Source organism: Bactrocera oleae, chromosome 6 (genome assembly GCF_042242935.1).
Source record: "Bactrocera oleae isolate idBacOlea1 chromosome 6, idBacOlea1, whole genome shotgun sequence".
NCBI classification, from domain to species: Eukaryota; Metazoa; Arthropoda; class Insecta; order Diptera; family Tephritidae; genus Bactrocera; species Bactrocera oleae.
The window spans coordinates 55,187,812-55,307,468 of NC_091540.1; the positions used below are offsets into that span (position 1 = coordinate 55,187,812).

Below are 119,657 nucleotides of genomic sequence, written 5' to 3' on the forward strand. Positions count from 1 at the left end.
TTGGGGTCTCACCTTAGATGTTAAGGTATTGTTATGATCACGAATATAATAATGAGCTGCCTATAATAAATTTACGCTAAGTTCTATGTCTGTAAACAGTTTTTTGTGTAGCCATAAAAATTTATATATTTCTGCAGAATCACTGTAGCGTTTTTCAAGGTGGTATGTCCTTAAGGTAGCCGTAGATGTATTGCTCCGAAGTGCAGCCCCTCTCACGGTTACTTACTTTATTATCAGACTTGTCTGCGGGCCTAGTCTTAGCGGATTCTGCAAAAGTGATAAGCTTTCAAGAAAGGGCAACCCTTGCCCCGATTACATGGGATTGGGAACGAGTTGCGTCTATTTTGTCTTTTTGCATTGTAGCGCTCAACCTATTAACGAAATATAAAAATTATAAAGAGTTAAACAGATACTTGCTTCAAGAAGCAAAAATCTGGTCTAGCGATTGTAACTACAGAAAAATCGCTTTCTTTAAAATTTATCGATTAAAGGCATACCTAGTGTGACAGCCGCAAAAAGACTTTTTTTTTTTGGAATTAAAACATAAATACTCTAACAATTATTTTAAAATATTCAGATTCAGTAAAGATTTTAAAACGTAAATTAAAAGTTTTAAAGACTTAAATGAAATATTTTTTGAGTTTTACGCGATCACCGGCGGCGCCAAACAAAATGGTTCCCCACTACAGTAGTGGTTCCGGCCTTCTCTGTGGATGAAAACTAAAAAAAAAATATCTATTATAAGTTATTGACCGTAGATTGATCGAGGGTTCTAAGAAACATCGAAAATTGACAAAATGGCGACGGTTAAAAAAACTTCAATATTTTGGTTTTTGATCACATCAAAAGACTGATAGATCATTGTGAGGAGAACTAAATACAGAACATGCAGAAACAATTTTATAGTGTAAATTCAAGTAATTACTGCAGCAAATTCCAAATACCTGTTTTTAGAAAAACATAATTAAATATACTCGGAATGAGCCGATTTAACTGAGCAGCTACACTTTAGAAGCCTGTAACTCATAAATCATACACAATATCGATATAAAATTTTAGTATGATAAAAAGTAAGATAAAAGGTATTGTCTATACAAATTTTTGAATAAGAGGTTTGAGATGTAATCTCCGAAATTAGCAACAATTGGAGAAAAATCATCTAATTTATTAGCGCGTAGTTGCTCATTGAGTTAAGCCCAATATATACAAGTTAAGATTTGGTTTACTAATGGTCAAGGAAGAAGGACCATACTGATCAATTTAAGTAATTGGAAAATCTAACTTTTTAGGAACCCCTAAATGAATTTACGAAACAATTGCAGGCATATTTTATATTCTTTTCCTACATTTTGAAATATACATATGTAATTATATAATTAAATTGAGTTTCATTTTTCACTGATGAAAAAAAAAGTTATGTACAAAGTAACAAGCATTCTAATGACATTTCCTCAACATTTTCACTGTTCCACTTATCCATTTGCCCCTGGACAAGGCGAGTAACATAAGTCGTCATATTTAACAAAGCATTTCAACATTATGAACTTTTATTATCACCACAAATTAGTTGTAGCATGTCTTATTTACTCAGAGTTCAGCACAAGTATGGCAGAGTGCGCTGAGTACTCACACAGTGACCTCTCACTTCCTGCCGCTCGCACTCACAGCAAGCGCTCAACAAAGACACACACTAACACATACATATGCATATATACATTTATACAGTTAGTGCATACATACTAGTAAACGAGCTGTTGGCAGTTGTTGCAGGAAGTCAGCAAAGTAAGTCATAAGCCAACAGCAGACACTTGTCTCTAGCACGAGAGTAAATACAAGTGAATGGCCTTGCGCGTTTCCTTCCTGCGCTTATGTGTGTGCGTGTATGTATTGGTGACTACTTGAAATTTATTTAATGCGAATGTCCATTTTGCCGTTTATTTTTATTCCGCTCTAGTATTGTTCTAGCAATATAAATGCTTACACACACGCACATACACAGATGCGAAACCAACTGCTGAGAGCAAACACACACTCACACGCACACAGTGAAAGCTTTGGGTTTGGCTCGCAAGTGACGACGGGCAACAACCCTTATAAGTATGTATCCTTGCAAGTGCCAGCACACGAATAAGAATTGTGAATGTGTGTGTGCGTTAGTGTTCGAATGTTCGTAGGGGCGTGGCCTCTCAATGCTGCTCAGCTTAGTAGCGCACACAATAATAATAAGTATAAGGATAATACAAACAATGGCCACGCTCTTTAGTGTGTTTTATTGCTCGAACTCGTTGAATATACCCTAGCCGTTGTTACCGCTATAATGGTCTGTTCTGCGTGGCCTATTTGCTAGCGTAGCCAAGTTGTGCGCTCACAGTGAAGACTTTGGTTCCTCTGCGATATGTTTGTTTCGCGTTTATATACACTTATTTTTGCTGTTTTTCGATTTTTTGTTATTTTTATACCCTTGCAACACATTGTGCAGAGTATAATAATTCTATTAACCTAACGGCTGTTTATAGTAACTGAAACTAATCGAGATGAATATAGAATTATGTATATCAAAATGATCAGATTGAGGAGATTAATTAATCTTCGAATATCTGTATATTCGTCTGTCTGTTAACAATTTTTGTAAAGTGGGCGTGGCTCCGCTTTCTAATCGGTTTAATGTACAGATTGTCAGAATTAATTTATTTATTTTCATATGTATGCATCTAACTATTTTCGTGCGGTTTTTTTTCCCAAAATTTGAAGCCCATCTTTCTTGAAATTTGTGGACTTTGATCTTTAAGTTATAGTGTAGAAATTGGATCGAATTACAAGTATAAAAATCGATTTACAACCGCGCCTATTTCCATATAACACAATTTTAAATTCCATCTTATTCTTTAACTTTACCGTATATAAAATATGTAGGAACAAAACAAATAGTTGCCTTAACAAGCAGCCCCTCAAAGACCGAATAGGAGGACCCCAGTGGATATGGTTGACTTTTTACAGAAAATATCGGTCAATATGTGAGAGAAACTAAGAGGAAATATTTTTCTGATAATAATGTGACCCCAGGTCACAGATTGGTCACAGCAATTTCATAAAGCGATATGGCGCTCCAAAAATAGCCGAAACTGAACCGTACTGAAGGTCATCCCCACCGAAGCTTATAACCAGTGATTGGGTAATGGGATTCAGCGATGGCGTACTTCTATTGGCTTAGGAGCCTTGTTTGAAGGCTATAATAAAAGTTTGTATTAAAATGCGTTTGAGTCAATTTTGACCAGATGATATGGAAAGATTTTATAGCAATATAGAGCCAAATGAAATGTCGGTCCGAATCTGGCTCTAGCCCTCCCATGATTGATATAATAATTTCCGCCAGTTGTAAGACATTTTATTGTTATAAAATTACTACAACCGAACTTAGCTCTACCTTATTTGTTATTTTTATTTCTTTTTTTCATTCGTTTATCCACTTTTTGTATTCTTTCTGCACCACAATAGATTTTATTTTCGTTTCGTTGATTGCGCTGCCATTTGTGGCTTTTCGGCTAGGTCGCTACCTACACACTCCACTCCACTGCCGCCTGCATTCACTTTGTATTGGCGAGTGGATTGGAGCATTCGTTCATCCTTTGGCGGTGCTGATATGTTTGGAGAGTTCACATTATACGGGCACTTGACAATGCACATTCAAAGGATTGCGTTGCTCCATCACCCTGGAGGGAAGTGGGGTGAAGCCAGTTGTGCTGGCTTACATTCACTGCTGGTCTTGGCCGCTATGCTTCTTGTGGCGCCGCGTGTGGGTGGTTGGTTGTGAACTCAGCATTGTGAATTGTGTGCGAGTATATAAAACATGCTCGTAGAAGCGTATAAATATGTGATAATAATGATTAAAACTCCTTGTCAGCGTCATTTATGCAAAGGATTTTTTCAAATTTTTATTTCGCTCCTCGTTATTTAACCTTTCCTCCATGTTTGCCTGCGTATGCTCACACTACTTGAACGGTTTTCGTGTGATGGGTGGTTTTATTGGTGGGTATCCTTTTTCTATTAGAAAATTTATTCGGTTTTTTGTTGTGTCTGTATTGGTTATGCTTGTTTGCATCTTTGAAATTGTACGCGCTGATAATAGAACGTGGACAATTATTTGATAAGTTTATTCAAATGCAAGAAGAATTAAAGTAAATTTAATAATGTGGAAATTTAGCGGTTCTTTATAGAAGGAAATTGACCTTTGTTGAAAATCTTTAGTTCTCAGTGATTTTTGACGTCGGTTACCTAAAACCTCTAAGACGATGTATTATCGCTGTCTTGTTATCGATAAATTTAAAATTTAGGTCGAAAATCCTTTTGGACTTAGCACTTTTAACTATAATTCTTAGACTATGTGTGCTCGAAAGTTCTCTACAATACTGTTAGAGTGATTTTCTTACTTTTGAAGCTTCATTTATGTATGGTTTGCCCTTAATGCTTAAAAATGTACGTTTACTTTTAGATTGGTCTTCACACAATGCTATAGACATTTAGAACATTTGCCCGGTAAATGCCATTTCAGTTCGAAATAAAAGCAATGATATATTCTCAATAATTGAGCCAAATATATAACGAAGTAAAGCTAAGAAAAATTGTTGTTTCTATGAGTTAAAGAGAGCCAACTGAGCAATAGACTGCAAACTATTGAACTGAAACAACTATTTTTGAAGGAGACCTTCTTTGACAATAAACTGATTATAAAAACCTGTCAGCCGTTTGGAAATCTTAAGCCACGAACAGTACTTGTAAAATCGCATATACCATCTTATCAAATTCCAAATACGGAAGCATTGAAAATGTCGCAGAAACGTTTTGGGGGAGTATACTTTATCAGGAACTCTAGTATTTGAGCTGAGGTTGTAATCGAGAATTTTTCTTCCGCGAGTCGTCCGTCCACCTCTGTGAGAGACCATTATATCGAAAAAATTAAAGTAACTGTGCTTGAAAGTTGTCATGTTGGCATCAGAGAGATAGCAGAGGATCTCAATATTTCTAAAGGACTGATAAGAGCGAAGTCGATAGAGGTCTAAGAAGAAATACCTGACAAAATAGCTGAGGAACCTACATTCATCAAAAGCATCATTACTGGTGACGGGTGCGTCAGTTTATGAATATGACATCGAAACTGTCCAACAAAATACCGAATGGCGCTTCAAAAACCAAAATTCGCTGAATACACTGAAGACCATACCGACCGAGGCTTATGAAAGATGATTAGAGTGAACAGCCATGGTTGCATTGGCTCAGTAACTTATTTCGTTGGCGATAAGAAAGATTTATAATAAAATACGTGAAAACTTAGTTTTCTTAGTGGAAGAGTTGCGCTTCAAACAAAAAAAATATTGATGAATCATTCCAATAATTTTTATATACAATATAACAAAAAATTATATTTTACTTACATTTTCGATATATCTTGCTGAAATCTTTAAAAACGACAGATTACGAAAAAATATCATTCAGAGTTATTTTTTGCCTACAGCTTTTATCATAAGTATGTTACATACTCTCGTACTTCGTAGCGGAAGCAACATTATCTTTTATTGCATGACTACATTTTAATAAGTTACTTCCTATACACCACACTATCGTTTTAATGTCTGTACATAAGTCAAAGCATTCAATGTCCTTGTGTTATTGACAGGCTATCATTATTGTGATCGTTATGGCATATCGGTGCGCCATAATATTTAGCAATAATAACAATTCACGAAAAATGTGCACAATAAAACGAAATAAAAGGGAATAAAATAAATTTCGTTAGGCAACAAAGAGCAAACATCAGCACATACACTTACACACTCAAACGTACACATATAGATAACGAAGCATAAACAAAGGCGCAGTGACAAGGTGATTGTGACAAGCTGCTACAGCCGTCACGCTGCTGCTAGCGAAAATATTTTGAGACATTTATACGAAACACAAATAAATACACAATGTGCCGAAAAGCGCTTCAGCGCTGGCTTTGTAAGAGTTGGGCGAGCGAGAGGATGGGGCGTATGAAATCAGCGCCAGCATTGAGTAACGAATTGTAAGTGAAGCGTAATTGACTCCGCCGCATCCGTCGCCAACGACAGATGACAATACGCGTGTAATGTTTCGCGCTGCGCCACTGCACCACGCTACTTGGCTACGAATGCCAATACTCGATTTCTGTTTTCTATCGATTTTTTTCGTCACACAAAAGAAATGCGTTCGCTGCTGTGGGTTTGGGTAGGTGTGTGCGCCTTTTGTTGCTCCTGCTACATCAGAAAGTGGGTGGTGTATCGCTCGGTTGCTGCGTTGGCAATGGCAACAAAGGCAAAAATCGCAAATTATGGGCTTTTCATAGCGTTAACACTGGTATAAATATGAAAAAGAAACATACACACACATACACAGATGTCCCACAAAGTATATAATCGAGCGTATTTATGTGGCAGTGCTTGCCTATGCGGCGCTATGAAGCAGAAAAACTGCGATAAAAGATTATAAAATGTATTTCATGACGGCGCGACGTTCCTTTAACGTTACCGTTCCACAACTACAACAAATGCTAAGCGTGCGTCTCCTGCTGGCAGCCCCGTTGTCTGCGCTTCGCTATGTTGGTGGGTGGATGGTGCTTGTTGCTGCCGCTCAGGGTGTAGGGGGTGTGGTGGAAGTTAGTTGTGTGGAATGAATGTTGCGACATCTGTTCCGGACATCTTTTAATAAAATTTTCATCTTTATTACCGAGAGCAGCGCACCGATTGTTTTATTTGTTGCGCTCTGCACGAAGTGTTGACTCCTTCAATTGCCGACAGTGTCCAAAGTGTGATTTTTCATTAGAGTTATGGGGTCGGCTGGGCATGCGGTAATTGGCGAGTGTTGAGTTCTAAGCTGCAACAATGAGTTGTACAGTTGCTTGTGTGAGTTTGTGTGTGTGTGCGACATTCTCACTTTTATGTGTGGGCTTTACCGACTTTGTAATTTTGCCCTATGAGGGCTTCCGATAATGAGTTATTAATATTAGAAAGAGTGATTGAAACACTATAATTAATACAGTGAAATGAAAAAATATCACTTTACAGATTTTGCTGGAGTTAATTTGGTTTAACGATAATCCACAAACTAACTTTTGTTATAGAATGTTAACTTTATTTTTCAGCGGTTCGCATTTTGTTCTAAGAGCTTCTTAACATCAACACCAGTTCTTTTTATTTTAAATTCTAAGCCAAGAAAATGAAATTAAAATCAGCATGATTTATATATGTAGAGCATAAGTAGTTCAAATGTTTACACTGACTTTTTTCTTGTTCTCTGATTAAGGTCGGACGACACTGCCTTGTACTTGGTAGTGTCATGGCTGGAGGGAGCAATATACAAAAAGACTATGCAGTGGGTACCTTCTTTTATATTGAGGGACCTTTAACAACGTACTGCCGAAGGTGGTGTTTGCAGTACTCAATAAGTTTAAGTTCGGAGCTAGTATCAAGCCTATTACCTATAGTCTCCTTAGCGACGTAACGGTTGTTGCGGAGTGGGGAAGTGCACAGACACTTCGGATAGTAAATCGGGGTACTCTGCAAGGTAGCGTTCTATTCTCCTTGCTCTGCAAATATCGAGTTGAGACCAATTGAGAAAGTTGTGTAGATGCCATCAAGGTAGCTGTAGCTGTAGCTATACTGCTCCGAAATGCAGCCTCCTTCAAAAAGTTGATAGTCAAATGGCTGTACTGGTTTTAAGCTCGCTGACTGTGCGCTCAAAATAAGTCAAGGAGTGCATGACCTCATTAACAACAGCTACAAGTTTTTTCCATATTAGACGCGAACGAGTCGATTGTCTGATGCCCTCTAGCATTCTAGCGATGGATCTATGAACCTCCAGTGAACTTAGCAGGCGGTGGTCAACATCCAGAACTTGTGCGACAGCGAGATCCTTCCGGACGAAGTTGTGCCGTAACAAGACATCCGAACTCTTTGCACTTAGCAAAGTTGATCTCGCAGCTTTTGTTGGTTTTCTGACTAGACCCTGTGCAATAGGTAAACACGCTTTGCCAAAGCTGTTTGGAGGAAGGTGAAGTAATTTATCTACTTACTTTCTTCTCCATTGCCCAGCTTTTTCCAGTCTGATATTGAAATATATCGGTAGACACACCTTTGGAGAACTTAGCGAAGTTCCTGGGATTAATATTATTCGCCTTAACAAGTTTGTAGTAAGCTCAAAGTCTTCGGATCTATGATATTATATATTTAATATTTGTTCAAGTGAGATTCATCGATTTTGGATCAACCCTACGACCTAACTAACCTCACCAAAGCTCGTCAGTTTTTCGCGTTTTGATAAAAGTGATCTTAGTAGATTTCAGACGAATTCGGGATGTATCTTTGAAATGTGCTAGTTTTTTCCGTTTCAAAAATTATGAAAAGTACGATTTTTAGGACGGCAACCCTCTCTTAGATTAATCTAACTAATGCAAATTTCTAATATTTTAAAGCAGTTCCTTTCTTTACTTAAATTTATCTATTATAACACAAGCCATTCCCACACACACATACACTTGTGTTAATTAGCATATACTCGTAATGCTATTTTTATCAGGTGAGTTCATTTTCATTTCATTTACGAATGAGTTCATTTCAAATTTACAGCTCGCCAGCGCAAAAGGACGACGACGACGCTTTAATTATGTATTTATTGCTATTGTCAGCAGAGCAGAAAAAATACATAATTGTTTTACGCGGCTGCATTTTTTACACACTTTGTGATTTTATAGAGTTACACAAACACAAACAACAAATTTATTGAGTTAATTTATGTCTGTTTTTATTACTACAAACATTTCATGCGCCAAACTGTGAGTGGCCATACATGCGAAATGCATCTCTGTTTGTGTGTGCATTACCGTTACTATGCTTATGTAGTGCGTTGCAGCATTACATTAATAAATATTGTAATTGCATAATTTTTGTTAAGTGAATAATTTATACTCATTAAACATTTAAACATTGATTGAGTGGCCAATGGAGTGTCGCCGACATGCAACCGAACGCTCGCCGTAATATGGTTTACACACACTTTAACACATGCACTCATGTGCGTGTAGTCCTTTAATGCATTACATATTTTTGTTATTGTTTGGCTAACGGACATGCGTATGCGGCTTATTATGGACGAGAAATTATTTAATTAATTACCAATGAAAACCCAATCGAACCCAGCCGAACCGAGCTTTACATTAATTTATGCGGTATGCTTTAATTGCCGCTGTTCGTGTGGTTGCACGACCGGTGTATATGGTTGCTATTGTTGCTTTCGCTAGTCAATGTAATATTATGATAATATTACTGTTGTGTTATTATTGGCGTTGTTATTTTCGATTTAACTATCAAATATGAAAATGCCTAAAATATTTATGCTGTTATCTACAGTATTCAGATATATATAAATATATATACTCTTACTTTATATACATAAGTATTGTATATATATTACCAACAGGAATTTTGAGTATAACTTAGTGCAAGTGGTGGCGTTAAATAATTGTAATTAAATATGTGCAACAAAAACAAAAATGAATAAATTTCTATGGCCAACATTAGCGATTAAGCTACGCCCGTCTATTGAATAGGGGATGAATATTATTATAATAACATATTATTTTAGATAAAAGTCCAAATTTCCATATAAAACTAATATATTGATTGTGTTCAGTGTTTAGTTTCTATTCATAGGAAGCTTTTCCGTAGTTTTTGTTTGTATAATTCAAAATAGACCGCAGAATAACAATGACATCATTTAAGCTAATTACCGCCAGCTGACATTTGGGAAATTAAAAAATAAAATAGGAAAAACTATGTTTGGTGGCATGAAGCATCATACGAGTATACATTTATCATATACATTTTTTTACTAAGTTTATTGCTCACTACTATTTCACTACTCGCTGAGAATTGCAAACATCGATATGCTATCTGTTGTACGAGTAACGGAATACACTTAAAATTTATAACTGAGTGCAATAGGGACGTTACATATTGCCGAATGTTATTTTATAAATAATTGGTATCAATATCTTATGTAGTGCGAAATATATATCAACATTTATTTAATGAACGTCCACTACTATTTCATTGCTCGCAGCCGTAGGTACTTTCTTTTTACACTCCTGCAACATGTTGCTACAGAGTATAATAATTTTTTTGACCTTACGGTTTTTTGTATCACCTTAACTAATCGAGTGAGATATGAAATTATATATATATATATATAAAGGATTAGGATCTCAAAACGAGTTGAAATCTGGATGCCTGTCTGTTCGTCAATCTGTCTGTCTTTGAGTTTAAATTGAAATATCCTAATGAAACTTGGTACACGTGTTCCTTGGTTCCTTGGTGAGTGAGAACGAGTTCGTCCACCGCCCATATTTCGGGGAAAACCTATATTTTAGGACCTACTCGACCGATATCGATCCAAATTTGGTACGTCGCTGCAACGATGCCCAAGCCTCCATATTCGCCAGACATGGCTCCGTGTGACTTTTTCCTATTTCCAAAAATAAAGAGCACCTTAAAGAGCCGTCGTGTTACAATATTCCAAAAATCGAGATTGAAAAGTAATGATATAAGATCTAGTAGCCATTTCAACACGTTTAAAAGCAGCGGGATAAATTTAAAAGAATGGCGTGCCAGATGAATGTAAGCCAAGAGACGTTAAGAGAGGATTTCGCGTGTCGGAAAGGCGGCTTGCAAGTTTCAAGAAGAAGTAGTTTTGCGTCGGATTGGCACTGGTCATGAAAAATGGGCCATGATATCAAGGTAATGTTCTGTATTTGTTGGGATCAGAAAGGCGTACTGTATTATAAGATTCTAAAACCTAAACCGGATGAAAGCATTAATGGGTAACGCTACCGACAACAACTCATCAAATTAAAGCGAGCGATTACCGAATAATTACCGAGTTACTGCGACTAGACACGAGGCAATCATTTTCCATCATTATACGACCGGTTAAAATCTATTTGGGAAACAGCGGCTGGCAAGTTTTGCCTCATCCGCCTTATAGCCCAGACGTTGTTCCTTCTGACTACCATTTGTTTCAATCGATGCAGAGCACCTCACTATAATACGATTCACATCAGAACAGGATTTCGATTCATTCTTGGCTGCCACCCGGCGCAGTTCTTTTTGGATGGAATCTACAAATTGCTAGAAAGTTGTGAAAATGTTTAAGCTTCAGATGGTCAATGCTTTTAGTAATGGTACTACTGCGTATGATATTACCAAGCGCTAGTCTGTATGAGTTTGGGTCAAACAAAATCTCAAACTCACTTTCTTCTGTGCAAGTTAGAAAAATTTTTATTTCTCTGAAGCATTATAAATGAGAAAGTAATTGCATATGTATGTATATGTAATTATTAGTATAAGTGTATCTTGTTATTTATGTACTACATCCACATTGAGCTAAGTTGTTTGACATGCACCTCTCCACTGCCTTTCAACCCTTTCGCAGGGTTAGATCATAGACAAAATCGAATTATTCAAAGGTAGGCAACAAAACCAAGCCGAGAAGGCAGCGGATGTGTCATGTTGAAGGAAATTCAAATTTTTATTGTTATGATATAATTTAAATTAATTGCCATAAATTGTAGCTGAATGCCAAATGCAGAAGTGTATTTTGGCACACAATTAATTTATTGCTAATCATTTTGACTAATGACTCCAATGAAATACAACACACACAAACGCACTTGCAACAAATGAACGTTGAAAGGTTGCTTGCAACATGCCGACACATCGCCGCTGGGTTCGCTTTTCATGTTTGTGCTCATTCATAAATTTTCATTTTATTAACACTCGATTTGCCACTGCAGCATTGTCTGATGTTTGTATTTTGTAAACTAAATGAAATTAATTAAACCCTTTTTTCCAATGTGTCGCAGACAATCACAACAAAACTAGCGTAAAGGCGACGCAAAAGGCAGCAGAAAGAAGCTGAAAGGCACATACACACACACCATTCAAAAATAACCTAAAATGTGTGTGTGTGATCTATGTACTAGTGCGTAAAGTCAATTTCCTTTACTACTTCCAGTCATCTTTTTTCTCCTGCTGTTTCTCAAATGAATACACATACATTTACACTACATATACATATATAAGCATACATACACTCACACATGCTAAAATTTATCCACAAATAATCATAAGTACGAATATAATTCGAAATTGTTCACACGTTTGCCGGCGTGTTGCAACTTCTGTTGCGCGCATTGCCACCTTCTGCAGCAGACAGTCAAGCTGTTCCAGTTCTTCCGGGTAATGAAGGGTACGCGGCACTCTACTGCTGCACACTTAATACAATACAACAACAGCAACAACAATTGTCACGAAGTGCCGTGTAGTCACCGTCGGTTTTCTGTGTTACACTCGACAAAATACAAATTGCCTTCCAATTTAAGGCGACATCGGTTGCAACACACATACAAGTAAACATACAGTCTTCGAATATCAACCCCTTCCTTTGTTCCGTTATGTGCGTATATCTCTCTGTTTGTATCTGTCAAATATTGCCTTGTTTTGCCTTTGTGCTTTTTAACTATTTGCCAGTTTTGATTTTATTAATCACAACAACTCATACATTTTAAGCCCGTTTACTCGAGTATGTTGTATGTGTGTGTGCATGTGACGCCTATAAACTGTAAATGCCCACAAATTCGCATACTAATTGGCATCGTATGACATGTTCAGCGTAATTTCGAATAATTTTATTCAAAATGAGCGAAATCGTGGTTAATGACTGGACTTAGGTGTGCCTGCTCTCATATTTGCTACATATGTACATATATATTTCATAAATATATAAATATTATAATTGTGATTTTAAAAGTCAATGTTTGATATGTAAATGTACGAAACTATAGCCTTTTTAACTGCTTGACGGAGGGTGTTAAAACTCAAAATCTTACAACTGAACAATCGATTGTGTGAGCTAGCTGTTATAGAGACTGACCTTATAGAACAATAAAACATCCTATACGACAAGATTCAACCGGTTCTTAATTCAAAAGAAATATCCGCTTCTGTGCAAACTACTGAATAACTTTTCAATGTGAGGGATCAGGCGAGCTTTTACGTGGTCTTTGAATATAGACAGGTTTGGCTAAATCTATATATATATATATATATTTTTTTTTTTCTTTTGTTTTTATAAGGTCTCTGACGTTCCAGCTGCGTGTTACAAACTTTGTGGCAACCTTAATACACCCTGTTAGTAAACAGGCTCGCTTTTAAAAATATGTATCGTCCAGTATTATTCCATCAATTATCAATGTATTCTGGCTGGGGATACCAACGTTGTCGTCGGAAGTGATAGATATTTCACAAGCAAACAATAAGTGGACCTGTCAATGTAGTCATCCGATTTGACTCTGTTTGTAGGCGTACATAATGTGAACATTCGGCTCAAAACAATGCCACAAAATTACACCAGCAGGATTGTCTGCATGAGTTACTGTCGATATACTCGAAAAACAGCTTCGAAATACAAATTAAATATTGAATTTTTTTGACTCGCATATACTATGTATTTACATATGTAAATTAAATTTAAAATTATGATTTGACACAATTTTAATTACCCGCACCATGAGATGGGTTTGTTTACTCACTAAAAATGACAGTTTGAATATACATATTTCTTCACAGTAACAACAACAACAAATTAGTAAGGAATCAACCCTTTCTGAATGAAATTGACAAGCGAATGTCAATCATACCTAAATCTAAGTAAGGTAAATAGAAGAAATGCAAATAAAGTGATATATTCAGATGGCAACGCCCATAACAAAAACAAATAAATAAAATTAAATGCAAACCGTTTCAATTGAATTTTATCTGTTTTAGACACAATGCATTTAAAAACGACGCACCCGATTGCAGAGATTTGATCACCAACGAGTGAGTACAAATGCACCACTTGCACTAAGTTAAAAACCATTGAATGTGTGCAGATTGCTATTTTGAGTTCAAACTTTAAATTCTTACTGTTTTCTCACCAACATGCCACAGGCAACCTCTGTGTGCTGCTGCAATGAATGTTGAAAAATTCGACGTAGCCGGCCTACCTATGAACTTATGTAAAGGAAAGTTCAGTATATTAGTTTTGTGGCATGTGGCAAGAACAGATACCCGAATTTATGTATGTGCTTACATTCAGCTAACTGGCTGATACGTTGGATGACTGACAAGGCAACGGGTTTAATTAAAAATGTCGGCCTTTGGGCACACGGTTGATGCGTAGAGGAGTTGGAATGAGTGGCACCATAGTCGTAAGTCCGTTAAGCAGGCAGTCAGCTAGCCAATCGCTCAATTCATTGCGGCAGTATTATCGAAGAAGTATGGTGAAGAAATAACGGTTTGGACGCCCATTTGTGTGTATTCATAGGTGCAGAGTGGAACTGTAAGCCGTGAGGACGTTATATGGTTATAAGATTAGTTACCGTTAATTTCGATAGTAAGCGTTTAAAAATCTTTGTATATGCACTTTAAATATTTTCCATCTAATAACTGCCGTGGCATACAGATATACACTTGTAATATATATGTGTATATATTTATACTAATTTACTTGCGTCAAATATGCATATTGGACTTACAGTTTTCCAACAGCCTCGCGCGTGCAGTGAAAATACGAGTATGAATTATAATCTCACTTTGCGTGATCGCCAACACGTGACCAGAACTAATTCGTTTTTATTGTAATGAAAGCAAGCAAAAATACTTTATTAAGCATATGTGTATGGGTGTGTATGTGAGCACGCTAATTGCTTTAATATAATTTCATAAATGCTTGTGTGTCGTTAGTCAGGCATTGTCAGCGCAGACACCCCTTTTCCATTGTTTTTGTTGTTGAAAAGTCAATTTCACTTGCCAACTGGGGATGCGACCACATTGATTACTATTGCATATTTGCGCTCATAAACGCATACGCAATCTGTAGCGAAACCACCAACGACATCACCATTGCCACCACCACCACCGTAGTACATACCATCCACCAACACTATTGCCGTGTCGTGCCAAAGCGTTCGTAATTGGCGTGACGAAAGCCGTTTTGCAAGTAAAGTTTATAAATAATATTAAATGCACATATAAATAAATGTATGTATGTATGTATGTATGTATGTCTTTATGCCGCATTGCCACAATATGTTGCACTATATTTAGCTGAGCGTTAAATAGCTGCCGCAGACAAAATTGTAATAATTTTGGGCATGAAAATTTCTATTCATATAGCTAATTGACGTTGACAATAATTAGTTAATTAGTAAAATTTATTGGCTCAGCACTAAATGCTTATAATACTAATTTTAATGTGCTGCAAAACTCTCAGAAAGTGATATAGTTATTGTATTATTATTTTTTTCATAACAAGGAACTGGAGGCACATATATAGGTATAGATGGTGGTTATTATAACTTAGTTAAGCTTATTATCTTATTTATGATATTCATCATGGGTTCCTATGAGAAATATCTTAGTGTCTAAATGCTCCGCAGTTTTCCAAGAGATTTTTTGCGTTGAGTCCATAAAGTTTCTGTTTGCAGATGAGATGAGTGTATTTGTCAGCTAGATTTCTGTGAAAGATTACATGACCTATTCGACAGTTGGAAAGGTTCAATTTGTATCGCGCAGTAAATATGTTCTTCTCAATTAATGAAAGGGTTTCAATAATAGATTTCACAAAGCATAAACAACTTTAATATATCAATATAGACAGCAAGACTTAAGTTTGTGTAATGTTAGTGATAGAATTACAATACTGGCCTTGAGCTCGCAGAATGTGTGATCAAAGCTAGTCAAGGACTGTTACTACGGACAATAGTTTCAAGCTACTTTTTTATTAATACCTAAAGGCGTGTGCCGGCTCATAGTGCAAAGGCTGTAACCGATGAGCTTGCAAGAAAAGGCGCCTCTACTCCAATTTCATCAGATTGGGGAAGATAGTAGTGAATAATATTTCATTGTTTCTCTAATGAAATTTGATTTTAGGGTCCCTACTTATTGTACCCTGAACAGGCTGAGTCGACTTAGCCATGTCCGTTTGTCTGTATATACTTGTCCCTCAGTTTTTGAGATATCGACACATACTGTAGCCGACACATATAGTTGCCATATAAAATAAACAATCGGATCAAGTGCTTGCATGGACAACTTTTTCATTCAACGAGATATCTTCACCAAATTTGGCACGGGTTATTATTTAAGGCAATGGTGTAATCTCCGAAGAAATTCAGATCGGATCACTATTGCATATAGCTGCCTTGCAAACAGAACGATCAGAATCGAGTTCTTGTAAGTAATTTTTTGTATTTTTGATGTCTTTTTGGTGTACAAAATAGTCAATGGTAGTTTAATTGCACAATATTTTTGGTGCCAATCTGTAAGAGCTCGTATGGTTTTGTTGAAAGATTTTTCACCTCCTTTTCTTTTAACAATTTTACCAAGCTAAATTAAAATTTAGTAATGCAATGTTTATGTTGCTCGTTCCACTAATGCCATTATACGTAAATGAAGAATGAAAATACCTTACACACAAGATACCAACTTTACTGAAGTATTTCTCCAACTAATAGCTTTTGGTTAAAAACTCTTATCGCAATCCTGCTTTTTGATCACATTCTGTTCCGAGAATTTTTTTTAGTATTTTTTTTTTTTAATTCAAAAGGAAGTACACTTACCTTTTTATTGTCTAGGACATCATACAAATAAATAGCCCGTCATATGTACTGAAGCCAAAGGGAGTTAATATGCATCAAAGAGAATTTTTGTAACACACTAACAATAATTTTTACAATCCAAAACATTACGAATTGGCTGAATTATGAAGTTTTGTTTTTATAAACATCAAATGGCGCCAGACAGTCAGGAATTGACTAAGATCAGAAATATTATATAAATAGCAAGTCTCGTACTAAATCTTTCATTCAATTGATTTTTATTAGTAGTTCATGTTTTTGTTTATAGAGCCATATTATAAAAGCTTTGCGCCAATAATTTCAGATCTCGCTTTAAGCGACTTGATATGATATGATATACTTATTGATATGACAACTTCAATGTACAAAAGTTGAAATTGAGGCTACAGGGTTACATTTTATAAAAAATATAATTATACTAATCAATATTGTAAACAAAATAAATTTAATTAATCAGTTATCTACATAAAAAAATAAAGCTAATTAAAGCAAACTTCCAGACACATACAAATTATGTGATACAAACCATTGCACAATGGTACATATGGAGCAATTTGCTCATAAACTTTTGTCAATCAACAGAATATATGCAGAAGTACATACTTGATGTACGATAAGATCACCAAAGTTCAATTAATGCGATCACTGCGAGAATGTGCGGCGACGGCACGCAGCAAAAATTTCGGCAGCGAAAGGCCAAGAATATCACAAAATGTGTGAAAGAGGGTAAATGCTTTGTTTTATTGTTGGAAAATATTAAATATTTTTGTAGAAATAATTCAATATATAAGTATTAAGCGTATATGACTTCTTGAAGTCTCACTGAGATCTCACTTACATATTCATTATTTATTGACTGCAGAGGAAAGCGTTCGCAGGCCCTTAACCACCACGCAGCTGTAGCGCTCTTGTGCTATTTAACACATTATGTTAAATAAAATATTCTCGCTCATAACACTTCATGAACATATTCCGCGTTGTCTGCCTGAAAGTGAAACTGTGAATTTAGTTCTTTGAGTCACACGGCCCATTAAGTATGTAAATAATCGACGTAGTTTTTGCTTCTCGTCAATGTTTTACCTTTCGCGTTTATACACGTATGTAAGTGCGGTACGGATTTTAATAAAAAATATTATATAGTAACATATATTCTGTGATATTCTGAAAGTATATGTGTGTGCTGCTGAAAGTTATTGCGTGTTCCTGAAGTTATCGTGGAATTTTTTTTTTCTAAAAATCTTCTAATTCATACAACTATTTGTGTAAATACGTGGTTTCAGTAGGCTATGGAAATTTACATGGCTGCTATCTTTGTCATAAATCACATGTCATTGATCACTGATCATAGATCGCTAACCACCAATCAGCGATCAACGCTTGGCGATCACAGTGCAAATCACCGTGTGCTCATGAATATCTGATTAAAATGCAATTAATTGACAATTAAATTGTGTCATTAGAAGTAAATCTTTACCTGCTTGACTTCAATAACTCAACTGGACTTGTAAGTAAACAAGTTCAACATGCATTCCTAATTGTAATTTTAATTGTTGTTCGGAAGGCTTTGAAACTAATAAGTAGTTGGCGGCTTGATGTTGACTACACGTTATACCAAGGCGGTGAGTATTGTTTGATGCAAGGCAAGATCAATCTGGGTGGCATGTACATATATATGTATGTAGATTTGTAAATATGTATTGTAGATACAAGTAACTAAACACATTTTATATAAAACATACTGTGTTTAAGAACATTTAAGCTTTTACATATGTGTATAAAGGGGCGAAACTCAATATGAAGGGTTTATAGGTGAAAAGTAAAACAGAATGGAAGAATTTATTTTATTAGAGGTATAAAGTCTAGACAAATGGTCCAGACCGATTTCACTATTTTTAAGAAAACATATCCACTTAACTTCAATAAAATACAATACATATTGACCGATATTATGTATTGATTATTTAACGCATACTGGTCTATTGAAACTGCAAACCAAAACCGAATCGATGAAGACTTTGTTCTTAGATTGATATAACATTTTGTTACGAGCATAAGTATTTAAGTGGCACCAAACATTTATTGAAGGTCGTGAAGTCAACGAAAACATCACTCATGCGCGTCGTCCATCCACTACTCTTTGAAGTTAAAGAAAGAAGCAGTTCTTAAAAACGTCGCGTTGACATCAGAGATATCGCAGAGCATCTCAACATCTATATTGGATCGAATCAACACTTTTTGGTTAATGTTATGGGTATGAAGAGTGTCAGTCCGAGACTCGCACAAAAATTTAGCAAAAACATCGTGGAGTATAGGTCTCAAAAGAGATTCTTGATAACATGAGGCTATGAACGACGAATGGTATTCCAATAATGAGCCGAAACCAAAAAACCCAAATTTACTGAAGGCCTAAAGTCCATTCTAGCCAAGTCTTATAACGTTAGCATGTATGTACTGACTCAAAACGAGCATATTTTGAAGGCAATAATAAAGATTTGTATTAAAATACGTAAAAATGTAATAAATGTATTGATGGTGATGGATAATTCTGATTTCCCCTTTTGGCACCAAACCACATAATATATACATAAATTGGTTCAGTGCGCGTTGTTTAGACGCCTTCCATATTGGATGATATACATACATGCGATAAACTCAACCATAATGTCGAAAATCATTATTAGTTGTTATTAAAAAAAAAACTTTCTTTTTTTGCTTAACCTGAGGGTAAAATTTGTAGATTATAAAAAACAAAATTTTGTTATTAACATCTAGAGGTTCACTCACTCTTAAAGTAAATTTCGAGTTAACATTTTTTTTGGACAAAATAGTTTTTTTTTGGTGTAAACTCTTCACATTTATATAAAAATTATCGAATTTGATGGTTTTTAACTCAACATTTATTTAAAATTTTAAGGAAAGCATGTTATAGGAGGAGTTTGAAAATTCCTTTAAAGAGTGTTTTTTAAATTATAATTTATTAAAAACTCCAATAATGACCACAAAACAGTTTTTTAAGTTGATTATTTTTGATTGGCCAGAAAGAGGACTCTCCACAGCTTCTACAACATTTATCAAAATTTTTTACGAAATAAAAATTTTAACTCGAAACTTTACTTTAAAACAACTTTAACTCTATATGCTAAAAGAAAAATTTTTTTCCAAAAATTGTTCTACCGTGATGCTTCTTCCTTGCCTTTGAAGGTTACCATTCCTTGTTGTTATTTAAGTTATCAGTATTACAAGATGATAATCATCATACTCCGCTTCTATGAAAACTTGGGTACGAGGACAGGCAACCATGTATTAAGATTATTAATCCAATACCAAAGGTAATAGATAAACAAATTAGTTCATAATCACTTTTCTATTAGGCTTAGTATTATTTATCCCACCATTAGAGATTGATTTACCTTTCTCCGAACATCTGACCATGTAGTGGGTTTCTAGTTGCACCAAGGTTTGCTCTACTATAATTGAAAAATTCCACATTGATTAAACCTTAATAACATTGTTGTTAGAGTTGCCTGCATTGCACCTGTTCTTTACCCTGAGACATATGCGTTTAACTATGTATTTATTTATGCATAAACATGCATTTTTTCAATAAATATTGATTGATTGTTTATTTTCTATAAAACGTGACAGAAAGTGCTCCAATTGTGTGCATTCAATTAAAGTAATTACTTTCATTAGCTGCATTACTTTAATCAATTATATTAAGCACAAGGCACTTAGAATATGTTGATACATTTAGTTACTTTACTGGTTTTAGACCAATCGTTTGAAAGATGTGTGACAAGGAAGTCACGTTCCTTGTACACACTCAGCACCTGAGACGTTTTTTTCCTTAAAATAAGTATTGATGTTTTATTGATCAAATAAAATGTATTCACAGATATTTACACCCTATCAAATATGTATTTATGGATACACATGTTGGGGTATATTGAACTCCGGTCGACCTAGTAGTAAAATTAAGAGGACTAATAATATGCTAACAACCGTTTAGTTGTAAATCCCTGAGTTTCAGGGTGAATGAATGCACGTGGTCTTACTTACGTTCGTTATTAATGTCATGTGTAATCTTGACTTTAAGATATTCCCTTGGTGGAATGTCAAGTTCACTTTGTTGCCTGGGTGGTAATGATTATTATAATATAGCAATTGAATAATATAGCTTATAGTAATAAATAAGTGAAGCCTAGGGTGATTTTCTAATTTTTGATATTTTCAGAGTTTACAAAAGAGAAGCAAAAATAAAAAGCTCTCAGTGTTTACCAGCTCAATAAACATTAAATACTTTCTCGAGCTAAATATTAAACATTTACTTGTATGCCGGGCTCAAGATGGTATATAGTTGGATCTTAACTCACTAAGCTTTGTAGGAATCAATGTGTCTCTGAATGCCGTTGCTCGGGTATGTATCCAGATGATATACTTGTAGAAGCTTAATTAATTTATAAGTGATAGTTTTTTCGTCGAAATCTGTATGCACTCACTTCATTGGCCTATTTAATCAGGGAAGCAATTTGAGAAATTAATCTTGATTTCAAGATAGACAGAATTTTTTCAAAAAATCGAAAATATAAGCTTGAGTCGATGTGTGGTCGGTGGCCACTATACCCTTTCGCTTCTTTTCATTATAACGGGTGTTTTTTAGACTTTTGGTTTGCCATTTCATAATGAACATACTTACTCCGTAGAAACGCTTGCAAATTGTGCAAAGCTAATACCGAAATTGCCTATCGCTAAGTACATATAGCAATACATTTATTGCGATAGTTGGAGCTCTATTTCTACACACCGACTTCTAGCAAAAGCTTCTGCTTGGAAAATGGCCGGAAAACATCCTATGGATATGGAAAGTTTAGTACGCGATCCTACAATGCACCAATACTTGCAACAATGACTTTCGACGTTTCCAGCAGTCACTGTATCACTGAATAGTGCTAACCCTCTGTAGGAGTCACTCTAATCGGCCTATCTGCCGAGGTTCTTTCTGAAGTATACCGTTTTGGTTATGCCGTCCTGCAGTCCAAAGTCTTCTTCGAAGGCCCTAATTTGTTGAATATATCTCTAATATATATTTGAAATCGTTACTAAAATCTAAGGCTACTATCATGAATATCTAACGATTAGAAATACTGTTTCGAGTGTTATTCACTAAGTATAATAATCTGCAATCACGCAAGCACATTTTCCGTGTACTTTCTTCACAAATTTATTCGCTTAATTATTATACACCTATACACATGTGGCAATACTTTTTAATATATATAGATAATATAATATCAATAGTGTCCGTGACGATAATTTAAATACCCATATAGTAACCTCTAGAAAATGCAATTTAGAAATAGTTTCATTGACCTTAAGTCAATTAAGGGCCTCTGAAGCAGTAAACCGATGACCTTCATATGCAGGGCTAACGCCCTTTTGACAATTTAATATATATATATATATTTGATTTACGCAAGTTGCAATGATTAATTGAGTTGGAATGATTATTAACTGATGTAAGTTAGATATAAATAAATACGTGATATCACTTTTCACACTAAAATCCCCACGAAGAAAAAACAAAAGTATAGTTAGCTATATTAATTATGGTGTGTTTACAAGATTTTTACATATTTATATAACAATAATGGCGACTGTAATTGGAACTGTAGATATTCATAAAAATTTGTGTTGTAATACAAGAAAGGTAATATAAATGAAATTAAGGTTCTTTTTATGATACATTTATATACTATTTATAACCGTTTAAGAATATTTAATACATTTTCTAATAGTATTCTTGAATATTTTCTTGTGTACTTTCGTCTTATTCCACAATAAAATATTATAAAAACTACCCGATTTACATAATTTATTTACAAATGGTTGAGTAACACATGAGAGCAAAGCTCACATCAATCATACGCCCTGTTATCCCCACAGAGCACGTGTCCATGTTTAAAGAGCTACTTGCCAGACATCTAATTGGTCAAAACAAGAACGTGTTTATATTAATTACAACGTTAGTAGTCCATAATTACAACAATCACTGATTTGCTTAAGAAAGTTTGTTTTTGATTAGATAATCATTTTACCAAGAAAATGTATTGTAAAATTGTTGAGGATTAAGCAATTATGGCAACAATTTACAACTATGTGTATCTAGTTTACAAACAAGTACATTTAATGGCTTTAATTAGTCATAATTATCTTATTTATGTCGAATTATTAAAAACATAAATATTTATCATTTCTTATTACTTTTAAAACGAGTGATTTGACATCATCCTGAAAGTATGCAATAATTATTTGTTAATGTATGTACTATGGTAATTGTTTTTTTTAGATATGTAATTTAAAGAAAAAAACCACACGTGTATAGGGAATGTGAAAACTCGCTTCAAATAAAAAAGAGGTATTTTTTGGAGCACAAGTAATGCTCAACTGGATTACAATTACGAAGAAGATATTTAACAATACTGACAACATTTTATAACACTATCTACTTAGTGCCGTTGATTGCGGTTTTTTATATGCATAGTCTTGCCATAAATTCTATCTGTATACAACGAGGACAGATTCGCTGGAAATAGTGCCGTTATTTTGTATTTATGAGAATATCCATGAAATTATCTTTTTTTACATGAGAACACATTGTTCACTGTTGCAAAAGTTTTAATAAGCAAATCAACAAAATCTACGCAAACACTTCCAAGGACGCATGTGTTATTCGAAGTGTTCAAAGTGGTTGACATCCATCTACTGTAAAAGTTTGGTGTGGAGTCTCCAGTGGAGGCGTTGCACCTCTTCACTTCTGTGAAAACATTGGATAAAATTGAAACAAAAGTGTACTAGGAAACTGTTTTAGAAGTCGTGGTAAAGCAGTTAAGCTCTTTGATGGATAGAATGATAGCAGTGATTTAAGAGCAATATTCCTGATATCATAGCTGCAGATGATTGACAGTCTGGAAGTTCAGATTACAATGCATTGGACTAGAGTTTGTGGTCAGAGTTGGAGAAAAGACAATAAACTGTACCATTAAAAATGTATTATAGTTAAATATTTTTAACGGCCTGAACTCGTAACAGAACTTATAACACGACCAGGGCTGCGAAATTTTTAAATAATTTTATCCGGTATGCGAGATTAAACTTTTTTTAATCCGTTATTTAGGATCTCCGAATTTAGAATTACAAAAAAAAAAAAAAAATTTAAGTCAATGTTAATTAAAATATTATAATGCCTCATTTGCAACCCTGAGCACAACTATGTATACATATACGAAACAACTTCAGTATGTTTTAAACGCTAATTCTCGTTCAGAGTTGCGAATTTTCTAGTTACAAAATTTTACATTTTAATCCCGATGATGGAATTAAAAAGCAAAATTTTTATTTAAGATGTTTGGGATTAAAAATTAAAAATTGAAAATGTTAGTGCGAAGTGAGTTCCGAATGACTGTCTGTCTGCCTGTCTATATGCCTGTCCGTCTTTGCAAGCTGTAACTAATAAAAATTGGGATATCTTGATGAAGCTTTGTACACATATATCTAGGCACCGTAAAAAGGTTACTACTGTAGATGGGCGTAATCGGACCACTGTCACGCCCACAAAACGCCATTAAACGAAAACATATAAAGTGCCATAACTAGGATCTACAATAAGGTACAGGGTGCAATCTACTACAACGATTTGCATTAGCGAGAAGCATCTATGGTTGAACAATTTTTATAAAGTGGGCGTGATCCTCCCCTCTACTAAGTCTAATGTATTTATCTCCTAAACCATTCAAGCTTTAGTAACCAAATTCACTCAGGCCACAAGTTTTTTAGCATACTTACCCACTCAAACGCAATCTCGGGACCTACTGGACCAATTTCAAACAGTTTCATTACATAATATAACATTCTTACATTACAGTGAAAAAATGAGCGAAATCAGATAAAAGCCAAGCCTACTTCCCATGTAATAAAATTTTAAATTTCGTGTGATTCTTTTAATGTATAATATTAGGATAAAACTTTGCATGAATAGTGCCCTTGAGATGTTCCACCTTACGTCCACAAATTGTCCAAAACGTACTAAAACAATTGAAGCCTCCATATACTGAATATGTGCACGCTAGTTCCTATAGCGAACTTTTTACCGAAAATATCGGTCAACCTGTCACATACATTATTGAAATTCGAAAAAATATTCGCCAGTTTTATTATTGCAAGTTGCGAGAGTATAAAATGTTCGCTTACACTCGAACTCAGCCCTCAGGTTTTAATCTGATATGTGAGATTTAAAAAATTATTTATAAATTTTTTTATACCGTATTTGAGATTAAAAAATAAAACAAAAATTGTTTCAAATATTAATTCAATTATTTGTTAAATGTATTATATGCAACCCTGCTCTTATACTCTTAGATTATTATTTTGTATAGCGAAATTTCATTTCTAGTTGATAATATTTTAATATTGTAGTGAGCCTCCCAGTATTCGATGAGTTGGTCTAGCTTGTGTCATTACAAGTTTGCTATTACCTTAGCGTGTTTTCACTTAAAATACAACGGTTCTTATATCTTGGAATATATAATAAAAAATCCATTTGAGTAGTCGATTCATCACTGCTCATGTAATTACGATTTTCTAATAATTTTATCATGTCAAAGCTAGTAGGTAATGCAGGAATGCCAATTTTACTTTCCGCATAACTTCTAAAAGTAATTGATTGCTAAGTCACACATTTAAAACATATTAATTTTACAAAGTGACATGCAATAATAATGACTAAATAACAAATAATAAATAATAAACAATATACATTTGTGAACATGCAGACTTACTTCGATAAATTATATTCGTGATTTTTATAAATATTTTTAAAGAGAAATAGCTTTTAGTTGCATGATTACGAACCTCGTAATAGTTAAGTTTCTATTAGCAACAAATTATTGATTATAAATGTATATATATTTCTTAAGTTGAAGTTCGTGTTAAGTTTTTGTAATATATATCGATTTCCGAATTAACTTTTAATAATAACTATCAACAGTTGTATGGGAGACGCCAAGTGGCCTTGTCATACTGACATATATAGACTTGTTTCTATCATCAAATAGTAGGTCTGAGAAGAGAACTGCTCAACGATTTGGTACAATAAGAACTAGAGGTAAATGAGCTACCCATTGTAATATGCGCATCAATTCGAATTTTGTATATCTTTATACAATGTAAGTGTTTAAGTTATACTAAAAAAATAGTTGATCATATAAAATTCCATGCGCATTTTCTATTTTGATAATTTTCTAAATGCTTCCATAGATTGCGTATCCGATTTTTGTATAACGGAAGTCAAAATTTTGAGTAACTCAAGCTTTTATCAAAATTCTATGAGATATATATATTATAGGGTACTTTTTCAGCGGTGTTGAATTGCTCAGACAGATAGCTGTCAAATCAAATGTATGTGTTTGACATTTATACTCAGTATAGTAAAAATTTCCATGCAAAATCCTACACCTGAATGCCACTCAAACCCCCCTTTTACCATATATGGCAAAATTTCAAGATGGAAAACTTAAAGTGTTAATACTGGGGCATTCCCATCATGCGTTAGAAAGCTACTGTCCTTGTGCTTCTTTTTCGGTATACATATGTCATTAATTTAAGGCAACAACAACAATAACTTTCACTTACATATATCGAACTTTGTGCCTGAAAAAGTTATATAGACCTTGCCCCTTCTGACTACCATGTGTGATGGTCGATACAAAACGTGCTCACCGTAATATGGTTCACAACCGAACAGGGTATCAAATTTTGGATTGATTCGTTCTTGGTCACCAAGCCGGTGTAAGTTCTTTTGGGATGAAGTCCACAAATTACCAGAAAAATTAGAAAATTGTATAGTCTCAGATGGGCAATACTTTGAATACTCCACCCTCCATTTGCCTTCTAGAGTCGGTTGAACATTTTTTATTTCCTCTATTTGTTGGACATCGAAGATATAATTATATAGCTTACTTTAATACTTACATACTTGTATATACAGCGCTCTAATAATAAATATTCAGCTTTTGAGTGAATTTTTAATCTTTCTGCAGATCATCAGATTTCTGAAAACCCTAGCGTAAAGTATATATAATACAAGTATAACAATAACGGTATCAATAAACACCTAAGAGTTAGTTTGAAATTCACCATTACTCTACTAAACGATCCTCAGCACACAACACACACGAAATGTAAAGCTTTACATCAAGGCAAGTGCTGCACATGCGCATTGCGATTCTTATTGTATTCACGTGAATATATGAAATATGTGAACTTCAGCGCCGCGCTATTGTAGGGCATCATTGCTCTTGTCAAACATTCAACGCGACATAAATACACATTGCAGATTAAATGCCGATAAAATGGTCAGCGCAAAAACGTTATATTACAGCAACAACATAAGTGCTTATACGCTTTGCAGAAATGTATGTGCATATATAAATGCTCAGCAAAGTGTTAAAAAAATTACACAAATTTTTTGTTTTTTTAATTACACGGACACTTCGCAAACTGCTGCAGTCGGCTGTGGCAAGGTCACCAAAAACTAAAAAAAAAATTAGATAAAAATATGTTAATAATAAAAAGTTATTTTTCAAGAAGTATGCAAATACATTTTAACATAGCTTTGCAGTTAAACATATCCATATATACAAATGTACACTCGCTTACAAAAAGTCGAAAATATAATAAAACTAATAATTGTGGAAGCAGCAAATGACACAATAATAATAATAAAAACAAAATAAAAAAACCCTGAGACATTCATCTATCAGTGCCATTTTTACACAAACAATTGCTGCGCATTTTAGCTCAAAAGCATTTTGACTAAAACCAATGGCCACATGGATACATCATATTCGCCGCCAAAAATTGTACTGAAAGACTCCTAAGCATTCGTGTGTGTGTGCGTGTGCCTTGGTATTAAAAATGACACTGGTGTGCAATTCACACCAATAAGGTTTAAATTATGGTATATAATTACCAATCTTTTCGTAAAAATTTGCATATACACATATACACACGCATGCAATAAGATATATGTATATTTATACGCTCATACATAAATAAAAATTTACACATATCCACATAAATTTCTTGTCGACGTACACTTTATTTGCGTCATTAAACTGTTAGCACAGTCAGATGAATTTTCATATACTAGACATCTACATGCATTGCCTATATGTTTATATACTTACTTAGTTATTACTTACTTAATTTAATTTGATCAAAATTTATGAATCGTGAAAATTAAGTATGCTCCTGTTGTAAGCATTGAGTAAATGCATTTACTGTTATTTTCGGCTTATGTTTTTGTTGTGCATGTTTTATACGGTGGCATTGGAAGTCAGTCTTATCACAACTGGCATGAATATTGCTCTTAAGTAAAGTTAGTATTTATAGTAATTGACTACAGCATGAGAATAAAAACACTTAATGTTTTGGCTTCGCAACTTTATTAATTCTGAATTAAATATGGAATATATCATGTTTAATAACTGTACAACTACATTAGATATCATATTAATTATGCATATTTATAATCGAGTATTGCATTCTATGGATATTAAGCCGGCAGTGCGTAGAAATATTGACAAAAATGTTTATGCAAGGACTTTCAAGCATTTTATTCCACCCTCATAGAGCTACGATTAACTTTGAAAAACTTTTGTTGAAGCTATAACAGGAATTGTGCATATGTCCATAAGAATATTAGCTGTCTTCGATTCGCCATTTCTCTGCTCGCTTCTGCTCTCTTGTCAAAAATATGACATGTAAAAGCAACAACAAAGTTATCGAGTTGAATTCGTTCACGAGAGTATACGGATACCTCATTAAAGTGGTATAGCCGCTCACTTCAAAGGTACCAGGTTTTTTTTCGCTGATGATCAGCAATCGACTGTGTGATTGCTATCAGATGAGCCGAATCCAACAAAAGTTGTTCGCGCACGCAGCACTTGTAAGCGAATGGTTGCCTGTGTTTTTTTGGAAAAACTAGACATGTCGCCACCATACCACTAGAACAATGCAGTACAGTAAATCTGACTGATACAGAACCATTTGCTTGCCAGTTGTCTTTCAAGAAATCAGAAAAATGAACCACCGAAGAGGGATCTCTCTTCCCCATCTTCCCCATTGCATTTTCGAGCACTCAAAACATCCATTCGATCCAGTCTTCGTATAGTCCTGACTTGGGGGAATGACTTCTTTTTATTCGGGTACGTAAGAAAGAAAAGGCGGTTGATGCGTTCAGAACGCATATTTCGGAGATACCTCAATCAGAGTGGCAACTTGGACATTTGAAATGAAAATTATTAAAATACAATGTTTGCGCATATAACAATAGCACTCAGTAAACAAAAGAATCACCTTGGCCGCCAATATTTTGGACGATTTCGACCTCCTTTCCACATCACCATGCGTATCGTGGTTTTCAGGTTTTATAGGTTTTGAAATTTAAAAATATTATAAAATTTAATTAAACGCATATTTTTTACTTGGTCACAGTTACTTTTGGGTTTTTTGGTTCATAGGAGCATATCGAAAGTGTTTCAATGTTATATGTTTTACATACCTCCAAATTTATAGTTTACTCACATAAGTGAGCATAGGTATGACTGCTGTTGCACTATATATGTACCTACATACATATGTAAGACAAAGTAGGCCTGTGATATTGCTAAATAATGCGCTAAAATATACCCCTCACAAAAACTTTATTGCTATTATTATTGTATATATATGTACACATACGTATATTGTTCATATATAACTATAATATATAATTGTATGCTTTTGTTTTAAGTATGAACAACATATTTTATTTAATTTTACTTAAAAACCTTATACTTAATAGTTGTTAAGCTGTTGTGAACATAGTTGCTGTCGGTGTTTTTGTTCTTGTTGTTGCATTGCCATTGAAATGTTGCATGAAATACTGAAATGAATTATTATGATTGTAACGGTTACGTTAATTAAGTAATTTTAATTGCTTTAACGAGAAACCGAAAACTCCTCTAAGCATCAAAGTAAGCAACTAAATCGGTAAGTCTGTAAGTTAGCATTCTCATCGAAGCAGAGCGCTCTGCTCATCGCCGACAGATTGTTGCGCGAAAACAAAAAAACGCAACGCAATGTGACAAACAGCAACAATTGACTAATGGGCTGCGCGGATGACTCGCAACTGACCACATGCTCATATACACATATGTGAGTGTGCGTGTGCGCGAGTACTTGAAAGTGTAATTAATTTTCGCATTGCTTTGTATTTTTTATAAATTTCATTACTGAGCCAGTGCGCACTTATCGCTTGAAACTTTGAAGCGCCAGTTTTGACGCGCTGCGCTAGCTGTTGTTGTTGTTGTAGTTGTTGTAGTTGTTGTAGCGGCAGCGGTAATTGTTATAATCTTGACGCTTGACGATTAAGCTTCAAGTCAAGCAAGCATTTTAGAAATGCTGTTTATTGTTATTGTTGTTGTTGCGCTTTTGTTTTTGCATTGTCATGTGTTGGTGTTTGTTGTTGCGAAATCTAGCGCATTCACAATCTGTTTTATAAAATTGTTTTTGTAATTTTGTTTGTATGTATGCATTTGAATTGGAGCTCGCGACAAAGTGACATGCAAAGTTGACTTTAATTGTCATTACTGATTTGTGGGGTGTCATCTCGCTGGCGTGGGGAGCTGTTATAGCGATAGCTAAATGAATGATTAGCAAATTGGAGCAGACAATTGATTGTGAAAATAGAGTTTTTTTTTCGTATGTGATGTTTTTAGTGGCAGATGAATGTTATATTAAGCTAATTATTGAGAATATACTTATAAATAATATTTATAAATTAGAACTAAAATTGTTTTTTAATGGATTGCCTATTAGACAAATGAAGATACTACACTACTACATTAGCAATATCGTGATAATTCTCTCTATAATTTGTGCATTTCATTATAACTAATCACTAATTAATATGTTTACTTGTCAATTAATAGCCAAATGAGCTCAATTTTAGATCGAATTTAAGAAATTTATTAAGCTCACATTTGATAAGTCGCTCAGTTTTTCTACTTTTATATTTTTTATAATTATTATGTTATTGTTGCTACAAATAGTATTTTAGAGTTGATTTACCTATATTAATATCTTTAGTTGAAGTTTTCAAAGAAAGTGGTCACTGCAATGGGTCATTATGCGGAAAAACTCAAATGTTGTGAGAAAGTTAGTAGTTATTATTAAGGTTAGTAAATATTAATGAGGTTTTTATTGAAAAATACTAGCAAAATGCTAAGGTCACACTTCACCAAAATATTGCTGTTAAGGCAGAAATCATCAAAATCCTCTCAAAAATGTTAAACTTCACAACGTCTCGTTGGGAAATTTAATAATTTAATAAATTTTGAACACTAATTCTCAAATATATGGTGACAATGGTGCTTAGAAATGTTAAATGCTGCGGCAAAGGAATAAAAACTTGCAGTCATTTTGCAAAGAAGTACATGATCATTCTTGCGGATGAAGAAATCAAACTCTAAGAAGCACCTTTAAATGTTATTTTGTATTCATTAAAACCTAAACCTAGTCTAAGCCCTAAGTCAAGACATGTGTAATAAATTTTATCAAGATATAAAATAGCACGGACTGCCAAACGGAATGAATGCAATTCGTGTCAAGACCACGAAAAAAAAAGATATCTTCATATCTATCATATTTTGTACAAAATGTTTCGAGAATCCAAAAATAAATATGCAAATAAATTAGGCAGCCTAGTAAATTCTTTATTGCATACATCAATGAGTTCATGCTTAATATTTATTAATGAAATGTTTACTCAAATATTTACTACTAATTTTTATAAACTCATTAGGTAGACATTTATTTTGCAAAGTTGTAAAAATGATGAGCAAATCGAATGAAACAGTTAAATATAAATACTTTTTACATGGAGGCAGCAAGTCTAAGTTCATTTAGCGGTTTGCGGTGCACGCTTTAGTACTGGTAAGTATTTTTACATAACGTTAGAGAGGATAGAAGAAGGTGTACCGTTTCCTTTTTTTGTAATTTACCTATTAATAAATATGAGGTAATCATATAGATGAGCTGTATTTTATATTTTTATATATTATATTCACTTTTAAAGTTATAAGCGTCTTATGGACATCAATTGACTAAGAAAATGGATTATGATTTATTTTTAAAAATAATAATTAATGTTTTCAACGGATTTACAATATATGTAAACGTACCTCATTTATATAAGTTCACGTGTTCTGCTGATTGAATTTCCCAGAATAACAAAATTTGACTGAATACAACTAAATTAAGAAGTAAATAACAAAACATTGAATGTATGCACTTGCGCTTGAGATACTCGATAAATATATAAGCACATCTTTTTGTAGATAGACAGGCAATATGGGAACCTATATAACCACCTAACTCAACTTATAACTGAACACGGGTGCTTTAGAAGTTACTTCTTCAGATTACATCATGAAGTTAGTCCATACTCTCCGATCTGTCGAGCATGCATAGAAGTCTCAGATTAAAGACGTCTTTTTTCAATATCCTCTCTTATTAAATATATGAAAAACTTCACTGGTCGTTATAATAAAAATTTTATCAACTTTGAATGTAATTTCAAAATGCCACTCTAATAGAAACTGGGACAGGCGATGTTCAGAAGTTTTTCTTAGGGCGATTTTTAAGCAGAAAGATCTATCGCCATAGACGAGAATACGTAGTAGTCACTTGGTGCCACATTCGGTCTATAAGGATGATGGATAAAAGCATCCCAATCAAGCTTTCGGAGATCACTACTCGAGTCACTCCTGATGTGTTGATTGTGTTGTTAACGACGTTGTCATGATTAATACAATTAGTGACCCACTTTTCATCAGCAGTAACCATCCGCTTCAAAAATAGATTAATTTTGTTGTAGTTCAACCGCGATTCGCAGGTGAAATTCGGTCTATTAGGTTTTAACTCAGGCGGCAACCATACATCGAGTTTCTATTTATATCCAGCCTTACCATTACCAGCATTGCCATTACCATTTAATGGTTCCAAATGGTTTTTGTGCAGTGTTTAGCTTCTGAGCAATTAAAATAGCCTTACATGATGGTTAGGCAAAGAATAACTGTTCAATATGTATGACGTATTTTTTCTTTGCTGGTGTCCATCTTTGACGCATGCTCAAACAATACCCAAAAGTTCTAACCAATTAACCAATCATATTATTTGAAATAATATTTTGATATTTTTGACCTTAAACTCATCTGACAGAAGTGTTGGTGGATAAAGGATCCATCACACAAAATTGCGGTTCATACTACAATCGAATGAAATCTCTTAATCGATCGAGGCAAATCGCTTAACAGATACAAACGAAACTTGAAGACCCAGAGCCGAAAGTAGTTCAGATATTGGAATGAGGAAATACCTAAGGATTTTATATGTTATTATTAACTGAGACACACATTGAATTACTTTGATTTGGCATAGCCTCAAATTTTTTTTTGAATTGCCAAAAAAATCGCTCTACATTTTAATCTAGATATCTGTGAAAATATGTAAACATTTTCGAAATCTATCTACTTTCATACTTACATACATACATACAAGTTTTTATACTCACAGTTGACAATTCTAACTGCTTCACCTCGAATCAAGTGTAACCACTGGAGTACTTGGCTCTCGGTCGTCGGCCATTCATTGCTGGTTCCTCGTTCCGCTGTTTTTTCAAAACATTTTCATTAACCGCAGTCAACATTTTTGTGCATGAACACCTATAATCACAGTATGTAATTATGTTTGTATGTGTATGTGTGCTAATGTGTTTGTTTATCGCTTTCGACTTAATTTATTTGATTACATATTAGATTTGTAATCGATATTTGATTTGTTTGCATAGTATCTAAATGTACGCAAACAACGCCTCATCTATGTGTGTATTGTATGTGTGTGCGTATTACCGTTCAATCCTTATGTTGACAAAAATAAGCATCAATAAGCATGAAAATTTAAATTCCACAGTGAAGTTTTACACAAAAATAGATTCAATCTGCGCACATGAGCACACTCACATTATATATATGTACATAAGCGTGAGTATGCGTTATGATGTGGAATCGCACAAGTTCAAGTTCAGTGTAATTGCCGATCATTTATAGATTTAGTCATTTCTCTATTTACAATCATTTCAATCACCTCAATCAATTTTTCAAGTATAATTGTCAATATTTAGAGTAACCAGTTACGTTATGTTATGTTAAGTGAGTGTGCAATACGTAAAGGCTATGAAAGCGTCATTAAATAATGAAATTTTTTACCAAGAAAAAGTTGTTTTAATATTATTCTTAGCAATATGAGTTGAGTATAATTAAAAAAGGAGAAAAAATGAAGGAATTTCTGCTCGCTTAGTAATTTGCATAATGTAATAATCTGCTACATAGTCCTTAATGGTCAGATAAACTCTTTTTAGCTTTTTAGTCATATATTTATATGAGTTTATACCGTGATTTTTTCACTGACGTACATATATACTATTATATGCCCTTTACCGATGATATCTGGTCCAAGCTTCCTACAAAAAACCTCTTCATAAATATATACGTAGAGGAGACCAAAAATGTAAAGGCAACAGTAGACAAGCGTGAGTTTTTCATCTTTTGAATTTAGTTGTCTTTGATTTGACAAGTGTTGGACATTACCGTAGTACTGTGTAGTATCAGACGTTCAAAGAGTTTTTCTTCTTCTCCAAACCTAAAGAGAATCTCGCTAGGAAAAAAGTAACCGACATTGAAGAGATAATATCCAATACTCAGACCAACTTTGAAGCAAAAGACGAATCATACCACGCAACCGCTATCGAAAAGTCCGAAGATCGCATTTAATAGCATCTATTTGTATTACCATAAGTTACTCATGAAGTTTGAAACACCCAGAAGGAAATATGATGAGCTGAGTCGATTTTGTTATGTTCATCTGTCTATCTTTCATCTGTTCGTCCGTACGTTGGTCTGTATATGCCCGAACTAGTCCCTCAGTTTTTGAGATCTCGATCTGAAATTTTTTTGTTTTCTTTTCTCTCCAAGAAGCTGCTCAATTGGTGGAATTGCCGATATCGAAACACAATAGCATATAGCTGCCATACAAACTGAACGATCAGAATCAAATAGAAAACTTTTTCATTTCTCCACAAAATTTGACATGGGTTATTGTCTATGACAATAATGCAATTTCCGAAGAAATTGTTCAGAGCTGGTTTATTCACTACAAGATATAAAAATCCGGAGGTACCACTGCAGCAGATAGGATACGTTCTCATTCAACTTGCGGGTAAGGTGAAGTGTTTAGAGCTCATCTTAGATAGGGTGCTTTTTTGGAAGCTTAACATGAAAAAGAAAGCAAACAAGACATCGGTTACCTTGTGCCGCTATAGAGGAGCCATTGGCGAAAAAGTGGAGTTTCTCACCAAAAGAAGTCTTACGGCTTTACAATTCCGTAAATAAGCCCATTATGTCCTAAGGGGTTTTTGTTTGGTGGAAAACACGTGTGGTGCAAGTGTAACGATTTTGCTAATGCAAAAAATAAGTAAACAAAATAATTGTAAGTACTAAAGAATACCGTAAAATGCATCAAAAGAATTCCGCAAAATAATTTCCTTTTGTTTTAATTGAGAGTTTTGCTAATAAATGTTTAATTCATAATCAATTATCATTGCTGGGTCATTTTCCATCGACTAATTAAGCGCTTAAATTGAATTCTACTAGATTGCTCACACGTGACTTTTGTAATACACAACTTTTTTATATGCTTCATAAATAAATTTTTATATTTAATATTTTTATAGTTTCTTTTTAATGTGAAGCACGAGCCGGTTGAATTTTGTGATTACTTATATATAGTAAATACCGGAGAAAGAAAACAAGTGATGACTCCATCGCAATTTGTTTACTTATTTGTTAATAATTGTGGGTGTACATATGACATTTTTCCATTAATAGAATGGATTTGGAATGGAACACTTTTAATAATTTTTTCCATAAAATGAATTATGAAAGTTTAAGTTAAAATAAAGAAAATTGTTATGTTCATATTATTTTGAATATATTTATAATAAAGAAGTAGTTATTTAAAAAAATTAACAAACTACGTTAAACAAATATTTACTGAATGAAAATAATTGTATTAATTTTTCTTTTTTTTTTGACATTTTTGGTTAGAATATAATTTATATATTTTTTAATAATATATTACGAACAAAGAAGCTGATGTAATTAATGTAATTTACAGTTTACTTATTAAACGGTATTTCCTACAAATTCTTTCATATACTAGTGTTTTTAAGTAAACTTCGCGTCAGTGTCGTGTCTACTTGTCAAAATCAACGCTGTTGCATTCTGTATTCATATATATTTCCCGAGGCTCATTAACTCAACGCGAAAACTGAGTGATGGCGCACGATAGGACTGAGGATGATTTTTAATGAGGAAGATAGTTAAAAAAAAGTTTCGCCAACAAAGTTAAGTCCAATTAAAAATAAGTAAGAACGTCAGTTTCCTCGTCCCAACTGATTTAAATATTTCTAGTCATAATTTAAAATGGAATAAATCGCACAATTCTGATCTGCTTCTTATTCTACCTTAAAAAAAATTTATATCTTGAAGAATATGTAATTAAAATGAATTTAGTTCCGTATTGATATTATTTGTAATATTGCAATTTTATGTGCTCTGTAATCTTCGTTTTTAAATATATGAATATTTAAAATTATAAAACAAGAAAAAACCTTATTTTCAGCTGCACCGAAGCTTATTATGGCAGGTGGCTTTTATCTCATATTATAAAAATGTATAAAAAGACATTTACCTTAATTTCGATCAGTCAGTTTGTATAGCAGCTCCATGCTATAGTGATACAATCTAAATAATTTGTTCGTAGTTCAAAGCGTCGCCTTGGATAGTAACCTACGCCAATTTTCGTGAAGATATATTGTAAAATAAAAAAGTTTTCCATACAAGGACATCATAATGATCGTTTAGTTTGTACGGCAGCTTTATACTATAATGGTTAGATATTGGCGATTCCAACAAATGAACAGCTTTTTGGGGAGAATTTCAGATCGATATCTCAAAAAATGAGGGACTACAAGGTGCGTTCCAAAGTAAACAGTACAAAAGTAACAAAGTAAACTCTAGTGGCGCCATCTATATGTCGACTAGTGCGTTAGAATCTGCTATCCTTTATCGACTTCCAGTAACAATTTCAGGACATCAATTGGAAGTGAAGTTATTGCGTTTTAAGTGTCAGTATGTTTGTGTCATCGGTGCGAAAATGAGCTTCGAACAAAGAGCCAACATTAAATACTGTTTTAAAATTGGTTAAACTTTTATCGAGACGTTTCAATTGATGAAACAAGTTTCTGGCGATGATTGCCTATCCCGTAGCAGAGTGCACGAGTGGTTTCAACGTTTTCAAAGTGGTCGTGAGGACATAAATGACGATGAACATGAAACCCAAAAATCGCGCCTGGAGAAGTCAAAAGTGAAGACAATGCTGATTTGTTTTTATGATTCCATGGGTTCGATCGACGCTTGTGGCCGATTTGGCCAAAAATAACATTTTAACAATCAACTACTCCCCGTATTCACCTAATATGGCACCGTACCTTTTCGGCAAAATGCATTTGCCGATGAAAGGAAAGCGTTATGCAGACGTGGAGGCCATTCAAAAGGCTTGTACCGGCATACTGGCGGCCATACCGGGCAACGAGCTAAAACACTCGTTCGACGTGCTTTTGGACCGTGCAAAAAGCTGTATTAAAGCAAAAAGAGACTATTTTGAATAAAATTAATTGATTTTTCCGATAAAACCATTTGTTCTGTTTTTTTTTTTTAAAGTCCTGTTTACGTTGGAACGCACCTTGTAGTTTAGGTATATGCAGACAAATGCACATGGCTAAATCGACTCAACTCGTCACGCTGATCATTTCTATATATACTTTTGACGCTCTCCGATGTTTATTTTGTATTTTAGATCACATCGTATCAACGTAGACCGACAAATAGATGGATTCACTCAGTAATCTTGGAGAAGATCCAGAAAAGGAGGCGCGGTCACCATTATCTACAAGTCGGCTTTTAAACTATTTCCAATGTAACTGTATTGGTTATATTTAGTGAAAAAAATCTCTCCTAGCTATTTTAACGACCTTTCTGTTGAACGGCCTTTTTGTCTAAAACTAAACACTCCGCTGAAAAATAATAATACCTAATATAGTATTTACGATTATGGTTGTTTTATATCTGAAAACGTTGAAAACTGGCAAATCGAACAAACAAATGGCACCAATAGAATAAATTGGTATTATCAAAAAAATATATGTCTAGATAGCAAGTTAGAAAATTTTTTATTCTACCCGAGAGATCGCTTCACAAGCAAAAATTTCTATCCTTGCCTTAGAATACTAATCATAAATGGAATGTAGTCAATGTGCCACGACCGACAAATTGACGGAGTTACGCTATGAACTAGTGCACCTGCAACTATTTTCTCTTTCAAACTCTCAAAAAGTGGCTCGCTGCAAATGTTTCACTAAATGAGAAAGTCAAGTGGAAAACAAGTATTTTTAAGACTTCGATATTTCACACGATCCAAGCGGTATCGAAACGTCGCAGCACTAGGTGGAGATAAAGTCGAAAAAAAAGCTATTTTTTCATTCAAAAAAATAAAACAAATTTCATTGAGTATCTACTATGCGTCTTCGCTGTTCCTTCGCAAGGTAAATTTTATGACAAGAAGAAAAAGAGATTGGCTACGACTCGCGAAAAATTTGACGCGGAATTGTTGACTTAAGGAGTTTTGCTTACGTAAAAGTGTATTAGTCTATAAACGTTGGAATATAAAAACTGTTTTCTCAGAAACTATATTTTATACCAAAAATCACTGTCTTCATAAAACGCCTTCATACTCTCGGTATAAAGAATTCTGCCTCACCTGAAATGAGTTTTGACAGTCATCCGTTTTGGGTTACTTTTAAGTTTTTACACAAAAATTGCACATTTTTGGCAAGCCCATATTTTAGATTTTTATCAACTTCGGGGGAAGAACAGATCACAGGTTCATCAAATCTTTGCGCGCTGCATAGATTTCGATGTATAATGTGAAAGCTTAACTTTTATTAATTACGTGAAATTCGCAAGTATTGTGAACACTTCGTATGTGTCCTTAACTTTTCCAAGAATTTTGCGCATTTAAATGTTGCAACACGGCATGTGCGTAGGCTTTTGAGAAATATTTCCATAACAAACATGTCATTTAGACACCTATTTTTATGTACATAGCCAAATAAACAAGAACAGCTTCATGACGACGTGAGTAGACGGTAAAAGTAGTAGTGAATACATGTATATATTAGGGTGGGTCAAAAAAAATCTAATTTGTTTCACTTAAAATTTGTTCATAGACGCCGCTAAGAAAGTTTCTTTAAGTTTGAGCTCTTAATTCGAACGGGAAGGCCTTACAATTAGTTTTCTTTTTTTTTTATCAACAGATAGAAAAATTCATATCTCTCTTCCAATTACTTGAAAAAATATCTCGTTTCATAGATTTTGTAGAAGTTGAATGCTCTACAAAATGCTTTCTTACGATCATTTCGTAAACCTAACCATTTAAAAGATATTAACGTTTGAAGTTTGACTATTTTAAGGCAAATTTGTGTTTTTCTTTTGCATTTTATCACTCGATGAAAAAAATCATTTTAAGTTGAATTTTATTTTACACACCCTAATCAAAATATATATATATATAGCTCCATCTATATTTATTTTACACAAACAACAATTTAACAAACAAAAATCATAGCTCTGAGTAAATCTTTTGAAGATAAATAAACATAGAATGATTCAGAGACAAGCGGAAATCCCCTCTACAGCAGCAACGACAAACAGCCGTTTTGAAAGGCTGCAAATGAGATATGAAAAATATTGCATGGAAGTATGCGCTCTCCGCTCACTAAAACGGAGAATTCACCACATCTGCTAGGAGTTCCTAAAAGTGATAACAGTTAAGCTCTGACGTGAACTTCAAACGACCCGCTTAGAGTGAGTTCCTTAAGTTTTAGATTTGAGTAAATATTACACGGCTAAAAATATTGACATCGATGAATGTATTTTTCGAGAATACGAGAGATTCACTGTAACCACAAAGCTGTATTTAAAAATAACTGTAGAAGGTAAGCGTAAGAAATAATAAAGAAACATATGTATGCATACCTTTACACCTCTAAACAGCGAGGATCGAGTCACTTTTCGTTCACTTACGATCACAATAACGATATTGTATGCTTATTCATATACCCTGTTGTGTACCTTAAGCCCGGCTTACGGAGTTGTATACAAACAAGCTCAAACTACAGCGCAAATAACACCCTCGTCTACCAGCCAGGCGCTCTCGATCGCAAACACGATCGCTATCACACAATACAACTCACTTACAAGCGATCGCACGTGCCGATGTCGTACGCTCACCACTTCGTCTTTAACTTGGCTAACTAACTGTAAGTTCGTGGTGAAAATGCAACGACACAAGTCACTTGGGAGCCCGACTAGGCTAAATTCTGCGCCGCCGCTGCGCAACTTACTTAGTCGGCACGCTGTGATGTCAAAGCTTTGAACCGCGCTGCCGCTGCTACTGCTGCAGCAAACGACAGTACATATGCATGCGGAGTAGTAAGCATTGCTTCGAGTAACGCTGCTATTGCCGTAGTTGGGGTTTCGAAAACTTCAACAAAACCAACTGACAACTGGCGCGGTCCATTCAAGCGAGCTTTTCATTTCGTCGTGATAACTTCAAAACGAGACACGCTCGCGCGCGCGTCCAGCTTGATGAGCACGCACAGTCGCAGAGATCGGTTGGTTGCCTAAGAGATCACTGCGTATACTACGGATAAATATAACATTAACATGAATGAAAAATACAAGTAAATCTAACAAATAAAGTTAAGCAAAAAGCAAGTGAAAAAATAAAAGCATTTTAATTCTGCCTTAAAAGTTTCAAAAATATATAAAAATATTTATAAATATTAAGTGATATAACGAAAACATGAGAAATAATATAAAATAGTGTTTTATTAAAAAATTGTAGTGTTTAAGTCTATGTAACGACCGAATAGTACAAAGGATACGCGCTTGTGTCATAGTCACATGTGTTCGTCGAACTTTGACAAAAAACATAAAACAAAAAATTGTTTATAAAAAGTAAAGAATAACGTTCCGCTGTCAGTTGCTCGCTCGCAGGATATATTTAATAACAGTTTGTCAATAGTTTTATTTGTGTGTGTTTAATAGTTTTTGTGCAATTGAAATTTATGTGATTTTTGTTGGAGAAAAGTTTAAGAGTATTATATTTCAATAAATCTGCAATTCTCAACGCGTTTAAAGATTTATATAATTTTTTCTTTTTAAAGAGTGTTTACTATGAATTCAGTGTGTATGTAATACAAATTGTATAAAACATAAAACCTTTCAAAGGAGAACGCTTGGCGATTGGGCGCATTCGTGCGGAAAGTGTATTGAGCTGAGCTGCGCATTTTTTCACAGAAACTTACATGTAAGCTCAACAAATTTTATTGATTATGTGTTTCTATTTATTTTTTAATTAAATTAAGAAATTGCCTTCGAAGTATTTGGAAAATTTCTTTAATAGGAAGCTGTTGGATCTTTATGGATACTTTGGTCTTGATAAGCAGATACACATTATAAAAATGTTTTTTGTTTAAATAAATAATTTTATTATTGTATTAAAGTGTATTTTCATATGCCAGTCTTAGAAAAAATAAATAGTAACAAAGGGAAATCAAAGTTCTTTTAAGAAATTTAAATTTTTTTAATTAAAAAAAAAATATATAGATTTACCAGTACGATAACGATGAAAAATATTTTTGTTTCTAAATTTTCATAGGAGAATAATTTCTCATATTTTTGAGCGAAATTTTTCTCGATTTTGAAAATTTTTCAAAAATATATGTCGAATTTCAAAATTTAATAAAAACAACAAAATTACTGAAAAAAAATTTGTTATTGAGTTTTTATCTAGCCATGTTTAAAAAAATGTTTTCAAATATTGTTTTTCAATAACAAAAATAGCTACTGCTTAAAAAAATTATTGTTCAGTATTATAAATAAATATATATTTTTTAACTAAAATTCAAAGTGCGTATATAATGGGTAAAGGTTTAAAGTAGTCAAGTTTTTTTTTAAGTTTAGTTTTTTTAATATTTATTAGTGCAGTGTTTTGCGTTTGCGTCAAAATTATAAAAGTTTTGTTTTTGGAAAAAATCGCAGTTTAAAATAAACACTCTAAAAATATTGTAATTTAATTTAATTTATAAAATAAAATAAAAATTTAATCGTTTTTACTTTTGTCAATGTATAGAAAAATATATTTGTTTTAAATTTTGAATAAAAATTCATGTTAAAAAAAATTTTTTTTTTGTTAGTAAAGTTTTTTTTTTATTTTATTAAAATAACAAACCATTTACTATTAATAAACTGCGGTCTACACGCATTTAAATTTAAAAAAGGCGATTTAGAAAAGCTGATATAAGTCTCGAATTAAACATAAATAAAAAGCAAAACACTGAACTTGACTTAAAAAAAACATTTAGGAGAGTTTGAAAACACTAAATTTGACTTACAAAATATAAAAATAGGCAAACTGAAAATAAGTTTTTTTGTTGAAAGAAATAAAATAATTTGCGAAAAGAAATTGAAATCATGTAGAATTTGTTTTTCATATAAAATTATTTGTATTTTGTTTACATTTACTATTTTTCTTGTAGAAAAAGATTAACTAAAATAAATAAATTTATTGTATTTTGAACAAATTTGGAGCCATTTCATTTATTAATTTTGCTCTCTTCTTCATCACCTACCACACACAACACCAATAACGGAATAAAAAAGTTTAATAATTTACTTAAGTAAATTTCACAAAAAGCTCAAGTAAAAAAAGACAGGAAATATATGCAGTAGTAAAGGTTAACCAACTCCCAACGAGATTTAGTGATCATAAATTGCAAATAACTTAAAAAATTATGTATGCAACCAATTGCCGAAAAAAGGAGATTTAGAATTCAACAAAACCGGAAACACCTTATAAATTTGCATATATTATTAAACAGATTTAATCAATTTTTAAAACATATGTTAGAAAATCGGCATTTTAATTTAAATAACTTAGAACATTTTCGAAACTAAACAACAAAAAAATCATTTAAAAAATTTGCACTAAATACCTCCCCAGAAGCAACAACAATAAACTGCAAATGATTAGCAGCAGTCAAAAGCCGAGAAAAACAATTGAAACCACGAAGTTTACACTAAAAATACCAAACTCAACCACACACATACACATGCACAACCACAAACTAGCCAGCAATTAATTGACCAGCGCGCTTGTGTGATCGACGGCGGTCGCCGAGCGCCGCCGAGTATCACCATAAATTAGGCGCATTTCGCAATTTTTGTAATAACAAGCAAAGCAACAAAAAATCCACAAAAAAAAAGAAACAAAGGCGCAAGAAACAAAACTATCGACAGCACACAATAGTTGGCTGCAGCATCAACAATAACAACAAGTGGGGTAAATACAGGCAACAACAAATATTGGCCATTTGGCAAATATCGCGACACATATGGCGTTCAGCACACCAACAGTTAATCGTCAATCGGCTAATCGTCGTTTTCTGCGTTCATTTCGCGTATTGGCTCTGCCCTGCAGACGCTGCAGCGCCTGATTACGGTAGAGCCGAGTGGCCGGCTGCATCTGTGGACCACTCTTATTTCATTGCAGACACTCTCCAATTCGCATTGCCAGCCACAATAACAAAAACAGTAGCAAAATTAACAAATGACTATGCTGAGTTAGCGTCGACGTTGGCGTCTGTATTAGCTTGCTAATGAGTAAGCGCAAGTTGCTGCGCTGATTTGGCCGCGTTGGCTGCATCGAATTCGCAAAATTGCGTTAAGTTGCCAGCTCTTCTTCTGCTGCTCGTCATCTTCAATTGGTTTTTTTGTGACTAAATGTTTTTTGTTGCTTTCCAGCTTTTTGTTGTTATTTATTTCAACTGCTACAGATTAAGTGATGACTGTTAATTGGTTATTTGCATGAGTAAAAAGCTTTAAATTTAGAAAAAGTAAATAATAGTTGAAGTGATAATGATTGTTTAGAAATTAGCATATGCCGCTGAGCTTAGGATTCATTTTTAACATTCTAATTTATTTCAAAAGGAAAACTATGTACGTATTATCCGAATTTTATTCAGATACAAAAAGGTTCAATCGTGACTTTGTGATTTTTTTTATACAAATCTGTTAAAAATAAGTGAATAATTTTATATAGTATTTTTTATTTATACTATTTATTCCATACACAATTTAAATAAATTTTCGATGTTTATGTATTAATTATATCAGTCAATGAGGTCTTTTGAGTACGACGATATCTGTTTTTTTTTTTAAATAGAGCAGATTCAGCAGTCATTGTAACGTCTAAATAATATTGGTCTTGCCTTACATAAATCAAAAATCCTTTCTACTGTTTCTTATCCTTAACTAATTCATTCCTAAATATATCACATGTGTTAGTATATTAAATAAGCAGTTTCTTAACTGCTTATGTTAGCAATACAATTTAAAATCTTTTGCTCAGGCTTTAATTTGTTTGATTGGTCCCAACTCTGTTCAAAAAATATTGAAAATTTTACGTAATAGTTTCTTGGTATAATTAAATACTTAATTAACTTGGGACACATTGTTTAAATTTTTTAATTTTTACTTACATTAGATAAATTCTATATAAAATATAGATACAATATTTATTATAAGATCTAAATTGATAGATATCTTTACTGAAAAAAAATATTCATTAGAAGTAGTATACGAAATTTTTTATAATGTGAAGTAAATTTTTTTGGATTTATTCATGTTACAAATACTTAATTTTCTTACTACGAGTATATATATAAAAAAACGGTAATTTTCTTTAAAATATAATATTCATCCATAAAGCGTCTAAAAAAAAAACTGTCGCTTTTGAGTTGACATAAAAACAACATAAACATTTTTTAAGCATAATATGCTAGTAATAGTTAAAATGAAGAGAAACCGCTCACCTTAATCAGCTCCATCAATTTCTCTTTAAACGTGTTTTTCTCAAAACTACATTTTTCAAATTGATTGCAGTTGTAACTCGAAGACAAATCAACTGATCGCTTAAATTTTTTTCTGCTTTTTTTTCTGTACAATGCCTTATTTTACCTACCAGTTTTCCGATTGTATGAAAAAATAATTTTGGCAGGTTCATCTAATATTTGAGAAAAGTTCGTCATTTTTTTCAAAGCCTGCCATATTGTTAAGTTTGATATCTTATAACAATCGAAAGTTATTTTATAGTCAACACCTGATAGATCAATAATTTTTTTATACATTTTTGTTTTGAGCCACGGTGAAGAGCGCAATAACAGCAACAGCGGCGGCAATACCGTTTAACTAAATCCTTTGAAAATTATTGTGTATATTCATTAAACATGTTATAACATATATTTACCTTTTGTATAGTAGTTTAAAAAAAAAAAACAAACAAAAAATCACATTTGTGTGACCGCATAAACACTAGGTGTTTCATTAATTTTTTTCGAAAAATCGAACGGATATTTTTTTATTATTCAGTAAATACTAATATATCTTGATATTTACCCCTATTGCGAGTTAATATGGCGAAGCATATAGAATATTTTTAGAAGATAATATTATAAACTAATCAGCAATAATGACAGATGAACCAGGTACAAATCTTATCAAAATAAATTTTAAGCTAAAATATAACTACGGAAGTAGCCGTGAATAAAATACGTATATATGAGAAATATTGCAGAAATTAATTAAACAAAACTCAGTCTTTAAACAATTTATTATTTCAGATCTGATCAAATCTGAATATATACCTATATGTTTTTTTGTAATTTTGGAAATTTCTTCTCAACTGGTTGAGCCTTTTCGCTTAATTTTACCGCTTACAGCCTATTGGTATAAAAATATTATATTATAGCCATGGCTACCACAATACCCTCAACCAGTAAATTTTACAATACAAGTTTGGCCTATTTCATGAATCTACATGTACATGTATTTGCATATATATTTTTCACATATTTGTATAGTCCATCAATATAATCACCTTTTGTCTTTTTTTTACTTTTTTATAATTTTTCATTTAAATAGTGTTTCATATTTATCTTTTCTACACTCACTTTGCATTATTCGCCTGTTCCACATATACATACATACACAAATAATGTACATTTTTGGCAGTTATTGGCTGGTGGTGTTACTGTTGGTGCTGCTATTAAACCGCTGCCGCCCGCTGTCACTTGATCATTTGTTGTTGCTGCGCTTAGAGCTGCTTCGCATTTACATAATTAAATCGATTTGCAACTATACTCATATACAAACATTGCTATTTTTGCTGTTGTTGGTGGCTTACGCGATTAGCAACAGTTGTGTAGTGATGGCAATGTGCTTGTTTTTGCCGACAATACTCATATGTATGTATATGTTTGTATCTCACATAACAATATCGGCGTTGTTTACACCGCTTTCAATTTTGACATTTGACTTGACACACACGCACACTTTTGAGCTTGCTGCTTATGTGTTTGTATGTATTTATAAAGTATTTTAACTTGATTTTGGCAAATTGTTTGCTCCCTTTTACTTTAAGCCCTCGTTGCTTTTGACTGCGTGGAGGCTGTGTCACAGAGTTTAAGAGCTTTTCGCTTGACAAAAGCCGAAATTGTTGCAGTTTTAATAGCTTACAAAAATACATATGAGTTCAGCGCAAATTTTTTTCTTCTTTTGGGGGCTATTGAGAAGTGTCACGGCTAATTGAAAGACACAAAGCAAATATCACAAAGAAATATAGTGCAAAAGAGATGTGCATTTACCATACATGTGTGTGTGTGCATGTATGTAATGCTTGTCAAACCAAAATTGAGAGGCAAAATAGCAGAGCCAAATTATTATTTTATTCACTTGAACTCTCAGACATGACAGCCATTATGCAACTTAAGTGCATTAATGTGGTGACTTATATTTAGTAAAAACTTATTAATATAAAAGCTCACAACGTGCTACATACTCATATTTATACCCTCAACAGAGTATAATAAGTTTGTCACGAAGTTTGTATAACACAGAAGGAAACGTCGAATACACTTTAAAATGTACATATAAATGTTCAGTCTGTCTGTATATATGCGACCTTTTTCGCACGGCTTTTGAGGTATTTAAAATTTGTCGCTACTACCAAACTAACTTAACAATCAGAATCAAGTTCTTGTATATAGAAGTTTTTGGTCAATTTGTTTTAATGTTTAATTTTAATTAAGATGTTTTCACGAAATTCGGCATGTATTAATAGCTAAGACAACGGTATGATCTAAAAACAAGATTTTTTGCCTTCTTCTCAGCCCATTTGTATCTGCTTACGTTGTTAAGTTATGTTCAATTTATGATTTTATTTAATGCAAATGAATAAATTTTAACATAATATACATTTTTTAAATTCTTTTCGCGCGGTTCAAGGACATGTAGCACAGTGAAATGCAAATTTTTTGACGCCATCTCAAAACGGTTTATCTCAATTTCCCACAAAACTAAATTTAAAAAAAAATTTGTTATATGACAAAGTTGTAGGTAATGAAAGTTCTATAACTTTCAACATTTTCACATGACTTCCAAATTTATGTGAAAAATTCAAATATCCCAGTTTTCAGGTTTTAAATTTTACCTTGTACAAATAAAAAAAATGCTGGAAAAATTAGGAGTATGGGCCTATTTATATCTCGCTGTAGTAGGAGAGGAATTTATTTTTTCCAAAATGAATTATTATTAATTAGCTTATCACACACATTTGCTATAAATACAAATATAAGTGTCACTCTCTTAGACCCCTAAAACAGTAAGGAGTCTATAAAAGTTCGTTTAGCATGCTTCATTCGAAAGGCTGCGTGTGAAACGTGTCTTATACTGAGCACTCATTTTTCTCAGATCACAGGGCGACGTGACAAATTAAGAATATCGAAAAAAACTTACCGAATTGTACGCGCTTCGTTTTCTTAAGTTCTTTCTCAAGTATTTTTTTAATTATTTATTATTCACATTTCTAATAAAATATTGACTTTGTATTTACTAGACTTGAGAAGTAACTCAAAATAATATTAGCTTATAACATTAGCTCGCACATGTTTTTAAAGTTGTAAGTAAAATTGCTATAATACTTATCTGCCGACTTTAGTTGCGAAGCATCATAGACCTCATGTTATAGCCAAATCACAAAGATGACTGAGAGAAGAGAAAAGTTTATAGAACTGTAATTACTATATGTACATTTGTCTTTTGGATACATAAAGCCACTGAAGTATTGAAAAAGTAGTAACCTGTACCCTATACGAGGTTTTAAGCAGAACTTACCACGATGCATGGAATAAAGCCAAGAAAAAGTAAATCTTTGACAACTTTCTCTCACTAACTTGACAGATGTATTAATAGTGTAATTATGGATTTTTGACTTCTGGAAATAAGTCATTGTAGACTATCCCTGTGATTATTCTCCTTAAATATGCTTAATTAAGAACTACATTCATTATATTATATTTAAATTAGCGAGATAAGCTGGAAATTAGAGAACATTGAAGTGCCTCACCAAAAAGTTTCTGAAATAATTCATTAAAATATATCTCTTCTATGCACTATAGTATCGAAAATTAGCATCGATTTTAGGTAGTTTCCTATCAACCTGAAACATTTGTTTTTTGTATCACTTACCTCTTAGCATGAGCATGAACTCTTAATATACAACACAATAGGCAACACTCATGCACAGAAGTCAATTATAAATAGTATTTTTCTTTCCTCACAAAACAATCAATTTTTGATTTTTATATTTCTTGTTACCCTTCTGTTGCCCAACAGCTGTTTTAGGCAAGATGCCTGCCTTCGAAAGCATGTAAAAACTAAATGCAAAAACGACAAAAACACGAACGCGAAATAGCAAAGGTAAAAAATCTCCGCACAGCAACAGAAACAAAAATAAGACAGCAAATGTCTACATAAATTAAATTATTGCCGGATGAATGAACAAGAAACTGAAGCGTGAGAGTGTGAGTGTATGTTTGTAGCGTAGAAAGCAGCGAATGACCAAAAATATGTCTGGCATCAGGTAATGCAAATTAGCCGAATGTAAGTCAATGTCAAAGCTAAGAAATGCAAAATTTTTTGCCAAAAAACGAGGAAAAAAGTTACAAGATACGAGTTAAATATAGCGATAAAAATAAAAATGGCCATAAACAACAAAAACAAAAAGAAAATTAATATAATTCATGTATGAACATGAGTGCGACAACAACACAACTGTCAATCGCTTAACAAACTAGCGAAATATAGCAATAATAATAAAGAGGGGAAAATGCAAAAAATGGCTTAGTTACACACACACACACATAAAAACGAATGAAGTTGTGCGTGTATATTACAACTGACAACTTTGTAATAGGTTGTAACAAAAACTGTGCCCAACGGCAAGGCAACAGCGGCTTAAGTGTATAGGTCAGGCACGTTGCCTAGTTTTCGGTGTTTTGTGTTTATATTTACTATATATAACTCTTCTTACATACACGCAAGCTTCTTTATAAGCATATTGAGATGAGATAAAAATCTGTAAAGAAATATACATATATTTTATTGAGCAATATGAGCTGAACTTTGGGGTAAAGAGATGCATAACTATATATAAAAAAGAAATACATACATATGTCTATTTGTATGTGTGTTTTTTATGGAGTTGTATATGTATATTAAATTTCCTGTTCTCTATTAAAGTCTCACTCGAAACTTCTCAATGAGCATATGCGCTTAATAAATGAGCTTTCCGGACATGCAAATGCTTTTGTTGTTGTTGTTATCATCTATTTTTGATGTTGCTGTAATCTTTATTATATATATCTTTATAAACATTTCTATATATATATATATATATATTTATATCATAAATGTATACTATAAACTATCCTGATCACATTACATTTGGCTGTCTGTTTGCATACATACATTTGTGCTCTCAAGCGTAACAAATCATTCTAACAGAAAATTTTCCTCATTTAAATAAGCTTCATAGTATAAATGTATGTGTGTGTGTGTGTGTGAAAAATGACATATACATAATAAATTGCATAAACACAGTTAACATTAAACTTCAAAATCTGCTGTGTCACCAAAGCGTTAAACGCGCGTACATCAATTGTAGCTCGAGTACAATAAGCTACAAAAGATTTAAGCAACGAACTTCATACTTTTTTCTGAAGCGAAATCGTAAGCACATATGATAAATATTAGCAAACTCAAATTACATCAAAATCATAAATGCTCTTTTTGTAAAATTTAGAAATGTGAGTGCAGTACTTTCGGCAATTAAGTTATGCAATTAAATTATGTTAGGCGATTAGGCAGCTGATTAGCTGAATATTTCAATGCTTGTGAAAGGGGATATTATTATGTTTGTTTTTACAGAATAAAAAACTGAAAATAGTACATATAATTTGTCAATTATACCATTCCGAAGCGTACTAATCATCTTTATATATTTAAAAAAATCTTCTCAATTCATCTTTCTTTTTTCATCAACAAACAACTAAGTTAAACAAAATCTTGAATACTTTCAAATATTTAAAAATATTCAAAAATGTGTATGACTAACTCTTTAAAACAAAAAATAGTCCAAAAACTGTATATTTGAATTATCATGCTCAACGTTTAACTCAAGCCACTTGGTTTAGTTCTTCGATTGTATTTGTTTATTTAGTTAATGAATATAAAATGAAACAGAAGAAAATATGATTTTGTTTATCTTTTGAAGAATTTTTGGAAAAAAAAACTAGAAAGAATGCTTGCTATTACTTGAATATCCGAATATTATTTTTCTACCCTATATATGTACAATATAAGCGAACTAGTCTCTCAGTTTTTGAGATATCGTCCAGAAATTTTGCGCAAGGCTTTTTCTCCTCAAGAAACTGCTCATTTATCGGAATTCCTGATATGGAACCCCTATAACATATAGTTGTCATATAAACTGAACGATCAAAATTAAGTATTTGTAGGTAAAAATATTTTATTTGATGTGTTGTTTACACAAAATTTGGTTACAGTTATTGCTTAAGGTAACGATACAAACTCTTAAGAAATTATTCAGATCGTACCACTGTAGCATATTGCTGCCATATAAACAGATTGATCAAAATCCAGTTCATGTATGAAAAACATTTTTAGTTGACAAGATATCTTGACGAATTTTGGCATAAATTATTGTACAAGGCAACGCTATATTCCCTGAAAATATTATTAAGACCGGATTACTATAGTCTATAGCTTCCATACAAACGGACCAATTAAAATCAAGTTACTGTATGGAAAAATTTTAACTTGCTGTGGCGGAAACGCGGGGTGGGTTTTGAAGCTCAGTTAAATTGTCGCCTCAAGACAACCTAAACTACTTTAACATATTGCCACAATGAAACTAGCAAGCAATGTCTGTCAGGCCAATGACACCTGAAATATCAATGAAAATTCAATACTGTTGAGAATTGGAAACTTGTTTGCTATAAAATAGAATATTCTAGCTTTTTTGGACATATTAAGCAAAACATCTAAAACATTACAAATATTTATTGCATTAATCTGCCGTAGCTATACTTATACATGTGCGTGAAAAAAAAATTGTATTTATCTTTGTTTTGGCTTCGATTTATTTACAAAAGTCTTCAAGTACTATATAAATCCATACCAATACACTTATATATGTACTTAATTTCCATTCTTAAATCGATATGCTTATATACTTAGCCACCCACACATATATAGAAATATAGTATGTAACTACAATCAATAGCAATGGAGGTAAATTGGCAACTCTGCGTCTTCTAAAGCGCGGTTTGCGTGTCGCATCGGCGCACTGATGCGTAACGCGGCAAGTTTGTTTAATACGTTTTCGTTGCTGTTGTTTTTATTTTTCTAAAGTTTTCCACGCTATAGCATAGTCTCTACAACAAATTAAAATCGCTGCAATCGAATGATTGGCAATAGATTGAAAAAGTTTCTTGAGCAGCGATAAAACTACAATATGCCACAAATTGTAACTAGCTGTGGCTTACTTGCATCGCCGCGCCACCACGTTTCACTCTTTTGTAATATTTACAATATATAGCGATATTTTAATGGATTCGTATATACAATACCATATATAATAAAAAATAAGTATACATGTATGTATACTTAAAGTAAATTTTTGGTTTAAAGTAGCGTATGCCTTACTTTTTAGAGGTTATCGAAAGCTCGGTTTGTTGGCTGCCTTTTTATTCGCATTAAATGAATAATATTAACAAATAAAGAAATATAACAATTATATAAATCTATTTTTCCATTAAATTCCGCTCTTCCTCACACTATAGCTAATACAAACATTTTGTTATAAATATGAATATTTGATTATTGTGCGCATTCTTGGTTGAAATTACTCAAAGTACTTTTAGTTAAATAGTAAAAACCCACAAAAGCCCTGGCACTGACAGTGTGCTCAAGAATGCAGCGATGCGCCGTAAGGTAAATGATGTTAGTTACCCAACACGCCTTTACTGACGCACATATACTACTCTACTTTTTATATGTGTATGTATCTAAGTGTTTATATGTGTTTTTTTTGTGGAGTGCTCTGCTAAGGTGTAGGTCCAATGTCAAATGGCGTACTTCAGCATTCGCTTTCAATGTTTTCTTTGAATGCTACAATACAAAATCTAGATGTGACAAACAGTCACGCCCGCCACGCAACTAACTGATAAGTAAACGTTGCGTACAAAAAAAAAAATAAAATAAATAAATAAATCAAAAATTCAAAAAAAAAAAAAGGAGATGATTTAATTCAGTTGTTGACTAAGCGGCCGTATAGAGAGAATATCTCATAATATGATATCAAAACATGACGAAAACGAGCCATACCGGCACAGTAATCGCATGAGTATACCGAATATAATGATTTTTCACTTTGTTGTTGTGGTTCTTGTAGGGATTCCCCCATTAATTTTGAGGAATGCTGCCAAGTTGAACGTACTCGGCCAAATAAAAATCGGGTTTCGTTCCAAATATCTAGACTATGTCATGGAAAATGAACGAAACTACATTCTATATATAAATTTAAATATCTGAGACATGTGAGAATGCTTCACATGATGCATGTTTTCTGAAGTGAAAAAAATGGATGCCATAATTCATACCAATATTATGGTCTAAGATTTTTGAGAACGTCTACGGCATAATCTTAGAACATTTATTCCGAAAATATAAGAGCCAGGACACTTACATGTAGTCAGCCTAGAGAGCTCCACTTCAGAAACTGAAGGATGATGGAACTTTAGAATATTACTATTGCGCATTCGTCTTACGCAAGTTCAGACTTAAGCAGGTCCTTAAACGGTGCTTGGTCTCACTTGAAAGCACAAGCAGCACAATGAGCTTAATGTTGGCTTAAGTGTTAGTTCGCTTACGGTTGGCCGTTCTTCCAATGTTTCTATTCAACAATTCTATTCACTTAGCTAAAAGGAAGCCTTCGATTTAATATAAAATGGAGATTTAATAGCTGTGTACTTTCATACCTACGAAAAATCCAGTCGATTACTAGGACGTGATTAAGGGAGACATTCAAAAAAACCGCGTAGTATTCCACGTCGACTTTCCTTGAAATGTTTGTAAGTTTAAATTATTTATTTTTGGTGCACCATTCGTCTGATTGTTGAGCAGTTTTAAGTCTGATGATGTGATATACTTGTATGCACGCAAATATAATAATCAAAAGATTTTTCGTTTTTCGGAAATTCTTTGTGGCATGGAATGCAGTATATGTACAACCGTTTTCCGGCAGCCACTACATCTGCTGCCTACATGCTTTTTGCAAATTTTAAATATCGTTCATTAGTTACCGATAGACATTGCTATATAAAATATCTAAAAAACTTTATTGCTTCTTATTTCTTATACTCATAACTACTCCAATAACCAATTTAAACGCTAATTGAAAATTATGCCAAAATGCTTAAAGTGTTACAAAACATAAGCGCGTACTTCAACATCAAAATCAATCAACGAAATTAGGCAAATAATTATTTACCAAGTATTTTAAGTAATGAATTGTATCCATAAATTAGATACGGATTCAATGATTAAAGCACTCCATCAAGTTTTTTGACACCAAGTCAGATGCACAATTCGCATCACTGTGTTGTTGTTTTGTTTCTTTGATTAACGAAGTCGCCGCAGGCTTTAGGCCAACGAGCGCCTTTGACTTACCCATAAATACCGTATGAAGTCACTTACACTTCACAGACACCAAAGTGTAAGCAATGTCTTGAGTTTTTGCAAACGCACAAATGATGAATTTTTGGCATTACTAACGCCGGTTTATTGACACCGCCGACACCGTTTGTCGATTGTGCCATTTGCCCGCTGCGTTCGCAATTTGCTGCTAATATTTGGGTTTATTCGGGCAATTTATTTTACGGAGATAACAGTTCGCTGAGCCAATACCACACGCCATTTCGATGAGTTGCGAAAATCTAATAAAGAAATAAACAAATAAGAGGTAAAGTAAAAATAAAATGCCGTACTCATGTCGGGCCCTTGGTGTCTGCCTTGACAGTGACGTCTTGTTTTGCGAACAGGTGTTTATTTATTTACTACTTTTCTTACTGGGAGTCACTGAATACAGACGCACTTTCGTTAATTAATTAACTCCTCTCTATTCTACAATTTATAAGAAAACATTCCTAAGTGAGTGCTAACCAAAGGCAAATATCAAATTTTTAAGCAGAAAAATTGTTAGATTTCAAAAATGCGTAAAAGTTAAAGTTTTTGACAACAAATTTATATATTGTGTTTGTAGTACTAATTATGTTGAAGAACATTTTTATAACTAGATTAGTTTTGTAATTATAATTATGTCAAAGTAAATAATTATTTTTAATTTTATGCTTCTTTCTAAAATATTCCGTAAATCAGCTGGCAATAAGGTATATTAGTTGGTATTTTTCTTGTACTCTTTTCTCTATCTCTATTATTATTATGTTATCGATAAAGTACTATTTAGCATTTGTTTTAATAAAAATATTTCGTATATTTCTATGTTCAAAGATACATACATACCACTGTAATAAAAAAGTTAACATAAAATGTAAATTTTTCATTTAGTATATTTCAAAATAAATCAATTTCATCCCTTCAAAGTAATCCCCAGCCGATAAGAAGTACTTTTACCAACGCTCTTTCTAATCTTTGAAATCGTCGAAGTAGTCTTTTTTCGTGTATAGCAGTCAAGACCTTCTTCTATTCGATGTTTAGTACCACAATCGTATCCAAACGGCGTCCCCACATTGGCCTTTTTAGTTTGCTGAATAACCAGAATTTGCACGAAGCCAAAAAAGCGGCGAAGCACCAATGCATTTTAAATTCTACCAGCTTATTTCTTTTTACAATCGATAAAGCAAACAGCAACAGAGTAGAAGTAGTTAGGTGAAAATATTAAAAATTTCGTAAAAATATTCGAAAATCTTAGTAAAACATTAAAAATAACGATGTTCATACAATTTCAGTTAGAATGTAATACCGGTGGCAGTAATTATATCCTGAAAAGGGTATATTAAGTTTGCCACGAAGTTTCTAACACACAAAATGAAACGTCGGATACTTCATAAAAAATATATGCAAATGATTAGCGTGAGAGTTGAGTTGATTTAGCCATTTTCGTTCCTCCGTCTGTCTGTATATACGTGAACTAGTTCCTCAGCATTCGAGCTTACACTCTGTTATTTGGCGAGACATCTTCAGGAAATTTGACAAATAATACATTCTAAGGTATCGGTGCAATCTCTGAAGAAATTGTTGTGCTTGGACGACTATAGCATATAGCTGCCATACAAACTGAACGATCGGAAAAAAGTTCTTATTTGGAAAAATGTTTCATTTGACAAGAGATCTTCAGCGAATTTGGCATGGATTATTGTCCAAAGTATGGATGCAATCTTCGAACAAATTGTTCAGATCACTATAGCATATATGTAGCTGATATACAAGCTGAACGATCAAAATTAAGTTCTTGCATTGAAACTTTTTATTTTGGAAGGGCATTCTAGCTTCGGTGCAATCGCAGCTAACGTTTTTTTTGTTGTTCAATTTTTATTGCAATATAATTTCAGTTTTCAAAGTGTTTGAAATTTTCAAAAAGAAAGCCTTAAAAAATCAAATAATGCTGCCATAAACTGTGGCTGGAAAAGGTTTTTGTGACGCCGCATATTTATATTGTATAATCTGTAAATATTACTCATTACTATATTGGTTGAGTAATGGAAATTTCATAGTCTCCTTACCTCTACATGTTTATATTGTATATATTTATACAATTTTGGGTTTCTAGAAATATTTCGAAATGTTTTAATGACAAGTTTCAATATTCCCTTAAATTTTCGAACACAATTAAATTTCAATGACTCAATTCTGTCAGTTTGTCGTATAATTGCAGGTGTTTTCGATAAGTGCCTTCAGGTGTAAATATAATGTCTCTATATACACCAAAAACATACTTTCGATTGCTGGCAATTGTCATGCTGCTGAAAAAAGTTGAAGGGACTTCACATAACCTCAAAAAATATTTATTCAGTTAAGCGCGTGCAATTACTTAAAGCAAAATGCGATTTTTCGAGCTGTAATAACGATACAGCGGCTGGCGACTGCGCTCTACTTAGTGCGAAATTAAATCAAATTAAACAGTAATTGTTGCACCGAAAAAGTGCAAACAAAAACCAACAAAAAATTCAAAAAAAAAAAAAACATAAAAAAATCAATAAAACTCAAGTAAAAGGCGGGAATGTTAAAGCTCTTAAAAACGGCAGTAAATATCATTGCAGCAATGCATTTGCACCAACACACACAGACACACACAAAAACACAAAACGAGTAGAAGCAAATATTTATCAGTTTGATGTGCAACAGGTTCGTACGACGACGAACAATGGAGAGATGGCAACAAAAACGACGGTAATAACGAGGCAGTGTGAAAAAAAATAAAATGCAATAGCGACAACAATAACAATGAAAGCAAAAATACCAAGTGACCTTCGCACTACTTTTGAAGCGAAATTATTTAATCAACCAGCGGACAGACAGACATACAGAGCGACCGAGCCGACCGGTGGAGCAGGCTGCGCGCGCTTGCCGTAATTGACAGCGAATCAGTGAAGCAGCAACAGCGTCTGCTGCATGCAGCTTGCTTTACAGTAGCCACGTTGCTTTTGTTGTTGGTGCCACTACTGGTTTTGTGCAACATTTCTTTGTAGCTGAAATTTTTGCCAGATTTTTTGTTATTTTTTTTGCTCACTATATATTGCCGCAACATGAAAAAGCAAGTAAAAAAAAAACAACAACCAAAATAGGTAGCAACTTGCAATTATTTATTGAAACATACGCTGGTATTCGCCAAAAAACCCTATGAGTGCTCACACATACTCACTCACTCAAGCACTCACGTGTGCATTTTACATTTATTGTTGCTGCTGCCGCTGCTGTTGTTGCTGCCGATCGTGCTAAGTATTTGCCTCTTTGCCGTTTGTTTATTTGTCTGCCTCTACAATGTAGACTGCTATTTCATTGTTGACTCAAGTTTTGTTATGGCTTTGCTGTTGTTGTATAGAAAAAGCTAACCACAAAGATGGGGAATCCAGAAAAGAAACAAATGCAGTGCAACCTGCAACAACAGCGCGATCGATGACGATCTGATAAGTTGCAAACTAGTTTTTCGTTAGGATTTCCAGAGCACGATTTTTAAGAGCTGCGGAAGACGTTAGCTGGGAGTGTTCCTGCAAACATACAGTTATATTCATACAATGAAATGTGGGACATGAATTCTTTTAAAAGGTTGGGGCAGCTTTAATCTTAGCAACAGGGCAACTTGATTTCTATACATAAATGTTATGAAAAATATAATTAGTACTATAAATACTTCATTCAAATGGTAAGAATATATACATATATTTGTGTAGATAATTTATTATTTGAAGCTCGGAAATTGTCTTCAATTGCACAACATTGTAAAATTACCCAATGGAAAAAATGGCATAAATCAACTACACTTTGTGAAGTCAAGAAGGATCTCACTTACACAGCTAAGAACTGCGATTCCTTTTGATGCTCAAAACTCCCTTCGCAATTTTTTAAAGTTTGCAGATATAAATTCGCCTGGTTCGCCGAGCATAAGACTACCGAGATGTTTTAAACTGAGTTTACCGAAAACTGGAGAGTGAAGGAGAAAGTGTCTGCTGTTTACACATCGCTATTTTCCATGCAACTTTGACAATTCCAAAAATTCTGCCAAAAATGTTTGCACATGTGTACCAATAGCATATTATCGCTTGAACGATTATTATTATGGCGAGTTGAACAAAGCTAAGAGAGAGTAATTTATATAGTGCAACAAACAGGAGAACCAAAATTGAAATACCATGCGAACAAATTTGACCCGGACTGGTCAATCAAAAATTACTAAAAATCGGTTGCACCAAAGCTAGAATGCCCTTCAGAAAAAATATAGTGTAAAGGGTCTACTAGCAAGAACGACGTGATGTTAAAATGAAATAAAACACTGAAATTTGGTTCTATTGTTTTTTTTTATTACGCAGATAATTTTATGCCATTTATGATTTGAACAAAATGTCGGCCTGGTCATTTGATGGCTCCAGTATTTCGGCTATAGTGCGCTGAGTGTTGTCTTCGAACTCCTCGAGCGTTGCTGGTTGTTTTGGCGTAAACCTTTTATTTACCATAACCCCGAGGAAATAATCTAGAGGCGTTAAATCGCATGATCTTGGCGGCCACTTGACTGGCCAATTTTCGAAATTAAGGAGTCGCCAAACCTTTCACGTAATTTGTGCATGTTTAGATGCGAATCATGAGGCATCGCACCGTCTTGTTGGAAATTGAGATGGTCCGCGTCGATTTCATCAAATTTCGAAGAAAAAAAATCAGTCAACATCATCATGTTATAACGCTCACTATTGATGGTCACTGCATTTCCTGCCTCATTTTAAAAGAAATAAGCCCCAATAATGTCGCCATACTACAATCCGCACAACACGGTTAATTTTTGGGGATGCAATTGCGTTTCCTATACCACACGTGAGAAATTTAAAAGCATCAAGTGACGGCCTGTTTTTAAGGGCTTTTTTTCCATGGCTAGTAAATAGATAAAGCTTTAAGTTTTTTTCTTATAATTTATGAGCATATATTTCAACAGTATAAATATAAATTTTAACCTTAAAATATTGTTTAGAACATGAGCGTTCTGAACACCCCCACCTCGAAAAAATTTGCTCGCACTTCTTCCACGATTCCGGCTGATAGGCTTATCTGAAACAGAAAACAATTAGAGGCAGTTTAATCTGTTAGCCTATGTGCACAGAATGGACATTTGAAAAAAAAATTTTGAATTTTGGGTTTTTGTTTTTTGTTATAAAAAATCAAAATTTTGCAAGTTTTTGATTGATAAAGTTCAATTCATGCAAATACATGTGCTGAGTGTACCCTACAAATTTAAAGACCTTGGGTCAAGCCGTTTTTGAGATATGATGGAAGAAAATTTGAAAAAGAAAGCTTTTAGAAAAAGTGTTTAAAGTTTCGAATTTTTAAAAAACACCGTAATCAAGACATGTTTAGAACGCAATTTATGAAAAAAAATTTTGTGAGCTCATCGTATGGTCTCACTCAAAGAAATTAGTTTGAAATTTAATTTTTATTAAATACAATTAACCGAGAAAATTTTGTAAAAACTTGTAGTGAAAATTTTGTCCAATATTTATTGTACCTCTTAGAATACACATTATCCAATATATTGAAAAATGCAATAAAAAAATGATCAATGATCTTTTATTGAGTTGAACTTTTAAAATGAAAACTAATACAACGAGGGCTTCAAAGTACAGTTAATAAGAAAACTTTATTAAGAATATTTAGCGAATTTAATTTATAGGACTGCCAAACAAAATTGATGCTTCCTTAGATATTCTCTATACATAAGATAATAAAATATTATAATCATTAATTGTATGCATGTGTCTGTAAACAAACATATATTTATAGATATATAATTTGTAAGCAGGCAAAAAGAGTTTTTAAAAACACTTATCTTATTCACTATGATTGTATCCGCATTAGAACAATTTTAAATAATATTGAAACCATTGTCAATTTTACTCCAGCTGTAATAATTTGTTGCCTGCTTGCCCTCACTCCGCCACGAAAAACAAACACTCAGCATTCACTGTGCTATCAGCAGTTTAACTAAATTAATTCTGTCAGACAGCTGAAATGCTGCCGGTAAATATCAGCCGTATGCTGACCGTCTGTCAAAAGCAGCCAACTGCCACAAGTCCGCCACTCAGCCTATTCAACGCTTGCCATAATAAAAAAATGTGCTATTTTGTTGTTGTTGTTTGGGAAAACCTGATTCAACAACTTGAGCGCCACACAATAGTACGCTTAGATTCGCGTATAATTTGTGTGGCCATTTATGTGTCTTTATATGTGTTCTATATGTGTGTTCGTTAGTGTGCGCCTGCTACTTTGAAGCGCACCGTAACCGGTGTCGGTGTCTTGAACGAAATCGAAAGTGTTACAAATGCTCATTATCACCGCAAAACTTCATTACGACGATTGACCATAAACAGCTGACTGGTTGCCAAGCTGCCCGACTGCATCACTGTTCGTTGGTCGTTGACTGGGCGGCATGGCGGTATGGCAACATGTGGCTGCATTGTGGATGCCATGGCTGGACGCTGTTGCATGCACTATCGTATGCAGTGTGGCGTTTTCATTCAGTATTTTTAGTGAAATGATTACAACAATCACGCCGATCACTTATTATGGCACCAATTGCGAAAAGCGTCGACACACACGAGCAACGCAAACGCAGACGAAGAAAGTGTAGACGATGTGGCGTATGTTGCAATACCGACACAAATTGGCACAGCTGATCGCTGATGGCGTGTTTGTTCATTCACAGACCATTAGTAGCTATTCGAAAATTAACGGTTTCTTAATCACAATTCATGCCTTGATGGCGGGCGATAGCAAACGAGCGAGTTTCGTTCTTAACTCTTTGGTTTGGTCGGTGAAAAAAAGTATGTACTTAAATTTCGTTAAGTAACTGTAGAGTTTTTGTTGTAAATACAACAACATTAAACAACAACAAACTACAACAAGTGCACCGCATTTAGTGACAGTGTTTATAAATTGGTGAAGGTGTGGTGCACATATATAGATACAGCCTCGACACATATGAATATTTGTGTGTATCCATTGCCTGGGCGTGAAAACAAAATCTCGCGCCACATAAACTGCATACAAGTGCATGAAGATTTTTGCTTTTTTTTTACATATTTAAAATAACTCGCTGCAAATCACATGCACCAACTTAACAACAGCAACAACGCAATGTTGATAGAGCAGCCATAGTCACAGCTCGTTGTATTAGCTTAGTATCGCCACTGCAGTCTCGCCAATCTTAAATTTCGCAGATTCAATACTTTTAGCTTGCATATTTTTTCTTCTTCTTACTTACATATTACATAATGGACGAAGAAAAGGCGGGAAAGAGTGAAAAAAGTGAGTTCGCAAAGATGTTGACCCAATAAAGAGGAGTTTGGCAATCGGCAGAAAATATTGGCAAATTTGCAAAGACACAGATTTTTATTTGTAAGTATAATAATAAACGAATAGTTGCCTGGCAAGGAGTAAAATGCTTAAAGATATTCGGTTTTTGAACGCACATATATAAGAAAATATAGGTGGAAAAATAATGTATATGAAGAAAAATCAAAACAAAAACCACAAGAAAAAAAATCAATCAGCTTTTTCGCAGTAATAGTTTCTTACCTCTTCGACTCCACCTAAAAAAAGAATCTACAAAGCAGTCTGTTTCCACAAGAATTTTAAAACATATGTAAATCCCGTAAAAAATGGACGAATACAGCACTATAACTTGTTCGAAAATAAAGTCACTAAAAAATGGATTTTGGTGCGATTTCGATAAACTCTAGAATCAATTCTTCTAAATTTCAAAAAGCTCTGAGCACTAGAGCCAAAGTCACAGAGGGTGCCCTCCTCCCATATGCTTTCAAGTATGTGTCAAAACTTTAAACGCGGTTATCTCAAAATACTATGCCTCAAAAGACCGAAAAATTTTTGTGGCCTACTTAAGAACTACTAAATATCATACTTAAACGAAGGAATTTTTTTTAAAACCTAAGTTTTTTTTTGGGCTGAAAAAACTGTATTTAGAGACCTTCAAAAATTGAACTTTTCAGTTAAGTCATCACTATTTGTGTAAAAAGAATTATTTCGTCAAATCCTTCATACAAGTACAAAAAAGGTGTATCAGTTTAACAGCTGTAGTGCGAAAAAATTGGCACATGCTTCGCTCAAAAATTAATTTAACAACTCCGGACATTTTGTATATGCAGTGTTTAATTATTAAAGAAGTTCCGAATTTGCAAAAAAATTTCTTCAAAAAACTGATTTTTCAGCGAATAAGTCAATAGGTATAAGCCCTTAAGGGCAAACAAGCGGCGGATCAGAGGCTATGAGTTTAAAGAAAACAGAATCAATAAAGACAGGAAAGGTTTTTATTATTGTGTCAGTATAAGTAGTAATTGAAAAATTGAATATCTTATACTATAGGTCACAAGTTCACTAATTCTCATTACGTTATCTTACTTTATAGCAATATTTTTTCTTTTTGTTAATACCCTAACAAAGTTAATACCCTTCATAGTGAACATACATATTTGCTCAAAAAAGATTTGTAGCTATATTTCTCATACGATTTTAGTATGATTTTACACATTTAAAAACTTCATCTCAAAAATGCAATGAAAATATTGAAAACTATATTTCGTTGAAATACTCACGCCGCAGTTCCAATATTTTAACTGGTATACTTGTACATATAGAAGAACTGAATGTAGCTTACCATTCATTTTAGTTTTTCTAGCATTATACAATACTTTAGATAATAACTGATTAGAGGCGTGCATTTTTTAACCTGTTTCACTATTGTTGGTTGATATAAGATTAGATTGAGTAGTTGATATGTTTGTACATTAGCATTTTGGAGGACCAATTTTCAAAAATATTTCAACGGAGTATGTTGAAAAGTACTATTATGGTATATTATATTTATATTTTGAAACATTTTACTGCATAAATCATTTCTGAAGCAAACTAAACATGATATTATTATCGTTATACTCTGAACAGAGTACATTTGCCACGAAGTTTTTAACAACCAGAAGCTAACGTCAGAAATTCTATAAATATATGTACAATCTAAATGATCAGCAAGACGTGCTGAGCTGATGTTGCAATGTTCGAACTAGTACCTCAGTTTTTGCGATATCACTCTAAAATTTTGCACACGTCCTTTTCTCCCCAAGAAGCTGCTCACATGTCGGACTCGCCGATATCGGAGTACTATAGCATATAGCTGCCCTACAAACTGAGCAATCAAGATTATGTTTAGGTATTAAAAACTTTTTTGTGAAGGTTATTCTAGACTTCAGTGCAACCGAATATAACGTTTTTACTTGTTTTATTTTCCACACAGTATAAAATCAATATTTTTTCCATACCTGTTCTCAAGCTTTTACCTACACTGGTAAGTTATAAAAATTTAGCTTAACTTCAAATGAAATACCCAGTAAAAACACATCTATTCAATTGAATTTAATTACATATTTATGCGGCATATCTACTTGCACATAAAATTAATATTTGGGTCAACTGAGTCCAAACTCTTTGCAGATAATAATTAAAATTAATAACTTAAAACCATAAAACACTTTACAGCTTATGTAATGTATATAAATATATATACTTATGTGTACAATATATACAGTGCTATATATTTTGGCAGCATTAAGAAACCCCCAACATATTTCAACTTTATGAGTTTCACACATTATTCATATTCTTTTTCATTACTTCAGAGCAGCAATTAGACCTCGTAGTACGTACATATTATACATAATACCTATATGACATTTACATGCACAAATGAATATATGGTATATAGATATATGTATACATTGTAGATATCCTTCAGCTGTTATAGAGTATGCACTTCCTTGGCTCAAAGGCAATTATCAGAGCAAAGTTACAAAAGCTATTGCTTTTTATATGTATGTGTGTGCACATGTGCCGGTATGATTATATGAGTGTGAGTAGTGAGTGCAATTAAAAGCAACCTTAATTAATTGTTAGCGAATTATTAAAAAGGCATTTAATAGTCCGGCTTCTAAGTAAGTTGCAGCAGTATAAACAGTGCTTAACCTAAATATGTAAATGTAATTAAATTAAGCGCACATATATGAACATGCGACGAACCAAATGTTTCGTTTAAAGAGTCGAGTAAATGTCAAAAATTAGCTAAATAGCTAAGGTTTTCTAAACTTAATAGTGCAAATGAACTTGCTGACAAGGTTTCATATTTTCAGCTGAACTGAAGTGCGATTTTACTTGGTTTTCCGTAAATTTTTAAGTCACAATATTCAAATGACAGCAATTGATATGATTTGTAGAGTTTAAATTGAGTTTTATTGCAATTTTTTTTAGCAAATCTAAAGTGCTTGCCACTATTTGTGCGAACTGTGACTCAATTACTATTTGTGTATTTATTTCGCACAATATTCGCAGGCCAAAGTACACCAATTTTGTTTCATAAAAAAAATGTATATCTATGGTATATATATGTATATATATAAGTTTTCTTCTGTTTTTGCTTCTCACTACTTTTGCTGTTTTTGCTCTACAATGTCACTTTTCATAACGAACGTCTTTTTTAGGATGGTAAATGTATTGTACTATCTGAACTCACTTACACACATCAGCACACTTCTATGTACATACATACTATATACTATAATATAATCTTGTACAATAAATACGCGATTTACCGGCGAATAGCACACAAACTTCGCCTATGCGGCAGTGTTTTTGTACAAAAACGAGGCGAAATCATTATAAATGAGAATTGCGCACAATAACAAACAGAAAGACAAACTGGAACGCTGCTGCGGCTGGCACAATTAATTGTAGGCAGTCGCATTTTATGTCAACAGGTGTAAGTAAGTTTGTACAAATCGCTCATACATTATCTTATACTCACTATCTGATCAACACAAGTATTATATATATGCATATGTATGAGCATACTGGCAGGCGGATATATTTTTGTTACTGCGCTGGTTAACTCAGCGGTTGAGTTGACACTTGACATATATCGTTGTCATTGTATGCTGGATTACGAAAATGTTCTCTTACATAGCTAAAATAAAAATAATAAATTACTTGTATATGAAGTTCGCTGCTTAAGTCTTTATTTTAGAGGGGAATTTACATGAGTGTTTGTTGAAAAAAGTTTTTAATACTTAATATATATAGAAGTGGCATTACAGTGAAAATTTAAAGTAAACTCAAAACTCAAAACTGGAAAAATATTTACAATCAAAACTAAATTAAATTAAAGTATTTAAGTAACTTTCAAATTAAAACATAAATTTAATAGCATGGAGCTTACACTTACTTAACTTAAAAAAAATTACTTTAAAGTCAAACCAAAATTAAAATTGCAAATAAAAATTGAAGCAAAATTACAATAGATTTAAATTCAGATTTTAACTAGAATTGAAAAAAAAATGAAACTTAATTAAATAAAGCAAAAAAATTAAATATAAAAATAAGTTTAATAATTATAATAAAACTAAAAATTTAACACAATTAAGATTAAATTAAAAATTGCCATTGAAATTGAAATAAACTCAAAACTTAAATATTAAATCCATAGAACATAATAATTAAAACTTACCTGTTATTAAAATTAATTGATATTTTAAAATTTAAATGAAAGTAAAAAATTAAAATTAAATTTAAAATTAATAATAAAAATTAATAATTTAAAAGTAAAATTAAATGAATTTTAATGTTAAAATATATTTTAAAAGAATAATTTTCTATAGTATGTTCATAATATGTGAACATATCAACGGATATTAAAAATAAAGTTCTATATATTCTATAATTCTAATTTTTAAAGTCTTAATATTAAGATAATTTCTTTATTTTTTTTAAATTATCTGCGATTATTTATTTTCCATTTTTTCTTATTTAAAGTTCCATTCCAGATGCAATATATGTCTATTTACTATTGTTCTTATATAATCAGCCATCTCTTCCAATATTTTTTATTTTGAGTTGTGTCACTTTGGTCTCAGCATTTGTACTCCATAATAATCATCTGAGAGCAGACATGCTCTCATGCACGTATTTATGCACAATATTAACATTCGCTTTCAGGCCACTTCATTGCATTTTGCTATTCAAATTTGCATGCTATTACAGTGGATATTCGATTTTGTTCACATAACGGTATATAAATATAAAAACTACTACCAACGAAGTCTTTGACATATTTCATTTTCTAAACAAATAAATAAAATAGATTTGACACTTTTATAACCGTCTGTATATGTTGACAAATTAATCGCCTCATAAATTTGCATCTTCGAAGGAAATTGATTGACGCGAAAAAGACAAATAACGAAATTACAGTGTTTTGCTAATGCTGTGTAGATGAGTCTGAAGTACACTCATATCGTGCATATGTATATATGTGTGTATGTTTGAGTGTTAGTGTATGCACAGTACATTGAACTGAGAAATTGTTTTGAAATCACTTAAAGTTAATTAGACGGTCAATAGTAAAAAATTGTCAAAATTGAACCTTAGTATATGCGAAATATAGCGTTAGATCATCCGTAAGTGATCGATGTACTATAAATATACATATACATATATACTTCTATATTAATATTCGAGTATCAATGTATAATCAGGTCTATTTAGTCTGTAAACTCGTTTTTGTTTATTTTACAAACTTATTGTGAAATATTTAGCTGTTTTTACTTAATAATCCATATAGGTTACTACTAGTTACAAGTAATGAATTTATAATCACGAAAATAGTAATAAAAAATATTTCAAATTTCTAATCCCAAAAATCGATTTAAAAAATTAATAATAAATTTTTTGTTCCAAAAATTGAATTAGGAATAAAAAATAATATAAACTGCCGGATTAAAAAGAAAACATTTTATTCCAAGTTAATAATAAAAAATTTTAAACATTATGTATTTGAAAATTATTTTGGACTTGCGTACTTTGTACCATTTGAAAACGAACGCTTTCCTTTAAATAACGTATTAACTTAGCTGTGCACTTTTTTTATACTCTCGCAACCTGTTGTACTTATTTACATTTAATTTTTTTAATTATAGTTTATGTTTTTTAATTATAGTGTATAGTGTGCTTGCTTTAGCTTTTAATTTGAAAAATAATTTTTATATATATACTCCAATTATAAAATAAAATAAAAAATATTTTTTTCTTTTATAAATGCGTTATTAGGATTAAAAAATTAATTTTCCAATTTTTAGTTCTGATTTTGTAATTAAAAATTATATTACAAATTTCTTATCTAAAATTTTGTATTCAAAAAATTCGCAACCCTGGCTAGTAATATCAAGAGGAGCTACAGTGGCAGTTCTCACTTAGAACCAAAAGTTATTTTGGATTTATAGATTTACTTTTTTCACGCACCAGAATTGCTAAACCTATATATATAGCAAAACTTTGCTTAAATTTAACTAATTAATTTAGTTATTCTGTAAAGTGGTTGTATGTATGTTATTGTTTTTTCAGGTCGAGAAAGTCATTTGTGATTTTTATGTTTATTGCTTTTCACAAATGTTTTCATGAAAAATATGCTTAATGTTGAGATTATGTTAGTATGTTAATGTAAGCTTTTCCTTCCTTCTCTCTTCCTATACAGAACATCAACTTTTTTTTTTTTTATTTATACCTACAGTAGTAGCCTATCAACTATTATGTACTATATGTACTATTTATTTTACTATCACATGTACGAGGTCTTGTTGTTATTATGTTGATAGACATACATGCCGAATTTTCGTTTGTTCAAAGCTCACACTTCGTTGCTTCTACGTGAATTCTTCGCCAAAAGCAATGGTGTAACGATGCTCCAGCGTCCATATTCGCCAGAATAGGCACCTTGTGACTTTTTCCTATTTCCTAAAATAAAGAGCACCTTAAAGAGCCATTCATTTTACAAGATAGCTGAAAATCGCTTAAAGCGCCAAAGGCTATCCCAAAAATCAAGTTAGAGAAATGTTTTGGCAATTGGAAGAAACGTTGACATAAGTGCAGAATATCATCAACTATTAGTGTAGATGATTGAATAAATATTATTTCTTACAGGTAGAACTTCTTATTCAATGGCTGCAAATATTGCTGACCTCATGCATTTGAGTCTCGATAATTGATTTTTTGCAACACTTCGCTCCAATAATAATGTGAAAATAGCGCTTAAGCCTTTTACGCAAAGATACAATAGTATTTTCTCAGATTTCTAGGAATCACTTTTTAAATTAATTTTAATATTATACATATATGCTGTAGGCATGTATTTTGACGTCATGAGTTTTCGCAGTATTTTTTTGCAATGTCATAAAGCAAATAATTGAAGACCGCGTTTTCCATAAAGAAAAAATATTATTTTGTGTCACATGTAAATATGCAAGTATGTTAGCATTTTTACGATTTGTTGACATAAATCGCTGAGTTAATGTGACAAAATTTTCTAGTGTTTAAAAATAAAAAAACCTATGTATGTGATGTACAGTATATATACAAAATTATAAGAACATATGTGAGAAGGACAAGAAAAAATTATTTGAATAATGCAAAGAAATAAAAAAAAAATTTGTGTTGTGTTGATGGAAGGAGTCACATCACAAAATAAATTCTCCCCATTTTGATTGGGTATTATTTATAGGATATATTGCATATATTTTATTACTTAGATTTAAGTGTGTCCAACTATATATTTCGTTACCCGGCACATATTAAAGAACCTAAAAAGTAGGCTAAGTTCGGATGGAATATTAAAGAAATCGTCGTAAGCTCGGGAGAACTTGAAGTGTATGAAATATTTAGAGGTAGATCTTATATTAATTGTGGGAAGCTTATATAGTTTTTTGCTCACTAACTGAAATAAAAATTCAGCCAAACTGATAGAAATAAATATAATGGATATATGATTTCTAAACTGAATAAATTTCCTTTAATATTAGTACTAAACTAAATTTTATTAAGTTCAATGTACGCACCTCCTGTTGGAACTCAAAATAGTTGCTAAGGTTGTCTGTACTGTCAAATTATTAATAATTTCTATAAAGTAGGATTATTAGCTGTAAAACACCTTTAACTTAATTCGAAAATTTTAATATCACATTATATTCGGTTCTACAGAAAATTCCTTCTAAAATCGTTAGTACTGCTTAGTATTAATATAAAATTGCTGTATTTTGCTGACCTGTGTAATTGAACTGAAAAACTGTAGACGTCGAAAGTTTTAAAATGTATGAATGCTTAACTACCAATGTATAATATATTATATTGGCAATGCTGTGCGTAAATATTTAAGTAGGTTTTTGCCCTGCCTCAACAAATGCAGCTTTAGAAGCATTTCTATTACACTTTTTATATATATAACGCAGTGCGAAGTCATAGTAAATAACATAAAAACCCTTAATGAACTCTAAATGTCGCGCTTTGTTCTTATTTAAATAATAGGACGGATCTTCTGGCAGAACCTAAATTTTTCACTATATAATTTTACTAACTTGAACTGTATGGTGTTGAACTTGAGCCGAATATATGAAACAAATGCAAAACAATTTAATGGAAAAATGATGTCTAATTAAAAGAAAATATTAAACTAGTAATTCAGTCTAACAAAAAACAAAAAAAGTTAAATTGGGTGGCACAAAGCCACACTTCACAAATAAGAAGTTTCCATTCAAGAAGTGGATTTCGACTTTCTATATCTTATACAATCTGAACGGCGCTGCCTTTGACAATAATCCATGCGAATTTTCGTACAAATATTTCGTCAAATAAAACGGGTTTTGATTTTGGTAGATCAGTTTGTATGCAGCTATAGCTATAGTGGTTCGATCTGAACAATTTATTCGGAAATTGCACTATTGCCATGTCAAAAATTGTATATGTATATATTATACGGATATTATATATACATTTTTGCACAATTCCGAATAGCTCTTGGTATTGCCTATCAAAATTGAAAAAAATACTTTTTCATTACATCTATTCATAGTAGTATACACTTTTTCGTATGTTGAGCTATAATACAGGGTGTGTCGCATTTTAGCCTCTGGAATTTAAAACATAACATATATCTAACTTGAGCAGCTGTACTCACATGAATTTAATGTATTCTCTAGTAAGAATATTTATAGCGCTTCTTCGATAAAATATTTAATAATAACCAGCACATTCCATTGCCATTGCTGTTATATACAACTTGCAAGTAATTCTTTTATTATTTCTATATATGCATATGATTAATTACAATTGCCAAAAGTATTTAAATATATTATTAATATTTGCGACCACTTGAGAAATATTTTTTATAAATCATGACTAGCTCATAGTTTATGCAGCAACTTGCGCTATTTATACAGCATGCTTTGCTTATGGCGCGAAATATGTAAATATGGTTATAGAAGATTAGAGCATATGAAAATTATTAAAAAAAGCATGTTCTTAATTTTATTAAGATATAAACAGAAAAAAGTATGTAATTACTTACTTATTTAATAAGATAAAGAAAAATTCAAATACAATATATATATGTCAATTTGAAAAGCAAGGCATCTCAGTATAAAATACTACATGTAAATAGAAAAAGCAACTTATTTCCAAAAGTATATACGCAGCTTAAAATAGTCGCTATTCAATTCAAAGAACCTGTAGAATGCTGTGATGGAAGAGTGGCTGGAAAACAAAATCATTTTCATACAGATAGTTTTTTTTAATTGTACATATGTTTTATGCTCTACATGCCGTATTTTTGTTATAATATCTTTATTTCAACGCCTTTCAGTATTTTTAGTTATATTATTTATATAAATTTGTTGCGTAGCTACAGTAAAACATACATCTGTTACCATACCTTCAATTTAAAACTTTTTTGAGGAGGTTTTTAGTTATCGTCACACAGTGTTGTCATAGTAAAGACTCACATACGCAAAAATATTATTTTCAATTCCAAATATCAAACCCGAACCGAAGGCCCTTTTTCAAGTACCATTTGGTGTTCCCAAGTAATCAATATGATACGATCGACGAATAAATTGATGCTGTGTAGCTACAGTTTCATCACCTTAAGCAAAACTAATACAAAAAATTCTCATAATTTATTATTAAGCAATTGCTATAAACCATAAAATCATTAAATTAATTTACACAATTTCAGCACTAAAACATGGGGTTACAAAAACACTACCTCAGATATGGTCGCAGTGCGAGGGACCACATATTGGGTCTGGCGGGCGGAGGGCGACGCAATACCATTGTGAAAACCACCGGCGATAATGCGCACAACGGCCACCATAGCGGCCATGGGACACATCATCGAACCGATGGTGGGGGTGGTGGCGGCGGCGAACACGGTGGTATGCCAAATTTAACCAACCGTCCCACTCCCTTGTCTATGCTAATATCACAAGGAGCTAAAATCAATAACCGTAAGTAAACAAGCAAAAGCCATTTAATTAAATAAATAAATGCAATTTTAAATGTGAAAAGAATAAATTTCGTGCGATAAGAAAAATAGAAAAAATAACACAAAAATTAAAAAAAAATAAAAAAACCGCAAAAAAAAAGAAGCCACACATTGCATATTTTGGTTTGGTAGGCAAAATAATCTCAAGGAAACCGAGTTAATTTTCCGGTTTGCGAAAAATGTTCGGTTACCGATATTGCACAGAGGAAATTATGGTATATACAAACATAAATACAGTACTTAACGTATATGTATGTATATGTGTTTGTTTGCATTTGTACATATGTAAATATACATATTTTACACTATAGAATATGGCAATTGGTGTTAAAGTCAATATCACTTCAATTAAACAACAACCACTAACAATGACAGCAACAAAACAACAACTTGTGAAAATTTACGCTAGACACACATACTAAAATACATATATACATGTATTATATGTTATCTTAAAAACCAAAACTGCACTTCGTGTTCGGCTTTACTCGGCTCGGTCGTTGGCAATGATACTTGCTGCGCGATCTTTGCGATCTTTGCGCAATCCAACATTCTAAAAAAAACGCGGCGACTATACGAACGGCACACTTCCGAAGTGCAGGCCATCAAGTGCGCAAACATTGCTAGCAACCGCCACCAATCATAGAAGCGGCTAATGAGAGCTGCAGTAGTAGCTAGCAGCGGTAGCCAAAAATTGCTAAAGATCGAGTCTTGGCAATTTGCAGGTTGTTGAATTTATTTTCATTTTCAATTCTCATTTGTTTGCTTTTTTGGTTTATGTCATTTTATTTATTTCTCCTTTGTTGCTGTGCACATTGGCAATTTCAGCAGTGGCAACAGTTGCTGCAGCACAAGTTCATTTCAACATTTCATATGCGGTCATTTGATCTCGGCGCGCAGTAAACTCCAATGCAGTCTCATATAATTGGCGTTTAAGTCTAAAAAATCACGTAAAGAAAAAAGTTTAAATACAAAAATTACAAAAATAAATTTATATTGCTACCAACCACCAATCCGTAGTAGTGCTGCACTGGCTGCTGTTACCCATACTTGCTGTTGGCTTAGACTCGTTCATGAAAACTTGTATTAGAAGTCTGCCACCGCTAGTTGCTATAAACGTAATCGTCCACCTTGCGGCGATGCTGCGATTGGCGGAGCCAAAAACTTGTTGCCAAAAATTGTATAAAAGTGTCATAACATGCTATATAATACAAGTAATGTGTAATTTGTATGTGCATGTTTGGGTATATCGCTTATGTAAGCTCGTGAGTGGAAATCTGAACCGTGGAAGTCATGGAGGGTATTTGAAAAATGCACTTTTTTTTCTTTTATAGAATATGTCAACACTTTTTTAGCGGCTTTCACAGTGTAACCGTTACATCTTGTTTTTTTTTTGTGGAAAGCCACCATTTCATCTAAAATAAAATCTCTCAATTTAATAAAATTTTCCCTCAAAAAATTATATCTAGTTTTTTCTGTTAATTCACACTAAACCTTTAAGAAACATTGCTTTGAGGTTTTACAGGTTTGTTTATTATTTTTGCTCAAAATTCGTCAAAAATTGTATATATTTTAAGCTTTATTAAGTTTTCAGGTTGCTCAGGTCTTTCTATGTGTAGACTTTTTTCTACCGTAAACCTCAGTGATAACAAAATTTTCTATAATTTTCTGATCATTATGTGGATATCTCTGCTATTTCAAAAACCACACCAATATAAAGAGTTTAATATAAATAAAATTTCAAAACCCTCTAAATTAAACAAATAATTAATATTTTAGAAGTGGACTTCTAAACCTGGAAACAATATATTTCTTCCTACTTTACTCCAAGCCTTGAATAATTTTAATCATTGCATGAGTCAATAGTTTCTATACTAGTAGTTCCGTCATGCTAGTTGATTTAATTCCTTTCAATTTTTTTAAACATCATTAAAATTTCTTTTTCATTCTCATATTGGTTATTTTTTCCAAATGTATATGGCAATAGGCATAGTAACGTCAATCGCAAAAATTAATTGAAAAATAAGTTAAACTTAAGGGAGGGAAAGGGTTTTTACTTTCGAAAAATCGATTTTTTTCTCCTATCTTATTGTTTAACATTTCAAGAATATGTCCTTAAATTTTAGGTCGATAGTAGCAATATTCTTAAAGTTATTGTATTATTAATCTCCTGGTCTTTAACGCTCCAACCAATAGTTCATAAACTTTAGACGCGTTTTTCTCAAAACTACTTCCTCAAAGTCCGTGTTCACTGTCATTTCAAAACTACTTGACCGATTCATTTTAAACTTTATACACATTTTCGATATATCAAATACCGCCCCCCTATTTATATATATCATTTTTTTTTTTACATTAAGGGTGTTTTCCACCCCCAAGATGGCGAAATTTTTAGTGAAAAATAACAGTTTACACTTTAAATAGCCGCCAAAAATTATTAAATGAAAAAAAAATTATCAGAGAACGTTGGAGGGGAAGATTTGATCATAATTTAATTAATTTTTCTTGGTTTTTTTTCGGATAATTTCCAGCCGAGTTATGGTGAACACCGCAAATTGTTTTTTTCTCAAGACTCCTGGGGGAAGCTCTGTTACCGGCATATGCTTCAATATTCCTGCATGAAAAAATTACCCTATATTGCTCAATCCATATTTCAGAAAAAAATTCGCATAAAAAGTCTTTTTTTTATCTTGAAATCCTATCCCCCCGTTAACGTACACTAGTTGTTTAAAACTTATAAATCGCTTACAGTCGTAGGGAAATAATTCATATAACATTCTTAATAAAAATTCTGTATTGAACAGTCTGCAATTCCTCTTGCAGATCTTGATCTTGTAGATCAAATTTTTTACTAAACGGTCCTTTCCGCCGCATAATTTGATTTTAATTCTCATTCCTGATTTATTTATTTATCTGACTCACTTTTTCGCATTAAAAAGACTTTCTCTCAATAAAAAAAAATCATACAAAATTTAAAATAACGTTATTTTAAATTATAGCTGTTGAAACATTTTTTTCTGTAACTGAGTGGTTTTAGATCTCGAAGCTTACAAAAATTTCTCTTCTCGGGCGAAGGGTATTCTTTGGGCTATTATTATTTTAATTAATTTATTATACTCTCGCAACCTGTTGCTACAGAGTATAATAGTTTTGTTCACCTAACGGTTGTTTGTATCACCTAAAACTAATCGAGTTAGATATAGGGTTATATATATATAAATGATCAGGATGAAGAGACGAGTTGAAATCCGGGTGACTGTCTATCCGTCCGTCCGTCTGTCCGTCCGTCTGTCCGTCTGTCCGTCCGTCCGTGCAAGCTCTAACTTGAGTAAAAATTGAGATATCTTTATGAAACTTGGTAGACATGTTTCATGGTACCGTGAGACGGTTGGTATTGCAGATGGGCGTAATCGGACCACTGCCACGCCCACAAAACGCCATTAATCAAAAACAAATAACTTGCCATAACTAAGCTCCGCAATAAGATACAAGACTGTTATTTGGTACACAGGATCACATTAGGGAGGGGCATCTGCAGTTAAAAATTTTTTTTAAAAAGTGGGCGTGGTCCCGCCTCTAATAGGTTTAATGTGCATATCTCCTAAACCGCTAATGCTATAATAACAAAATTCACTGGAAGCAAATATTTTTAGCACTTCTATTGACGGTGTGAAAATAGTTGAAATCGGGTGGCAACTCCGCCCACTCCCCATATAACGGTACTGTTAAAAACTACTAAAAGCGCGATAAATCAAGCACTAAACACGCCAGAGACATTAAATTTTATCTCTGAGATGGTATAAGATGACTTTATAGGAACCGCGTTCAAAATTAGACAGTGGGCGTGGCACAGCCCACTTTTAGGTGAAAACCCATATCTTGAGATCTGCTTAACCGATTTCAACCAAATTCGGTGCATAACGTTCTTTTCATGTTTCTATGTCACAGTGCAAAAATGGGCGAAATCGGACTACAACCACGCCTACTTTCCATATAACACCATTTTAAATTCCATCTGATTATTTCACTTTCCACTATGCAAATCAGGCAACAATGACTGTATCGGGATAAAACTTTGCGCGAATAATGCGATTAAAGTATGCCACCTTGTGGCCAAAAAGTGTCTAAATCGAACCAAAACTGTTTAAGCCCCTAAGTACTAAATATGTGGACCCCAGTGCCTATAGTTGACCTTCTACCGAAAATATCAGCCAATCCACAAAGAAATCTCAAACGAGTATACTATTTGACTTTGCGAGAGTATAAAATGTTCGGTTACATCCGAACTTAGCCCTTCCTTACTTGTTTTAATATAGTTTTATTTATTTTATATTATTTTATTTTATTTTAATTTTATTTTATTTTATTTTATTTTGTTTTATCTTATTTTATTTCATTTTATTTTCTTCTCTTTGTCTGTCAAAGTTGTTTTCCATTTTTTTCAAGCAACTGTAATTCATGATATCTCACTTAAGTCATAATATTTCACAATGTCAGCAACTAATCAACACCCTCCTACCTCAAATCACAAAAAATGTGTCTTATTGAAACAAACAATCCATCCATACACATACAAACAAAAATACACCCATAGCAATTTGTTGACCATAATAAATTAAATAACCAATCAAGGTTTAATCGAAAACACTAAAACTTGTAATTACTAGTAAACAAGGCAATGAAAATGCGAGCAAATAAATAGCAAAATTTTAAAACTAGTAGGAACTGTCGCTGTGACTTTGCACTGTTGAACTGCCGGAGCGCTGCGCTTATGCAGATGCAGATTTTATACCCCAAACGAGCTTAGAACTTTGCCATGAACGTTGAAGGCATCGAGGTCTTCAAAAATTAAACACACACACTCACACATAAGTAACTTTATATTTCGATTTGCAAAAATGTAAACAAACTGGCAAGACACAACACATTATGTATGCTATGTACGTTCATTGTGAGGTAAAAAGAGTTCTGCATACAAGAACGGTTCCATATGAATTGTATTTATAGATAAACTTGTGTCCGAAATTCACAGACACCATTGATCGCTTTATTACTTCGTATATCTACGCTTTGATTGAGTATGTTTTAGATAAACATACCATAAGTGTTTGTATTTAAGCTATAGAATATATGTTTGTATATACTTATAAGTCTTCATGCAGTTGACCGTCGCATTGGTTGAGTGCAGCGTCGTTTTGCAAATAAATTCTGTCAGCATAAAAGAGTTGACAAGACCTCGTTACGACCTGCCTACCTATGATTACCTTAATTGCAGCTTATTAAGATTATTTGAATGCAATTTTTCAACTCGTTGGTATACAGGGTTGCTCTTATCGAATTTTATTTTTTTGAAATTTGAATTCGATGAGACTTGGAAATCAAAGCTATAAAATTTTTGACATTTTGTTTAATAGAATATTATGGAAACAAAAGCAACACAAAACGCAGATATAAGAAAGAATTCAATTAACAATAATTGATCATAATATTTTTTTATTTAAATTTTTTTTATTTCATTTTGCTTTATTTTATTTTATTTTAGTTCATTTTATTTAATTTTTTAAATTTTGTTTTATATCAATTTATTATTATTTTTTTCTTTCAATTTATATTATTTTATATATAATTATTTTAATTTATTTCATAAAATTTTTTTTTTTACTTTTTTTGTAAAATTATTTTATTTAAATTAACTTTGTTTTAGTTTAACTTCATTTATATTATTTTATTTTATTTTGTTTTATGCAAGACGCGGAAAGCATTTTTCTCATCCTTCCAAACTGCAAATTATTTTCAAATTTATTTTGGTTTTTTTAGTGTTGTGGGTACTCAGCCGGTTTAATCTTAACTCCCCGGAAAAAATATTTTGTTTTTCTATTTTTTTCTAATCCAAGTATGTATAGGAATACATTTTCACTGAAGCTAAACATCACGTATACGTCGTGTAGCTCTGCTAAGGATGATATTCCTTTAAGCACATTGATTGGTTATTATTGTAATTGAATTGACTTTAATTGAATAAACACAATGAAAATCGTCGTTATTACAATTAATCAAATAGAGCCGATAAAATTATTTTGCATATTGCATCTGAGGTCATTTAAGAGAAAAACAATCTATGAAATTAGAATTATAGCACATAAAAAACAGTATTGCACAATTATATTAATTGCCAAGCACCTTTTCTTGTTTTAAAGATGCCAATTAGACGATCAGGAAGTATTTATTTATTATGTCTAATAAATATTGCAATACTTGTTACTTTAGTGCGAGCATTTACGTAAGGTCCTTTATTAAAAATCACTTAAAACCAATTAGAAGACATTAAATGAGCTTATTGTTATTGCCTCCCAACTATTTACAAAGAATTAATAAATACTTTATGTGCAGTATTTCTTTTAATATTCAAATTTCGAGATTAATATCTAATATTTTAAATAATTATATACATGTAGATATAACTAACAGGAATACCTAAATATTTGAAAATAGTATTATTGTACATGTTTTATAATTTTTTTGCTTACCGATTGAGCAGCATTTTAAAAATATTTTACTAATCATACAAATTTTTAGTGGATACTCTTAGTCAAAAAACTTCTCGAAATTTCTACAATTTGTGCAAACAGCGATATAACAAATACTTTTTTTCGAGCTTTTCTTATATACCATACTTCCAAAAATGAAAAAGAAGAATTGTAAGAGCATCATTTTCAACGTAGAAACCTTAAAATGGAGGCAGACCTTAGTAAATCATCATATAAACGCCATTTTGTAACCACTTTTGGAAAAATTATTGAAATTGTATGATTTTCGACGCTATTGGTCAATTTCTACCCTTGTGGTCAATGGTGGATCCTTTTCTGAATTACCATAAATATTGTTACCGAAAGGGCCAATAAAGCTTATAAAAAACAGAAAAAAAAACACAGTACATAAAATGGCCACTACTCATAAATAAATATTGGGGTTTTACTAATACTTCGCGAAAAATCTTCTTTTAAAATATTACTTATTAGAAATTTTCAGTATTTGTTGTTTCCTACGGCAGAGAAAAACTCGTTTTAAGTATTTAATTTTTAGTATTTAGTTACTAAAAGAGCTATAAATTTGCAAATAATTTGCAGTTTGAAAAATTCCTTTAGGGAGGTATTTTTGAGTAACCAATTTCTAGACCAGAATACCCTTTTAAGTTAAAATTTCATAGCTCAGCAATATTTCAATTATCAATATTACAACAGGTTGGAAGAGAAAATTACAACTTTTGGCATACATTAAGCATGTGATGAGTGCCTGTATTATAAAGATTTTTCCTCACTTTCTTCGTAGCTTATTCTCTCGTTCACTCGCAGAGTCCCATTTTGCGATAGCTCTGTTGTTTCTACCATGTTGCAATAGATCGATACTACGAGTATGTCATATGTTTGCCACAAAGTGTGGAACATTGTCTCTTTGTATCTAGGCGAACTAGTCACTCAGTTTTTGAGATATCGATCTGAAATTGGGCATACGTCTTTTTCTCCCTAAGAAGCTGCTCAATTCTTGGAATCGCTAGTGTCGCACCTATATAAGATATAGATGTCTTACAAACTGACAAAGCTAAATTAAGTAGTTATAGAAAAAATTTTATTTGAAAAGATATCTCAATAGAACATATTGTTCAGATCGGATCAATGTAGCATATAGCTGCCATACAAACTAACTGCTCCAAATTATGATAAAGATCATTTTATACCCTTATATGCTATAAGAACTGCACCTGCTAACGGTATTATAGCTTCGGTACAGTCGAATTTAACGTTTTTTTTTCCATTTCTTTTTGATTTTTATTCCTACCCTTCACACTATAAAAAACTCAATTCTTTCACAACATAACCACCCATATTATAATGTTAAATTCTTCCTACTAAATTGCAACCCATAATTGCCTATATATCTCTAACAAATTTGTCAGATTTAACGCTATTACAATTTCGATTAGTCACATAAAGATTTTGTCCCTTCAAATTATCGCCCATTTAATAACAAAAGCCATCGAAACTTATTGTTTACCGCTAAAAATGTTACGACATTGCCACACAATCACAAACGGACAAATGCAGCAGGCAACATAAATTGCCTCGGCAAATACTCATTCAATTGCTTTTGCTAATTTCTTACAAAGTCTTTAACTCGACAACAACAACAAAAGCAGCAACAACACATGCAAATAAATTAAAGTCGACTGCATGATTCTGCAAATACTCGACGTACTTGCGCCCGGCGTGTTTACTGCGAACGCCCAGTAGCAGCTGCTTTTCGTGAGCAAACACACACACCCGCACACAAAGTCAGCGACATTTCGCATATTGCACGTCTGTATTTCAGGTGTGGTTGTTTGTGTGTGTGCAGGTGAATGCAATGAATGCGCTTTTCAGCAAATGTGTGGCGATTGTTTGGAGTGATAAATAACAAATGGGCAACAATGAAGCAGTGAAACGTTATTGTTGTTGTCAATAGTACAACACAAAATTTGTATGTGTATGCTTGACAGAGCTGCTTTGGTAGTACAAAGTAGTGGTGAATCAATAGAAAAAAATCAATAACAACAACAAATTTTGGAGGCAAAAAAACCAAAAATAGTGAGTGCAGAAGATGCGATAGAGGAGGCAGAATTACATGTACTGTGTGGAAAATGAAAATACATCGATAACCACAAATCTTTGTAAGATAAACACGAGACCATCAGTATTGCCAAATCCATTTCAAATAAACTCGGCGCATGCCCAAAATTAGTTGCGCACACGAAAATAATTAGCACTTCGTAAAATAAATTAAAGGTCGAGTACTCGTGACCCGGTCAAGGAAATATTTGCAATATTCGAAAATAATTTTCTGCTAAATGTGGAACGGTCAACAGATAATAAATTTGAAAACTAAGAGTGCAGTTCTTATTTGAAAAATATGTTTAAGGAGCACACCTTGTGTGACAGACCTGAAAAAACTGCGGAGCTATTTTAGAAGGTATAATCTTACGAAATATGAAATTTAAAAAAATGTCTTTCGACAACTCTTTTTCAAGCAAGCATTTAAGAGTTCGCATATTGAGCGTGGCCCCGGCCACTTGTAAATACAGATTGGAATCTCCACAAAGTACTAGACCAATTTCAATCAAATTTAATATATAATATAATACCTACATACATTCTTTCTGTATTTTCTGCCAACTCAGACATTATTAAATCTATCAAAATAAATGTATTCCACATTTTGTTACTACTATTTGACAACATTGTCCCGAAATTGTCCCAATCTTGCCATAGGTTCTTCTAGCTATTTTAGACATTTCACTAAAAGATGGTTTTTTATGAAAAATTTTAAGACGACAACACATAAATTCTACTTCAAGAAAGAATTTTCAGTAATTATTAATATTAATCGATTAGTAAATAAGCGCGATTGCTATGAAATGGTTAGTCAATTTACATATAGACTAAAGACCTCGTATCTGTTAAATAAAAGCATATTTTTTGACAAAGTTCTAATCATTGAGGAGGATGCACTCATTACATATACTGATTTTTTAACTTTTCTCGAAAACGGTTCGTCTTTTGCTTCAGCCTCGGTGATTACCTCTACATTGTCATTCAGGCGAGTAATATCTTAATGTCTGAGGTCAGGGAAAAAGCACTGGGTTCCGAATCCGGTGAATATGACGAATGTAAATCGAACCTTCAAACGGTTTAACAACGCTAAATAACCGTCACTGCTCATCAATTTACGCTTTTCCAGAGAGTTAATAATAATAATTTACCAGTTATGAAGCAATGAAGTTAGCCTTCCCTAGAAACGATGAAAACTTCTCAGCATGCTTAATAAGTGATAACGATTAGTAAAATACATTTAACACCAAATGTTTTCAAATATTATATTGGCATTCCACATACATATACTATATAATTATTTATGATTGAATCTTATAGCCTTAAAAAATGCATATTATTTTTCATGCTGTAGTTTTTAAATAAAACAAGTTTTTATTTGATTTCGTATTTTGTTAAAAATTTACCATCTATTTTAAGTGACATAAACTAATGCAGCGAGAAAAACGTGTAACCGCAGAAATCTTGATTGTGCGCGCTATCGCGCAAGCACAAACTCAGCACTTGCTACGGCGCTGCATTGCAGCCGACAATTCTAAGCCGGTGTGGAGCGAGCTAGGCTTGGTTAGTAGCGAGTTAGTGAGCAGCCAGATTCAGTTAGACACGCTGTTGATTATTATTTTTCTGCTTCTTCTTTTATTTATATTTGGTTATAACGGCCAACAACAGCATTTAGGCATTGCATTGGATTAAAGTTGCGCAGGCGCAGCAAGCAAACTTGCATTTCACTATAAAATACCGCCTAAATGTGCGATTGAATAAATGTCGTGTGCGCACGCGAACTAGCGATTTTTAGCACATGCAGCGCATAAAATATATATATATATATATGTATGTGTATATATACAGATATATATCTTTGTAGGTATTTATGAGCACGTTCGCTCTCTGCTTTGCCGCAGCTTTCTTGTATAACACGCCGGTAACATGACCGGCATTCGCAGCGCAATGCAACAAGTTGACAAATTACAACAACAACTAGCTCTTATATTTGCTTATATGTTGTGAGATAGTGACTTAAGCACAAAGCTGTCAGAAAAATTTCCTTTTCACTGCAATTTTATTAAAAACATTCTACAATTGTACCTTATGAATTGCCAACTAAACGCTCGCTAGTTGTTGTTTGTAATTTAATCATAACTTATAGTTATAGAAGTGAAACGAGATTGCGGAAAATAAGTGAATGGTTATATCTCAATGCGTAAACAACAATAATTAAATTACCGTCATAGCGAATATGTAAATATATACAGACACATATACATACAACAGTGTGACCTTAGGCATGAGTGTTGATGAAAAAACCCGCTATTATTGAGTAAATTTCCATTCCACACGTTATCGATACGAGTTCGGTCAATTGGACTTGTTATTGGCAGCCAAACAGGATGTCAGTCCTTGTAGTTACACACACACTCACGCACACATTTTTTGTAAATGCGATACTCTTTCATGGGATGCGTCACGCAAAAAATCACAATTGGCACTTAAACTGACATGCAGCCAAATATTTCCACTTACTCACATACATACATATATTGCAATACAAATATACGAGGGTGGTCAAAAAAATTCTTAAAAGAAAAAGAAAACTTTTACATATAGTTTTTCTTAACCCGAAAGTTTCTGGAGGTCTTCACAGTAGGCCTCGGTGACGACAATTGTCTCGCCATTCGACTTAAATTTCTGTCCGGCAAATGATTTTTCGAGTTTGGCGTCAAAAAGAAATCGTACAGAGCCAAATCTGGAGGATATGATTGAGAAGCCATCAATTCATCGAATAATAAAACCGTTGAGTATGCCGAAAGTATGCGCCGGCGATTTATCAAGTTGGAAGAGTTATATTTCCTTCGCCAAATTGAGCCATTTTTTCCAAGTCAACGTCAAATCGGCCCAATAATTAGCCCTTCTGCAGGTAGCCGATGTAGATCACACTTTGTGAATCCCAGAATACGATGACCATCAATTTTCGGCCTTCTTGGAGTATTTCCGGAGTGTGAAGTTCATTATTTCTACTCTTACTTGGAAAACGATGTAGAAATTTCGTTGGATTACGCTTAAACAGCGGCATAAGCTAGTCGTGAACTATATCACCTTGCAATTCCCAGAAAAAGATGGTCATCAATTTCTCAGTCGATAGGACTCTCCTCGTTTTCTTTGGAGTGCACATAGGTTCCTTGAGTAAAGTCAAATGTTTCGATTGTATCTTGGTCTCTGGTGTGTAACAGTGATCCATGTTTCGTAGATGATCACAGTGCGTTTTAGAAAATCCTTCGGATAGCTCTTAAAGACTATCAAATGCTGCTATGAAGTGACGGCAAGATTGCCCTTGTTATCCGCAGTCAGCAAGCGCGCCCGAAAGGCTTAGAAGGAGAAGAGCCATCGTATTCAGTAATCATCTAAGATAATGTATTTTAAGATAGTATAGTACATATATTTCTTACAGTAGTGGCGCCATCGGCCGTGAGTTCAAATAATTATTGGACCACCCTTGTATACGAGTATACGTGGGCACCTTCAAATATAGCCTCATATAAACCTGCGTGTCTCTTCAAGCACTGCTCTACCTACCTTTTTTTATATTTTTAAAATATTCGCATATTCATACTTGTTTACTCGCGCTATAATGGCCATTAATAAACGATAACACTAATTAGCCTAAATACGCCGGCAGCCGATTACTTTATTCAGTCGCCTAGTTACGAGCGTAATGTCACATTGAAATGTAAAAAAACTTAATTTAATATTTTAAGTGAATTTTAATGAAATTGTTTAGCGTATACGGAAGTGAATTCTCTGGAGAAATACAAAGCATAAATCAGCCATTTATAAGTTGTATCGTATTATCAATTACATTCTATAAGGAAGGTGTCGGGGAATTTTCAGCATTGTCCACGCAAAATAAATTAAAAATGAAATAAAATTCTTAACTTTTTATTATATTAATTAAAACACTTAGAGCAGCATACACACACATACAAATGCAACTGTCATCGGTGTTTTGTTCGTTTAGTACGTGATCGAGATTTTTCCATATAAGCAGTGAAAAAAGTAAAGCAATTGTTCTATGAGACAATTGTGCATAAATAATAGAGAAAAATATGCATATATTAAAATTCTTACGACTTGTCACACAAAACGATATCAGGTTTGAATTACAAACCATTTTTCAAATGTTTTAATTACTTTTACGCGGACAGGTAAAAAACTCGTTATAGATAGAAGCGATTTTATGATTTTATATACATATATACATAAATAAATGCCGCACAACTCATAAGGCCTTTGCCTAAGAAATGGATAAACGATTCGGACACGTACACCAGAGTTTCGGTTAAAATTGTCAATTCGCTCTTAAGAAATTCATAGAAACTTTAACAGAAATTTCTGGTAGCGCTATTGGGTAGTTAACCTGTAATTTAACTGATAGGTAAGGATGGTTTAGCAGGGTAATTTGCTTGTCCCCATAATTTCCATTTTAGATTTATGTTGCAGCAAACGCGAAATAGTATTTTCTAATTGTTGCCAATAAAGGATAAAATCACTTATGCAAATACCCTTTCTTTTTCTTTTCGGATTACCTGATATTTCTGGCCTGGAAAATCTCATTAAATCCAATAGCTATTCAGAGCTGGTTAAAAAATATTTAAGTTCAATTATTTGTAGGATAAATGTAAGTTCAATCGATCATCTAACTGAGGATAAAAAACGAATTATTACAAATTTTGTATCAAGCATATCTTAAATGTGAATTTACAAACTTTGTCAAGTTTGGTTTTTACGAAAAGTTTTGGTAAAAGCAGACTGTATTCAAAAATTATCCTAAATAAGCTTCAACTGAATATCATACCTAAAAATACGAATCAAATTCCATGGTCACTTATAACAAAACATTTTTTTTTTCATCCAGAATCAATGGATATTTTCATTTAGGTTTACCAGGACAAGACCACCATTTTGATAAGTTTTATTTTTAGGATTTCAACCAGCTAGTTTTCCCATTCCGCCCAAATTAATTATTTTTAATAGTCTTTCGAAAATAGATTAAACAAGAAAAACCGTTAACTTCGGTTGCACAGAAGCTGTAATACCCTTCAAAAATACAAAATACCCTTTACAAGAACATGATTTTGATCAATCAGTTTGTATGGCAGTTATATGCTATATTGATCCGATCTGAATCATTTCTTTGTAAATTGCACCACAGCCTCAGTCAATAACACATGCCGAATTTCATGGAAATAGCTTGTCAAATGAAAATTATTTTTTTGCTATTTGGACCACTAATATCGACGGTTTCGACAAATGTGCAGCTTCTTGGAAAGAAAAGGACGTGTGCAAAATTTCAAAACAATATTTCAAGAACTGAAGGACTAGTTCGCGTATAATATATATGTTACAGACGGACATGAAAACAATACATTTATTAAAACAAGAAAAAACGTTAACTTCGGTTGCGCCGAAGCTATAATACCCTTCACAAATACAAAGGCCCCTTACAAGAACTTGATTCCGAATGTTCAATTTGTATGGCAGCTATATGCTATAGTCATCCGATTTGAATAATTTCTTCGGAGATTACATTGTTGCCTCAAATAATAATCCATGCTAAATTTTGTGAAGATATCTCGTCAAATGAAAGAGTTTTCCATACAAACACTTGATTCCGATTGTTCAGTTTGTATGGCAGCTATATGCTATAGTGGTCCAATATCGGCCGTTCCGACAAATGAGCAGCTTCTTTGTCAGAAAAGGACAGGTGCACAATTTCAGATCGATAGCATAAAAACTGAGGGACTAGTTCGTATATATACAGACAGACGGACAGACGGACATGACTAAATCAACTCAGCTCATCATGCTGATCATTTATGTATATATTTTATAGGGTCTCCGACGTTACCTTCTGGGTGTTACAAACTTCGTGTCAAACTTACTATAACTTCAGGGTATAATGAACAAAAATTTCAAAAATAAAAAAACTCTTTTAATACTTATCAATAAAAAACAAGAAAAATGTAATAGTTATTTTGTTATATGTATGTATCATTCCTATACATACATATGTACATATGTATGCACCTAATTCAGATCACTAAAAACTAACTTCATTAAAGCTTTAACTATTTAAAAGCACACTAATTTATAGTAAATGTTAATTTGGCAATCCAAGCATACTTGAAATAAATTTTATAAATCAACACATATTATTTTGCTAATTTCCTTAACTAACTCAGTCGAATATATAATATAATGGCAACTGTATTGACGATGCGTGCAACAATTAGCGGCTCAATTTCATTGTATGTACCCACTCATTATCACAACAATTGCACACACAACAACATATGCAACATATGAACCAAGCCAACAAACTGCAGATCATTTAAGTACTAACTGTCTTGGCCATTTGTCTGCCTGACCGCACACACCAAACTGCCGCGTCATTTGGTTTTCCACGCCAATGCGAATTTGTGCAACATTCGCGACGCGAAAGCTTGCAGCATGCACTTCCATGTTTCGGTGTGTGTGTGTGTGTGTAAATATGGGTATGCATTTGTGTTGCACGTGAGCTCTGAGTTTTTACTAACTGCGGTGAGTTGAACATAATAATAGTATGTATAGCACTATATTGCCTTTGGTGCATTGTTTGGTGACACCACTCCGCATTGTTGTTGTTGCTCACCTGCTTTGTCATTGTTTAGGGGTGTTGCTGTCACTGGCCGCAGGTGGAAAATATATTTCAAGTTGCCTTTTTTACTTTGCTTTGCCAGCAACAATACGAATATAATGACAGTGCAAAATGAATATATAAACCTGTATCTGTTTGTATGTATTTCACTATCTAATTGTTTGGCTGTATGCAAAATCCATTCTCAAAACTCGCACGACTCATGCGCTGTTTGGAAAAAAATTACATCTTTTGTGCAAGACAATGCAAATGTGCAACATAAAACACAGTTAGTTTAAATTAGTGCAAACTTAGACTGTCTATTTAACTGGTTTAACGGTGTAGACAAAAATTTTTTCACTTTTAATAAACTTAATATTTGTATACCCTGAACAGGGAATATTAAGTGCGCCAAGAAGTTTGTAACATCCAGAAGGAAACGTCGCAGACCCTTTAAAATATATATCTAAATGATCAGCATGACGAGCCGAGTCGATATAGCCACGTCCGACTATTTGTCCTTCTGTCTATATACACGCGAACTAGTGAATCAGTTTTTGAGATATCGATCTGAAATTTTGCATACGTCCATTTCTCAGCAAGAAGCTGCTCACTTTCGGAACCGCCGATATCGGACGGCAATATACATATAGTTGCCATACAATTAATTGCATGAAAACCTTTTTCATTTGACAAGATATCTTCACGAAATTCGGCATGGGTTATTGTTTGAGGCAATAATGCAATCTTCCAAAAATATGAATGGTATTATAGCTTCGGTGCAACCAAAGTTATCGTTTTTTCTTGTTTAACATATAGAAAGTCAGATAGTAATAATCAAAAACAAATCTGTAACATCTGGAGCGATTAGATGACATTGTATCTAACGACTAAAATGTTTAAACCTTCTTAGATCCCTTTTTAGATTTTTTTTGAAATACAACTCATATTACCTTATAATAATCTTTCTTTAAACATCCGCCTTCAGCGTGAGATTGCGATGAAGTATTTACGCCTCATCCTAGGCAGGAAGCTATCATGGACCAGATCTTTTGTCTCATGGAGTCACCAAGTCAAACTCTGGCATTATTTTCTCTGTCCACATACCTGCAGGGATGATGTGAGTAGAAGGAAGCCGCTAGGGGAGAAAGAAAATGAGCTGCTTTGGGGGAAAGGTTGATGGAGAAGTATATTGTTAGAAACTGAATACCTGTCTACTACTACTACTACTACATTGGCGTAGATATCGCTCACGAGATTATGGCAGAATCAACAATGAAATACTGTTGAAATTACTACCAGTTGAAAATACTAAGCGAAACCTTGTCCCTCTCCACCTTATCTTTCCAACAGAGTGGAGGTCCCTTTCTTCTGCTTTCACCTTTTTCTCGAAAACTCCTAGTGCCGTCTCATCGAATGTCTAACTGCGCGTCTGGTATTGTCCAGGCTCAACTTACATATTCGTATAAGTTTTCCAGAGAGGTTTTCATTAAGGTGGCAGTGGATCTACGGTCTGGAGTGCTTTCTTCAAAGAAGTGACTATCCACTCTAATAGCAGTTTGACGATACTAGATTTAAGCTCACTAACCGTGCGCGTCGGAGCTCCTCTCTCTCTTCGTGCATTCTACTACTAAATAGTTGGGCTTTGCCAATCTTGGCCAAGTTTTTTTTAATTGAGAGTATCACTTTCTTACGTTTATTACCGTTAAGAACAGAATTTTAAAATTGAGTTGAGGTTTTTACTAACTTCATATTGCAACTGATTTCTTTCAAGTAATTCGACATAAAATTATAAATTAATAAGTATAGTTCTAAGGAATCTGATTATGTGTACCCTAATCGGAAATATTTTGTTTATTTAAAGATAATATACAATTATAAATAGTTAAACTACCAGTCAAATATTATAGCACTAATAACAGGGCCTTCGGCTTTGTATAGATATTATATTTACTTGTATTACAAAAATTAAAAATGTATGCCATACGCATAAATACTCGATTTCGCTAGTCTGATTCTACTACAACTTGTTGTTATTAAAATATAACGTTATTTCTCGCTAAGTGCGCTAAAAATAATAAGTGGAGCTCTTTGTGTAAGTGGATATTTCCTTACTTAAAATCATAACAGTCAAGTTTAAAGCGATACCTATTGAAATTTTGCAAATCACTAATGCAAGTATGCTCAGAAGATGCGGTGCAGTAAATCGCGCTGATTCAAAACAAGCGTAGAACTGTCTGATATGGAGGTGAGACTGGTCCGCTTTCTATCCCAGTGCTTTGCTTTCAACTTTCAATTGTTTCTTTTAACATCGGCATGTACAAACAGAAATTTTGAAAACTGTTCTTAATTGACTCGTTGTGGGATAGTAAATGTTTAATGTGAATTTATCTATATACATAGAGGGATATATTGGAAATAAGCAGCATTGACCACAGCGTAACTAGTCCAAATTGGAGTATTGACAGACTACTCTGCATCCATTTTGCAACAGACTAATAGTAAAATAATCACAAATTCTGTTGTAAGGAGCCAAAAATATATCTGACCTTTTTGCTGAAAATTTACGAGGATTGAAGTTATACCCATTAGTCGACAGTAAAACAGATCAACCGTCAGCTAACCATATTCTTTTTTGCTATCTTACAGTTTTTGCTGCCCAATAAGCGTTCAATTACCAATTTTTATTAAAAACAACCGAAGCTATAATACCCTTCACAAATACAATTACATATTTCACTTACAAGAACTTGATTTTGATCGCTCAGTGTGATTGGCAGCTATATGCTTTAGTGGTCCGATATCGGTTCCGACAAATGAGCCGCTTCTTGGAGATAAAACGATGTGTTCAAAATATCAGATCGATATCTGAAAAACTGAGTTACTATTTCTCATATATACAGACAGACAGATGGACATGGCTAAATCGACTCAGCTCGTTATGCTTATATATATGGTATTATGTATATATTTTATAAGGTCTCCGACTGGATGTTACAAAATTCGTGGCAAACTGAATATACCCTGTTCAGTGTATAAATATATATATATACCAGTCTCGTAGTAACTAAGTCCCAACGAAAATTTTGAAAAAACTGACAAAAGATACACATAAAGCAATAAAATTTAAACATTAATAGTTCGTTTTACAACTGCTACAATTCTTATCCCTTAGGGACTAATTCATTGTCGGTCCAGATATCACTACGTGAACTAGTATATTTCGGACCAGTTCAATTGAGACGGTCATTTCTAATTGTAAACTAGTTTATGCTGAGTATTGAAAAATTTCGCTAGATGGTATACCTACATGCATATACTGTACTTGTTTATGTACACAAATTCGATTATAGTATAATCTTATATACCTTAATATGAGTACTGAATTAGAAGCAGACTACTTGTAGAATGGTTTGTATTTCATCTTGCCCTAAATGCTTATTAGCCATATCGTATTAACCAGTCACTCATGACAATGATTATTGTACACATAAATATATATTATATACCCACTTGTGCATATATGGTATACATACATACAAACGGACATTCGTAAGTAGGCGTTTGGCAGCGCGCGCGCAGTAACAAAACTTCGCTCAATATAACTTTTTATGGCTCAGGGGCGGTAAAGGCGCTACTGTATAGTCAGCTTATCTCAGGCGCACACAAATTTCAGTAGCAATAGGCATAGGCTATCATTTAGCGATTTTTAGTACTTGGGCGGAAACTTTCGTTACTCATGTGTCATTTCTTTTTCAATACAATGGCAGCGTTTATTTCATATTTTACTTAAAATATCTACCAAAAATCGACTTGAGATGGTCAGGCTTAACTCTAAACTTACTTACTTACTAATATACAACCATACATATATATAATATGTATATATGAACACATGTGCTTTTGTAATAAATCTGGAAGTGTTGCGCATGCGTAGAAATAAATTGGCTGCTGTGCAGGCAGCCAACGTAGGAAAGCCAACGGTTTGGAAGGGCAGTTGGGTTTGGACAGGCAGTCGAAAACAAGCAGCAGTCGTGCAAAATATTTAAGTGGCGGAGAGTTAAATATTTAAACGCCTTACAAAACGAAACTGCCACAACCAGTAGTGGAAGCAATACAACTAATTGTTTCTGCGAGTGTGTTTCTGAAGGTACGCTATTCGTTTATGGCTGATGTGAAATATTACCCAGTAATTGCCGAATATGAATATGAAAAGGTTTCACCAAAAAAAAAAATAATATGTTCAAAATATATATATATTTTTCCATTTAAAGTACTTTTTTATTATTTAATTAACGGCAACTTGCCGGAATTTAACGTGAAATATGTCCGTGTGACATGAATGGTGCGCCGCTGTGGAATTCCCTTGACCTTGAAGATGTTGTCTTAACGCTTTTTCGCTTTTATTGACCATTTTTTTAGTTGTTTGCGCAACTTTCACTGCGCCACAAGCGAGCGAGCAAGAAGAGGCGCTGACGCAGCACTCGCAGCCAACCGATTGCCGAGCTTATCAAGCCAAACTGACTATGCTAATGTGTGTGGTTTACGTTTAGCGGCATGTTGTTGCCGCCAATAAAGCGGCACAGCATAAACAAAAACGGCCGTCGGTGACAGCGGTGAGTGTCGCAGCCGCAGCGCTAAACCAAGTTGGTCTGACAATACCATGCCATTATAAAAATTTGCCACTTTTTTGACAACAACAGAAAAACAAAAGCAAATGCAAAACAGAAATCTCCATATTGTATCGTTCAGGTATCGTTGTAATATGCAATAAAAGCGGTAAAACACAGCAGCTAATAAAAGCAACGCTTTTGCGAATTCAAGGTCGGCGCTGATCGTTTATGTCGAGTTCATATTGTTATAATTTTTTTCACTCTTTTAAATGGATCGCAGCTGTCGCGGCTGCGCAGAAAATTAATATAACTTTTGTGACATAGTTTAGCTCGTTTGCTGGTTATTGGTCTTTCGCTTTGCATTTGACCTATTGAACTTCAAAGCACATTTTTATTACAAACGGTATACTGAATTTTGCATAATAATATATTAAGATATTTTAGTTTTATTTCTTCATAACTAAACGTGCACACGCCTCTTTTAAGGCATATGTATAGCTTTATCTTCAAAGATCTTTTTTTCAAAATTTATTCCAAAATACCCAAACGTCTATTATGTATCTCGTACATTGAAACTTATAAATAATATTTAAAATAATTTTTTGTAGTAGGTCACCATTTTACAACGCATTTATTTCATCTGTTTCGAATATAAAATTTCAAAATGTTTTCTGAAAAAATCTTTGACGGCCGTATATTTATTAAAAATTTTAATAGATTATAGCTGAACCATATAACAAAAAGTCCGATTAGCAACAACCAGTAAATTTTATTTTATTTATAAAGATCACAATAGATTCATTCTAAGTAAATAAAAATTCGCTGCAGCTGATTTTTGTTTACAATTTTTGTGGTATACATAGTATATTCTGACAGATACATATATTTTGACAGATTAGCCCTAACCGAAAGTTAAGTAAACACTTTTAGACTTGCTTTGATTATAGGAATAAAAAATTTTCCAAATACTGTATAGAAATTGCCGAATCGAAAGTCCATGGTCGGATAAAATTTTGATTCCTTTGGGATTAAGTAGAACATTCTGCGGGCAACTGATTTAGCGCTTAAGCAGAACTTCAGTAAATAGTATTTAATGTTGTTGTTGTTAATTTCAAGTACTTCTTGTTAAACAGCTATAAAAATGTGTCATATTTCCTGCTATGTGTCATATTATCGCGGCCTAAGTAAGAATCTTATTGTAGACATTTTATATTATTTACTTGTTTAGCGTTTTCATCTAATAGTTCTATTCTTGATGTTTTCCATACTATACGCTTAAGCTGTGTATTCTATCGCTTACTTCAAGACCCTTATAATTAAATCTATCAGTTCATTTTCGCCCAAATCTTATATATTGTCACAAGGCTAAAGTCTATTTGGATGTTCGCGGTCAGCCAAATTGAATTTCAGATTCTTGCTTACATTTTGACACTTAAAATTTTTTTTTTAATATCCCTCCGCTTATACTCTATCAATTGTTTTCGGAGATAACAATAAAGTTGCCACCTATCAAAAAAGTTTAATTTGACAAAATATTAGCAAAATTGTTTCAAAGATAAGTTAAAAGCTGTTTAATGTCATCCTGAAGGTTTTAGAGAGATCTTCATTCGAGATGTCCCTGTTTTAGATTAGAAAACTTAAAGTGTTTGCGATTAAAACTGTAGTACAATTAATTAAGTGAAAAAGTTAACTTAAAGCTTTTGAAAGTTAAGTATTTTTGTAATAGGAAACCCTTGTCATTATTTTTCGTTGAGTCATTGCATATGAATTAATTAATTTAATTAGAACAATGGCCGTCAGATTAGTTAGAATTTAACATATATATAAGAATATTTTATAACCGCTCACAGATTTACAATGAGTTTGGCCGTACTTATTCCAGATATTTCGGGGCCTGACAAATATAAAAGCTGTCTTCTAAGTACCGATGGATTGTATAAGAACTATCTTTCTTAAAGTTCCTTCCGAAGATAATAAACTTCCTGTGGGAGTCTTCGTCTTTAGAAAATGAACAGTTGTGCATTGATCGGGACTTGAACTCACAAATTATTGAGTAGTTGGTACTAATTAGGCGTTACTGAGATATTTTCAAAATGTAATCACAATATTTTTCTAAGTGCAATAGGCAAATCGTTAAATTTTTCCACTAAGCGCAAAGGTCTTATTAATGTCATAATTATGCTGAATATACAAAAGGTCGACCGCAAAGAATTAAAAAAAAACAGCTGAAGAAGCAAATAATGCATTCGCAGGTGAAATTCGTTAATGCATACATACATACAGACATACTTGTAGATATGTTTATACAAAAATAAATTTTGAAGAAATAAAGAATGAAACAAAGAAAGCACTCACCAACGTATTTACTTACCAACTTTGGTAGCCAATGGGTCGCTCGAGCATTTTCGAAAGGAAATTTTCAAGTGACGTGGAATTAAGTTAAGATAATCGAGACTTACTGCCCTTCTAACATTAAGTGTTTGAAATCGCAATACTATTGTGAAAAATTATTAGTGATTCTACAACAGAAAGTGAACGGCAATAAACGAACAGATTGCAAATTACCGTAATTACTTATATGATTATAAAATAAAATTACAGTTTTCTTCATAATTACAGTTAAATACAAATAAATACTTTTTATCAAATAATATACAACAAAAATACTGTGCCTGTGTCGTTTAAAGTTCGTGTGTTCATCGCATGTGGCAAAGCTTTCGTTACAAGTTTCGTTCTAAGTAACGGTAACAGTAAAGTGGTTGTGCATTATTAAGGTGGACGACAATTGATTGATTGTATTTACTGACACACACACAAGTTTTGTGATTTTTTTTTTTTACTTGCAATCGATGATTTTTGCCATATTATAAAACTAACTCACTATAATTTTAGTTTTCTAAAGAAAACATGATTCTACGTCGTAAGAAATCGATGCAATTTAATGCAATGCGCTCGTTGCTGCGCTACATTTGTGGCCTTTGTTCCAAAAGCGTTGCGCCACAACAACAACATTTGCCAACACAACAACTAGAAAAGCAGGCGCAACCGAAAAAGTTGGCCAACCATTATGAGAATACGAATATATGGGTGGATGTCGTCACTTGTGAGTCGTGTGAAAAATCCTTTGTGCTCTACACAAATGTAGAAACCAAATTGGTGGAGGTGAAAATTTGGTCGCTGGGTAAGAAGTAACATTATAAAATGATTTGCCATAAAATATAGGCATATATTATTGTCTGCATTTACATATATGTAAGTGTAATAATAAAACTGTCTTTATTTTTCTGCGAAGCAAATTACCAGGTGAATATTACATTAATGTTCGGTTATTCTGTGTCAAGGTACGACCATAAAGGTTAATCGAAACATCTTGTTTTTATATTTATAAACTCGGCTTATTTACATATGATGCATGATCTTTCTGCAAGACAAGTAATGTCTCTATTATATTAAATTATTTATCATAGGCTTTCGAACATTCCCAGAATATTCTCATCAGTCTGCATTTGTTGGAAGTTTTATATTTAATTATAATAAAAAAATAATTTATTTAATATGTCATATGTTATTTTTATATTACCTACCCAGTCTAAAATCGTACTTATAAAGAAGGCCGATTTGTTGTTCTCGATTTTAATTCTACAATTCAATATGGGTAACTTCGAAGTTATCTCTGGGAACAGCAACGCGAGAGCTCATACCAGAAGCTGATTTTTTCTAAGTCAGACATATTTCGCTTTGAGAAAGTAGAGATAACGGTATTTATTTGTTACTGAGAGCTAAGCCTACTCTGGTCAAGTCATTTTCTCTAACTATCTGTATAAAATATATGCGGTTCTGAAATGTCGTTCTCAATTCCGACTGAACTACCGATATTTCATAAGTCATTTTACACAGAACAATAATACAGATTTTTGTCTGCTGTTATAAGTGGTTTCGAAGTTTACAGAGGGACAACGGAAGCTAATCAATCTTTTTATCAATGTAAAGGTTGGATAAGTATCTGCTCAATATTAGAATTAACGGGTTTTAAGCCACGCTGATGGGCTCCAATATTTCTAACAAAGTTTTCAATTCAACCTTATATTCATTTAAAAGACTGATTTTACGATAATTGGGAGAAGTATATTTAATTTTCGATTGACAGAAATGTTTTACATCAATATCAGCTTTCATCTGCCTACTACTACTACTAATACATATTCTTTGACCGACTTTGACGTTTATTTTTTCGGTTTCGGCTCATTTTTGGAGCACAATTCTATGTTTCGACTTCATATTCATAAGCCCATGTCTTGTCACCAATAATGATGCCTTTGATGATTGCTGAGTGCCCTACTTGACATTGTTTTTGCAAAAAATTCAGATCTTTTGGTACGAGTCTAGCATAGACACACTTCATACCCAAAACATTAACCAAAATTATTGAGTATATTCACAAGAAATATTGAGATCCTCTAATATCACTCTTATGTGAACACGACGATTTTGAAGCCATCTTTCTTTAACGTTTTCAATGTTTTCGTCACTAACAGAGATGTGACCTTCGCTGAATGCTTTGTGGCATCCAAATACTTGTGTAGGTGATTAAGTAGACTCCCTGAAACCCTTCTGCAATAATTCTAACGACTTTGTAGACTTATATAATAAGCGCTTCATTTAGTAGATATACATACTTCTGTCATAAATTTAGCGTCATTTTCCTTCTACCAGCTTTTATCTTTAAGCAAAGCTTCAGTCATGATTCATATATGAAATATATACATTTCCATTTACAAACACTTTCGCTTTCAGTTACATAAATATTTTAAATAAATAAATGCCAACAAGCTCCAGTATTAATAAAAATATAATGAATTAGCTTCTAGTAATGATTAATTAATATTCAACTAAGTGTGTTATATAAAAAAATTAAATGGATTGTAGTGTGTAAATATAGCAAATAATTAAGTACAATAAGTAATAAACAAAAGGGTTCTAAAGCTTTTCAAGATTTTATGAAAGTAATCAATTAAACCAGTAAGTGTGTATGCGTGTGCATAAAAACCCAACTCATGCCTGATTTTCGGCAGCTCTCAATACACCTCACTAGCCTCAAGGCCAATGTCAAAGTCCTTGGGGGAAGTTTTCAAAAGTAGCACAATTCAGCTGTTGGTTATGCAATCGACAGCTCAATAAAACACCGTAAATCAAGACTGTCGGATGATTCAAAAAGGGTACAATGTCATGTGTTTTACGCTTTCAATAAAAGGCTGTTCCTAAAGTTCCCAACCGCAGAGCATAGCATCGCCTACTTTTGCAACATCTTTCGACATTTCAAGCAAACATATAACTACATAGAGGTGTACATATGCGCTTGCATTGCCTGCTATAAAAGTGCAAGTATAGGATATTTACTCTTGGTTTTTGTTGCTTTTCTGTTCAATTAACACATTGCGGTGAATGAGACTGCCCATATATTGATATACCTATGTACGTATGAGTCTATACAAACATTTATATATGTGCAGAAATCGAAGTGTGACATCCGCTCTCAGTTAAATAAATAAAGATGAATATTCGGAAAGGAACACAGTTTTACATATCTACATTGCAATGAGTCAAGCCTTCTTTTTTCGAGCACACTGTAGCGCTAACAACATGCACCGATATATATACATATAAGTATTTATGGTTCAGAGTACTGAAAAAATTATAATCAAACTAGAAGTCTGGGAACAAATGCTTTTTTAGTTACACTTATTTAGTGCACAATTGAACTCCAAGTTCAGGCTTTCCGATAATTACAGCGCATTCCAAGTGGAAATGGCTGAAAGTGCAGCCTCTTTCAGAATGGATACCACTCTGATATTACGGTGGTGATATTAGTATTGAGCTCGCTGCAGAATCGGTTGGAGCTCCACTGACTTGTTGCGATTTAATACTGGATGGTTGAATCTTGAAGCGAACTTGGCAAGGGTGTGTATTCGCAAGTTCCTTCTGGCCCAGGATAAAATATACTAAGTCTATTGAGCGGCACCTAGTGTGAAATTTTGAAAAAATCGTGTTTTTTTCATCTTTTGATAGTTTATACCTTTAAAACTAACATACTAAAATTTCAAGTCGATATCTCAAATATCTACAACCTCTAAACATGTATAAATATATCCTGAAAACTTCAAAACAATGGATACATTAGTTCTATTTAGGAATTCATATCTAGCTAAAGGAACTGTATTTAGTAATCTAAGTATGATATTCCACCAATTTGATCGCTCCAACTTAACCTTTTCTACACTTAAAAATCTCACAAGCTTTACTCAAAATATGCGTCTTAAAATCCGCTCCTTCAAAAAAAAATTATACTCTATCTTAAAGCAATGTTCACTGCAAGTCACATTTAACTCAGAAAATTAACAAGTAATTAATGAAATTAAAGAAATTTTTGAACGATTTAAACTATTGCTATGGGGTAAAGTTATTCTAAAAGATCTTTCAATATTTTTTTATAAAATAATTGTCAATTAATTGGAATGTGGTTTTTATTAGCCGTGTTCTCGGCTCTCTATATTCAAGCGCAGCTGAGACAGCAACAACATTAATAACTGATTGCTCTCAATCTCTATTGGTTTATGCCACTTAATTTGATTTCAATCAGCTACTTGTTCGATTCGCTCCTCTCCAAGTGGCAGATTAAGATCAAGCATTATATGAGGCATATCTTTCAACTTTAAAATAAAGTCTTTGCATTATTACACATTAGCTATTCCTACGACATATCAATATAATATATACTATATGTACATAATAAGTGCGTGTTGCTTATAGCGACAGTGTAGCGAGTCAATAACTTCAAAAATTTAAAAAAAAAAAATAATTTTCTACTAGTATACCATACTTGCTTTTGCATATCGAATTACTGTTTGCCATGAGGTTGACCCAAAAGACAGTCGAATACATTTTGTTTACTTTTTTGTCCAGAAATTCTTGAAAAAGTGACAACTGATCAAGTATGAACGTGTAATTAAAATATTTTTAGTTTGCTTCTGTACTGTATTCTTTATTTAATTTATTTTTACTGAAATACATTATTTGATGTTAATTATATATTTTATTTGGTGTTTATTTTATTTGCAGATAGACTAGCTGTGATAATTATTGGAATAGTTACATTAATTTTAGGAATATTGCTATCAACAATACCATGGTTGAATTATTTTATATTAAAGGTGAGTAAGAAAATCTTTAAATTAAAAATATATGTTTGAGCAGCCTAATAACTTTTTAAAAATTAAAATTTATTAGAAAGGTTTTTCTAAACTAAAAACATATTGTTTCAAAAGTGAAAGACGGTATGAAAGAGTTTTAGGTAGTATACTTTACGAAGAAATCAATTATATGTGTACCAAAAATCATTCAGTGGGAGTCGGGAGATTGTCGTCGGAAAGCTATAGTATCGATGATAGCCTCGATAACATTTTTCAGCATTTTTTGCGGGTCGTAACAACCCATTTCAACCAAGGAGCATCCAGAATATGGTCTAAAAACATATTTACCAGCGAAAAGCAAACCAAATTTACGCTCATTCTCCCTCCAGATATAGCTAGATTTTAGCATCACTAAGCACTATACGGATCAGTACATATGTATAACATAGCTTAAATTAAATAAATCTTTTTGTAATGAAATTAATATTGGATTTTAATAGCCTCAAGAAAAGAATTGAATTTATCTACATTTTAGTATTGACAAATAAACTATTATTTGATATACAATACTTCTATTATTTAATACTTAACCGCTTTATATCTTGTTTTCAGAATTTAAGGCTATGGAATGATACGTTAAGTTTTCATTACTGGCAGCGACCAGGTGTCGTACGCTTAACTAAAGTCTATATATATAATGTCACAAATCCCGATGGTTTCCTACAAGGAGAGAAACCAAGATTGACGGAAGTGGGACCATTTGTTTATAGGTAAGTGAAAATTGTATTCACATAGGACTGATATATTTCAACTAGTTATACAAATTAAACAATCCTCCTGCACAAAATTAATGTGAGGAAGCAATAATTAAGTCATTTCAATAAATGAGAGAGCCTGTAAATACCTTATTAGAGTTTGAATTTCTTGATTGGCTGCTCTTCGAAGTTTTTGGAACCTTAGATGGCTATTCTTGATTATCCACGTTCGTTCGATTGCCACTTTTCAAGACTTCATAAAATGAATAGAGAATGAAAATATTATAATTTTTTGGAATAACCGGTTGGAACTGGTTACGAAACTGAAAAGGGTTTGGTTAATCATTTATAGTGGCTATAGAAAGTATTGGCCCGATTTTACTTATTTTAAACACGGAGGCACATTATTATCAGTTATGATCCGATTCTGACCAATTTTAGACTTGAGATATGCAAAGCTGTATCGCGATATATTCGTTGGTGCTTGATTGGTATACTGAAAAGTCAAAGAAGCAGATGGAATTTAAAATTGGGTTATATTGGAAGAAGGCATGGTTGTGGTCCGATTTCGCCTATTTTCACACAATTACAAAGGAATGTCAGGATAACGTTAAGTAGCTGAATTTGGTTGAAATTTGCCGGCCCGGAGATATGGTATTTTATCTAAAGTTTAGTATTCAATTTTGATGCCAGCTCCTGTGAAGCCCTTTCATGCTACCTTAGGCATGATATCACGATACCTCAATTTTTGCTTGAGTTATCGCTTGCACGAACAGACGGACGGACGAATTGACAGTTACGTATCGTGATCCTGATCATTTTTATATCTCAATTAATTTTAGGTGATACAACCGTTAGGTGAAAAAAAAACGATTATACTCTTTGTTGCAACATGTTGCGAGAATGTAATCAGCAGAAAAACCAAAACCATCGGATGATATGTCTACACGTTACGACTGCAGCCACTTTGAAAAATGAACTTTTGAGAGAAACGTTTTTAAAAATACACTTTAAAAGAATGTTTTTGAAACAATATTTGAAATATTCATTTAAAATTTTAGTACATTATATTTCCTGCATAAAAATCGACTTTTTCCAAATTACATTTAGTTGACCCTACTTTTACATGCGTATGCCCAAAGAACTTACTAGAACTAAGCACTGTAAAAGGTTTTAACCTTGTTCTACGTCTAGTTATATTTAATATTTATATTTTTTAGAAGGTTTACAATAACAAAATAAATTAATTAATATTTGTCTACTTTTTTGCTACTCTCCACTCTATTTGCGTCAAAAAATATGACTTTCGTTTGACTTTTAATACATGTGTGCCTAATTGTTAGGCTGGCCTTTATTTGAAGCACTTCTATTCACCTTTGTATCGGAAATTTTTCAGTTAAAGTCACTGAACTAGTATTTTCGTACTTATATGACTTGCTATTTTCGGCAGAAAAAGTATGCAAACAGGCATTAGGCCTCTAATAATTTCTAAACTGAACGTTGTTGAATTTTTGGAGACATATTAAAATGCATTTATGACCAAAGTGTGTTTAGCAATGCTCTTATGAAAAGTGTACAGTACATATGTTCATAGTAAAGCAAACTCATATGAGTTAATGGATATGGACTCGTGTGTGTATGTGAGTAAAGCAAGCGTTAAAAACTTCAGCAAATGAAATGCTCAACTTGCGTTATTAAAAGTGATAAAAGCGCTGAAAGCACGGAACGCCTAATAAGCAGCAACAAAATATAGGTCAATTAAAATTACAGTGTATTGGCAATAATTGCAATATTTTAAGTAAAAATGTGCGTATGCATTTTGCTGCTATTGTTGTTGCTGTACATTGCAACAGAAATGGATAGAGTTACTGAAAGTTGCACATGTTGCAACAGCGGCTTTTCGCCAACGCCAGCGAAAATATATTTTGTAAATAAAGTTATGCATTTATTACTACGCTTTGCTTACATACCTACGTATGTAAATTAGGGTGCTTCAAACGAAATTTTTATTTATTTTTTTTTTCAACTTTCAACTTCTCAAACGTTTCTATTTGATGGAAAATAAAGAAAAACGTTAACTTCGATTGCACCGAAGCTATAATAACCTTCAGAGGTTTATGGTTTCTTTACAAGAATTTCATGTTGATCGATCAGTTTGAGTGGCAGCTATATGCTACAATGATCCGATCTGAACAATATATTCGTAAATTGAAGCCTTTAACAATAATCCATGCCGAATTTCGTGAAAATATCTGGTAAAATAAAAACAAATGTTCATACAAGAACTTGATTTTAATATTTCAGTTTGTATGACAACTGTATGCTACTATACTGGTCCGTTACCGGCGATTACGACAAATGAGCAGCTTCTTGAGAAGAAAAGAATGTGTGCGAAATTTGAGAGCGATATCTCAAAAATGAGGAGAAATCGCTCTGAAATTGGAAATTACTGGCAGACGGCACAGACAGCTCGACACGCTGATCATTTATATATATATTTTGTAGGTTCTGCGACGTTTCCTTCTGGGTGTTACAAACTCTTGAGAAAAGTGTAAACACTTAAAAATTACTTTAAATCTTGAAATTTCGAGAATTTCAGTTAAAGATAATTACAGGCAATCATATCTATAAGACTCATGTATGGTGAGAATTTTTTTTAAATCAAGTAGAAAGATTTGAGAAAGTAAGAGTTGAAAAAAGTTTGTTTGTTAAATTTTGAAGCACCCTAATGTATATACAATATAAGTGAGTGAAAAATATTACCAATTTTCTGTCATAAATAGTTTCGTATCACATTTTTGTAGTTTGAGTATTTTTAGTAACTTTTACTTAGTTAACTTAAAAAATTTACTTGGAAATATGATTAGCAACTGTTTCCGAAAAAAATTGCAAAAATATTTAAATATTATGCGGTGTTGTCTTTTCTTTTTTTGTATACTTGAAGATTTTCCCAATAATATATCCAGTAGCTATTTAAAAAAATAATAATTTCTAGAACTTTGTAACTTTCGAAAATGTTCTAGATTCTTGTGGGGAAGCTGCTTAAAGGTGGATTCATTCCTTAGTCTGAATGAGTTCAAGTGTACGATATTAGTACTCAAATATTTTTGCTCAATCTTTAAACATTTCCTGCACATTTTCGAAAAACAAACATATTTGACTTTTCTTTTTTTTTGTTAACACATATTCAATATTATTTCTAGAATATATTTGTGTGTATAAGTATATAATATAGAGACACACTCATAAATCTAAGCCGAATTTCCTCACCATTACCATCACAATCTACTTTAGCTAACCCCACCACTCACTAAAAACAATTTTGAATTACCAACAAATTTTCCAGCTACAACTCAAGGTCATTTGGGTTAGTAAAAACTTGTTAATAAGGTGATTAAAAACTCATAAATCTTAAGGTTATTAATATTAATTATAACATAAGGCGTTGAGCCCATAATTGTTTGCTTAAATTTTTAAATACCATGATATTAAACTATAATGAAAGCACACTAAGCTATAAATTAATGAAAAATTGTAAAATAAGCAGTAAAAGCAATATTCGTTAAAACCATTTTTCATCAATTAATTCGTAAAGTAGCATAATTTTTACTCTATTTTGGGGGTAAATAATTCGTATAAACGAGTACGCGTGCCAAAAACATTGATTAGAATTAAAAAATCAAATTAGTGGCGGAGCACAACCTCACAGCCTAAATAGAGTGTTTCGGGTAAATAGCACACTAAAGGAACGACACTTGTTTACTCGTAGAATTTATATGTAGCACCAGTTAACGGTCATAAGAATTGTATTCAAAGGTTTTCTCCTTCTTTTGTTTATTAAGTTTTTATCTAGCGTAGTTTTCCATCAAACGCATTTCAAAATAGCAACGGGACAATATATTCATAATATCTGCTCCAATCATTCTTTATCCCCACTAAAGCAGTGGCTGTAGTAATTATAAAGTAATCACTCTGGTATCGTTAGCACCATTATACACCGCACATACCTACAAAGTCAACCGGAAGAACAGAAATCAGTTCGATAGCACTCAAGGAGAAGCTTCAGTTATTTATAAAAAAAAACAAAACATCAAACATTCTAAAATATAAATATAAAATAATTCTCGAAAGCGCTGGAAGAGATGTGATTTTGATCAGATTTTTAATATTTACAATATTTCCTAAGGAACATCAAGGGAATTAATATTCACCAAATTCAAGTCAAGTCAAGTTTATTACATAAGAAATTTCACTCAAAAGTAGGCAGTGGCACAAAGAATAAATAAAATATATAAAGATGTGTGGGTGTTCTAAAGAGTTTTTGAAATCCTATAGGTATAGCTGTCAAACCAGCTAACAAAGTCAACTGATGTGTTTGACATTTGTGTGCAATATTCTTTTATAATGCAAACGGAATAATAATCAGCTTTAAAACAAGCAGGAAATAATTTCCAAAACTAACCTTCTGCGATTAGGAAACCGAAACGGTTTAATTGATAATTTGTTAAACTGAAGGAGTGAGCAACGACATGACACTGAGGGAACCTTCTCAAAGCTCTGTAAACCAGAGACACAGCTCTTATAGAATTAGTTACTCTAAGAAAGTAAAAAACTTTGTCATATAACAGAATATACTTCCTTTTAAAATTGTGATTTTCGTTTATAGTCTGAGAATATTAGATAAAAATGATGGGATTACGTAGAACAAAGTACAACCGGGCTTACTTGAAGTTTGCTATTAAAAGTTTTTCAAAAATCTAAAAATATAGTTCTAGTCGTTAGTATCCTTTCAAAACATATCATCATTTTTTATTTTTTTCTATCTCCTTAGTATAAAAACTAATGCAATTTTAAAAAAGTGGATGTTGAAATTTAAGACTAAAATTCAATTCCCAAGAGGTTATTTACTAATCGAATATTTTAGTTCTAACTTCGTGGAATTTGTGGAAATAACGTTCATTTTCATATCTATTAAGTAAATCCGCCAAAAACTTGTCAAATAACCGTTCATAACTTTCAAATCATCCTATTTTTAGAGATACAGCTTCTCTAGACTTCCTCTTTAGTTAAAATCGCTGTGATTTACAGTTTCTCAAATCTACAATTTATATATTCTTCCGCTCAATTATGACAGTTACAATACACAATTAATTCCATTGATTGACAGCACTTATGTAAATCGCACTTTGGAACAGACTTCCGTTGTCTAACCGTTACTTAACCAAAACTTAAATTAACTCAGTCGTTGGCGTTTTTCCTTGCGGTTTTTATTAGTTTAGATCTATTGTTATTAAGTAATTAAAGTATTATCATTAAATGAATTATTAAATAATGATTTGTTTACGGATATAATTCACTTCTAACAGATTTTACTTAAAACTCTGTATACATTATTTGTCTTAAAGAAACTTGCAAGGGAATAAAAATATGAACACGCGCGTGTTTAAAGTCCAGCGAACGTGATCTATTTCCATTCCAGCCTTGTTGGATGGAAATTTTTACCTTTATTTAACACAGTACATAATATCCATTGCTGTAATTTATATTAATTTTTAATTATTGTATAATATAATTTTAATTTTTATATTTTTATACTATAATTCAGTTAGTGTTTTGCTCAAACGTAAAGTTTAATTACTATTAAAGGAATAAAGATAAAAATATGAAAATAGTACGCAATGAAATAAATTGAGTATAAGCAGCCTTTTTTCGAACATGTGTGATACTAATTTACTTCGTCATTTAAGTGAAACATATCAGCTTGATCAAATCACTGGTGTCAAGCATTAAATATTTGTAGTGGTTTTAAACTACTTTTATTTAAAAATTATATAAAAAAAATGTAAATCTAATTGCCTGTTAAAAAGAGTATATATGTTTATTTTTAAACTTTTGCAATGTCTGAGTCAGTGAGTAAGTAGCACGCGCGAAGTTCAAAATTGATTAGTAAAATCTTGAATAGACTGATAACCTCAGGGTCAACAACAAATATACAAACTGGGGTAACCATTGTTTGTAGGTATATATACATATTTTCTTATATTCGTACATGTACATATGAATAAGTATTCATACAATATATATATTGTATATTCTCATAAAGTATTATTATATTATAGTTATCCTTCTCTTAAGCTAAATAAATAAAGCAAAGATCAAAGAAACCTCATATTGTGTAACAATTTATAAGAAGATAATAAGTTCTAAATAATAAGAGCTGAATTATAAAACCCTGAAACCTAATATGGAGTTACACTCTAATGACTTTTTCATCACTAATTTTGGACAATTAAGTCATATTATGCAAAGTTCTATGCTATAAACATTTCATAGTATATGCTTCTTATTGACTTACACTTACACGAATATATTGAATGAGTCAATTAAAACTACAAGTATTTACTAGATTAACACTATCAATAGTAAGATTGGTATTATGGGTGTTTCAATGCACATATAATGAATTTATTATTTAATTTCGTCAAATGTGTAAGCGATAAGTAATTCTCCTAATAATCCATCCAAAGATCAAGATGCTTACAATTAGATTTTCTTTAGGGTAGAGTTTCTTAGGCAAATGTGTATGTGTAACTTCTATAGACGTAATTAATTAACTAAATTGTTTTTTATTTAATTAAAGTATTTGACTATGCCTTAACACTTAATCTAAGTTGTCTTAAAAAATCAGTGGAATATTAATTAAGTTGATCAATAAAAACAAAGCATGAGAATTTATGTTCATATGCCTCATGCTCGAAGTTGTATTATATAGTTCTACAAAAGTTGTTTGGGTATACAAGAGTGAAGAATAAAATAAAATACACATCTTTAATTGACAAAATAATCAATAGAAATTGACACTCGTAGAATAAACCATAAAGCATAACTTTACTTATTCGATGTTATCAAGCAATATGATCATGAGCTATTTGTTTTAGAAGTTTATCACTGACTTCAATGTAATGATTTGAAGTTATTGATTAAGGTATATACAGCTACAAAATACTTATAAAATTCATTACAGATCGCGGTCTTAAGGTCCATCCAACACTTCGAACCTTCATAAAACTCGGATGCTTTTTGAAATTTCTGTACAATTTCCAGGAGATATTTTAAAAGAAATTTTGTAAAATAATCTTAAAAATATATATAAACCAATAAAAAATTTCCAAATTCTGCTATACCTAAAGCAAATGTGCTTAGACCCTACTTAGAAGTTTGGTTGAACATCTCTTCCTATTTGTGGAGTGCTTTCCAATGATTTCCTCTGAAAGAATTGCAATATTTATTTTAAGAATACATTTAATGAATACAAAAGTAGTTCCAAGTGGCTGAGATATAAATCCTCATGGTTTATTGACGAGGATCCATTGAACTTACCGGCAATGGTCAAGTATGTCATGCTTTAATAGTATAATCTGAAAAGTCTCAAACGATTGAATTTACATGCCAATTTGTATTTATTAAATATCATAAACAAATATATCTGCTGAACTTTTCAAGTAAAACTTATACTGATACTGGTTCCTAAGAGATAATGGAACAAGTTGAAGTCATGAATTCACTCTTTCACATTAGTAGTCGCTAGTACGAGTAAAGTAAGAAAGAATAGGCTTTTTTCTGTATTATTTCGTGAATCGAGTTGTACTAAAATCTGGCACCGTAAAATTTTTTACAAATGACTTCTGCCTCCTCACTTTGCAAACAGGTATGTTAAATCATTTACTTATACTTCACATTCAAAAGACGTTCAAGTTCAGTTTTTGTACGTTTATACTGACAATAGAAGCAAGTAATTTTCCTCGATCAAACTTTCTTCCACCAAATAGGTATAAAATATTTCACTCAATATATTGCTCACAATTTCGATACTTTTCTCTTAGCAAATATGCCTTTTGAAAACTGTAATATCCAAAAAGTGTTCGACTTAAAAATCGAAGTGAAGTCTTCCCCCAAAATCGGTTTTCGTAAGATCTTGATTAACTTACTATTTAAATTTCTGGTGAAATATGCACTCGGTTTGATGTCTACTAGCATTCGTGTCCTTAATAATATATTAATATATATGGATATAAAAACCATTAATGCCACAATTTGAATTTACTTTCAATGAAAATCTCATTTTAAATGCACCAAATTGGGAGCTAACAAGCTTTCAAAACCGACACCGCGCCAAAACAAAGGAGGAATGATGAATGTCCCACAAACTCATTGGTCCCTCCCTGCGTAAGTGCGCCGTAATTACAAACCTTCATAGACACGACCGCTGCTTATTTCGGAACATTAAAAGTAAACTCGTAAAAACATTTACAGTCGACACTAAAAATATTCAACCGCAAGTCACTTCTTTCGTTTGTCATCAAAAAAAACGGGGCGACTCTATTAGCGCTACGTCACAACACACGCTTAAGTACATAAGTATATACTTAGGTACTTAGCGGCTGTGCCCAAATGATGAATGAAATACGAAGTCGCACTTGAAATGTCGCAAAAAACTCAAAAAAAGGGAAAAAACTGCAAAAAAATGACAGCGCCGCAAACTCAAAAAAAAAGCAAAATAATAAATAAATGACTGTTAGGTAAATAGAGAGACAGTTTCTCAGACAAATGCACAAAAACATTGACGGCGCTGACAATAGGCGATTGTAAACAATAATAAATATTTAAATATAGAAATGCGTGATTAGATTTAATTTACACCAGCACGGAGTGTGCTCCTCTGTGGAACAGTGTGTCTCACAGCAACAACAGCAATAAAAACAATGGCGAAAATCGAAATGACAATAATAGACATAAATTCGAAAGATCTACAACCACAACGGAACTGAGTCGATCTTTGAAGAGCACAACTATTGTAAATAATAATAGGTATTTCCGCACCGAACCGCACCTTTGGGATGTGGGTTTACTGACAGCACCGCGCAGGGTGCGCTCTTTATTGCTGTGACTTTTGTTTGTCGTTGAACTTGACTCATTGTTTGTGAGTGATGAGCGGCTATTAATAGCTGGGTTAGTGGTGTTGAGGCGTCGCATTAAGAAAGCATTAAGACCTGACCTTAAGAGCAGCGACTTACCTTGACTTTGGCGATACGCCTATATTATACTGGAAAGTTTAGCACACATAATGCATATGAGTTGGTTTTAATTATTAGACTTAAAAAGTTTAAGTGCGTGTTACGATGAATATTATCCGTTCGGAGTCAGCTTAAACCTTCTATATTCTACGAAATGTTAGAAAACAGAGAAGCGAGAAGAGGAGGGGCAGATAGGCTAAGTATATGAACGTAAAGTCCCATTTGTATATCATAGGAGGTTAAGTTAAAAAAATTAAGAATTGGTAATGCAGGAATGCTGATAAATACTTTCCAAAGATTTCTAGTTTTATCAGCTTTTCTATTTCCGTATGTATCTAACTGACGAAAATCTCACAAGATTTTTGTCTATAAGAATGTAGAGTTTTACTATACAAGTAGATGTTTCGTGCAAGGCCAAGGAAAATGCTATAACGATGCCCCAGCCATCATATTTACCAGACATTGCTCCGGTTGAATTTTTCCTAATTCCCAAGAATAAAGAGAACCTTAAAGATTGAAGATGGAAATCCCTGAAAGCGTTAAAGCCTCTCTTAAAACTTGATTTTGATAAAAGAAGAGTGTATGTAACTCTCTTAAAAATACTTTTAAGACGTTTACGATAGGATATTTGAGGTTTCCGTCTTTATAGATGCGATTTGAATCCGGAAGTCTTACTATAACTAGATCGGAAATGAGGTTTTAAATAAATAAATGTATGGAAGATAGGAAATCTGTTAAGATGGTGACTTCTGGAGGGAAGTTCCAAGAGTACCTGTAAAAATGCTTTGCTTTATCAGTTTTATGCTACATACTGACCCTCTCTTTTATGTGTAATAGCAGTTGCTCGAATTTTCGACCGTGGGTATTAGTAAGAGGCATGTCACTAATAATATTTTTTTTGTATGTGGCAATATTTTCCCAACGTTGTTAATATATTTTTTATATTTTAGAATTATTTAGCCTTTACCCTCTTTAAAACTTTTTACATACTCTATATTAATTTTTTTTTCAATCAAATTCCAGAGAAGACATGCAAAAAGTGAATATAAATTTTTACGACAATCAAACAGTGTCATATCAGCACAAGAAAATTCTTCAATTCGTGCCCGAATTGAGTATAGACAAGAATACCCCGATAGTCACACCCAATATTCCTTTATTGGTGAGTACACACAATACATAATAATATATACAAAAAGAAAAGTTAACTTACTCCCTCTCCCGCAGACACTTACTAGTCTCAGTCCAAAATTAGGTTATCTGCTGTCAAAGACGATTTCTGTAGTGTTGACCGCAGCCAAGTTCAAGCCTTTCATCAACGTGACTGCCGATCAGTTGGTGTTCGGCTACGATGATGCGCTCGTCAGCTTGGCACATCGATTTTATCCAAAACACATGCGTCCAATGGAGCGAATGGGACTGCTACTTGGGGTAAGTTTGACAGAAAAACTGGAAAAAAAACTGAATAAAATGTATTATATCGAATCATTCGACTTTAAAAAAATTGTTATAAGTGTATTAAGTGGTATCCCTTAAAATTGTTTCAATTCAGCGCAATGGTACACTAACCGAAGTCTCAACAATCAAAACTGGTCTTCAAGGCATGGAAGAATTCGGCTACATAGACCGTCTCAATGGACTCGATCACCTGCCGCATTGGCATAAGCCACCCTGTAATCGTATAGCCGCTTCCGAAGGTTCCTTCTTTCCACCACGTGATATAACAAAAGCGGATACTGTTTATGTTTATGACAAGGATTTATGTCGCGTCATACCTCTACAGTACCAAAGAGGTGTAAAAAAAGATGGTTAGTATCTTGCTGGAATTATCTCTCTGATCGTGAATTATTTTTAAATTTCCGATCTTTCTTACTTCGCAGGTATTGGCGCTGATCTGTATATCTTACCCGAAAATAGTTATGGCGATTCTTCGAATAATCCGGAAAATGAATGCTTTGATTCAAGTGATTATGAACCGATAAAAGGCCTACAAAATATAAGCCCTTGCCAGTATGGTGCCCCTGTCTACATATCAAACCCACATTTTTATCAAGCCAATGAGTCGTTATTACATTCGGTTGAAGGGCTCAAGCCGAATAAGGAGGAGCATGAAACATATTTCAAAATACAATCGGTAAGTTTTAAGGTAGAAATAAACAAAACCGTTAGAAATTTTCATTACCGTATCCCCGTCTCGGTAGTCTATCACAATTTTTTCCCAACATCAACAAATTTTGGTGGCAGACTTAATTTGTGAGATGATGGATAAGTTCGAGACATAATTTTCCGATGAAAATTATAAATACCCAGGTCTTTCTCTACATAATTGGTGATAAAAATTACATAACGGTATTTAATTCAAATCTAGGGTTAAGAAAATAAACGACGCAATTTTTTTAAGACATTTTTTTTTCTCATATGTTTTTCACTTGAATTTAAACTCTTCTCTTTTTTTCAGAAACTGGGTGTACCACTGGAAGGCAAAGTACGTATTCAGCTCAATCTCAAAGTGACGCGAGCGAAAGACGTGTATCCAGTTAAAGATTTTCGAGATTTCATCTTTCCGGTTATGTGGTTGGAAGAAGTAAGATTTTAATAGCATTAAGGGACAATATTATATAGAGAAATATTCTCGTAGATCAGCATAAAAGTGCTTTTTAGGGATAATATATGTAAAACTGGAGCTCTCGCGAATCGGACCAGTGTCAAAGAGAGCGACCAGCCATTTTTTTAGATATTTCAAACAAAATAGTATTACAATTTCTCAAAAATGAGAATTTTAATAAAAATTAAACTAGTTCAGTGGCATCCGGTGCAAATCGGATACTCTCATAATCAAGTTTTTATCTCTCATAATCAAGCTTTTATTTAACGGTACTTATTTATGCAAAATTTAAGAAGATGTAATGATTGGTTATATTTTTTAATATTAAATCTTACTCCCTACATATTAAGTAATTCAAATAACCTAGAAATGCTTGAAATCTCTTACTATTATTTGACAATTGGGGACTATTGACATTTGTAGTCTTCATTAATGCATTTAAGAATGAAATAGAAATAGTTATTAGAAAAATTGAAAAGCTCACAGCTTGTTTCTCAATATTTTTAAAATAAAATGTTTCCAAAACTAAAATTTTCCACTTTCCAGGGCATCTCCGAGTTAACACCAGCCATCCGCCGCTGGATCTACTTGGCCACCGTATTTGCGCCGATCATCATACCGGTCGCCTCGTATCTGATGATATTCGGCGGTGCACTTGCCATTGTCTTCGTGTTTGTGCGCGCATATCAGAACTTTGTGTTCGCACGCGATCCCACATTGGAGATACTCGAGATGGGCCGACGCTCGCTAAGGCGTGGCAGCAGCTTTATCGCGCAACATCAACATAAATTTATGCACCGCGAAAGTTATACGCTGCTAAAGACGGTACCCAGCGACCTGCTGGACGACAAAGAGGACGCGATACCCATAATGACAAACAGTTCATAGTATTCCTAACAGCACAAAAGAAATAAGCAAAAACAAAGTGAATGAAGCTGAGTGTTCTGCTGAGCATTCGATCGGGTCTCATGAGTGATTGCGAATTTCGTATTGAATTTAGTCTTTAATTAGTTAGTTGTCGGTTTTAAGCTAGGTAGGTGTGAATGATTTATCTCAATGTAAATATGTATGTGTGATGAAATGGCGTAAAATCAAAAAGCAACAACAAAAAACATAAATATGTGATCTAAGTTATTACTTTTAAACGTGTTTGTGAGGGTTTTCTTTTTCAGACGGATGTTTTCTATGTGAATCGTTTGATGTTGGTGAGCGCGTGTCTGCGGCCCTTAGTGCGTTTTAGCTCTAATATTCCAAACACAAAGAGGAAAAAATTTAACAAAAATCTAAAAACTATAATTTATAGTTAATAAAGTATATATATAATAATTTGGTGTTTAGCTTTCTTCTTCTTCTTCATATATTTGTAATCGCCTTATACAAATTTGTGAAATTCCAGGGTTAGTGGTAGATTTAGTCTAACTGTAAGTAAGTAGATATTTTCAATAAACCTATACACACAAATTAAACAGTAACAATTGAAATGACAGAATTTTTTTGAAATAAAGTCGACAATAAGTTGGTTATAAAACTTTAAATATAAAGCAAAATTTAGTGTGCACAAATAAATTATAAAAAAAAATAATAAATATAAGTTTTCATTCAGCAATATTTTAATAATACACTATAATTTATGACCAATACTTATATAAATTTGAGAAAAATTGTAAAAAATGAAATTTGTGTTAAAAAAATATTTCTTGCCCAAAACCAAAATGTACTTTTAAGAACCTAAGCCAACAAACTATAGATGTAGATATTTTTTTAATTTTAATCAAAATTAATAAAAAATGTGTTAATTCTAAATTTTTTCTTAATTCCGAAAGTCATAATATTTTTCATTCAAAATTTAAACAAAAATTAATTTTTCAATTATTTTTATAAATTTCAAAAAGGATAGTTTTTGATTAATTTAATTTTTTTTTTGCTATTTTATTTTATGGCAATTAAAAAAATATCTGTACATTTTACTTTTTTCCTCACTTTTAAAAAGTATAAGTTTTAAATACCACGTTCTTAATGTTTTTTTTTTCAATTTCGAAAAGAATAAATTTTTAATTATTTTTTATTGTTAATTTAAAGTTTTTTTGTTTTTTATATTTTTTTTTTCAACTTATAAAGTACAATGTTTAATTATTGAAATTTTATTATTTTTATTTTGATAATTTTTTGAAATTTGTGTATTTTCTAATTTTTTCTCTCAATTTCAAAAATTATAACTTTTGCCCAAATTACCAAAAACAAAAATTTACATTTATTACAAAAAAACTAGTGCAACTACATACACACTTCTAATTATTTTAGTTTTTAAACTCTTTGTACATAGCTATTTATATACTTACTTACTTCCAATTTAATAATTAATTTTGTATGTGCGGGGGTAGTTTATTACACTTAATCTTAAGCATAGCAATTCTAATTATTATTGACTAGTTGTAAATTAAATGCATTATGTTGTAAGCTGGAAATTTATTATAATAACAATTTTCAAATATATTTCACTAGTCATTTTTACGACACAAAAATGAGAGCAGATTATTATCCGTAAGCAGTTTTCTTAGTATTTAGCTATTTTAAAAGGTTTTTATACAAAAATAATGTAGTTCGAATATGCATACATAGTCAATTTAATGTCATTTTAAGGAACAAAAATAGGATTGTTGTCGAAATGAAATATTTTGGAACGAAATTGTTATTTTAGACAAATAAATAAAAATGTAAAGTACGAAAATAATTTACAATTGTTTCATTACTTGCGGGTGGATCTGAGGATGAATCAACAGATTATGAAGCTCTGAAATAAATTTTCTAAAATAGGGAGACTAATTGCCTAAGAAGAAGCATCGATGTAAATATTGGTATTTCGGTGAAGATTCCACAAATTTTAATAAAATTATCATTCATATTATGCTTAACCTTGCTAATTTGGGTTAGTTTAGAGATTAAGGCTGATCGTCGAGACGTAAATCAAACTTGGGTAGCAAGACCTTTGTGGTACAAAAAAGTTATAGGATGAGTTTAAACTTATATATATCGACAAGTCGCCTTAATCCTATCACAAATCCTCTAAACCATTATCTTCTGATTTTAGCTAATTCATTTGGCTGTCAATGGTTTGAGATTCCACAATAGTAACATACGAGGTATGTTCAAAAAATCACGGAAATTTTTAAATTAAATTTCGTAGGTTTGGAGAATCCAATTGTCAAACCTTTTTTTATTATGTTACTATACATACATTCCCCTGAAGTTCAATCAAAATTTCAGCTGTATTCATTGTTTACTTTGCCAAGTGCAGCCGCTAAAGGTAGACGTGTTTTAATAAGCTTGGTGATTTTGTTTGTGAATTCTTGGTTCTAAAACAATACTGTAACAATGCTCCAGCCTCCATATTCGCCAGATATGGTTCCGTGTGACGTTTTCCTATTTCCATAAAGAAAGAGCACCTTAAAGAGCCGTCGTTTTACAAGCATACTTATAGATGACATTAAAAGCGCATCACTAAAAGCGCTAAAGGCGATCCCAAAAATCGAGTTTGAGAAGGGTTTCGATGATTGGAAGAAGCGCTGGCATAAAATCATAGTATTAATGTAGACAAATAAATAAAAATTTGTTATAAAAAACGATAATTCCCAATACTTTTGAACACACCTCATATGGCGCTTCTTGTCTAAAATTATATGCTCGTACATTCGTTTTACTTTGTGCTGAATATATCGGTCAATATGTGAAAAATTTTCATTAAATTAAAATCTTTGTTTCTTTGAGCAAAATTCATTTTTACAGCAGCTGGAAAAAACGGTAAGGTGAGTCATTGAGCGGATTCGCAAGTCTTATGCAGCTGGGCCGATTCGATAAAACAATAAAATACATATAATAGGCATGAAGCAGATTACCATATACCGTGAAAGCAAATAATAAGAAGTAATTCTAAATGGCAGTTCTGCAAGGGGACCAGACATTAATTTCGAAGGAGCTCGATATTTCCAGGAAATTTTCGGGAGAGGAAAAGATATCCTAAATAGGCCATTATTAATATCTGACTCATCTGGTTTGAGTTGCACCAGAATATGAAAAACATAAAAACAGGAAACCATTTTCAAAAGAGGCACTATTAACTGATGGTTCAAGTCCTGTGACTTTAAGTAATGAATAAAAAATATTAAATCATTAATTAAAAATGTTAAATTTAACTAAATTCTTTTAAACAAAAAATTCGACTGACTTTTTAAAATATCTGATATTTGGACTTGAGAATTTTTGATTGAATAAAAGAAAAATATTTTAAATTAAAAAAAAGAATTGTCTTTGGCACACAAAAAAGTAAGTTTACACCAAATTTCGTTAAAAAAAAAAATTTCGTTACAAAAACTAAAGTAAAAACTCCAAAAACTTGGTTATTTTAATTTTTCGCATAAATTTCAGGTTATGTGAAAACAGTGTAGATACAAAAGTTGTAGATCCTTTCATTACTTACTACTTTGCTTTTGTCTATGGGACTCATAGTTTGATCAGAAATCGAGATAAACCGTTTTCAAGCTTTAAAAATTCAACCACGCCCTTTCACTTACTTTTTCCGACCTCAGATCGCACGAAAATTATTTTTCCTTTTATCAGATAGGTTTCAAACTATTATGAATTTCTTTAATTTTTTAAAATTATTTTTAAAGGATTCTGCACTAGTCTATTAACCTGTTTTATTTGTATGCATTGATAAATCATGTCTTTTAATTTCATTTTAAGTATTATAAACTACCGTTAGGTTATTAGTATGCAACCTGTGGCGAGAGTACAATAAAAAATCTTTGAATATTTCAAAAAACAAACATGTGTAGGCACATATGCATATATTTCTTGAAATCCTAGAGACTTTTTAATTAGTTAATTTCAGTAGAAAAATAAATTGCTTACTGTAAGTTTAATAAACAAAAAATAGTAGTTTTCTCAAACAGTAATTAATCTTTGAAATTCTTCTTAGAAAAACCGATTTTATCTAGGAAAATACGAGCCACGAGCCAACAGCGTTGCCATTAAGGTAACAATTGAAAACAAAAAAATACTCAAATTCACCTGTGAAGCTTCGCATTTTGTGTTTTTGTTTTTGTAACTTTATGAAAACTGCAGTTTTACGCCTTAAAGGTTTCCATTTAAGTGAATGTCAAAAGCAGATATTGCATAAAACGAAAATGGAATGTTACTACTACAAGCGCACAAACACAGACACACACACTACTGCAGAAATATGCACATAAATAATGAATGTGTGTGTGAGCGCATATATGTGTTTGTTTGTATTGTATGCAAAGAAAGTTTTTCTTCATCTTGAAATTCACTGGAAATACAGTTAGAAATAAAAGCGCACAACAACAAGTCGTAAATTGGTTGCACTTTCGCAATATATTTGAGTGAGCGAGTGCTTGGTGCTGACCCAACAGCTGATAAGTGCATCATATATAAAATTTAGAAACAATAATTCTCATTCAACAACATACAACAAAATCGCGTCGAATGCCGTTATGTGGTCGAGAGCGCAAAAAAAAATGTTAATTTATCGTCACTAAAGCGGAAAGGCAACAAGAAACAAAAATAAAAAAGCAACGAGCGAAAAGTAATAAAACAAACAATTGTAAACATCAAAAAGAGCGTCAATCAAAAGCTTCAAAACATTTCACAGTTCCTTCAAATTATAGTTTCACACAATAAAACCGAGAGAACCGAACGAAAAAAAATACTCTGCAAATCACGACCATACACGCAACACAAACACACTATCGCAGTCAAAGAAATTTGCTACGTTCGCTTACCCACTGCCCAGCGACCAGCGACCAGCGACTCCCTTTTAACAACCCTCCCACACCCATTAGCGTTGCTGCTCGCCATGTGGCAGCAACATATGACGGCGCTTCGGCATACTGCGGCATTCGAGCTTCTCCAACACATTCAAGATATTGCTGTAAAAATACACACTCAAAGCAAGGAAATATATTGGAGACCCCCCAGCCTGTCTATAAATACAAGCAGCTGGTAAGCGACGAACGTAATTTTCAAGTGAAGAAATGTGCTGCCACGAGTTAAAAATTCGTAAATCATATTTCAACAGGCCAAATCAAAGCGGCCAAAGTGGAGTACTTTTGTAAACGGAAAATGGAAGAAGAGGGCCGGGGCAACATGGAAGCAATCAGTGGCACAGAAAAATGGCGCACAATCCCAGCATGGAATGAGAAAATACGAATAAGCAGAAAGCAACGTTATTGCGGTACTCTCACACACAGTCAATACAACTGAACTCACAGTGGGGAGCGGAAGTTGTACAAAACAAATTTAAACAATTGGAGATTTGGTGTGGAAAAGAAGCTGTATAAAAAATACCAAAAGGAAACAGATTTTAAATAAAGAAGTAAAAGAACACACAACTGTTGGTTGAGGCTTTAAGTTTTAAGCAGGAGGAAAGATCGTTTCGGGATAGTAATTTCTTACAATAAGTACTTGGCCTACAAAAATAAAACATAAATTTAGAAAACTAACATAACATATGTTAGTCTCCTTTTAGCTCGATACACTCGACCCAACGAAGCTACAAGCTACAAGTTCTTTCACTCGTCTGGTGTGCATAGTAGGCGTTCATGCTGGCGATAACCACATCATTTGAATACAATTTCTGCCTGGCGAGTGATTTTTTCAGGTTCAAAAGAAGTCGCCAGAGACCAAACCTGGGGAATACGGTGCATAAGTTAACAGTTCGTGGACGAGTTCGACCAATTTGATCGTAGCGACGGCCAAGGAATGTGATCCAGTGCGTTGTCACGATGGAAGAGCACTTTTTCTTCGTCAAATGAGGTCGTTTTTTGTCTAATTCGGCATCGGATAGCCTAATAATTCGGCGTCGAATCAGCATAGTAAATCGGCATACTAGAGGCATATGACCGTTTTGATCACACCTTGTGAAATCCAGAAAGCAGTGGCCATCACCTTTTCCGCCGGATCGGACAGTTTTGCCTGACTTTGAAGCTGATTCGCCAGTTGAAGTACATTGTTTCGATTATTTCTTGATCTCTGGTGTATACTAGTGGTACAATGCTTCATCGACTGTCACCAAAGGATGCTGAAACTCCTTCGGATCACGCTTAAAGTTTGAAGTGAAGCAGTTTCATTGCAGCACTTGTCATCCGAAATGATGAAACTAAACACTAATCAGACCGCACTTGCATTATTTACAAGTATTATAAGTAAAGACTCAGTAAAATTCTTATGTTTAAGTTAGTTACAAAAATACCCTATAACCCAACCTCATTTCAATACAAGTATCTGTACCTGGAAACCTTGAAATATTTATGTCAAGTACCTTGAGGTTCGCGCGGCAGATTTTTTACTTTTTTTAATCTTTAGTGGTCAATCTATTTCACTTCTAATTAAAATTAATTACGCACGCATTGTAAACGATGTTGTCCAAATCTGATGTTTCCCTTATGCTCTTTGCCATTTCAGTGGGGAGATTGAATGTGTCAACAACAGATGCTGCAACAATGGAGAGGGATTGTTTATTGTCAAAGGCCGTAATAGCACTTGATTCCAGAACTGCCAATGATTATCTACGATTATCTTTTAATAAAAATTACTTAAACGTTGGCAATTGAGATTTCCGTATGCGGATTAAGTATTACTAGTATTTTTCTCTTCGCTCTATTGACTCTCAACGGGATAAGTTTGATAAGCATATGAAGCAGATTGCCTCTTCCTTTAAGCTATGAACTGAATTTTTTGTCGACGACTCTAAGAATGATAATTTTCTACTACTCTATGGCCACCGAAAACCTAAGAAAACTAAAAAATATCAACTCCGTAAACGAGAGATGAGGGCGAGATCGTGGGAGCAATCCCACCCGAGCCCGCAATTCTTATTGCAACAATTTCTTCAAATTTTTTTTATCCAAAAACTCACTCCAATTACCCTCGGGCCGTGGTTTTCTATATACAGGCCAGCCTAGAGCGGTTGGTTTCTTGCGAATCTGAACTAAATATTCACCAAATGTCCTTACAAACCTAGTTTCTTTGTATTATGAAAAAAAACTTACTTCATCAAAGTGTTCTATAGTATCTTTAAACCCTCAGACTCCCAGTCGTCCAGGTTAAACAAACAAGTCCTTCATTGAGATCTGAACAATTGGATTCCTGGCAATTCGAAAATCTCCAAAAACTACTATCTGCCTTTGGTGAAGGCATCGAAAAGATATAAAACATAATTAACATAAAGAGTTTCAAAAAGAAACGCGAAGACCACTCCGCATTAAGCTTTATAAAATATCCAAAAAGAATGGTTTCATGTAATCTACATATATTCTTTAGTGAGGTCATTGTGACTCATAAATTTCCTTAAGTATTCAATCCATACAAAACAAATGAAAAT

The 119,657-nt window shown here is 32.9% G+C and overlaps 1 protein-coding gene across 1 annotated transcript; it reads left to right on the forward strand.

Annotated features, from left to right (window-relative positions):
• The first annotated feature begins 40,568 nt into the window (after positions 1-40,568).
• On the forward strand, positions 40,569-113,987 carry dsb (debris buster). Its single transcript, XM_036361769.2, has 10 exons — positions 40,569-41,395; positions 71,402-71,672; positions 98,752-98,843; positions 99,435-99,592; positions 109,675-109,813; positions 109,879-110,082; positions 110,204-110,459; positions 110,532-110,785; positions 111,110-111,235; positions 111,803-113,987. The coding sequence occupies exons 2-10, from the start codon at positions 71,411-71,413 to the stop codon at positions 112,142-112,144; spliced, it is 1,833 nt and encodes a 610-aa protein (XP_036217662.1). The 5' UTR covers positions 40,569-41,395; positions 71,402-71,410; the 3' UTR covers positions 112,145-113,987.
• The last annotated feature ends 5,670 nt before the right edge of the window (positions 113,988-119,657 follow it).

Excerpts from the sequence above, each read along its gene's own strand:
- dsb (XM_036361769.2), top strand. The coding sequence starts at position 71,411 with ATGGGGTTACAAAAACACTACCTCAGATATGGTCGCAGTGCGAGGGAC. Across the intron at positions 98,844-99,434 it reads TGAATTATTTTATATTAAAG|AATTTAAGGCTATGGAATGA; the intron begins GTGAGTAAGAAA and ends TCTTGTTTTCAG. Across the intron at positions 110,083-110,203 it reads GAATGGGACTGCTACTTGGG|CGCAATGGTACACTAACCGA; the intron begins GTAAGTTTGACA and ends GTTTCAATTCAG.